This window comes from Psittacula echo, assembly GCF_963264785.1.
Source record: "Psittacula echo genome assembly, chromosome: 16".
NCBI classification, from domain to species: domain Eukaryota; kingdom Metazoa; phylum Chordata; class Aves; order Psittaciformes; family Psittacidae; genus Psittacula; species Psittacula echo.
The window spans coordinates 485,859-625,780 of record NC_137752.1 but is presented as its reverse complement, the minus strand read 5'-3'; the positions used below and the strand labels follow the sequence as shown (position 1 = coordinate 625,780).

The 139,922-nt window shown below is 50.9% G+C and overlaps 4 protein-coding genes across 9 annotated transcripts in view; 3 read left to right on the top strand and 1 right to left on the bottom strand.

Moving 5' to 3' along the window:
• BRD3 (bromodomain containing 3) overlaps positions 1-14,342 on the top strand; it is a 23,662-nt gene extending 9,320 nt beyond the window's left edge. Inside the window, exons 2-12 of one of the 3 annotated variants that reach the window (XM_080630529.1) lie at positions 175-491; positions 1,753-1,890; positions 2,845-2,992; positions 5,039-5,253; positions 6,853-7,221; positions 9,357-9,485; positions 9,888-10,079; positions 10,841-11,076; positions 11,588-11,880; positions 13,651-13,779; positions 14,135-14,342. In XM_080630529.1, the coding sequence (XP_080486655.1) occupies positions 291-491; positions 1,753-1,890; positions 2,845-2,992; positions 5,039-5,253; positions 6,853-7,221; positions 9,357-9,485; positions 9,888-10,079; positions 10,841-11,076; positions 11,588-11,880; positions 13,651-13,779; positions 14,135-14,250 (2,166 nt within the window). In that variant the 5' untranslated portion in view covers positions 175-290 and the 3' untranslated portion in view covers positions 14,251-14,342. The other 2 variants (XM_080630528.1, XM_080630530.1) reach the window with 2 other exon arrangements.
• An 8,306-nt stretch (positions 14,343-22,648) lies between these two features.
• BRD3OS (BRD3 opposite strand) lies at positions 22,649-22,918 on the bottom strand (the record flags this gene model as incomplete). Its single annotated transcript, XM_080630722.1, has 1 exon — positions 22,649-22,918. One exon carries the CDS (start codon positions 22,916-22,918, stop codon positions 22,649-22,651), a length of 270 nt encoding a protein of 89 aa, XP_080486848.1.
• Positions 22,919-28,167: 5,249 nt separating this feature from the next.
• VAV2 (vav guanine nucleotide exchange factor 2) lies at positions 28,168-132,179 on the top strand (the record flags this gene model as incomplete). Of its 4 annotated transcripts, XM_080630620.1 has the most annotated exons (28): positions 28,168-28,371; positions 54,275-54,391; positions 91,132-91,190; positions 101,539-101,607; positions 109,767-109,869; positions 110,356-110,370; positions 110,724-110,822; positions 112,165-112,233; positions 112,862-112,962; positions 115,798-115,897; positions 117,140-117,235; positions 117,742-117,810; positions 120,321-120,407; positions 121,784-121,869; positions 122,120-122,252; positions 122,964-122,978; positions 123,391-123,500; positions 124,035-124,136; positions 124,240-124,328; positions 126,189-126,337; positions 126,538-126,612; positions 127,155-127,207; positions 127,930-128,046; positions 128,150-128,237; positions 128,328-128,451; positions 129,206-129,292; positions 131,347-131,501; positions 132,118-132,179. In XM_080630620.1, the coding sequence occupies 28 exons, from the start codon at positions 28,168-28,170 to the stop codon at positions 132,163-132,165; spliced, it is 2,619 nt and encodes an 872-aa protein (XP_080486746.1). In that variant the 3' UTR covers positions 132,166-132,179. The 4 variants fall into 4 exon arrangements, with proteins under 4 accessions (XP_080486746.1, XP_080486748.1, XP_080486745.1 ...); XM_080630622.1 differs by lacking the exons at positions 110,356-110,370; positions 122,964-122,978; positions 129,206-129,292 and adding exons at positions 124,823-124,839; positions 125,059-125,080 and having other exon boundaries at positions 126,210-126,337; XM_080630619.1 differs by lacking the exons at positions 110,356-110,370; positions 122,964-122,978.
• Positions 132,180-139,246: 7,067 nt separating this feature from the next.
• Positions 139,247-139,922, top strand: part of SARDH (sarcosine dehydrogenase) — a gene marked incomplete at both ends in the record, with an annotated part of 19,392 nt that continues 18,716 nt past the window's right edge. The window contains one exon of the mRNA XM_080630474.1: positions 139,247-139,559. Coding sequence (XP_080486600.1) covers positions 139,247-139,559 — 313 coding nt within the window. The remainder of the gene's footprint in view (positions 139,560-139,922) is intronic.

Sequence of the window (139,922 nt, the reverse complement as noted above, 5' to 3'; positions counted from 1 at the left end):
CGGTGCCTTGGGTCTTGAATTGTGCCCATCATCAGTATGGTGTGTTACAGGGAACAAAGCAGATGGAGTAAAGAGCCTGAGTTCAAATGCTGTCAACAGCAGAAGTGTCTTAACATGCCTATTTCAAGTGAGTATCTGTACTTACACGTTGTCCTCTTCTCTCATTTGATCTAGGTTGTATGGTTGGACCCTGGAAATGGGATGTCAGTCCCATTCAGGGAGCATAAAGGAAGAAGGAAGGTTTCCCAGTTGCTGCAGCTGTGACAGCGCGTGAGAGCCAGCGCAGGAAGATGTCTGCGGTCACAGCAGTGGTTCCGGCTCCGCAGGGCCCTGTCAACCCGCCGCCTCCGGAGGTCACTAATCCCAACAAGCCTGGCAGGAAGACCAACCAACTGCAATATATGCAAAACGTGGTGGTGAAGACCTTGTGGAAGCATCAGTTTGCTTGGCCTTTCTACCAACCTGTTGATGCAATTAAACTGAATTTGCCGGTATGTATCTATCATCTCCTGCTTGGCATCCTGCTCTTGGACAGCTTTCTGCTGAGCAGAGCAGTCTTCTGGTTAGGTTGGATTTGGGCATCCCTCAAATGCTGTAAGATTCACTGAATTAGAAGCTCTTTCAGAGCTGGAGAGGTGCAGGTCTCTGAAGGAGAAAACTGCTTCACTTAAACACGGGCATCAGCACCCCTGTGCACCCTCCTGTCAGCTCAGCCCAGCAGTCCACTGCACACTCACTCTGGCTGCTTTGAGTGAAAGGGTTTTGTGGGATCTGGGGAGCATGTTCTGGGATGTAAGGTCAGGAGAGCTCCAGTTACAAGTTATAATCCAAATGTATGGACTGGACCAGGAGTCTTTTGACCTGTGTGATGCTGTTGCCGAGTGCTATTTAAAATGCTAATCAAAAGAGTAAAACACTTCACACTTGTAGAGCACTGCTCTAAGTCTGTGCTCATTTGTGTCTTCTCTTTGTGGAGTTAGTTTCTCGGTGAGGCATTTTGAGGTGGTTTTAAGGAAGGTTACCAGGAAACAGAGGGGAGTCAGTTGAAGAACAGTTTTCCGTGCGTGACCTGAGTGTGCACCAGCCCAGCAGCCAGCAGGATCACCTCTCTTGCCCTGGCATGCTTTGCCTGGAAATACCAGTGCCTCAAATCACAGTTGAGGGCTGGGCTCAGCAGCTGATGGCTGTACATGTGCTGCCTCTTCTAGCATGAGAAGATGACAGAGCACAGCCTGGATCACGTCAGGCCAATCACAGCATCTGTGTGTGCTTGAGACCAGCCCAGAGAGAAACTGGGTTAACACGTGGAAGCCTTTTAAGTGCTAAAATGCCCTTAAAAGAGAGACTGAAACTTCGCACAGTCTGAAGTGACACCATCCACCTCCTAAGCACAGGCAGCCTCCAGGCAGAGCTGCTCAGGATGTGTATTTTCCTCATGCGTTACTCCTAGTGCCTCCTCAGTCCAGCTGTCCTTACTAAAGGCAGATAACCAGGTAGCCATTTGTGTGTGTGCTTGAGCATATACTAGGGGAGACTGGTGCTTCGTAGTCAAGTTCATAATAATGATAGCTTAAAAAGCTACAAATTAGGAAACAAATGAAAGCAGAGGTGATACTTACAGCTTGCACAAAACCTTGGGGACGTGTTTTTGGGGAGGAAGGATAAGGAAAATTCTGGGGCTGTAGAGGGAGGTGTGAGCAACACTCCATGTATCAGGAGATATAAATAGCATTCTTCCTGCTTCTCCAACAGGATTATCACAAGATCATAAAAAACCCTATGGACATGGGGACGATCAAGAAGCGCCTGGAACACAACTACTACTGGAGTGCCAGTGAATGTATGCAGGATTTCAACACCATGTTTACAAACTGTTACATTTACAACAAGGTAAAGAGCCCAGACAAGCCTTTAACTGGGGCACTGCCTAGAAAAGACCCACCTACGACTGTTAGAGTGTGGGTTTTGAACAGGGCCGGCTCCGCTGTGCATTTGCAAGGGTTTGAAATGCCACTAATTGCAAGCACATTACTTGAATGCACAAAGCTGTCTTTGTGCTGTGGCTTTCTTCCACCAGACCAGTTAAAAGGGCAAACGTGCCTTTTAATTCTAGGTACGTTTCTGTTCTGGGGTTATGTAGCAAGTGTTTACTGATTTTATTTTCAGTTAAGAGCTCTTTAAGATGAGCTAGGGTTTATGCAGTGCTTTGCAGATGCTCTGCAATGTCAGTGCTGTGTGTTACACTGGCTGTCTACCAGTAAGTAGTATCTTAGCAGCAGAGAGCAGTTCAGGAAGTGTAACTCTCCTCTCTGCCTGTGTCTTGTCTGTACTTGCGCACCTTCAGATGGGTTGTTATTTGGGGTTTGGCTTGCTTGCTGTTTTGTTAGGTTGTTAGAAGCCACTGCTCTTTGTATTTTCTGCAGTGGTTTGTCATCACTGACCTATGCTGAGCACAAGCTGAAATAAACAAATTCATTAGCTTGAGCCACAGAGTGAGTGTTCACACTCCTGTCCTGGCCTTGCTGGCAGCAGGGGGGACAGCTCATCTGTTCCAGTTTGCAGCTCCACGCTGTGGCACAGGATGCCTGTTACCTGGCTCCTGCAAGTCCTGATAACTCTGTGGATGCAGCATTCTTAGAGGCTGTAATTACTGCATGCTAGGCCAGAATAGAAGAGCAGGAGGGCAGCATGCAAGGAGGGAGAGGAGCTGGTCTCTTTACTGTCATAGCTGGGATAACATCATTTATCTGGAGGGCAGTTCCTTGGGAATTTCAAAGCCTGATCTTGAACCTCAATGCTTCTCGTAAGTGGATGATACAGCATGGGCTTGTGTTCTTTCTGCAGCCCACAGATGACATCGTCCTCATGGCCCAAGCCCTGGAGAAGATCTTCTTGCAGAAAGTTGCTCAAATGCCTCAGGAGGAGGTTGAGTTGTTACCCCCAGTCCCTAAAGGCAAAGGTCGCAAGCCATCAGCGGGCACACAGGGTGCAGGTACTGACCCAGTGCAGTGACATTGACCCTTACAAGCCTGTTGCTGAGGCCTGAGCCACCTTCCAGCTGCCTGGTTTGCAGATGGGGAAGGGGCATGGAAGGAGCACGTGGTCTGATGGTTAAAGCAGTGGTTTACCCAGTCTTCCAGGGCTTGATGTCTTAACGCTACTCTGCATTTGTCATACAAACACCTTCCCGTCCGTCACCTACCCATCTACACAGAGCTTGTATGCAAAGAATAAACCAAGGCAAGAAGAGGCAAGGTAGCTAAACATGCTGGTCTGCCATAAGCGACAGACTGTGATGTAGAATGCCTGTATAGACCTGGATTTATACAGCTCACCCCAGGTCCTGGCAGAAGCCTGACACAGCAGAAACTCGTACTCCAATCTTGCTCATCCCTGAACCTCGTGTAATGCATTTCTTTTGAGCACATGGTTGCAACATCATAGAATCAAGTTTGATCAGCAGAAGGGAGGGATTTATTAATCCACTGCAAAAGACTGTAGACCATTGCATATCAGTAGGAACTAAGTTTAGTTCAGCTTACCTGGAATTGATTTTAAATGGATTTGGGACTAAACTGTCTGTAAGCACAATAAAACCATTCATACAGGAGTTTGAGTGGGCTGAATTAAACTGTTGTTAACTTCTTTTCTGTAAACAAGGTCTGATTGTTGCTCTGGGAAAGTCAAATGTTCCTCTTTACTTTCCCACATCTCAGGTGCCAAATGGAGCTATAACTTCATCCAAGCTCAAAGAAATTTGTCTTTTCAGCATCCTTTGTTAAAAGCTGCTATAAAACCATAGAGGAATATTGCTACTTTGGTTATTAGTTACTACATTTGTTCCCCTTAACTTTACACTAGTAGGCAGCTTTTCAACAGTGCAAGTCTGTCCTGGGTTCAGCAGTAGCAGTCGTTTTTCACCATCTTAGTAGCTGGTGCAGTGCTGTGTTTTTGACTTTCAGCCTGAGAACAGCGCTGATAACGCCAATGTTTTCAGTTCTTGCTAAGTGATGTTTATTCTGACCAAGGACTTTCTGAGTCTCATGCGCTGCCAGGGAGGAGGGGAAGTTGAGAGGAAGCAGAGACAGGACACCTGACCCGAACTAGCCAAAGGGGTATTCCATACCACAGCACGTCATGCCCACTATATAAACTAGGGGCAGTTACCCGAAAGGCCCAGATTGCTGCTCGGGTTGGGCTGGGTATCGGTCTGTGCGTGGTGAGCAGTTGTATTCTCTCCCCTTGTTATTTCCCTTATCATTATTATTGGTGGTAGCAGTAGTGGTTTGTGTTACACCTTAGTCACTGTTCTTATCTCAACCCCTGAGAGTTACGTTCTTTTGATTCTCCTCCACATCCCTCCGGGAGCGGGGGCGGGGAGCAAAAAGGGGGGGGAGCGAGCGAACGGCTGCGTGGTTCTGAGTTACCAGCTGGACTTAAACCACGACAAAGTCTAAGGTAAGAGACTTGCCTCGCTATTGGGAGGCTTAAGCTCTACTCTCAGCTCTGTTTCTTTTGTTGTATAACTTGTGACAAATCTGAAGTGCTTTGGCCTCTTGGGTATTTAGGTGGTAATAGGGGAGTGGCTGTTGCCATTTGTCATGCACAGTAAAAGCAGTCCCAGATTGAGGCCTGTGTGGGACAGCAGCTGTCCAGAGCAGCCATCTCCCTGTGGAATGGAGCTCTCCTTGAGCTCCTGCTGTTCTGCTGAGAGCCATGAGAGGGATGAAGATTGTCCCAGGGCAACACACACCCTATGTGTAAAGCTTGAAGTATTTTGCTTGCATGTGGCTGGCCTAAAGCTGATGGTACGAGGACCTGGGTCAGTGATTTCTTATGTTCTTGTTGACCCCTGGGTAACAGCATCAAGCAAATTGCACAATGTCCTTTGTGCTCTCCTGGTGACCCTGGCCTAGGAGCTTTTTGCCAAGCCTGTGACTGAACAGTCCAGTGGGACCAGGTTCACTTTGTCCCGATGCCTTGCCGGCACTTGTGCCTGTCAGCGCGTTGCAGTGTGTTTTCCCTTTGTCGTTGAAAGGAGCTCCGCAAGCTGTGGCCATGTCCTCTGTGTCCCCGCCGGCCCCGTTCCAGAACGTTCCTCCAGCTGCATCTCAGATGCCAGTCATTGCTGCCACCCCCGTGCCAACCATCACCGCTAACGTCCCGCCTGTCACTGCCCCTCCTGCCGCTGCCCCCCCTCCGCCTGCTGCTCCGATAATGCCCGTGGTGCCCCCGACGCCACCAGTGGTCAAGGTAAATGCAGAACTCGGCCCCTTTCCCTTCCAAAGGCAATGGCTGCTGAAGCAGGGCTTTATCTCCATCCCCTCGCTGCTGGTGCGTGTGATCCTCCACACTTGACTCCTTGCCTCCCCAGCCATCATTGTCCCTTTGGGGTGTGCTTGGACAAGTGCTGGCTCTCGAGTTTGAGAGGGCTGAGAGAGGTTTGGCCAGTTCTACCTCACCCAGCTGGGGTTATGTCAAGCTGTAGTTGCTCCAGCTCGGTTACAATCTCTCATCTGACCATAGCCTTGGCCAGTGCTGATGCTCCATGAACCACAGGCTCTTGGGGGCTCCCCTATTTGGCACCATATAGCCCAAAGCATCTCTTCTCAGTGTAACGGAGGCCCTGATTTTACCAGGACTATTCCTTTAAGGTTTGCAGCTCCAGCACTAGGACTGTTCCTCTCTGCCATAAACCAGTTCAAGATGAGCCTGTCACTCCAGTTGGAGGAGGCTGATGTTGCCTGCAGGTTTTGGGGGCATTAGTTCTGTCTTCCTTACTGAGTGATCTTCTGGGAGTTGTCATTGGTGGTTTGCTATTTACTGTGTTAATTTATGGGTAAAAGAGAATGTTGCTTTAAATAATTGGAATTTTCCTTGAAAGCTGTGTATTCCTTTAAAAAGATGAAAGCATAGCTCAGAGAAAGCTGGGGTTTTCTAAACTGGGGGATTAACTGCACCACTCCTGGAGTTCTCTAATGTGGGGTTGCATGGACCAGGAGAGCCACAGAATTGTTTTGCTCATTTAATCTTTTGGTTTAGGAATTACTAGAGAAATTTAAGTCAGATCTTGCAGCTAAGCTGTACTTCCTGAAGCCTGTCTCATGCTTCAGTTTCTGTCCAAGTAACTTGCTTCTGAGAATTGGTTTAATTTTAAAACTCAAGAATGAAGGAGTTCACCAGATACACAAAACTAATCCTGCTGGGGTTTACTTCAGATTTCCCTCCGGAACTTTTTCTCCCTTTCTCTCTCCAGAGAAATAAATCCTTCTTAGGAGCACAAGGGGGAGCTGACTGCACAGTCACAGCTTGAATTCCTGTGAATTTGCTTAAGGCAAAATCATTAAATTCTTCTCTTGCGCATAACAAGCAGTGTACTTTAGCACAGCCACTACATGCAAGGGAGTGAGGGCTCACAGGTCTTTAGTGGTTAATATGCTTTGGTTCAGAACTTAGAGCCTGATCCTGCCACTGGGGACTTAGACATGTGCTTAAGTTTCTAACACTTACTGAGTCCCGATACGTCAGCTGAGCTGCAGTAATTGACTGGGTGCATGCCCTTCCCTTGCCAAACAGGAGCTAAGAGTCCTGGGTTTGAATCTCAGCAATACATAGAGCTAACACGTTTTGCATCGTGTTTGGGGTTGGACTGGAGACGTGCAAATGGCTGGTTACTGTGGCTCAGGTGGTGTGTGTCATAGTCACTGACGTGTGTTGAAGCCCCCGGTCCCATCTGTCCCAGTGCAGTCATGGTACCCTGTCAGAGGGCAGGCAGGTCTCGGATGAGGGTGAGCTGGTGCAGCCGCAGAGCTGAGCCCTGTTCATGCCATGTGTCCGTGTCTGTTTCAGAAGAAGGGTGTGAAGCGGAAAGCAGACACGACCACCCCCACCACCTCGGCCATCACTGCCAGCCGGAGCGAGTCGCCCACAGCCCTTGCGGACCCCAAGCAGGCCAAGATCATCGCGCGCCGGGAGAGTGGCGGCCGGCCCATCAAGCCACCAAAGAAGGACCTTGAGGATGGGGAGGTGCCCCAGCACGCTGGGAAGAAGGGCAAACTCTCTGAGCACCTCAAGTACTGTGACAGCATCCTCAAGGAGATGCTCTCAAAGAAGCATGCAGCCTACGCATGGCCCTTTTACAAGCCTGTTGATGCGGAGGCCTTGGAATTACATGACTATCATGATATTATCAAACACCCCATGGATCTCAGTACTGTTAAAGTACGTCTACATTTACCACCTCTTTTGCAGGGTGTCACAGCCCTCTGGTTGCAGAGGACTGGCTGCTTCTGGGGGAGGGGGAAGGGACATCTTTCTTTCTGCCCTGCAGACTGTACGATGGCATCTCCTCTTTGTGGATAGCCCAGCTGCTTAGACATGTGTCCTTGGGATTGTGTTGCACCCTGAGAAGAAGAGGTGCTGTGTTTCATAGGATTCAATTGATAGTATCCCGTTTCCAGAAACTGCTGCTGCAAACTTGTTGGCATGTGTGGTCCAGATAGGCTTACACTGAGCAATTCCAACCACAATGTGATGATCACCTGGTACTTGGGGAGGGGAAAAGATAACGTGATGCTTGTGTGGTTTGCACTTGGCTCTTCAAGAGCCTGGCTTAGCATGTCCCAATACTCAGGGTGTTTTTCCCAGTAGACTGGGAGGTTTTCTGAATCCCTTCTAAATACCCATGGAGCAAAGCCATGTTTTTTGTAGTTCCCATCTTCTGCTTGTGGGCCATTGAAATTGGTGTTGGTGGAGGTGAGACTCTTCCACATGCAGGAGGCAAAGGTATTGCTGCTGGCTTTGGCTAGCATGCCAGGAGTGTTCTGCTGCCAGCAGAGCCAATGCCCAGGTGACAAAAGGGCAGCTGTGCTTGTGATTCCTTTCATGTTCCTTGGCAAATCCTACATAGAACCTGGAGTGTGTCATGTGCTGATGTACCGTTGCCCTTCAGCCATGATGCTGTGCGCATTCTTACTACAACTGTGATAATTTTAAGAGTATTTTAGTTGCATTAATTAGTGGTGAGAGAATAGTTGCTATGGTCTTTGCATTGAGGATTAGGCCAGGAGTTACCAGTGTCTGAGTTCTGATTCTTGTTCTCATGCTGTGGCCCTGGGCAAGTTTCCCCACAGTTCTTTGTTGTAGTTTTCCCAGTCATAAAATGGAGATGATACTTAACCTACCTCACAGGGCTGTTGTGAGGACAGATATCTGGAGGGCACTAAGTACTACTTATTGATGGGGTTTGTACAGAAATGACAACTTCTGAGCTGGCAAAAGCATTGTAAGCAAGCTCTGGAGGAGCTGAGGCCATTACCCTCCTGAGCTCCTGGTGCAGAATGTGCAGAATCCTTGACTTGCAATGTAGCTTTGTTAAAAGCCTGCAGCAGTTTCCTGACAGGAGAAGAGGGCAAGACAAAGGGTGAGTTTTGCTGCAGGCAAGAAGAGGGAGCCTCAAACACAGTGCTAAAAGCAGGAGAAAGGGCTAGGCTGAACATGGTAGTCTGCGAAGCTGGAGCACTGGTCCCTGGCTCTAATGTTCTGCTGATAGAGGAAGGTTCCAGTGTTTTCTTGGGTAAGTTTTTCTATTTTCTCTTGCTCTTGAGCGTGGATGAGGAAGGGAGAAGCTCCCCTCAGTTTTGGTACTGTAGTGTGCTCAGCATCCTGCTCATTTTGGCTGCTCAGTATTGAAGGCCTGTTAATCCTTGCACATTGCTTTAATTGATGCTGTCAAGGTCTCGCTTTACTTTGTGTTGGTGTTACTGCTCTTCACCAGCTCGGAGGTCCATCCACATGGCTTGGATGACAGGCTGATGGATAATTTCAGCTGGTCAGGAGGCCTCCTTCCTGCTCAGAGCAGGGGCACTTACTCTGATCTGCTCCCTTCCAGGGCTCGCCACCTTCTCAGCTGTTTCCTTTCTGTAGCAGTAACTGGTGCTAAGGTTCTACACCTGGTAGTAATAGAGGCATAAAATCACTGAAGGAATGCTCTCTAAACCCCAGTCATTCAGTCCCAAACTGCAAGAGGAATGGGTGTGAGAGCTGAAAAATACGAGAAAGGAAGAAGGTGCAAATATCTATCTGCTGATGTTTATCCTCGCTGCACTGGGTAGTGACATTAATAATGGGCTCCTAAAGGGTGAAGTCTGTATCCATTCTTTATCAGCTGGACTTTAAAATCAAGAGTAACTCTTGCAGTTCAACTGTAAATGCCAACTACTGTTCTCTTACACAAAAGTGATTTCTGAGGGTGTTCTGAGCTGTCTCCAAGGTGCACATGTCTTCCATGCGGTTGTTACAAATGCCTTTTGCTTATGGCTTTTTCTCCCCTTTCCTTTTGGCTTGTTTGTTTGCAGAAAAAGATGGACAGTCGGGAATACCAGGATGCACAAGGGTTTGCAGCAGACATTCGGTTAATGTTCTCTAATTGTTACAAGTACAACCCTCCAGACCACGAGGTGGTAGCGATGGCCAGGAAGCTCCAGGTAAAGGTGTTGGTAAATGCGTCCTCCAGAGTACGTTTAGTTCAGCTGCAAGGTATGGATTCAGAGATCAAAGTGTGGATCTGCCCTTAGCACCATAAAGAGTTGGTGATTCCTCCAGCCCTTGGAAAGGGCCACGTTCTCTGCTGCAGAACTGTTGTGCTCTTTGCATGACATTGCCCAGCACCATGTTCTGCTCCTAAATTGTCATAATTGCTGCTGTATAAAGTAATGAGGGAATTCTTCTGGGCATACAGGAGCCATCTGTACATTATTGTTGTACAGCAGCTTGTATCAGGCAGTAAGACCCTGACCCGTGATGGGTGCCTGGTGTGTTTAAAAGGCCAGAGGGGAAGGTCTTCGTGGCTGAGGCTCCTTTGTCACCAGTTTTCCCCCTTTTTGTAGGATGTCTTTGAGATGAGGTTCGCAAAGATGCCCGATGAGCCTGCAGAGGCCCCCCCTCCACCTCCCCCGGCAGCACCAGTGGTGAGCAAAAGCACAGAGAGCAGCCACAGCAGTGAGGAGAGCTCTTCTGACTCGGACAGCTCAGACTCAGAGGAGGAGCGAGCGACACGGCTGGCGGAGCTGCAGGAGCAGGTACTGCGGTGACTGGGCTGGTGCAGCACCAAGGCCATTGCAGCAGAGCAATCTCCCCTTCTGGCAGCCAAAGGGGAAATGCTCAGCAGTGAAGTAAGCGCATGGTTGATGTGGTGCTCCTGTTCTGTGAGGGCTGTTCTCAGCACTGATGCTCTGTGCTTCCTTCTGGGATCCTGGAGTGTGAATGAAGGAGTGCACAATACTTGGGATTTAGGAAAAAACAGAGAAACCCATTTTGTATGAGAGCTCAGGCATAAGGAAATCCAATCACAAGCTTCCTGTGGGTATTGTCTCCTGTAGCCGGGCTGTAGAAATGAGCTGTTTTGGCTGTTGTGGTTGCAAATACTTAAGCTGCAGCCTTTCTTATTATGCAGATACACAGTCCCAGATGCTGCAGTGCTTATGTGTGCTCCCATAATACAACAGAGCATAGTAAAATAGCTTATCCTGTGTCTCAAAGCAAGCTAGTAGGAGAGCCAGGAAGTGAAGCAGGATTCCAGAGGCTGAGTTGTCAGCACTCTAGATGGAACTATTAAGCTTAATTTTCATTTGCTCCTATAAACCAGGAATGACGTGTTCATTTGACTCAGCTTTGTGCACTTGCACGGCATTTCTAAGACTTTCAAGTAGAGCAAAGCCTCCTGTGTTCAATCACTGGACTGCTCCATCACTGACTTTGGGCTATACTTACATGTAGGGATGTGGAGGCATCCGTTACCTTGCTGTGAAGTCTGATTGCCTTTGTCACTGCTTTCCTCCAGCTGAAGGCTGTCCATGAGCAGCTGGCTGCGTTGTCACAGGCACCAGTGAACAAACCAAAGAAAAAGAAAGAGAAGAAGGAGAAAGAGAAAAAAAAGAAAGATAAAGAGAAGGAAAAAGAAAAGCACAAAGTGAAAGCTGAGGAGGAGAAGAAACCCAAGGTGGCTCAGCCACCAAAGCAAGCCCAACAGAAGAAAGCCCCAGCTAAGAAAGCGAACAGCACAACCATGGCTGGCAGGTGAGTGCCTGCCTTCCACAAGTTGTCCTGAGGAGAATGCCAGGATCCTCCAGCTCAGTTCCCCTGCCGAGCTCCTGGGGAAGCTCACTTGTCATTGCAGTTAATTTGCTGTTGAATAGTGTCCCCATTTCCAGACAACCCCAGGGAGTCTTAAAGTTAGAGCTGGCAGTGGAACCATCATACTTGCACTGTCCTGCTCTCAGTCCCCTCTGATTACTCTGGGATAAGGTTTTGCTTTTTGCCTTTTGCACAGCCAATGAGAACGTGCCACTTCATTGCTGCCCCCCTGCTGCTACATGGGCTTGTTGTCCATCACAAGGCTCAAGTATAATAGGGGTAGAACAGCTCCCAGATTTGTTAACTTCTTCAGAAGTTGTGCTGCAGCTCAAGCCATCTGGCTGGCAGCTCCAAGCCAAGAACACTGGGGTGTTTGTCACTAGGAGGGCAGAAAAAAAATCAGTTTATTGCTTCTGTATACCCATGAATGTTTCCATGCTTGCCACCCTCTCAGGCAGCCCAAGAAGGGAGGCAAACAGGCATCTGCAACCTACGATTCAGACGAGGAGGAGGAAGGTCTGCCCATGACCTATGATGAGAAACGACAGCTCAGCCTGGACATCAACCGTCTGCCTGGGGAGAAGCTGGGCAGAGTGGTGCACATCATCCAGTCCCGGGAGCCTTCCCTCAGAGACTCCAATCCCGATGAGATAGAAATAGATTTTGAGACATTGAAGCCCACGACTTTACGGGAGCTGGAGCGATACGTGAAGTCTTGTTTACAGAAAAAACAGAGGAAACCATTTTGTAAGTTACCTCCTGGGGCACTTTCCCTCCACCAGCTCTTGGGCTCAGCTCTGGAGACAGGGCATGTGTGTTGGGATGCTGTTATCCAGCTGTTGGGTATGAGCTGACAGGGGTTTTGAGATCTTTTCTCCTAAGAGAAGTACAGAAACTGTCTATTCCTTCTGTTCTTTCTTCCCATGGAGTCATGCTGTGGAGACCTGGAGGACTGTTGTGTTCCTCTACAAGACCTGTGATGGGTTTATTACTTACTTAGAATCTAGAAGGTACTATACAGGTTTCAGTCTCGTGTTAGGTGTAATGTGCGCACATCTGTGAGGATCAGTTTCTCATCCTGAATAGTTTAGCGTCTAACTAGGAAGGAAACAAAAAGCATGGTTGGGATCCAAAGCACAAGGGAAAAAATGACTTGCACAAAGTTACCTGGGAAACCCTCTGGATTCTGGGTTTAAGTGTGTTGTGTGTTCACCCCAAAACTGTTCTTCCTATGTGGCCTGATCACAATATTACCCTCAGTCTCTATCTCAGTCTGGTGTGGGACAGACCTTTCTCTGTGCCTCATCCACAGAGTGAATTGTGGTGGCCCCCGGGAGTTTAGCCCCAGCTGAATAGCCATAGGATCACTTACCTGAAGTGGTTCTGGCCCTGTCCATCTGCTTCTTGGTTAAGAGGGAGTTGTCCTGTTAAGAGTGTAACACTGTAGCTACTCACAGCTCTTGCAGAGCACCTCCATTTCTTCATCACAGGATTTTCAGGTAGGCCTCAGCAAAGCTCAGGCTTTGACCCTTCTTTTTGCTTTTCAATACACTGCTTTGAGTTTTGTTTTTCTCCTGAGTTGGACTAGCTCAAGAAGAGAGCTTCCAGAGTGGATAGGAACAAGAAGCATTCTTTTGTTTTGGAACCAAAGCATAGAGTGATGCAGATAACTGAGACGTCTGCTCCTCTGCATGCGCTGGGCTGGTGTTCCTGTCCCCAGCAGGCTCCTCTGCTGTCTGTCACCATGGTTGGAGTCTGGGGATGCACCCTCTTAGGACTCTGCTTTCCAGGTTTCTTTTTTTATCATTGCTTTAGAACAGCACACAGAAATGTAGGTATTTCCTTGCTGCATCAGGCAAGTTATCTGGCCCCTGTCTTGTGCTTCTGACACTGCCTAGGGCCTGTGTTCAATTACTCCTTCTTTGGAGGAATATTTCTTCTGCTCAAAAGTTTGAGTATTGCTGGTGCTTGTCGCCATTGCCATCCCAGCTGGTGCAACTGCATTCCTGTTCTCTGCCAGCCTTTGCCTCCATTGGTTTTTAATTTGTCCTTTTTGTTTTATATCTAAAGTAACACAAATCACATGCATGAAGTATCTTAAGTTTTAGTGGGAAAGGCTTAACTTCTGACAACCTTTAATGGGACACTTTATTTTACAGGGCAGAAACCCCATGTAACAATTCTGTAATTACAAATGTGTAACTATTGACCATTTAACTGGCTGGTAAGTAACCTGGAACTACAAGGTTATTACATGGATATTTCTATCTTCTAAAATACTTTTTGGAAGATCCCTCTTAGAAAATGCATGTTACAGGATGATGGTGATTGGATGATCTAGACAACCTCAGAAGTTGTCCTGTATATGGGATGTGTAGCTGTTGTGTGGTCACTTGATCTTTAACAGTGTCACTGCAAAGTGGCTTCGCAGATTTACATGCCCTGTAAAATAGCGATGTCCAATCTTTTTCACCTGCAGCCATGCAATTTCAGAGCTTGTGCATTCTTCCTCCACAGCTGCAGGTGGGAAAAAGCAAGCAGCAAAGTCAAAAGAAGAGTTAGCTCAGGAAAAGAAGAAAGAACTAGAAAAACGGTTACAGGATGTCAGTGGGCAGCTAAACAACAACAAGAAGCCTGCAAAGAAAGGTAAAGGCTTTGGCTTTACTGTGCTACCAGTGCCTGAACACTTGTATACGTAATAGGCTTCCTCACAGAGGCAGAACTGCTGCTGCCTTGCAGCCTGGGCTTCTCTCTGTGAGTTACTCAGCTGGTCAGTGAGTGACTGCTGGGCACTGTTGTTTGGGGGCTGCTTTGGTCCCTATCCAGGGAGTAGCTCCCTGGTGGTAAATGTAAGGCCTCTCAGAGGCAAATTCATCCTTCAGAGGGAGAAGGCTGTAGGCACAGGTCCCCAGGCAAAATGAAGTTGTGAACAAATCCATGGAGGGTGAGGGCTCTATTTCAGCTCTGTGCAGGTAACCTCATCTCTGCCTTCCTCCTGCAGAGAAATCTGGCTCAGCTCCCTTGGGAGGCCCTTCCCGGCTCAGCAGCAGCAGCTCCTCCGAGTCTGGGAGTAGCAGCTCCAGCGGCTCCAGCTCGGACAGCAGCGATTCAGAATGAGTTACGGACACTTGCACCCAGCACCCAAAACAGACATCATGTTCACCGATGCTCTGCAGTGTTCCTTTCCTTAATATACTGCTCTTGCTCCATGGTGGTCAGGTTTTTTTTTTCCCCTCTCTCTTTCTCTGACTTTATTTTTTAATTCAGTGTTATAAAAGGAATCTTCCATATTTTGGGGGCACTCTTAATAGGTCAAAGATCTTTCCGTGTGTGTGTGTGTTTGACCAGTCTTCATGACAAATACATTTTAACTGACGAAGGTTGGTTGAAGTGGAATAACCGTGAATGCTCAGCAGGAGATGACCAGAAAGTTCTGTGAGGCTTGCAGCCCCTCTCTTGCTCCTGCCCTCTCCCTGCAATATTCTCTCTTCAGAAGCTGCTGGGCTCACACAAGGGAAAAACAGAACCTCTTTTCCTAAAGAGATCTCTGTACAATGGTACTGTATTTGGGAGACGTTAGCTTTTCAACTAGGTGGTGTATTTGTTACTAGCACTAGTATTCTTAATCTCAAAGTCTCCAGTGTGATGAGAATGTCAGATTCTATGATCTTTTTACATAAAACAAAAAGAAACAAAAAAGTCATGTACTCTCGGTTGCTAATATGCTTTTGGGGTTTTCTTAATCTTGTCAGAGGCATAGGTATCTCTTCAGGAAGGTATTTAAGCATGAACTTTAAGCACATGAGCAATACAAGTAGTTGCATTCTTTGTTTTTTCCACTTGAGATTTTCCTTTTTCTTGGGGATGTGTTGGGAAGGCGGGAGCCAGGGACGCTCTGGGTTCTTGGAAGTGTTATTTTTCACATGCAATAGATGATTTCCAGGAAATGGGCACTCTCTAGGAAAGGTTTCATTTAATTCAAAACAGCTTTTGGCTGAAAGTCTTCAGCTGGACCTCGGGGTGATGCCTGCAGTGACCACAGAGTCATGTGCTTGTTACCAGACACAGGCTCAAGAATTTTCTCCATGACAAGCACCTCAGTCTGTGCTTAAAATAAAGGAGCACTTGAGCTCCAGCTGAGGCTGAGCTGGCAGGGAACTGGAGAGAGACATTTGTGTGTGCTGGGGCTTGGGGGCTTTGTTCCTCTCCTTGTTTCAGTAGTGAGCTCTGAGGAGGGAACGCTGCGTGTGTTGTGCAGGGCGCAGGTTTCAGGCACTGAAATGCTTACCTCAAGAAAAAGAGAAAAGAGGGGAGGAAGGAAAAAAGAAGAGACATCAGCAACTTTTTGAGTCCGGCCTGATGTTCTGGCCTGCACTGCTGCAATACAGCCAGTTTTCACTGTCCCTAATTTCATGTATATACAAGTCTTATTTATTAAACCATTGGTTGTTTAAGATGAAATAAATAACAGAAGCAAAGCTGTGTCCTGCAAGCAGCAGAAGGGCAAACATCAGATGTGATTGGAACCAGATTTAAAAACAAGCAACCAGCAATAAAGCACATAAACATCTGAGGCTTCATGTAAATACATGGGACTTGAATACTCACAGGTGCTATGGGCCAGCCTGTGTCTGGTGCTGTCATGTTTGTGTGTTTGGGTTTTGATTTGTTCAATCTCTTCTTTCTCTTTTTACCCCCCTTTTTGCTGTTTTGTACAGATTTTGGAGCCATACAGGTAGATGCAGTTTCTTGATGCAGAGTGCTGTTGTTTTCTCAGTAATGTTCCAGAAATCTTTTCCTTGCTCTTGTTCTGTTTTTAATTTCTGTTTGTAGAACAGTGGGTTTTTTCTCTTGTAATCCAGCCTTAGGAAAGCACCAGTCCTATAACTGTAATAACTTGCAATCTGAGGGGCAGGAACTTCTTATAAATTCTGAACTTTTTATTGTAAAGTCAAAGTGTACAGAGTTTAACAATGTTATGCCTTTCCTTCTCCCAGCACCGGCCCCAGCGCTGCCTCTCTGCTATTGGGGTCGCAGCCTGTGGCTTGCTGGAGGCCCTGGGGTGCAGATTGCATCAGCTTGTATTTTTCACATAGGTGAGTGAAAAATAGGTTGGGGAGGCCCCCCAACCCCAGCCCAGGCTTCCCAATGCACCCACAGAGATGCTGTGCTGGGATGTGTGTTGTCTGGGTGATGGCCCTTTGCTGGGAAGCACAGGACCAGACTGTTACTAGCACTGCATGGTTTGCACTTCTAATAGCATCCGTATCAGCTGCCAGTCACTTAAATGCTCATCGGCTGAGGTTTCATTAGCTGGACACTTCACTGTCAGATCAGTGTTCTAGGGTGCTCAGTGTGTGTCTGGCACAGCTGATGTGCCTCTGTCTGTGTCTGATCCATGTCCTGGCAATAACACGTTTGCTGTAGAAAAGAATCCCTGTGTTTTGGCTCTGGGTGAGCGAGATGCTGTGTTGCTGTGAGGTACCGAGCTCCTCCTGTGAGTTTCTGTGCACCTTTGGCTTGTTTTGCTGTCTCCAGGGTGCTTGGCCTGGTAGTAGAAGGCTCTTGAGTCTTTGCAGATGATTTCCCATAGCATTTGGAATTGGATGAAGTAGGGAATTGTGATTCTTACTGAAATGAATGTTTTTTCTTTGCCGTTAACAACCGAGTTATTTAGTTCCTGTATTTTAAATTCTGCTCTCAAAAAATCTTCCCCTCATCAGATCCTTAGTAATGTATTTTCAGGATTTCCTCTGAGGAAATGTACTATCCACCTAATGAAGAGCTTGGGGGGTTTAATGGGTTGAGTTTCATCTGTGTTTCTCCTATTGTCCGAGACTTGCATTAGCAAAACCAACTAGTGTTTTAATTAAGATAATTGCAGCCACTTTGGTACCATGGCAACTTGGTTAAACAAGATCCCAGCTTTCCCTGCTTGAAACCTTTCCTTGAGCGCAGTGCCTGGAGCCGTGCTGCTGCTGTGCTGTGATGGTCACTTCCGTGGGGAGAGCAAAGCCCAGCCAGTGCTGTAGGCGGCACCAGCTGCAATAACCAGCATCACCACCACGCAAAGCCCAGAGACTGGCTCTGCAGAGTGCCACCATCACTGCTCCAAACTGACTGCACCGGAGACACACCTTCCTCTGTCTCATCACAATCCGTGGGAAGGTTGGAGCCAAAGGGTTGGGGACCAAGCACAAAGTGACGGAAAGGGCCCCACAGCGCTGGAGGAGGATCCCATTGTACTTGGCAAACCTGCCCTAGCTTGGGGCTTTGCAAGGAGAAGAAGCAATGAGAGCCACTAAGGAGCATGAAGAACAACCTGCGCATCTCATAAACCTGCTGCAACTTGAGCTTCCAGTTAGTGGGAAACTGCATGTTTTCATGGCAAGTAAGGTGTTCCCTATGGAACGGCAATTCACAGGAGAAATCCATGTTGCCATGACCTTCCTTTCAGGAAAGAAGTTGGTGACTCCCCGTTTCCAAATGTTGTTCTTACCCTCTTTATTTTCGTGTTGTTTGTAGTGCTGGTTCTCTCCTGCCATGTCAGTAGTGGTGCCTCTTGTACCTGCAGAGCAGAGTGTCTCCAGGAAAGAAGAGCTGTTTTCAGTGCATAGTAAGTAGCAGCTGCCCTCAATGAGTTGGAAATTGAAACCATAGAGCATTTATTTAACTGAGTTTGTGTTGCATGACCTGGCAGTGCAGGTGTCATGAGAACTTTAAAACGATCAAACATAAAATGTTTGAAAATAACAGGGTTTTTTTAAAACTTAATAAAGAAAATTGAAATTTTTATGGTAGAATTTTGCTTGAAGGAGCAAAGTTTAACTTTGTTTTCCAGGGGAAGCTCCACTGAAATCAGTCTGATTTCAGGTATATGCATACACACAAGTAGTTTTATTGAAACTGGTTTTTTCTGAGAAACTCCTGTTCTGGCCAGACCTGTTATGAACCAGCATCCCTGCACCTTGGCAGCTTTGTAGACTCCATCTGATTATAAGCTCAGCCTGTTTCTCGCTGTTCATCAGCCGTGGGCTCAGGAGGGTAGTGGGAGCTACTCAAGGGATCTGTTGGGTACAGCAGCTTCCTGTGAACCAAATATCTGTACAAAAGCATTTCCTTTTGTATTGATGTGATTTTAAACTTTCCTACCGACAGGGTTTGTAACTGTGGAGCCGACACTTCAGGACTGTGTAACCTGTGTGTGTGATAGCTGCGCGCATACGCGAGCAAGTCTGCGTGTACGTGTGCACGTCAGTTCCCCTGTGAGGTCTCTTTCCATGTTTTCCATGTGGCAGAAGCAGGCTGCAGCCACCTAACCTAGCTCTTTCTCTGTTTTGGGGACTTTTGGACCACTTTTTAGGTTTTTCCTTGTTTTGAAAGGAATGATGTTTTTTACAGTTGGGGTTGGAACCGGTGGAAGGGATTGGGCATGACACAAACCCCACAACCTTTGTAGTCCTGGGTTTTAAAGAGACCTGCTCTCGCACAGAGCTGTTCCCTGGGGCTGACTGGGCAGGTGCTGTGCTGCTGGGGATGGATTCATCCCATTGCAGCATCCTCTTGCTTGTGAACAACCAGATGCTTTTTTAAGAACTGGTATTTGCAGCTCTTTGTAACTGTCATTTTTAGAACTAACCAGACCACCAGCACAGGATTTGGCACAGGCTTCTGGGAACTCCCCTGATCCTGACAGAATCAACGCAGACAGATCTGTTGGTGTATTTTTTGGGTTTTGTTTTTTTAATATTTAAAAGAATGTTACTTTTCTGTATGATGTGCATGCGAGTTTACCGTAACTCTTTTTCTTAAGCCTTTTTAGTGCCATTTCTAGTATATTCCTGTAAATGTCAGTTACTGAGGAGAAATGAGTCAATGTAAGTAGTTTTAGCTTGTTCATTGCAAATTGTTGGCCTCAAACACGACAGAATTTAAAAGGAAGAGTTAGAAAGTAATCTGTGATGTTACTGGTGACCATGGACCCTGGTCCTGGGCATTCGGTTTCTTTTCATAATAAAAAGAGAAATTGTTTTGTGTGTGCAGTTTGATCCTGCGGTTTCCCCTCTCCTCTCCCTTTCCCTTTCCTTATCTCTTTGTGCTTGCTTCAGCTGCAAACCTGTAGGGCTTTGCTGGAGCAATCAGTGGCATTGCTAGGAGACAGACAGGAGTATAAGAAGAGTCCCAGTGCTGTTAGCCTTGAACTAACGTGGAGTAATTCTCAGGTCCAGCTGTCGGTGCAGTGGCACACAAATGCTCTAAATCCACCTTTGTGCTGGTGAGGGACACACTCCGCTGCTTTAATGCGCCAGGAGAGCCAAGGAAGGACTTTTACTCTTCCTACAGATTATGTGGAATTGCATCTGAGTGATGGAAGTTCAGCTGAGAAGGAGGACATGGAAATTCTAACCCAGGTTTATGTGCCAGTGCTGGCAACAGCACCAGCTGCTCCAGCTGGGGCTGGTCAGTGAGCCCAGGGTGATGGGGATGTGGAGGGCATCGCTGAGACAGGGGCACCCAGAGATGCTGCTCACAGGCACGGCCCAGTCTTGACGTTGCTGCGTGGTGGCCAAGTTCTGTTTTGGTCACTTGGGAGGATTCAGTTTGGGTTTGCTGTTGGGTTTCTTTGCATGCCTAATGGTTTATTTATAAGGTAAGGGTTACAACAGCCAAGTTTACCCAGGGTTAATCTTTCTCAAACCCTGTTCCTGCTCACTGCACTTAAAGGTCACAATCTAAGGTTTTGGCAAACCTGTTTTGCTTTGCTGTTGGTGTAGCTGTGTTGTGTGGTGGTGCATTAGTGATACCCCACAGGCCATGTTTGTTCAACCCATCCTCACAATCACATTTGCCCCAGAGCGAGGATGTTTTCTTTGGTATTTACTAGGGAATTAGTGCTAGGTGCATCAGTGTCTCTTCCTACAGCCTTGGAGGAGGTTGAGGACAGGCAAAACCTATCTCAGGTTCAGCTCACACTGATGGCAATAGAGATCATTGTGCGTGTGATGCTCAGATGTGTCTTTGTCTGGGTCAAGCCCAATGCACTGTTGAGGCTTGACTGGGCTCTTGGGCTTGGGAACCTGGAGCAGACTTCTCTGCATGGGCTGCACTTCACGGGTGGCTGGAGTGGGAGGGGACCCCCAGCCCCACCAGTAACTGAGGCAGCTCCCAGCTGGGTGCTGCTGCTCTGCTGCCTTTCCCTCTGTGGGCTGGGGGGTGCTCGTGGCTGTGACCCTCAATGTGCCCAAGTGCTGAGCACCCAGGAGAGAACTGGCCACTCATGATGCTGCATTCAAATCACTTTAATGCTCTTTACCAAAGAGGCTACAACAGCGTTTAAACAAGTGCAACACAACAGCACTGCTCACAGCAGCCACTCCACAAACCGGCTGGGACTAATGAGGATATGGATGTGGAAATTAAACACAGTCACATTCACAGCGTGAGGGAGAGCAAGTCCTGCTTCCTATACTGTCCCATCCAGCCCCAGTCCTGGAGGAATTTATGCACATACCGAGGATTTTCTTGAGTATTCCAATTAACACTCTTCAAGTAACTGAATCTTGGTTTACCAGCCACGTTAACAAAAAGAGCCTGATTAGACCCAAAGTAATCAACTCTCTTACTGAAATTAAACAGAAAAACAAGTCGTGGGTTTTTTTCTGTGAGAAAAGTAAAGGAAATGACTTTGGGCTGTGCCGTTCCTGAGGTTCCAGGGTGCTCCCGCACTGCTGAAACCCTCTCTCCTGCAGTCGGGTGCCTTCACCCGCAGCTCCCCAGGACTCAGTCCAGCCCATGGGTGTCAATGGCACCAGGCACTGGTTGGACCTGGGTGGCCGCACACCCCAGGCACTGCTCCACAGAACACCCAGCACCAGCGCCCTGCAGCTCTCCCCATCCCGCTGCTTCTGTGAGCCCCAGTGAATGGGTTTTCCCCAGTTGGAAAATTCACCAAAGCACTTCCCAGCGAGAGCTGGTGCTGGCGGGATCATGAGGGCTGTGAGAGCACGCGGAGGTCTGGTTTTATGAGCACACACGTAAGGTACCAACACAGGCATAAACAGTGCTAAGAACCCCAAAAGAGCTGCCTCTGGTTTGCAGTGCATCCACGTGCTGTGGGTCAGGGCCGAGTGCACCAGATCTCCATCATCTCATGTTAGAACAGGTAAGTTCTGCTCAGCAGCCCTGCGTGGGCACTGTAGAGATTCTTCTTCCCCTTATTAAAAATAAATAAATAAAGTGCTCGAACAAAATGCAGAAGAGGTTTTGGGTAAATAGAAAAATGCCTGTGCCTAATCGGAGGCAGGAAATAACCCAGACTGAAGCCGACATCCAATACTGATTTGCCTGGAGTGAAGCCTGGGCCCAGTTGCTGCTGGGCTGGGACACAGGGCTATGGGAGGGCATAAAGGGAGGCTGTGATTAGCCCAGCGTTACCCTTCAGTGCTGAACCCCGGTGTAATCAGCACCCGGGAATGGGCAGTGCTCTGGTCTCAATGAGATGTAGGCGCTGGGGTGGGTTTCTCAGTGTGATCTTGCATTGAGCAAGCTGGGGATTGGGCTCTAACGGAGGCAGCCTGGAAGCAGCCTCTCCCTTCGTGCAGTTTACTTTTCCCTCCCACAATCCTCCAGCTGACACGATTTCAAATGACCAAATCTACTCCAACCCCAGTCAGAACTGAACCCTTCTGAGCTGCTGCATGCACCAAGGCTCGGTGCAGCTTCTGTGGCTGCGCCTGGGGGTTTCCGTGGGGGGGATTTACAGTCACTTTCTTCCTGCTGCCTCCAGGGCCTGTCCCTCCCTTTCAGGTGCCCACCCCGTGGCTGGTGCCAAAGCAGGGGTTGGGGGAGCTGCGGGAAGGGAGCAGTCCCAAAGCCCTTTCTGATCCCCAGCTGTGGTTCCTGGGAGGGCCCTGTGGATGAAATTCCAGTGCAGCTTTTCCTGACAGGGTTCTGGAGGCTCGGATGAAACTCTCAACACATCTTTTCCCTCCTCCCATCAATAAATCACCTTGTTCCTGGACGTATGAGACCACTTCCAGGCTGTAACTACAGGGAGGCAGCGCACACTGAAGAAGTGATGGCCATGCAGCTGTGGGGATCAACCTTCCTATAATCCTGGCCTCGATGGAAGTGGATCCGTGCCTGCCTCTCCCGCCAGCCCCTGCAGAGCTCTAGCAATCCATATGGACTAGCGATGGAAGTGCTGGCTGGGGACAGCTCCCAGATGACTGCGGGTGCTCCTCACTGTACCCAAGACACTTACACACAGCACAGGGTCCAACAAGAACCGTGCCAAGATGCCAGGCAGCAGACACGGGCTCGTGAGCTGCGGTTGAGGCCGGGGTTGTTACACACACCTCATGACGCGCAGAAGGATGCTACAACAGCCACAACAAACACAAACCTCAGACAGTCCCTGGCCTGGGCCCTGTGTCTGCCCTGCGTGGGTCTGCCCTGCGAGTGCTGCAGCCCCATCTCCCCAGCCTGAGGCCAGCCTGGCCACTCTCCAGAGCGATCACATAATAGCACAAAACTTGGACTGCCCCGTGTCCCTGGGCACATCCAGCTTGTTCTTGTCCCGCACCAGGATGGCTTCGTTGCCGTACTGCGAGTACCACATGCTCCGGCTCCGGCTCAGGTACGTGTTGGGGGGCGCTGACTCCAGCTTCTGCTGCTGCTGCTGCCAGATGAGCATGGAGGTGTCCCGATACCGCAGCCGGGCATAGCCCTCGGACAAGGCTTTCTCTGGCAGCGGCACCCTCCCGTTCATCACCGTGTCAGTCATCTGCTCGGGGACGGCTCCAGAGGGGACAGCTCCTGCCCGGCAGCTCTGGAATACAGCCCGCTGGGTTGGTCCAGATCGACTGCTGCTGCTTTGGGCTCAAGGGGGAACATCCCCAGGACCCAGGAGCTGCTGGTAGGTGCTGGCACCGCTCAGGAGATAGAGCAGGGATACACAAGGGGCAGCCTGGCCTTGCTTAAAGAACGGGCCAGAACTTCAGAAAGCTGCTGCGCTGGTGATGCTGCTCCATGGTTCACTTGGCGAAGGGACCACACGCACATGAGCTGCTTGTTGTTAGTCTATGAAGCACCTTGATGGGCTCAGCAGCGGCTCTGCAGTGGTGGGCACGGTGATGGGCACAGTGATGGGCTCGCTCCGCAGCAGGCAGGCCAGGCCCAGCAGCTCTGGATCAGGTTTGCTCCACTGAAGAACGGATCCCGAAGCCGCAGGACAGACCTAAAATGTCAAAGCCGAGAGGTCACCAGCGCCCAGGCCTGTGTGAGCCCCCGGACCGATGGGCGGGGGCTTTGCAGGGATGCGGGAGGCGACGCTGCCACCGCTCCGGTACCGACCCGGGCTCCCCTGAGGAGCCTCCTGAGGGCACCGCTCCAGGGCTGCAACCGGGGGGTGCGCGCTGGGGTCACCCCGAGGCCTGGCAGCGGGTCCCTGCCCCGCCACAGCCCCCTCCCCGCCACCACCGCCCCGGGCGCTTCCACCGGCCCCGCGCACCCGCCCCGGGGGCTCCCGCACCCCCCCGCACCCCGGCCCATGCTCACCGTGACCGCGCGGCCCGGCCCGGCCCCGCCGCCGCTCGGCGCAGCAGCCGCGGAGGCGCGTCCCGAGCGCATCACGGCGGGAGGAGCCTGCGCCGGGGCGGGGGGGCGAGGGACGGGGCGGACAGCGGCGGGGACGGGGCAGCGGGACCCGAGCGGCGGGAGGGGTGCGGGAATGGAGCACTCCGAGCGGGGTGCGGTTACCACGGGTGCCTCCGCTGCCCCATCGCTGCCCCATCGCTGCCCCATCGGTGCCCGGTCTCCTGGCGGTCGCTGGAGCAGCAGCCGCTTGTGCTGCAGGATGCGCGGTTTCTTTGGACTCCTTCACTTTATGTGACCACCCCTGCGCGGGGTGATGGGGGTAGGAACACCCTGATGTGAGCTGATACCTGCACACGACCATCCTGCATGGAGAGGAGCTGGATGGAGCAGCATCTCCAGTACCCGAAACACCATCGCTCTGGTTCGTGTCCTGGGCTCAACTGCCATAGAATCATAGAATGGTTTGGGCTGGAAAGGACCTTAAGATCATCGAGTTCCAACCCGCTGCCACGGGCTGGGACACCTTCCACTAGAGCAGGTTGTTCAAGGCCATGGTATAAAGTATTCACAGCTTCCTTGGACAGCCTGTCCCTTCCAGGCACAGTGAGAAACAGGTTTGGAGAGAGCTGTGGGGCTTATTCTTTTTCAGATGGTGCTAAATTTAAGCCCTCAATCTTCTTATCTCCTGTTAGTGCAGCACCATGTAATCTCCTGTGAAGGGGCTGATGCACCCATAGTGTCAGAGCTGCTCGAGGTGCTGGTGCTGTCCCACTTGGCCTTCATGGACACAACCACAATGCAAGGATCCTCTTCCATCGGATAGAAGGCAAACTGTGATTCCCTGTCCCAGGAGACCCAGACCAAACACAAAGAAGAGAGAAGAAAGAAAAAGAAGGTAAACCTGAACTCGCTATTGAAGCATTGACTCTCTGAAGTGCCCCAGCGCAGCTGCCGCATTGCATCCCAGCAGCACCAGATGCTGGCTGCACCTTGTGAGAGCTGCAGAACAAAAAGCAAAATCATTTGGTGGATCCCGACTTTGTTTGCTGGCTCTGGTGAGGCTTTGGCTGGGATGTGACCGGTTCTGTTACCATCAGACTCTGGGCATAACAGGAGCAGCCAGCACGTGGGGATTTTGTCAAGATAAGGCAAGGAGAAGGGCTGAGAATGGCAAACCTCTGACGGCCAACGGCTACCTCTGAGCATCCATCGAGCCCTTTGCTGCGAGTCCCTGTGACATCTGCAGCGGGACCCTTCCCACATAAACCCTGGAAGCAGCAGCAGTGGATCGAGGAGGTGAAACGCCAGCGCTGCCCGGCCAATGGTTAGTTCCTCTCCTCCCTCCTCCAAGGAAACCAAGTGTCTGTCTGCTTTACTTGGGCCTGGCTCCGCTATAAGATGTGGCAGTGTATGGGGCTGGGCTGGGTGAAGGTCCCCTCATCTGCTCCTTAGGGCTGTGAAATGCTTTGAGTGGGTTTGGTTTTGATGGGGAAGATGCTGAGGTGGAGGCTGGTGGAGGAAGGTGCTGAGGGAGGCGTCCCAGCAGCAGAATGATGGTGTTGGTGTTTGTATTGAGCACACGGGGCCATGGCAACCCCGTGGGAGCCTTTTTCCACTGGAGCTGCACTCTCAGGCACTGCTTTTATCCAGGTTAAACAAAGTGGCAGCAGATGCTGCACCGGTACCAGCACATAGCCCAGTTCATGCCTCATGCACTGTGCCGTTCCAGGGTGATTTCCCTGCTCTCCCTGAGCCTGGGGCAGGGGAGACACCGTGAGCTCTCCTGATAGGAGCACAGGGATCTTAGGGGAGGATCCTTGCAGTGACTACTGCAGGGCTCGAGCTGTCTGGGCAGGCAGGGGGAGGGTTCACAGCAGTGGGTGAACCAGAGAGAGAACCATCGTGTGTACAGGGTGCCTGTGTGCAGCTGATGGTGAAAGCACCCCGCAGTGCTGAGCTGCTGCTGTGGCGAGCTGCGACTTGCACAGGTCTCCTAAAATAGCCTGTGAAAGGAGATCAGGGCCCAAGGGTGATGGAGATGCACGAAGCTGCTGCTGGTGATAGGGGCTGGGGCAGGACCTGCTCTGGGTCTCGGCTGGGCTGAGCAGGGGCTGCGGCATGCTTGGTCTAACCCAGAAGGTGGCAATGGCAACCCACAGACCCCAGCACCGGGAGGGTGCACAGGGGGTTCTGAGCTCTGGCCCTTGTATATGAGGGGTGTTTTCACATGGCTGCTCCCTGGAGTGATGCCAACACAACAGAAAATACCTTTTACTGTGAAAGCTGCCCATGTCCCAGGGGTGCTGTGGTTGGTTTGTGAGGTACAGTCACCTTGCACATGTTTGTGCATGGAAGTTTTCCTTCTTTCCCTTCCTCCGCTTCTTTCCTTCCTTTCCTTCCTAGTTTCGCCTATTCCACACTGGACTGCGAAGAAGAAGCTCTACACTGAGTCTCCAGCAGAGGGTACTGCAGCCTCCGCCTGTGGGGCAGCAGCCTCAGCTCCGGCTGTCCGTCATTCCCTGTCTTTCCCTGCCTGTCCGTCATTCCCTGCGTGTCATTCCCAGCAGCGCCAAGGGGCAGCAGAGGGGGGCCCCAGCTCTAGGGCGTTTGTGCGATCTGTGGCTCGCAGGTCCGCGCCGCGCGTGCAGGGCACAGGCTCCTCTCTTGTCTTACTGCTGCTTTTCGGTTGTTTGCCCCTTTCCTGCCGTCACCCCCCTTCTTCACCAGCTTTGTGGTTGCTGCAGGGGAGGTGAGATCCTGACTTGCTTCAACACCTCCCACAGCAGTCGCCTTCGTTAGCTGCACCGACTGCTCCTTCCAGGTGCCAAGGGCTGCTCATAGGGCAGCAGAAAGGCCAGGCTGCAGCCTGCAACTCAGTTACACACGTTCAATCACCTCGTCTTGTCCCTGCGTATGGACCTGAACCCTGAGGGCAGATTAGTGAAGGGTCAGTCGGTTTCCCCGGCAGCCCCATGATTCCTGCCCCATGGGTGCTGCTGGAGACCCAGTGGGGACCTGAGATAAAAGATTTGTGAAGAGCTCAAAGACTGAGAAGCTTATTCTGAGAAATCAAATCACATCCATGGGATACCAGGAACTGGGCCCTGAAGTCCCCCCAGAGTGCACCCGGGGCAGGGGGATTCTGGTTGTGAGACTGGGGTGTATGGATCTGCTCCTCCTTGGATCGCCCCAACCCTCGGCATCACATGCACCCGACCGAGGCAGGTTGAGCACATTAGGCTAAAAGGGTCTTATTCAGACTAACCAGCCTGCCGAGCTGTGCTTGGAATGTTGAACAATTGTTTCTTGTTCTTTGGAGGGATCCTCCTTCCTACACTGAAACTGAAGGCTCATGCCAGCAGAGTCGCTCTTTCTTCTTCATCTCCACTTGGCTCCATTTGGAAGAGATTAGCGTGGTGTTTGCTTGACATCCAGGTTAAGAGCTTCCCTTCGTCCCAGCCTTGGCTTCCGGTTTTGCTGATCTGGGAAGCCGGGCTGGAAATTAATCGGCAAACTCTGGGGAGAGGATCTCGGAAGCGAACCCAGAGCAGATTTGCCAAGGGGATGTTCTGAACGGCACTGATTTGGATGGAAATCACCAGTGAAAATCTGAGATTTTTCAGGAGTTTGCTGCCAAGGAGTTAATGGCCGAGAGTTGAGGTTTTTAATAAATACCCCGGTCATTAATCAGGGGAGTTGTCTTTATGCTTAAAACTAGAGGAATCCGACCGCGTGTCTGGGTTAAACCTCTCCCTGCAGTGTTTGCAGCCCAAACACGGGGTGAACGCTGGGACCGCGCGCTCGGACAAAGCCCGTCCGGTGCGTGCGGGCAGCGGGGTCCCGGAGGAAACGGGGGAACCCCGGCAGCGGCACCTCGGCTTCCTTGAGCGGGGAGCGGCGGCGTCAGGGAGCGAGGGGACACGGAAAGGGGGGAAATAGGGGGAAAATTCCCACTGTGAGAAGAGCGAAGGCGGCGAGGGCTCCCTCCCCGCCTCCGCCCGGGGCTGGGCTCCCGCAGACAAAGGGGCGGCGGGGCCGAGCGGCTCCTCCCGCCTGCCCGGGGCGGGGGCAAGTTTCCGCGGGGCCGGGGGACGCGTAGCGCGGGGCAGCGCCGCCGTGTCCGTGTGCCCCGTGTCCGGAGACTCCGCTTTGTTCCAGGGGGCATGCGGCGCGCGTAGAGCCGGGGGGCGGAGGGGCCGCGGCGGGGGCAGGGGCTGCCCTCGGCCGGAAAACTCCGCGCCGCCCCTCTTCCTCCTCCTCCTTCTCTTCCTCCTCCTCCTCCGCAGAGCCCCGGCGCGGAGCGATGCTTCCTCGGGCGGCGGGCGGCGATGGAGCGGGGCGGTAGCGCGGTCCCGGGGAGCTGAGCAGCCGCCCGCTGCCCCTGAGCGGCGGCCGGAGGAGGAGGAGGAAGGCCGGAGCGCGAGCACGGCGGCGGCCATGGAGGAGTGGCGGCAGTGCGGCCGCTGGCTCATCGACTGCAAAGTTTTGCCCCCCAACCACCGGGTGGTCTGGCCATCGGCCGTGGTCTTTGACCTGGCGCAGGCGCTGCGGGACGGGGTCCTGCTCTGCCAGCTGCTGCACAACCTCTCCCCCGGCTCCATCGACCTCAAGGACATCAACTTCAGGCCCCAGATGTCCCAGGTAGGAGGGTGCGGGGACCCCAGAACGCGCCCTGCCCCGGGCGAGGTGTTGCTCTTTGCAGAACTTAGTGAGACCGGGAATGGGAGCGGGTTTGGGGGTGCGCGGAACACCGGCTGCTCCGGGCCCCACTGCACCCCGGGTTGCCCCTGGTCGTGCCGGGAGCAGGGGGCGCAGCGTGGTGAGAACCGGGACAGAGGGAAACATCCCCGTTCTGTGCGCAGTCATCGCGGAACAAAAGCAAATAGTAGGGCGAAGGGGAGGAATTGAGGGGGATGGCTCTGGGGCTGGTTAACGAGGCAGCAGTTGCGCTTTGGGGTGCTGGAGGAGCGCGCGGTGTTGCCTCGAGGACAGGGCTTTGGCCGGGGAGATTAAAAGCAAAATAAGCAAATAAAAAATCTACACCACGTCCGCGAAAGAAAATAAAGCCAAGAAACCCCCCCCGAACCTCGCTAACGGGGGTGCTCTGCAGCCCTGTCCCCAGCCCGGCCACGCGGTGCCGATCTTGGTCCCGTCCTGTCCCCCCGGGCCGGGGCTCCGGTGCCACATCTGCCGGGGGGTAACCGGTAACCCCGGCCCCGGTTCAGCGGCTCGGGCCCCGCTCCGTGCACCACACACGGCTTCCAGCCCTTGGAAGCTTCGGGGCTCCCTCCCCGAAGGTGTTCCCAGGTCCTGTTGTTTCGGTGGGAGCAGGCCTGAACAAACGGGAGAAAACAGAAATGAAGCCCATTTCGGGTCGTTCGGCGTTTTAAGTGCTCGGCTCTTGTTTTTGCAAGCCGAGCGGCGCGGCATTTGCATGGGAATCGGGAAGTGAAATCAATCAGAAACAACTGCAGTGGGGTGCTGTGTTCCCCCTGCCCGCGGCCCCTGATGTGATGAGTGGATGTCAGCTGTTGGCTTTTGGTTTTGAACAGCCACAGGCGTTATTGGTAAAAGTGAAGGGAAATTTCCTGGTAGCAAGGGCATGTGAGACTCCCTTTAACTTTATTAAAGCATTGGGAGATGAATAATGTATAACGTGAACACGAGCTCTGGAGCTGCGCTGTGTCAGCCCCTGCTTCCCTGGCAAGTGCCTTTCCCTTCTCCTGGAGTTGTGTTCCAGGGTGATGGTGTTGTGCAGGTTGGGCCTCCTTGTGCAGCCAGATGTGACCCTGGGCACTGGGAGCTGCTGCAGGCCAGGGCACCCAGTCCTGGGGACCGAGACGTGGGGCTGTGCTTTGGGATTCTGAACCTGGGGATGTGGCTGCTCGTGAGCCAAAGACCCCGATCCCACACGGCACCAGGGTGTGAAGCCTCAGCCCCGTGGTGAACCCAGCCTGTGAGAGCTGCTGGTGCAGAGTCAATAACAGCACAGCCCCAGAGGCTCTTCCCCGGGTGGAACAATGCCCTGAGATTTCCTCTTGGCTTTCCAGGCTGTAAACTGATGAAACCGTCTTCCGTACTGAGCGATGCTTCCAAATATAAACTGTCGTGCTGGAGCTGGAGGTGTGCGGGGACTGGGGCGCTCCTAGAATGTGCTGGGAATGGCACTGTGCTGCTTTTTTTAGTTGTAAGGAAATACTGTGATCCTACAAACCTAATTTTGGTTCAGTATTTCCCTGTGGGGAATGCAGAAGGGTTGAAACATGGTGCCTGTCATCTAGGGAAGATCCCAGTGGTGGTTTGGAGCAGAGGCTCCTGCTGCCCTTGCCCAGGCAGGTGATGGCTTGTTGAAGCTGTTTGCAGCCCAGCTGCCCTTAATGAAATCACTTTGTACTCACCCCACCTGGGTGCTCCCGGCTTTAGGAGTGTTCCAGGGTCAATGGTCAGGACCTGGTGGTCAGAGCAGACCAGCACAACCCGGATGAAGCTGAGCCACGGGGATGTGCAGAGCCATTGTCTGATGTGTTATGGATGCTTGTCCTCAGCCGGGATGGGACCCAAGTCAATCTAGATTTGAGTCGTTCTACTTGCTCTTATGTGTTTGGTGTTTCTCTGGCTATTCCTGGATTTGGGAATCTGGCTTCTCCCCTGGGGTAGCTAAAGACAGGAGGCATCTTGCTGCTATTCGCCTTGGTGCCTCCTCAGCGCTGGCAGCCTGGGAGCTGTGGGGAAGAGCCTGTGAATGGTTTGATCTCTCCAGGCCAAACTCCAGCAGAAGAGTGTAGGAACCCATCTTCATCACACAGCTGTGATGTGTTCAGAAGGGATGTGCAAGACAGAATGCGCCTGGAAACTTCTGAGGTTGTGTTTGATGATAAAGGCACATTCTGCCTGGCTGGGCTGCTCACAGCTCTGCCTTACTGCAGAGATTACTGGGGTTTTAGTAATCAGTCAAAATGCCAGGGGGCAAGACACTTGTGCTGGACTTGCAACACCCAGTAATATTCTGTCATCCACCTTTCTCAGTGAATTAAATGGGGTTGTGCAGGTGTGTAATGAGAAACAGATTTTTGCCTGAGGTGAGCATCATTTCAAAGGCCAGGGGTGAAATCACATCTCTGCAAAGAAATGCTGTAAGATCCAGACACTGAGGTATGTGCGTTTGTGTGGTTTTAATCCCCTTCCGTGCCGCTTTGTTCTTGCAGCCGGGGAAGGTGTGAGGAAGCTGAGCGGAAGGGAGCTGCGTGGGGAGCTGGAGCATTGGGTCCTGCTCCTGCCATGGGGGGGGGGGGTGCTGCAGGGACGTGTGCTCTCTGCTGTGGAGAGTTGAACCCGTGTCCTGTCCTCTTAAAGCCTTCCTGTGCCCGTTCAGCAGGGAGCCCAGGCTGGTGAAAGGGCCAGGCTGGCCACACAGCAGTGGTTTATTTATTTGTGCTTAAACAAATAAGTAAAGGAGTAAAATCACCTCCGTGTGTTCCAGTTTCAAGTTTGCTTTGTTTTCCTGCTCAGTTTCAAAACGCTGCATCTGTTGTTTGGTGGAGCCTGGGAGGGTGAGGATGGGGTGACCCAAAGCTACTGAACCTCCACAGAGACTAACAAAATAACCAGGAAAAAAGCCCTAAAGCTTGGTTCTCTTCTGGCCTCATGTGCCCTGTGATGAGCCTGGAGTAAAACTCCATTTCTGCTGATTGCTTTGGCTGTAGGGGCTGTTTCTGGAGGGGTGGGATGAGTGCATTTGCTCTCAGTACTGACTGATCCTTGTGTCTGTTCCTGTGGTCAGAGCTCGGGAGTGCAGTTCAAGCTGTGTCCCCTGTGCAGAATTTCTCCCCATCTCTGTGCGGAGCCGCCTCCAGAATCCTGCTTCCCTCCCTGTTCCCCAGTATCGAGCTCTAACTCCCAGCGCTGCAGTGCGGCCACTCTGGCATCTCAAGCTCCATTTATAAGATGGAGATCTCCCAGCTTTGGATTTTCATCGATAATGAGGTTTCAGTTGTAATTTTGTTAACTCTCTGTCAAATACAAATCAAGTGACTCCTCACTGGTGTTTCAGCGTGATGAGGCATAAAAAGTAAGTGCAGTAGAGCCCTGTGGGTGTGGGTGAGGTTGATGCTTGGTGTGTGAGTTTTGCTCTGGGGATTGTTGTTATTTTTCAACTTCTTTTGCATTTGCCTTGGGTAAAATTGATCCCTCCTGACACTGACGTGTGTAGGGAAGTGCAGCCCTCAGATAGGGGCTCCCTGCTCAAGCAGACACCTTGTGGGTGCCGGACACCTTTGCAGGTGGGGCTCACCTCTGAAGATGGGAGCCTCTATGCCTCATTTTCCCCTTGCTCCTGTCCTGGCTGCCTGGGCACGCTGTTGTGGTGTTATCTGCCACAACACTGACATTCCTCCTTACATAGAAGCTCTTTCCTGTGAGGGTGCTGAGGCGCTGGCCCAGGGTGCCCAGAGAAGCTGTGGCTGCCCCATCCCTCGCAGTGCTCAAGGCCAGGTTGGACACAGGGGCTTGGAGCAAGCTGCTCCAGTGGAAGGGGTCCCTGCCTGTGGCAGGGGTTGGAGCTGGGTGAGCTTTAAGGTCCCTTCCACCCAAACCAGTCTGGGTTTCTGTGATTCTATAATGGGACAAGTGGAAATTGTTGTCTATAGCAAAGCAGCTGCACCTTTCTAGGGCTTGATCACAGGATTTGTTTTAATATGAAGACTGCTGTTGATACCACATCACATTCACCCTTCTTTTAAGGTTAGCCTGGACACTGCTAAATATCTTCTTTTTCTCCTGCTTCAGAATCTTCTGGATACTTGAAATGAAGCAGCTGTGTATGTAATGTGTGTATCTGTGTGTGCAGACTCTGAGTTAGCAGTAATGGGCAGCTCATTAAGGATTCTTATTTTGAAGCATATTGACATCTCCCCAGAGAGGTCTGCAGCGCATGGAGGTTTTCCTGGGGCTCTCGAGACTGCTGGGACACAGCAGATGTAATTGGTGTGATGACTTGGCTGCCCACTGCTCTGTTCTGCTCTTATTAGGTAGCCACGCAGACAACTGACTGCCCAGGATTGATGGGTGTCCCACCTGCACCAGGCTGAGCTGTGTGGGGAGCCTGGAGAAGTGTCTGGAGGGCGGCAATAATTTAATACCAAAGTCCTGTTTATCAATGATGAAGGTGCTTATCATGGCAGTGTTCAAGGCCCGGTTGGACAGGGCTTGGAGCAAGCTGCTCTAGTGGAAGGTGTCCCTGCCCGTGGCAGGGGGCTATAACTGGGTGAGGTTTAAGGTCTCTTCCAACCCAAACCAGTCTGGAATTCCAGGATTCATTGCTGTCACAACAGGGTGGATTGTGGCAACTGCTGCCCTCAGCTGTGTGGGAGATGAAGGCACATTGGCCTATTTGGTATCAGTAATTGTTCAGAAGGCTTTGGGATTTTTGACATGCCACTTAAAGGCTTTATAGCTACAATGCTTGTAATTGCTTCCATATGCCATGATATCAGCTAAATATGATTGTGTCTTCTCAGGGTAGTGGGTTGTTTGAGCAGGGTCTGTGTAGCTACTCTCTGATTTACCCTGCTCAGGTTCCCTGGCTTTTTATTTACTCTCTGCCTCTTGAAATCGGGTTCTGTTCCAAAACAGGCTATAAAAAATGGCCTCATTACATATCCCTGTTTACTGCGTCTCAGTGACTTCCCGTTTGGATGTGCTGAGCTTTACAAAGGGAAAAAAGGTGCTCTGTCTTGTGAGCCCCTTGCAAATAGGAGCTGGTTGCAGGCTTTCTTCCTAGCCCCCTTCCTGCCTCTTGCATGTCAAAGAGCACCCGAAAACCTGGTGTGAGCTGGAGGCAGTACCCTCTTTTTAGCTGTTTGGTGAAGCTGCAAGTTATAACTGAACCTGCAGCTCCTATGTATCCTGTTGGGCAGGAGAAGGCGGAAGGTGTCAGATGGAACCTGCTGGCTCTGCCAAGAAGCATGAAAAGCAGTGGAAACTTTTTCTCTTCCTCCCTGGAATGATTGATGAGCGCTAAATACCAGCATTAAAAACCTGCCAGGAACACTCCTGGATGAATAGGTGCCTTTAAAACACAAAGGTAAAAGAACAGGCAATTTGGTTGCTTTTCAAGTTGGGACCAGTCTTGGAAGCTGCCTTCTATCTCAGCAGCATGCTGATGAGCTGTAAGCAACGCTCAGCTTGTCTCTCCTTCCTGGTGGCCATCCCTGTGCTGGGTGAGGGATTGGGACTGCAGAAATTGAGGCTGGATGAAGCAGGATGTGAGCTGGGGCTGTGGTTACATCGGGGGGGGGGTGGGGTGAAAATCCCCACCTCCCTGCTGCCCATCACCCTGAGTCATGGCTCCTGGGTTTGGGAGCCCCTGGCCGGGTCCATGGGCTTTTTGCTCTCTCCAGCTCATGTGGAGCCAGAAGGGACCTGGGTTTGGCACCAACCCCAATGTTGCTCCACACTGACCTGAGGGCAAATTTTTTGATCGGCTTCTTTGTCCCCTCTTAAAGAGACAAACCTCTTCCTGCAGCTTTGTGCCTTCTCATTTTGACTCCCCCTAAGGCCATGTGGAGTGGTCCCTACTCGCACGTGTCCCAGCAGGCCAGGCTGGGCTGGGAGCACCAGGGTTCCATTGATTCAGGTGGGGTTCAGTGAGCTTGGCAGCACCTCTGGACATGAAGATTCTCTGGTTTTCAAAGCACGGATCCCCTTCCACAGCAGCTTTTTGTTCTTCTGCCCCTTTCTCCCCTCCCTCACACTGCCCTTGGCATCAGCTGGATCCCTTGGACTCTGAGATCCTAAAAGGGTCCTGTGGCTGCTCTCCCAGCAGCCAGCACCGCTTTTTGAATCTCCCATCCCACCCAAAGTCTTGCTGGTGCCCCATCAGGGCGACCTGCTCTTGTGGTAATGCAGTGTCCATCTGCCTCCCCAGCTGCCCCTGCAGCATCCCGGGATCTGGGGGCTCACAGCGCTGCTTCCATGAGCACTGGCCCCAGGCAAAGCTTGGTCCTGTCCCTGCACTGAGTCACCCCCAGCTCTGCTGTCAGTGTTAGACCTGGTGCTCTGATCTGGGGGTATCAGCCGCAGGGCTCTGATCTTGCCAAGTCCCGGGCTGGCTCATCCTGGGGTGACTCCTGTGTCACCGCTCAGCAGCTTCCTGGGTTCCAGGGCCACCCCCATGATGTGTCCTGCTTGTTCAAAGCTGTGCCCTCTGATGCCCCTTTCAGAGGGGAAGAACCTTCTTCAGGGCAGCTGTTAATTACAATCTGCATTTGACAGCCTCAGACTGGGTGTCAGTGATACAGCTTCTCCCAGTGTTGTATCTCTCCTTCATGAAGGAGCCTGGAAAAAGCTCTGTTTCTAATAAAACAGAATCTATCCCCACCCCTTCTGTTTGTTTTGGTTGCAGCTCAGGGCTGGGCTCCATCCATGGTACAACTCAAAGAGCCACCCCTCGCCCTCCGTGCTCGTGCTGGTGGTGAGGCAGGGCTGGTGTCTCTTGCCTGGTGCTTTCTGGTGCAGGGGGCTGTGTATGGCAGAACTGTGCTGCTCAAGCTCCTCTCCCCGGGTCTCCTACACCTCGAGTTCATCAGTGACCTTGTGCCTGCTGAGCCTGTTCCCAGGACACGGGTGTTCTGTAGTGCTGCTGCTCCTGAGGAGATTTGACCTGGATCCTGCTCTGGAGTAGCTCAGCCTTGCTGAGTCCAGACCATGTTAATGCTAAGGCTTAGCTAAGATGCCCTGACCTGAAAGGTTTCCACGGGGACACATCTATCACATGTAATTGGATCACCTGAGTCCTCTCCTGGTGTCAGAGGGTGTTCTTGCTCTAGTAACAGCCAGAAGGACTCCACTGTAGAAGGAGATTGGAAAACATGCGGGTGCAGATGGGTCAGGCTTTGAGCTGTGTGGAGGCTCAAAGGCCTCTTGCTCTGTAAAACCCCCTCAGCAGAAGTCACTGGAGAGCAGCAGTTTGTTGGCCATCAAACTCTCAGCCTGCCTGACAGCTCCTGCAGAACGTGCTTTGGAACAGCTCCCCTTTCGAAGCCCTTTTCTTCAGAAGTCCTCGAAGCAGTTGTTGTCACCCGGTTGTTGTAACCCGGGGTGTGGGGGGGCTGCAGCCCTTCCCGTCCTGCACACAGGACAGAGGATGCTGCTGCCCATTGTCTCGCTTCCGCCCTCACCGGTGCTGGGGGAGCTCGAGGCGATGTGAAATCTGTTCTTGTTTCGTAACCCGAGGGCCTGCCCCGTCTGGACAGCAGGGATGGAGCCGGAAGGTCCTCCTTTGCCTCCTTGGAAAGACACCAGCCTGAGTCATATCCTGACTTGCTCTGCTCGTTTGGCTCCTCGCTGGTGTGATCCAGTGATCTCCCTGTCGCAGACTCTGCAGCGTTGCCCGTGGTAGAGACCCAGATCTAAATCAGCTTTTATTTGCCACGATGCTGCTTGACATCTGAGGCTTGGATTTGCCAGGCTTGGTGGACCTGGGGAACATTCCCATCTTGTGGGGTGTCCTGTGCACCCTGGTCAGGAGCAGCCTCAGCTTCATGCTCTGTCCCAGGCCATGCTGATGGGGTGAGCCTGGTTTGGTGCAGGGAGATGCTGCCCTTGGATGTGATGAGAGCAGGGTTGAACGGGGGAGGGATTTGCCCTCTGGGGCATGCATCCCTTACTTGCAGTGAGCTCCGGGCCATGCCCAGCTCCATCTGGGGCAGCTGCTGGCTCCTGCCTGCACTGGAGCCACAGCTCTGCCCACAGGGGTTGGGCTTGACAAATGGGGAGGTTGGAAGGTGCTCATAAAGGAAACCTGCTCTTTCTCTTCAAGCATACACTTTAAAACTGATGGAGGGAGGAGTAAATTGGCTCTTCTGTAGCATTCGTATCTTTTGTTGTGTTTTATAGTGGTTTAGAGCTAAATGGAACAGCTGGTATTTGAAAAGGGCTGAGGGGGGAACAGAGGAGATTTGTGGATCAAGAAGGGGAGGAGCGGGAGGAGTGATTTGTGTTTACTGCTGCGAACACAGAGCTGTCTGTGAGAGCCGCTGAACTCAGGGGCATGACCAAAGTGTTGGGCTGCATGGAAAACACGCGTCCGCCTGCCCCGGGAACATCCTGGGAGCGCAGCGTCCTGTGCTCTGCAATGGAGCCGGTGCAGCACGATTGCAGTGGATGGGATGAGCTCCACCGTTCCCGTGGGAAAGCCCTGTGGCAGCACCTGGCACAGGACCCATCAGTGTGTCCTTGCTGAGAATACGTTCCCTGGGCTGCTCTGAGGGAGATGTCTGTGTAAACTGATTTTGCTTTCTAGGAGAGGCTGTGTGGCTCCTTTGGGTTTATCAGGCATTTGGAATGTTCACAGCTGAGCTGGGAGCATCCAGGTTCCTGCAGGGATACAGGTTTTCCGTAAAGCAGAGCCCTGCCACTGAGAGATTGGGCTCATGTCTGTGGGAGGTACAGATGTATGTGTGCAATGGGAGGTATATACAAGTAAAATGATATGTTTTGAAGAGGTGGAGGGAGTTAAAGACTGGAAATCCCAGGCTGAATGGCCTCTCCCCAGGCCAGGAAACGTGTGCAGCGCCGGGCAGGCGTGTGAGTGCATCGAGAGCCTTTGTGTTTATGGGAAACACTTTCTGACGTGAGGGATCTTCCAGGGAAGTCCCTGGTGAGCCCCAGAGCAGAGGACGCAGCCTGTTGGCGCTGGGCTCCCTTGCATGTGTGGGTTTTCCTGTGGGAAGCTGCAGGAGGAGCAGTGCGGGTGTTGCACTGGGGTTTGCTGATGTTCCCAAAGAGGTGTCCCTGCGCCTCCTGCCCCTGCATCCATGTCCCTGGTCACCCAGCACCTCGCAGTGTGGGTCATCTTCTGCTTGTGGAACCAGCTGAGATGCAGGAGAACGCGTTATTTGAGTGCAGAGAGTTTTATGTGAAACCAAATTTTTTTATGGGCCTTCTAAAATACCTTAAAAATAAATAGATCTGGGGTCTGGCCAGGTGGGATCCTGCCCTCTGCACATTCATGTCACAGTGGTGAGGGCTGGCTGTTGGGTTTGGTCTCCAAGTGCTGGAAGTTCTCTAACATGGCAGTTTATTCTCTAGCTTTAACCTGTTCTCATGCATCAGTTCAATTTTGCTTTCTGCAGTGGCAGGGGTGGGATGTTTGTGCTGGTGAAGTAAGGAGTGGGGCTGAGATACAGCCAACTTGGTCAAATATCCTGAGCTATTGATAGCAAAACCTGTTCCTTGCACCGTGACCGGGAGGTGAGGAGCAGTGATGCGGACCCAATGCAGCACCCATGGCCATGCAGAGGTTTTGCTCATCCCTTGCCCAAAGGTGTTACAGCCTTTGGTGTGTTGAGGTTGCAAGTCCCCAGGCTTTACCCATGTGGAGGGATGCCTCCACACTTGTTTTTCTTAGGAGTGACAAAGGTTAGGGGTAAACTTCCCTTGTATTGATGGCTCAATTATCTCAGGAGGGATAATGAAACAGCTTTAATGAAACTACAGTATCTGCTTGCGAGTGGGGTTTTAGCCAGGTTGTCACAAAAAGCTCTTTCTAATTAGAGAGAGATTTAATTCCAGGTTTTTGTCACACCCCCCTTCCCTCTTAATTATATTTGCCAACGTGTTGAACAGCTTTCCCGTCAGAAAAGAGCAATTTATGCAAAGGTCATAAATAGATTCTGGCATTAATTACTCCAGGAGCCACACTGGGCTGCACTAGAGAAATCCACTCCATGGGGAATGCTAAGCCTCTCGCAGTTGGATTTATCTTGTGTGTGTTTGCACACACACCCCAGCAGAGACAGAACCCCCTCAAAAACAGGGGAAAAAAGGTTATTGCATCCACATTTGTGCCTGAGGTTTTGAAAGGAGCTGATTTCCCTGAGCTTCTGGAGCAAGCCTGTAAATTGCATCCCACCTTTGGACTCTCCATCTTTGTCCTACAGTGTTTGGGGGTACTTTTATCTGTTACCAGTGTGTCAGTTCCCCATGTCCCATCCCAGACTGCTGTTGGTGCCGCGTTGGAGGAGCAGCTTCTCTGGCTGCAGGAGGGCAGAGCTGGTGCTCCCATGGTGCTGAGCACCTCCCGCACCAGCTTAATGGGGTTTGTAACCTCTGGGTTTTGGAGTGGCTCGAACATCTGTTCTGAGCGATAATAAAGCAGTGCTGAGGAATTAACATACAGCTGCTGGGGTGGAGACTGGCTCTATGGAAGAATAAATGAGTTAACTGATGGAGGATGGAGCCTCATTGCATTTTCATAGTTCCTGGTGATTTTGGCAGTGTGGGCAAAATCTGTTCCTTTGCAGCAGGGAAGGATGGTGCTGGGATATGAGACTCTGATGGACATTTAAGACTCAGGCATCCTTTGTTTTATTGTTTCAGCCTTCACCCAAAGCCAAGAGTCCCTCTGCCCACTTTGGGTTCTCTTTGAATGTTTCTCTGGCATGGTTCAGCCTTCCAGATGAGTCCTATTGCCTGGGTGGAGCTGGGCTTGCTGTGGGGCTGATTATTTATTATCTGCTGGAAATAGCTCTGCTTTCCTGGATGGGGGATGCTCCAAGTGCAGGATCCAGAGCCAAGCCAGCTCCTCATAGTGGGCTCTTATTGGGTGGCTTGACCATGGTTTTTCAGGCTACCACTTCTTGCAGGCCATGATTTGGCTTTTATCTCAGGCTGAAGTAGAGAGGGCAAGAGCCACCAGCGAGGGGTCCCTGTGAGCCCAATGGCAATGTGGTACCCAAACTCTCTGTGATGCCTCAGCCAGTCTGCCATCTCAGCCAGATGCCTACAGCACGTCTGGGTTGTTCATGAAAGTGTTTGTGTTGTAACCCAGCTCTTGCTGTGTTCATCAGGGAGTGCAGCTCTGTGCTGGGGTGCATCCGCCCACACTGGTTCCCTTCCATCCCTCGTCGGTCCTGGGATCAGCATCCCGCTGTGTCCCAGGTGGGCTCCTCGCATGCAGCTTGGAGCCACCAGCAGGGATCAGCAGTGCGGGGAAGTGTTTCTGTGGCACTTCTCTGGTGTTTTTCTGGAAGACCCAGCTCCTGGCTTCCTGTGATGTGAGAATCTGATTTTTCCTTGAGGGAAGTCAGAGGAGCAGGCGTGGAAGCTGTTGCTTTTGTTACTGTGGGGAGATGCATAAACCCATGATTGAAGCGCTCTCTGGTGCCTCATAGACTTGAAAGCGAATTTAAAATACCGAAGTTTCAAAATTTATAAAGCAGGAGGATTCCTGAGGAGCGGGTGGTAATATCCTGAGCCTGCCTCCTTGTGCAGTGATGCAAAAGTAAAACTAAACCCAACCCACATCCAGCGCTGGGCTCCACCAGCAAAAGCTGACTCGGTCAATTATTTTGATATCAAGTATTATCTTTTAATGCAGGGAGGAAAATGGTGTTAAGCAGTGTTAAGCGTCTGTTTCAACTGGATGTAAATAAAAGGAGTGAGAGGAAAACTTCAGGAGGTGTAAAGCAGCCTTGTAATTCCATGGGGCAGGGAGGAGCTGGCTGAGGAGGAGGCCGTGCTCACGGGTTAAGCCTCCTGAGCCAGAGCAGAGGGAAGGACTTACCTCTCCCCTGTAGCCACCAGGTTTTGCCTGTTCTGATCCTGGGGAGTCGAATCCAAGTCCTTTTTCACTGAACACTGCTCCTGTGCACATGTGGAAGGAGGAACTGCTCAAATCCGTTTTCCAAGTGTTTTTTTTTTCCTATGATTTGGAGTTTTTTGGGAGACTACTCCCTAATAACAGTGCCATGGTGTGGAGATCCTGTGTGATAAAGACAAGGCATGAGGTAGTTTTATCACTCCATAGGAACCCGTTATTCCCCCCAGCAGGACTGTCAGGAGCTGTGTGGAGCAGGAGCAGCTCCTCCTGACAGAGCTCAGGAGGAAACCGGAGACAAAAAGGGGTATTTAACTTGTCTCTGTGCTCAGGGTAACTTAATAACTGCTTGGTTTTGTCTTTGTCACGTTAGCAGCCAGGCTTTGTCATGTGTTTGAGTGCTGGAGAATAACTGTGGAGCTTCTCCTCCCTCCACCCACTTGGTGCTTTATTCAAATGGAACAAACGCTGTTTGGCACATTCGGCCATCCCACCCGCAGCCCCTGCAGAGAGCCAAATGCCTTCTGGCTCCTGTCTTTGGGGTTTAACGTTTTCAGTATCCACGAGGCTGAAGATCCATCTCCATTTCCCATTGGCCCTCCTGGGCTCTTGGACATCCTCACTCTGGGACATGGCAGGGTGATGAGGACTGATGGAGCTGATGTGTTGCTGGGTCCATGTCCTTGCTGCGGCTCCAAGCTCCTGCCGGCTGTTTTGGCATCATCATTTCTGCTGTTCTTCGGGAGAAAACTTTGCAGAACTTTTCTATGGGTGGCTTAAAAAAGGATAATGAGAATCTTGCAGGCGGGACTGAGGTGGTGCCAGCACAGCCCTGGGGTTAAGGCAACCATTAAACAAAGAGACAGCTCTGTTACTGCTGTGGGTCTGTGTGTGCTGTGGGCTGCTTCCAAACCTGGTTCTGTTGGAATCTCCTTTCGCAGTGGACAGGAGTGTGTGTGTGTGTGTACATCCCTGGGTGCCCAGGGCCAGGCACCCCAAGGGGTCAGCTCCGTGTGGGGTCTGGGTCTGCCCTCCTGAGCTGGCAGCACATGGGTTGTTTTACACAGTGATTTGGGGTCTGAGCATGTGACTGTCTGGGGGGAGCTGCACGGGCTGATGTGGGGTGGTCTGCACGTGGGTTTGAGTCAAGTTACAAACCCCAAGGTGGACGGGCTTTGTAACTCATCCGACAGGAAGGGAGGCTGCGCGCTGCCTTGGCTTTCTCATCCCGCTGGGATACGAGCCCTTTGCCAGATGTCCTTCAGACGAATGTTGGTCCCTCCTCGAGTCGTGGCCAGGGAGCGGTCGCTGTGGTGGAGCATGGTCCAGAAAATGTCTCAGTCTGTTTCTCGAATGCAACCAGAAGCGATGGGTCATGATGACTTTACATGCAATGTTATTTATGCTCCTTTCCCAAGAGGCACTCCGCAGCTGGAAGCCTTTCCTCTGTGGAGCCTGAGGAAGCACTGTTGTGAGTAAGAGCTTTTTGCATTGAAAGCTACACCTTAAAGGGAGATGTTTTATTTCCCTTGGTGTTTATGGCCCTGTAAAATACTGTGTAGCCTTTTCTTTTCCTTCTTTGTACAGTCTTGATTGCATTATGCAGAGGAGCAGTTTATTCCTAACAGCTCAGCCTGATATGTGCCACAGCCGCTTTTACAGGAGCCAGACCTGTCTTTATATTTGCTGTATGGCATTTAAAAAGTAGTTCCCGATGACTGGAAAAAGGGAAATATAACCCCCATTTTCAAGAAGGGGAAAATGGATGACCTGGGGAATTACAGACCAGTCAGTCTCACCTCTGTGCCTGGCAAACTCTTGGAGCAGATTCTCCTGGGAGGCATGCTAAGGCACATGAAAAACAAGGAGGTGGTTGGTGACAGCCAGCATGGCTTCACTAAGGGGAAATCCTGCCTGACCAATTTGGTGGCCTTCTATGATGGGGCTACGGAACTGATGGGCAGGGGCAGAGCAGTTGACGTCATCTACCTGGACTTGTGCAAAGCATTCGACACTGTCCCACACGACATCCTTGTCTCTAAATTGGAGAGACATCAATTTGATGTGTGGACCACTCGGTGGATAAAGAACTGGCTGGATGGCCACACACAAAGAGTTGTGGTCAATGGCTCGATATCTGGCTGGAGACCGGTAACGAGTGGTGTCCCTCAGGGATCGGTGTTGGGACCAGTCTTGTTCAACATCTTTGTCAGTGACATGGACAGTGGGGTTGAGTGCACCTTCAGCAAGTTTGCCGATGACACCAAGCTGTGTGGTTCGGTTGATACGCCGGAGGGAAGGGATGCCATCCAGAGGGACCTCGACACGCTTGTGAGGTGGGCTGATGCCAACCTTGTGAAGTTTAACCATGCCAAGTGCAAGGTCCTACACCTGGATCGGAGCAGTCCCAGGCACGGCTACAGGTTGGGCAGAGAAGAGATTCAGAGCAGCCCTGCAGAGAAGGACTTGGGGGTGTTGGTCGATGAGAAAATGAACATGAGCCGGGTGCAGTGTGCGCTCGCAGCCCAGAAAGCAACCGTATCCTCGGCTGCATCAAAAGGAGCGTGACCAGCAGGTCGAAGGAGGTGATCCTGCCCCTCTACTCTGCTCTCGTGAGACCTCACTTGGAGCATTGTGTGCAGTTCTGGTGTCCTCAACATCAAAAGGACATGGAACTGTTGGAACAAGTCCAGAGGAGGCCACAAGGATGCTCAGGGGAGTGGAGCACCTCCTGTATGAAGACAGGCTGAGAAAGTTGGAGCTGTTCAGCCTGGAGAAGAGAAGCTGCGTGGAGACCTCAGAGCAGCTTCCAGTATCTGAAGGGGGGCTACAAGGATGCTGGGGAGGGACTATTCATCAGCGACTGTAGTGACAGGACAAGGGGTAAGGGGTTCAAACTGAAACAGGGGAAGTTTAGATTGGATATAAGGAAGAAATTCTTTACTGAGAGGGTGGTGAGGCACTGGAATGGGTTGCCCAGGGAGGCTGTGAGTGCTCCATCCTTGGCGGTGTTCAAGGCCAGGTTGGATGAGGCCTTGGGTGACATGGTTTAGTGTGGGGTGTCTGGGTTGGAACTGGATGATCTCAAGGTCCTTTCCAACCCTAACTATTCTATGATTCTATGATTCTATCACGCTGGCTTCTAAACAAGTGCTTTTAATAACTCCTACTTTGGGCTGCACAGCACTGAGTGTATATCGATCTGAGAAAAACCTCTGCGCTCGTTCTTGCGCCTTAATTCTGTGCTTAGATATTCTCCGTCCATCTTACCCCGAGTCTGCGTTGTTGAAGGCAGTTGCTGAGAGAAGGATTAATTCAAAGCAGAAGAAAGATCAGTAAGTAAAAATTAACTTCAATTGGTTGGCACTTAGGACAGGGTTGTTGCCAAAAACAGGGAATTGAAGAGCCTGTGTTTAGCTGCGTGTTGACACTGTCTTAACCATGTCAATAAAGTAACTTTAGTGTGTGGGTCAGTGAGCGTTTTTAGGGCTGCTGCCTGTTTGCATGTATTGATCGTCTGCGTTAGGAGCTCCGAGTGTTGTCCTTTCATGTCCAGATCGTTTTCAGCCCACTAAAGTGGAGCGGGCGGCTTTGGGAGGAGGGGAGCAGCTGAGCCCAGGAAGAACTTGAATGCTGCTTCCCGGCCCCTCCAAACCCCTCCTGCTGAAACACAGCATTAGTGGTCCAGCCCAGCCCTAAGGTCCCTGGGGCCTTATCTCCATGCTCAACTTGTACCAAATTAATTAGATAAGCACAGCAAAAGCAGCACAACCTTCCCTAAAGCTCCCTGCTCTGCAAAGGCAATTACACAGAGTTTATTTTAGATACTCCAATTAGAAGAGTAAGCTTTGCTCATACACACGGGTTGGTGGAAGTGTTCCTGTCTGGCTTGTAAATACATAGCCATGTTCTTTTGCAAGGGAGATACAAGTCCAAGGAAAATACCTGTGTTTGACCAGAGCCGTGTTATTGCAGGGACAGAGAGAGGCAAAGTCACCTCCTGGAGATGATGGGCTTTTCTTGTCTACTGTGAGAAATTCCTGTTTGATTTTCTCTCTTAAGTGTAAACAGGGATAAACTGTGGAATCACAGTTGGAGAAAATCACAGATGGAGAAAAATGCTTAATTGACATCATAAAGATAAAATATAGGCTTTAGTATTAAAAAACCCCAACTAACAGAACAACATCACAGTAATGCCAATGGCCTCCACATCCTTCCCCTGATCGAAGTTCATTCTGACTTTTATCTCTCGCATGCATTAAATGAGATGGGTAACCTTCAGGTTTCCTGTCTTTGCCTCCCAAGCTTTGTGATACTTACAGTTACTGTTCAGTTAATTAATTTCCTTGCAGTGTGGAAAGGGAGAGGAACCGATACCCTGAATGCAAATCACAGGAGGCAGCGCGAGTGCTTTAGGTAGTAAGAAAAATATGTGCTCATGTCTGTGTTCGTGTCTGTGTTCCTGATACACAGAAATGGACTCAGAGCTGGTATGAGAACACCAAGTGGGATTTTGGGACCGACTCTGAAGCCTGTTGAGGACTCATGAGGGGCTTCTGATGCCTGGGAAGTTCTGAGCACACAGTTGTGAGTCCATCACTTGTAACTCTTGTTTGAGCAGTTTCCTGTGCGCTGCACACGTGTTATGCTCCCTCATGGTAGGCTTTCACCTTACAGACAGTGCTACTCCTACTCCTGCTTTTGCCCCTGTGTTCCAGCTTCGTTTTCTGCAGAAGGAGCTAGAAATCTTTATGAGCCTCAATTGAATGATGAGAGAAAACAAAAGCCCTCCCTGTTCTCCAGCTCACAGTGTCTGTTCACAGCCTTGGTTCTTCCCAACACTGAAATGCAACAAAACATTCATTATTTAAAACCGAGGAGGGGAAGAAGCCTCGAGCGACTCAGGGTCTGTTCTCTGTCCCCCGCACAAGGAGCCTCCATACGCTGGCTGATAGGTCCTGTGATCCATGAGTTTTCCTCTGCATAAAGGGGTTTGTGGTGCAGGTTTGTCTTTCCTATCTCTTTCCACCTGCCTGCTCTCTCCATGGTGGGAGCTTGTGCCTGGAGGAGCAATGCAGGGATGGCCCAGAAGCATCCCATGACCCTGCTGCAATTGGAGGTGAAAACGGCTCTGAGCTGCCCCAAGACCGCCCCATCCCTGCAGTGAGGAGCTGGTGTCTGCACAGAGCCCCAGCGTGCTGGCATGAGGCTGAGGAGCATCCAGAGACCTGTTAAAAGCACATTGTGGGCTTAATGTTGCAAAATGCAGCTTGATCTTGTATGCAGGTCTGCATTGGTTATCTGCGATGTGAAAAGTAGTGTTCTGGTTTTAATTAGCTCTTCAGGAAGAAGCTGGGGGGAATCTTTCAGCATCATTACCTGGTGCCATTAAGCACAGTTTTTGGAGTGTTTGTTCTCTGCTCCTCATAATGCCACCCCAGCCCCTGCAGTGACATTTTGGAACCGTTTTTCACTGAACCCGTTGTCAGGCACTGGTCTGATTTTCAACAAAGCTTTGTGAGTAGATGGCACCTTGGGCAGCAGCCCGGGAGGGTGTGATGGTGTCAGTGGGTGTCAGCCAGCGTGAGCAGACCATCTCCATCTTCTGATGCCAGCACCAGCTGCAGTTTTGGGTCCTTCAGCACTGATCTGGAAGCTGAACTATCATCCCCAGATGTGTCTGGGGCACACGACTGTGCGAATCTCAGAACAAGAGGCTTGTGCAATTATTCTAAGCCATTATCTCCCCCATGGCCAGTTTAAAAGGTAACAGCCACAGCAAATGCAGAGTTACAAGGTTTTCCATAGCTGGGTTTTTGCTTTGCAGTGATACTTTCCCTTGGTGCTGCTGTGTGCAGTGGGATGAATATGTCAGGAGGTTCCTTGGTTCAGCAATTCTGCTTCCTGGCAGGTGACCTGGCACTTCCTGAAGTGAGGAAAATAGCACATTTTCCAACAATAGCTGTAATTTCTGAGGCTTTCTGAAAGTGAAGTGAGTCTAATTGGAAGCGGGTCACCCAAAATCATGACTATGTAGAAAAATTGCTGGATGAATAATGCAGTAGCATCCATAGAAGCTTTTGCCAGAGAAGTCTTTGGGATGCTGGGAGATGACATGCAATTGATGTGATAGCAGAGCTGTTGGAGTAAGATTTCTTGGGATGTTTTAAAACAGAAAAGCGCATGGTGCCTGCAGTGAGACTGGTGCATGCCCTGGAATGAGGATGTGCCTTGAACGGCAGCTGCCTGCAGCACAATCATCTCGGGGATGGTCTGGAAACATCAGTGGGTGTTTAAAGCTGGGCTCATATGGGACTCCTATAAAACTGATATAAAGGGTCTGAACTTACATGTTTGGCTGTTGTTCAGTCATCTGTTTGGGCAGCTTTGCACAAGCGATATTGGATTCAGCTATTGCAGGCGCCTCCCGCAGATCCCACCCCGTGGTTCCCTCCAAAGTCTCAGAGCTTCTCTTCAGTGTTCATAGAGGGCAGCCTGGTTTTAAAGAGGCAGAAATAAGCTCTGTGAGTTTCTGGAACTAGCCCGGGCTTGCTGGCCTGGAGCTCCCTCGGCTCTGGCCCAATACTTGATGTGACAAGGCTTGATTCCTGACTTGCTGCTTTTCCCCCATCCTGCAGATGCACCGTGGCTGTTCTCATCACTGTCCTGTCAGATGTTCATCATGGTCCCATTGCCTGCGCCAGCCTGAGGAGCAGGAAAACAATGAGTGCTTGGAAAGCCCCTGTGAGCGGGTCATTGCAGTGTAACACTAGATGTGGTTACACAATTACTCATTTTCTTTAACAGCAGCTGAATTCTGTGTTACAATTTGATTGTCATGGTTCACATCAAGTCCTGTCTTAATGCTTTGGCTCACCCAAAATGTTTTGCGTGTTCTTTGCTGAGAGCTCAGTGTGCGGGAAGGTGTCTCATTTCTTGATCAGCTGTAATCATAATTCCTTTTTTACATATCCCATCTTTCACCTGTGGCTGTGTTTCATGAGTGAAGTGTGAGCCGTGGTGAGCAAACAGGAGTTTAGGACTTCACATCCACAGTAAAAGCCAAGACTTGGCTTTTTTCTTTCCTTTTTCTCCCTCCTCCCCTTTCTTACCCGAGCTCTCCTGCCAGAGCTGCTGCTCTTCCAGGGAGAGGAGGAAAAGTCTGGATTTAATGAATGTGGAAGGGGACTGTCCATTAAGGGCACCAAACGTGGGCAGATTGAGCAGTTCCCATGCTTTATGTAGCCTCAGACCTTGTTGCTTACCAAAGCCAAGCCTGGATTTGGTCCATGTACTGCAGAGGCAGCCCAGATCAGATGCAGGAGTCAGAGGCTCGAACCCTGACTCTGTGGGAAACTCGCAAAGAAACCCCTCTGCTGTGGTTGCCTGTGGTGCTGATGACTCTCAGAAGGTCCAGCTCGATTACTCCTCCAAAGCTCCGTGGTGGTAACTGGTGGATTTCCCCATAGCTTAGGCTGCAAACAGCTTCTGCTCCTGCCCCGCTATCCCTGGCAGCCACATGGTGCTGGAGCAGGCCAGGACCTGCAGAGACAACTGCTGCTTTGTGTTTGCTTCCGTCAGTCTTGATGCTTATGGTGTCTGGAGGGGCAGGCGATTTTGTTATTCCTGGGAATAGCTCTGCAGGTATCTTTGTCTGAGACATCCTAAGCGATAAATCTCTGAAGCCGGGTCAGCAGCCTGGTGCGATGCAGGGAACGTGACGAAGGTTTCCTAAAGCCTCAGTGGTGAGGATTTCGGTTACACAAACCTCAGACCTGCGGCGCTGAACCTGTTGGACCTGCTGGATTCTGGGCTGCCCAGACCTTTGGTGTGGGAGCAGAGAATTTCAGACCCCATCTGAGAATCTCTGATAAAGCGCTCCAAGGCAATCAGAGCACTTCCCTTGATGCCTCACAGAGCCCTGCAGACATGGGAGGGCTCCATAAAGGAGGGAAGTGCTGCCCTGGGCTGCAGCTCCGCATTTGCTTTGGGAAACTGCAGCTTCCTTCCACATTTAAAGCCCCCATGCGCCATGGGGTGACCCTTGGATGGGCAGGCAGATGGACCTTAACAAGCCTTAATGGTCCTCCCATGCTGTGCTGCCCAGGAGGGCTCGGCAGGGGTTTTAATCTTTGGGAATGTCATCACTGCTGTTGGGAGTTTGCCTCAGAGGACGTGAGCGTCTGGGCTCTGCTGTCATTTCTTTTCTCTCCTTCTTTTGCCAAAGGAGTGCATGGAATGGAGGAAACGAGCCTGCCTGTCCTCGGGGGAAGCTGGGGGGTCAGCAGAGCTTTCCTAAGATAAAACAGGACATGTTCCTGCAGTGCTGGGCTCGGGCTGTGCATTACTACAGCAGCCCTGGGAATGCTGCTGCTGTCCCAGCACAGGGTCCTCCTGTGAGCAGAGAAAGCACAGGGAGCAGTTGTGTCCTGTGCAGCTTCAGGATGTGCTCCCGTGTGTCAATGAACTGCTTCTGCGTCTGTGACTGACTGGATTTAATCATTTGAGCCTGTGCCCTGTCTCTTGCTCTTCCCACGTCCTCCTCGTGTCTGACACCTCGGAGGTGTTCGCCTCTGGTCCTCTCCTTGTTTCAACGCTTCCTGTCTTGTGTGAAGTCCAGGAGCTCTGGTTAATGTTTGTGCCCACTCTGACTTGAGCTGCTCTGGGGCTGAGCCCTCTTACTTCAGAGTAACCTGTTAAATTCAAACTCCCTCGGGTTTGAATTGTGTTTATAATTCTATGTATATTCCGCCTTGCAGTTCATAAGCTTAATATTGTTATCTGAGAGACCTCTTTGCTTTGAGAGAGTGAAGAGCAGTGTATGTAAGGTACCTGGGAGTTCTGCGTCTGCTTGAGCCCTGTGAGAGTGATGATGGGGATCAAGGATGCTGCCTGACTCAGTGTTGTGCCTCTGTTGAGCAGGGTAGAAGCTCCTGGTGAGCTTGTGTGGGAGCTTTGCAGCTCCTCTGAGCTCTGCTGATGCTTCTCGCAGGGATGTACCTTTGCTTGCTGCAGGTTTGCTTTGCCTCAGTCCTTCCAGTGAGGAGCTATGGGCACTTGCTAAAATAAATGGTTGCTCTCCTTCAGGTACTCTTCAAGGGCTAATCCTTGCTTGTGGGTGGGTATGAGGAGATGGAAAAGCTGTGGGGAGGTCAGTGCTCATCAGCATTTCAGGCTCATTAATCCATCTCACCAAGTGGAATTCACCCAGCCTGTGAGCTCTCTGCGGTGGGAATGTCTTTGAAATGGGGGGCAATAATAGCACTAAATTGTTTGAGAAATAATTTCACTCTCTGCTTCTCAATAGATAAATCTGCTGTCCAAACCCCTGGGATTTAATCTGTCCATCTAAAGTAATTGATGAGCTGCGACTTGAATCCAAATGTGAAGGGGAAGGCAGAGTTTCTGTGGAGATGTGTATCATTTCTGTGGCTGCTCCTCTGCACAGGGACAATGGGGGGGAAACATGAGGAGGAACAAAGGCACAGCAAGATGTGGTGCTGCTGGTGGAGGGGGTAAAAGCTCCGCTTGTGCTTTTGACTCTTATTACTGCTCCCAAAACTCTCCTGGTAACGCCCTGGTGTGGAGGTGAGCGAGATTGGGCAGAGCCATTGGAGAGATTGGATAAAGGCCATGATCTGCACGGTTTTAAATGCAGTTATGTTGGCTGCAACCCTGTGGTTCCTGCTGCGTATTTGGATGCTCTTGGACTTTCTGTCTGCTCTTGACTTTGGGGCAAACAAAGGGAGTTTCGATGCCCCTTTGCAGTGTCAGAGTAGCTCAGGGAAGCTTGACATGACTTGGGGAAACACCCTTTGGCTTTCTGAGAGGTTTGCACCATTTCCCGTTGACCATTGCAGATGATGTGTTTTCTCAATGAGACCCTCCCTTCCCTGCTGCAGAAGCTGTGATAAGCAGATGTTCACAGCTCCTGGCTGGAACTTTGCGCCTGGTGCTTTCGGGCCCGACCGGCAGCGAGATAAGAGGAAATCTGACTTCACGGTCAGGAAGCGCTAAAGAAAGTCCCGTTCGTCATTGGCAGTGGGCTATCAGGGTGGGCACGCTGCGGCATTCCTCACGTGCTGCAGGACCCGTTCCAAGCCCATGGCTTTGGCCACAGTTCAGCACGTGGCTCAGTGCCTCCCAGGGCTATTGTGTGCTGTCCCTCTCAGCTCAGGCCAACGCTGCCTCCCCAGAAAGCCCTTTCTGAAAAGCTGCGAGCTGCTGGCTGATCCAGAATCCTCTGCCTGGCCCATTCTCAGGCTGCCCAGAGAAGCTGTGGCTCCCCCATCCCTGGCAGTGTTCAAGGCCAGGTTGGACACAGGGGCTTGGAGCAAGCTGCTCTAGTGGAAGGTGTCCCTGCCTGTGGCAGGGGTTGGAACTGGATGAGCTTTAAGGTCCTTTCAGCCCAAACCAGTCTGGGGTTCTGTGTTTTGATGATTTCTTTCTTTTTCCCACATTTTCTCACATTATTAAATGTCTCTTGGAGACTCCCAAACCTCGCACCTCTCTCCCTTGTGCCATCCCAATTGCAGGGATCAGGGACTGCTCCGATGCTCACATGAGCATCCTCCAGATCCCACCTCGGGCAGTTTGGTTGCTGAGCAAATGCTGCTGCATTTACCAGCTTTTTGGCCACCTCTTTGCCATCTCCCTTGAGTGAACAGCTCTGCCGGGAGCAGGAAGGTGTGCGCCCTTTGCAGGGCAGGGCTCCGCCTGCCCAGCTGGTTCATTCACCTGATGGCGTTACACGGTGTTTACAAATAAGCAAAGCTGGTCTGAAACTCATTGACTGCAGGTGCTGGGGCCCTTCTGCCAGCGGCAGAAGTCGGGCTGTGGCCGCTGCCTCTGTAGCGTTGGCTTCTCCTAAGGCTCAGAGGCTCAGGGCAGAGCTGACCACAGGCTCCTCTCATCTATCAGCATGCTTCAAGGTGTTCGGTTTTAGTGGATGAGTTTCTTGCTGCCTGTGGTACCCATCCCTGCCCCCATTGCCTCTTTGCTCTGGCTTTAGGATTCCCCTTTCCAATGCACCTTGGATGCACTTTGCAGTGCCCGAGGAGCTCTCCCTATGCCAAGGACTTGTGCCATTGCTGCTTTCAGAGCCTGCCTGGTGGTACAGTGGGGGATGCTGATGTCTGTGGAAGATGCTGTGGTTTCTGGGGTCTGTATTCAGAATTGAGCATCCCGGTTGGTGGTGGTGTCTGTCCCTAGGAGTGATGGCTGGTTGATACTGGGGTTGTTTTGGGTGCAGAGGAGGGCGATGGTGGAACTCAGAGTGTGCAGTGCTTGGGCTCCCACTGGCCCTTGCACCAAAGGAGATTGTAGGACTCCAGTCTCGCTTGGAGCGTATAAATGACACTATTGATTTTGGGCCTGGCAGGTGGTGAATGAGGCCCATGGAGAACATTGATTTCTCTTTCTCCCTTTCTCCTGTGGAGTGTTTGCTTGTCCAGAGGTGTGATTGACTGGTAAATGAAATGGCCTTGGTACAGCTTATTTTCAGTTGTAGCTAATTTTAACACGGGCCCATTGAGTATCACATTTAAGCCAACAATTCATGACCTTCCATCCCCAGCAAACCAACCTCGAAACACCTGTGAGCAAAAGCATGTGCAGGTATTTGCAGATTGGAAAGAAAGAAATAGCCCAGGAACAAATTGTGCCAGAGACACACACATGTGGACCGTACCCACCCTGACTTCTTGTGCGTGAGAAGTGGAGCTAAAACCCAACCTGTGGCTCTCATCATGTGGTGGCTTTTCTTGTGAGCAATGTGGTGGCCTGGCTCTGCTGCCAGCTCCTTGCTGATGGAACAGGACCATGGTGCTGCTGCCTTGGTTTATTGTGGTTTACATTAGGCCTTTTCAGCAACTCTGTAAATAGATCAGTGGCTTCTGCATTGGTGCTTGTCCCCTGCCTGCGCTTGGCCATGGTGGAGCTGGGGCTCCCGTTGCAAACAAGGTGTTTGCTTGCTTGGATGTGGGATCTCTGCCATCATTCAGGACAGAGGCAGGGTGAGCTCTGAGCTGTGCAGCATTTGATCCACAAATGCACAGTGCGGAGGGTTCAAGCTTGCACACCAGTGGGTGCCTTTCTCTTGGTTGAATGTGACCGCTGTGAACGTCCATCCTTCTGAGCCTGTCAGCCCTCATGGGATGAGTGGGAGGTGGACAGGGAATGCTGCAGAGACTGGGCAGCGCTGCGAAGGGTGCAGCATCTTGCTGTGTGTAATTGTAGCTGTAACCTGTGTCATTAACTTTCGAAACTAGAGGCTTAAAAGGGTTTAAAATAAACATGTGCTAGAAATGGGAATCAATGAGGCTGCAGCGCCACAGCAAACGCCTCTGCTGCAAGCCCAGGATGTGAATTCTTGCAGAGACCAAAAGATAAAGCTATGAAATAACCCATATTGATGCAAGGCTGTAAAGCGATTCCAAAATAACCACTCGGTCTCGACAGATGATGTTTCCTGCAGTGCTTATGTGAGGTGGAGGAAGGCCCTAGAAAACCAGAACTGGTTTCAGTTTCTGTTTCTGGCACTTGCTTGTCTAAGGAGAAGGCTCTTGTTGTGATGGGAACATCCTGTGCAAGCCCTCCTGTGCTGTCACTCCATGGCACTGTGTAGAGGGGGCTGGCATGGGTGAGAAGAGTGAAAGATTCTTTCTTTGTGTAGGTGGATGAGCCTGTTGTTAATGAGGTGGTTTTGCTAATCCATCGCCACAAACTACACATATAATCCCAAACACAACGATAAGGATGAGCTGCATCGCTGTCATGTCTGTGGAGATATGGTGGCCCCAAAGACTCTGCTTTGATTCTCTTAATTAAAAGAAAATTAAGCTATTTTACATTATTAAGTTAATAATAATTAAGTCTGGTTGAGTTATTTGACGTTTGCAAGCTGTGTTTTTTGCGTGGTGCTGGTTTGATGACAACTTGGGGAGCAGACAACTATGTGGTCCGTAAAACCGCATGGATCAAACCCACCCAATGGCACCTTGAGTCTTGTGCCTGTTCATCACGAGAGGATGAATTCACCCCTTGCTTGGGTTGATTTACTCACAACTATAACATATTTATTATGTATTTGGGAGGAATTTGCTGAAAAAAAGGAGTCATTTAAAAGCACAGCAGTAAATTGAAGGGGTTTTGTGGAATAGCACGAGGATGTGGAAAGAAGTGCATTAAATTGGCTTGCTCAGCAGTCAGTCCATCCTGATGAAGGTGATGCAGCTGCAGAAATTAAGCAGGTTTTTATTCTCCTCTCAGCCCCTGTGCAGGCGTCACTGCTGGAGCGAGACCGTCTGCAGTGCCCAGACTTCAAAACCCTTGCAAACAAATGACCAATTATTGCATTAGTCAAAGACAGGATTTTCTTGACAGAGAAACATGATGTTGCTCTGCCCATTGACCCAGCAGAACAACTGAGGGTGGTCCCTGAGGGGGAGATTTCTGCCTTTTCAAATGGGTGAAGACTGGAGATGAGCAAAGCATTGTGGAAACAGTCCTGGGGATTGCCCTGGTCTTGGGAATGAGATCTGAGCTGGGGCAGGAGATGTAATGTGTCCCTTCTGTAGGGAAGCAAATGGGATCATGCTGGAAATGGTTAGAAGTTCAACAATGGGTTTCTGTACAACATCAAGCTGACTTTGAAAGGGAAACTCCTGGCTTGAGTTTTCCAGCCCTTCTGCAGTGTTACCTTCTGTGAGGCTTGTTTTCCAAGAGGAGGTTTGTTTGGTGCCCAGCTGAGGACACAGAAGTGCTCTCAGGCACCGCGAGCCTGGCATCTCCAGTGACAACAAATGAGCGAGTGCGGGGCTCTTCAGTGTGGGTTTCTAAGTCCCTGATAACTTGTCTCATGTGTGAATTTAGCACAGTAAATCTCAGTTAAGACGTGTGCCTGCCTTGCTCACCTCTCCCCCTCTCTTCTTTTGTTTCCTGCAGTTTCTCTGTTTGAAGAACATCCGAACCTTCCTCAAAGTGTGTCATGACAAATTTGGGTTAAGAAACAGTGATCTGTTTGATCCCTTCGACCTCTTTGACGTACGGGATTTTGGAAAGGTAAGGGTGACTCCTGGGGGTAATGGTTCTGGCACCGGGGGTTCTCTGGGCTTATGCTGCAGGCTTTGGGTGAATATATGAATGTTTTGTGGGTTTCTGAGCAGCTTCTGTGCCCTTAACCCATTCACTGGGCACCTGTTTCCCTGTGCTTGGGATATTTGCTTATGTAGAGGATGGTGCTGCTGGTTTAGCAAAGGGAGATGAAGCCCTCCAGCTTTCTGCTGTAGATTGCAAAGCAATCTAAAAACCTCTGAAGTATATGAAGAAATGTCTTTTTTTGAGGGAATCAGAATATCTGTTTGTCTGTGTGTTCATAAGAGCTGTTGGAGGAGGTGGTAGCCCTGGGGGCTGCTGCTGCTCCGGGGTTGGAACACCAGGTCCTCTCCCCAGCTCCGGCTGCCTCGCTGGGTGACTGGGGCAGAACAACACCACCTCCTTGCCTGCGAGCTCCCCACGGGGACGCTGCTGTCAAACCAGTGTTAAGCATCATCCCAGCCTGGGGTTGGACCACGTCTGTGCCGTGTGTAACCTGGATGTGAGAGGAGAGAGCAGGGTTTGTGTTTGCTGTAAGGGCTGGTTAGGACCAAGAGCTGAGCCAGACCCAGCTGAGAGGAAGGAAAATCTGTCCTGATTTTGACAAGTGGCTGCTTGTCCATACCCCGGCTTTTGACACCAACAGCATTGGAGCTGTGCTGTTCCTCTGATGGGTACTGCACTCAGGGAAGCTATTACACAGGGCAGTCGCTATATTCTTCAACGGAAAAAGTGTTAAAAGATTTATTAAAGCTCTCTATTGTTTTACCTTATTCCAGCTACCAGGCATAAACTGCTGGAAGGCATCTTCTCTTCTGATTATCCAGAGAGTAGAATTGCACTGCTGATGGGGATATATTGTTTGATATTTATTGCCTAATTTATTTCTGGACCATTATCTGGAATGTGCGATTGCAGGGGCTTGTTTTATGAGTTTTTGTGATTTATGAAATACAAGGCGGCTTTTGTTGTTCAGGGAATATGAATGCACAGAAGGAACCTTTTGGGCTGGGGAAAGAACTGCTGCTAATTAAAATGCTGCTTTATTGTCACATTGTTTCTTGCTTTGTGCTGTTTCAAATTGCCTAAGATGCCTGTTAATAGAGTTAAACACTGCTGGAACGTGTCAGCTGAACACAGTTTGGTTTCCTTTTGGTCTGGGTATGGAACAGCTATTCTCTCCTTATGGTTACTTTCTGGGGGAGCGTTCAGGTTTGTGGCTTGGGGAGGGGAGAAGATTTGCCATTCCCTCTTTCCTTGTGGCAGTTTAGGTTTTTAGGAGACTTTGGAAAGAAACTTGTCATAAACTTCCAAGAAATCCAGATGTACTTTATTGCCTGGATCTTGCTTATTTTCATGTGCATTGTCATCCTCAACCAACCTTCTAAGCTGTGGGAGGCGCAGATTCTGTACACAAAATCCTTGCTGATCTTTTCCCAGTGCAGCTTTTTATCAGTTCACTGGAGGTATCAGCTGTTCAAGGCTGCACCACCCTAAATCCCTCTGGAAGCCTGTCAAAACATCCCCATTGTCTTTGCCACCTTTCATTCCCACATTGTCCTCAGATCTGTGTTCAACAGTGGCAAAGCAAATAAACAGGGAAAAATCTGCTGTCGACCAAAGCGCCTTTCATTTTTGAGTCACAGTGGGAGCAAAAGGAGTCTCTAATCCACATTCCCACCGGACAAGCACTGACTTCACACACAAAAACTTCTTCCTGGAGCCATTCATCCCTTGGATCAACAGGGCTTTTTGGTTACAAGGCGCTTAGGCTGTGTAGGGTACTTTTTTAAACACAGCATAGTAACAGTTGACCATTTAATTACATAGAAACCTTGGTGGGGTTGTATTGGGTGTTTCCTTTCTGGATGCCACTGAAACGGTTACTTTTCTTCTCCAAACCAGAAAGCCAGTGAGGCAGCGACCGCTGTAGTAGCGTTTGGGTTTGCTGCAGTGTAATTACCCAGCAGAAAGGCAGGGGCTTATGATTCTGCGGCGCCAACCTGTATGTACAGGGCTTGTGCTCTGGAGTCTGCAGGGTCCTTCAGGGTTTCTTAGTGTAAGAAAAATGTTGGTGCTTTAAAAGAGGAAGAAAAATCAGATCTGAGTCTCGCCATGGCCGGCTGCTGTTCTGAGAGGTTTTTCCACAGCTCCCTTTGGCTTCTGAGCCAGCACTTCAGCAAGGAGGAGCTGCTGTGGGACCTATGGAGCCTCCTCTGGAAGAGCAAGTGTGGCCGGGGGCTGCTCAAGTCCAGGAACATGAGGATTTTGTCCCTGGTTTTGCCAATTCCTTGAGTTTTAAGCTTGGGAAGTGACTTCTTACTTTCTGTCACCAGGATCACAGCTGGTGAAGGGGGATCACAAGCCATCTGGGCTTCTCCAGCCAAAATCCCTGTGGAGCTGAAAAGCTCCATCTCTGCCTTTGTGGGATGCCGGGTAATTGGCAAGTGCAGGCTTCTCCCAGATAGATGCGTCATGTTTCTTGTAAATCCTGGTGCCGTGTTTCCCAGTCCTGTGATGGAGCCGAGAGGCCACTTCAGATTGCTCACAGCCACTTTTCTCCCCAATGTCCCGTTGTTCAGCAGTCCCACTGTGACCAGAGACATGCTGTGTTTCATGACAGAGGCTTCCAAAAGTGACCTGAGATGCTGACCACCCCTATCTCTGGTTGTGCCCCTTTGGCACCTCGAAAGACTGTATTGTTATATTGATTAGTGCAAGTTGGCTCTTAATTGTGATTTTTTTTCTATCTTCTCCTTTTAAAGTGGCTCAAAAGGCACTGCCTGTAATCACTGCTGGCATCTGCGCGAGTGTTCCTCTGTGGCGGTGTCTCACTGCAGGATGCTGAAGCAACGCAGTGTCCATGCTGCACAGAAGAGAACCCCTGTTGACATCACCTTATCCCTCATTAGGCTCTGGTCTGGCAGAGGGAGCACTGGGGTGCTGGGCTCAGGTTTGCTGGCTCACCCTGTCTCAAAAGAAGTTGGTGCTCGTGCCCCGTGCGCTGTTTTACTTCATGCACATTTAATAGCCACTGTGGTGTAAAATGTAACTCCTGTTGGACTTGCTAATTTCTTGGCACCAACCATAATGAGATAAAATGTACATAAATATGGATGAAACTCTTTATCACTGTTAGTCAGCGTGGTGGTAGCAGGGTTCATTAGAGGCATTACTCATTTTCAATAACTTTCAGTAATGTACTTTTTTGAGAAATATAGTTCAAATATTCATGAAGCGATGGAGCCCTGCATCAGCTCCACTGCTCCCTGCGTGCGTGTCAGCTCCTGCTCCTCCCTGTGCTCCTGACATGGGTTTCATTGTCCTGAACTTCTTTTGAAGTTCCTGTGCTATTTGGAAAAGCTTTTTTGTGAGGTTGGGGCCTTTCCTACCCTGACCCATGATACCAAGTGATGCTGTGGTTGCAGCAAGAGCTGCTGTGGTGGTGGGAAAGGATGGGGATGTGCTGGTACCATTGGAGCTGGAGTGGTGAGTCCGCTCTGTAAAGCATTTGTGTCTTCAGAATGGTCTTTGGTGTAACAGCATCCCTGTCCACCTGGGGGTGGGAGGGTGTTGGGGGAGCATGAAGGGACTCAGCTGCATCATCCCCTGACCCCCTCCCACCACACACACAGCACCCACTTGCCAGGGAGCCAGAAGATTGGTTTCTGCTCAGTTTGAGGCAGGAGGGTGGGGAGCGTTGTCAGAATTATTCAAGGGATTAATAACTGAGAGGTGGTGGTTTGTGTTTCTGTTTCTCTGCTGAGAATTCCCCTTCCTCCCTCATCTCTGACCTCATGTACAAGTCAACATCCTTGCAGCAGTGTTTTAAAGGGTGCTTTATTAACAGAGTTTGGGCATATGAAGGGAGAAACGGGGAGATTTACATGGAATAGTGCAGGTAGCTGAAAATTGCAAGGCTTTCAGATCAGCTGCCTTTTGGTGCTGCACCAAAGCAAGCCCAGTGCCTGCCCTCCCGTGGTGCCCTGCTGGTGCTGGGGCCAGCCCTCCTCCTCCTATTCCTGACTTTTTGGGGTTTTTCCTGATGTCTTGTAGCCAAGAACAAGCTAAAAGCAGAGGTTCTCCTGAGCGCATGAAGTGATGGGTCTGGAGGGGAGAGCTGTGCTGGGCAGTGCTACACAGCTCTGCGGTGCTGGGATGGGGCTGTGGCTCTGCCTTTGCCTCCTGCTTTTGTTCACAGATCCCAGGGGACCAGGCAGTCGGACGGACCCCCCTGGTTGTGTCCCTCTGTGCCAGTGATGCTGCTATGTGGTGGTTGGATGCGTGTCAAGGGGATGCTATCGCAGAGGAAGGTGTTTCTAACTGCTAGTAGCTGCACCACGCATGTGCTGAGGGAGGGGAGGAGAATTCTCCATAAGGGTGTGTTTTGTTTTATTCTTCCTTTTAACTCCCTAGAGAGCAGTGCAGTAACTGCAGAGAGGATCCTGGGTGTGTGACTGTGGAGAGACCAGGGACATGCTCACCGCCTGCCCTGGGAAGCTGTGGCTGCCCCATCCCTGGCAGTGTTCAAGGCCAGGTTGGACACAGGGGCTTGGAGCAAGCTGCTCCAGTGGAAGGTGTCCCTGCCTGTGGCAAGGGTTGGAGCTGGATGAGCTTTAAGGTCCCATCAACCTGAATCAGTCTGATTCTGTGGTTGCTTTCCAAGAAGCTGAAGGTGCATGTTCAACTTTGCTGCTGCCCACAGGATTTTGCTCTGAGCCCTGGGTGCTGTGGTCCCTGCCTGAGGGAGCAGCCCATAGGTGCCTGTGCAGGGACATCACCCTGCCAGTTGATGATTAACTCCCCAGTTGCCCGCAGGAGCTGTGGGTGGTGTTTGGTCCTTCCGTGCTGGCTGCTGTTTGCTTGGCTGGCATTAGGCCAGCCAGTGTTTGTCCACCTATGTTTTAAATGGATTTGCTGGAATTTTACTGGAGACTTGGATGCTGGGATGGACGCTTCAAATGGCAAAAGCAGATGGGAACAACATGGGTTGGGTTTATCCCTCTGCCTTGCCTTCTTGAGGGATTATTTGGGTTTGGGGGCTGCTTGTCTCACACTCCATGTGTTCTGAGCTCTGCACTGCCTGTGACACACCAGTGGTGCAGGTTCACCTTGGGTGATGCTGTCGGGCATGGGGTGATGCAGGGACCCTGCTCCCATCCTCCTGCTCCTGGCACCATAAGCTCATCAACTGGGGTTTGTGCAGTGTTGGCCACTGCAGCATGCCCAGCAGATGCTTTCAGTCGGGATGCTAAAAGGATCTACAGGAAACCCTGACTCTGAACTTCCTCAAAACACAAGGCACACGCGTTAGAGCTCTGTGGCAAGTGAGGCGAGGACCAGACAGAGTTTTCTGCTGCGTGGGACTGTTACCAGGGTGCTGTTTGCCATGAGGATGTGGTAGGTGCTACCACACCTCTAGTAATGTGTGGTTTAGGCTCCATGTCCTGCAAATTTCTCCCTGCTGCGATATGAATATTGCCCTGAAAGGATCTGGTGGGCTGTGAGTCTCCCCAGCTGCGTGTCACGGTTAATGTCAACAGGGGCACGCTAATGTTTTTTGTGGTCTTCAAGGGGCTGGTAACAACACCACAGCCTTAAACCATGCATAGGCAACAAGCTGCTGCTGATTGCAGCTGGGCTTTCAGTGCATCCTAAAGCAAAACCCTCTGAGGAGCAGCCGGGTTCTTGAGCGTTGGTGGGTGGCTGGGAGCTGTGGCCCTGGTGTCAGCTCCTGCCGCAGTGAAGGGGTCCCATTGGGCTCCCACCACACTGTGGGAGCAGAGGCTTCTTCTGCTTGTGCTGGGGCTGGTGAGGACCTGCATGGCTGAAAGCAGACACCCACGGGTGACCGAGGTCTCCGCTTACCAGGGCTGGGTTCTCTGCCGGGAAGTGCCCACTGGCACCAGACCCACTCCTGTGGTTCCCCTCGGGGCTTTGCCAGGGGCTCCTCCAGGGAGTCCTGCCCTGGGCTCGGTGCCTCTCTGAGGGCTCTGCGTCCCGGGCTGGTGAGGACCTGCATGAGTGATGCTGTGCTGGGAGCTGTGCTGGTGCAGAGCAGGGAGGGAGGTGCTGCGGGGTCCTTGGCACATGCACGTGGGACTGTGAGGCTGGGACTTGGTGTCCAGCAGAGCTGATGGGAAGGCCGTGTCTCAGCAAGTGGCTCTTGGGCTGGAGCAGGAGCCAGGCACCGGCGCTGGTGGCTCTCTGGTATTCACTGCAGCACCAGTTTTAGCTGTGCTGTGGCAAATTCTCCCTGCTTTTTCCCTTCCTCTCTTCCTACTTCTCTCTGGTCTGTTTACAGCTGAGCAGCTTCTCGGTGGAGCTGTTCCTTCTGGGAAGCCTGGCATTTTGTTTCCTCCTTGGCTGCTTTCCCCAGTATTTTTCCAAGGGGCCACATTAAAGGGTTTTGTGTTTCAGATCAAACAAGTATGGGCAGGATCTTTCATAACTTCCATCGTCTGGATAGGAGAATTCTGCAGTTGAGCCTTAAACAGCAATGGTAGTGTTGTAATGGGTGAGGAATCCGAGGTATTGATCAGGACGGGATAAATGGTGCCCTTAATGTGTGTGAAATTGATCTTTCTGTACCTTCCTGATTTGTCTGAGCTCTTTTTCCAGTAATTTTAGACAAGATCTGGGAGAAAAGGATTCTTTTTTCCTTTGGAAAGCTAAACCACTTGCTGGTCTGTGTCTTCAGAAAGGGGAGGGGGCAGAAGCCAGCCAGGCTGCTCGGGGTGACCCAGCAGGTTTTGGCTATGTTTGGAAAAAGCGTGGTTTCCTTTGCTGTGGTGTTGAGCATTTGAGGCTTGGTGATGCACCGAGCATCCTCATGACTGGAAGGTGTCGCAGGCAGAGTCAGTCTTTGCATGTTGTGGTGCCCAGTTAGTGCATCTGCCATCATGTGAGCTTAACCATTCAAGGTGCATGTGCTTTGGAAAGGGAAGGAAGAACCTCCCAGGTAGGATTGCTTAAGGGAGTCTTGGAATTAAAGGGATCTCTTATTTTGTGACGAACTCTTCTATTTCTTTGTTAAAACCTTCAGATTTCTCAGCCCCTTGGAACTGCAGCATCTGCTGATGAGACCATCCCAAGGCCAAACGCTTTGGTTACAAGTGATAATTAACATTTCTTGAAACAGATTAGCACAGGGGTGTAACCACGGGTTAGCAGAAGAGGCAAAAGTGAAACTGTTGGTCTGAAGGTGCTGGCACAGTTGAGCTCCGCCTGCCCCAGTGCTCAGGGTCATGCTTGAAGGGCTTCCAGACCCAGCATTTCTATTCCTTTCTTCCAGCTCTTGCTCCTTTCCTGGTCCCAGTCGTGGCCGGGGTGGGAGATGGGGTGGCTGGGGCTGTGCAGCGGTGGAACAGCAGCACTTGCCCTCCGTGCTTTGCTGCTGCAGGTCACAAGCCTCAGGGGTGATGCTGCGGCTGGTTTGTTTGGTTCATTTGCACTCTCAGCCTTAATGGTGTGTGTGTAAGTGAGACATTCTCCTCCTCGACATCGCTCTCTTCCCACTAATTGCATATTAAAGCATAATCATGGTAGCAAGAAAGCAGCCTTAATGCATCCTGGGTAAAGCTAATGATGTGGACATGCTGAACTCTGCGGCATTTGTCAGGGTTTCCTATTCCCAGCCTCTTGTTTGTGATGTTAGGAACTTTTGAGCCAATGTGCTTGCTGTCGTTCCTAGCCATGAGTCAGGCTTGTGTGGGAGAGGAGGGTGGGCTGCGGTGGAGGCTTCTCCCTGGCTAACAGATAGTGGGGATTTCACAGCCTGTGACTTTAGCTTTGGTGGTCAATACTTGAGGGCAAATGGAAAGATTCTTCCCCATGCACAGACCTTCTGTGTTGGTGCTACGAGTGTGCACCGAGATAAATCAGAGCTGGGGATCCCAGGAGGATTTTGGGGATGATAGCGAGGGTGTTTCTGTGGGACCCTGCTCTCCTCTGGGCACGTGCAAATGACAAAGCAACTGGAGGTTGTGCTGTGATTTACAAGAAGTGCCTGGAGAGCTGGGTGAGCAGCAAGTCTGGAGCATCACTCTCTGCTTCCCAGCGATGTGCCTGAGCCCCATGGGGTGCAACAGCTTCCTGGTGGGAAACAGAAACTTGGATTTCAGAGCCAGAGGACTGGGAAGATTATTAAAAAAATGGGATGTCTTCAGTGCTGCAATAGTGCTTCAGTCCCTGTGTGCAGCCATTCATCCAAAGGACCTCTGTGCTCCGGGATCAGAGCTGAGATCACAGCTCATTGCAGATGTGGATTGCAGTGGCTGAGTCCCACTTCCAGCAGATATGAATAACCATTGTACAGCTTCAGTCTGTCTTGAACCCGCACACCCATCCTGCTCCCAGCCTGCCCTTGAAGGAGCTACTTTTGCACATCAATTTTACTTTAGAATGATAGAATCATAGAATAGTTAGGGTTGGAAATGACCTTAAGATCATCCAGTTCCAACCCCCCTGCCATGGGCAGGGACACCCCACACTAAACCATGTCACCCAAGGCCTCATCCAGCCTGGCCTTGAACACCGCCAAGGATGGAGCACTCACAGCCTCCCTGGGCAACCCATTCCAGTGCCTCACCACCCTCTCAGTAAAGAATTTCTTCCTTATATCCAATCTAAACTTCCCCTGTTTCAGTTTGAACCCCTTACCCCTTGTCCTGTCACTACAGTCCCTGATGAATAGTCCCTCCCCAGCATCCTTGTAGGCCCCCTTCAGATACTGGAAGGCTGCTATGAGGTCTCCACGCAGCTTCTCTTCTCCAGGCTGAACAGCTCCAACTTTCTCAGCCTGTCTTCATAGGGGAGGTGCTCCAGTCCCTTGATCATCCTTGTGGCCTCCTCTGGACTTGTTCCAACAGTTCCATGTCCTTTTGATGTTGAGGACACCAGAACTGCACACAATGCTCCAAGTGAGGTCTCACGAGAGCAGAGTAGAGGGGCAGGATCACCTCCTTCGACCTGCTGGTCACGCTCCTTTTGATGCAGTCCAGGATACAGTTGGCTTTCTGGGCTGCGAGCGCACACTGCAGCCAGCTCCTGTTCATTTTCTCATCGACCAACACCCCCAAGTCCTTCTCTGCAGGGCTGCTTTAGCAATGAAAGTTCTGGCTCCTGGAAGTAACAAGCGAAGCTGCCTGCGAGGGCTCTGCATGTGGGCACACCAGTGTGGGGGACAGCTCATAGAGCCCACCAGGTCCCAGAGGGGCTGCTCCAGAGAGGTGTTAGAGATGGATCCACCAGCATGTGGGTGGGTTTGGTTTTGCTTTTCCGCTGAGATGTTTCATCCCTTTGTAGTAGGTGCTGGACAGGAAGCTAATTTTGAGCATCTTCATCTAATGCAGCAGTTTGGGGTGTTCTGATTTCTGCAGACTTAGATGACAGCTCCTCTGTGGGAATCTGGCTTTGGGGCCTGAGTGCTCAATGGGATTAGACTTTTATGATGTCTTAGATCATGCACAGGGATTTATCAGTCACTGGCTGACTCTGGAGCAGACCTTAAATTGAATGTATTGCCCTGGAAGCAGAAAACCCCTGTTGACCTTGCTGGTATTTTTGAGGTAAGGAAGGAAGTTGGGTCAGGGTCATTGGTCTGTATTTAATCTAAATATGAAATTGAATTTCACGTGTGCATAGAAAAATCTACAGTTGGGAAGTGGATAAACTTTGGGGTTGTCCCCAGCATGCAGGGAGCCATGTGAAGGACTCTTGCCTTGAGGCCTCACTTGACTCCTGTGTTTGCGCAGCCTGTTCCCTGCGTCAGCCAAGTCCCCGTGTGCTGCCGCCTGCCCTCACCTCGCCTGGTCTCATAATATTGTTCTAATTACTGGAGTGTGAAGAATTGACTTTTAAAATGCCTCCTGGCAAATTCCATTAGTGCATTGATGAAATCTCCCCTCGCTGCTGGCTGGCCATTAGCATCCAGCTTGTCCTTGGATCAGAACTTCACCACCCTTCCTGGGCACACTGGGACACACTGGTTCTGTTGGTTGGAGATGGAAGGGGGAGCACAATGAAGGCTGTGAGGGTTGACCCTGGTTGTCTGGGTCCCGCTGCTCTGTTTTCACAGGGCTGCTTTTCCTGATGAGGTTCCAGAGTGGATTTTCAGGGGGACACTGGAACAGCCGGGGCTGGCTGCAGTGCAGGGCTTGGGGAGCAGGAGCTCTGCTGGTCCTCAGGGGGATGGGGGGGATGAGGCTTTTGGGGAGGCTGAGCTCTGAGCCCCCTGGGAGCAGGGATGTTTGTGGTGCTCTTTGCCTGTGTGTGGTCACTCCTTTGTGTCCCCCAATGTCTGTCCCTTGAGGAGCCAGTTGCCAGCTCTGCCCAGACCTTCTGCTCCTTGGCTGTGTGCAGGGACTTGCAGCAAGCTCTTGTGCCTGTGCAGTCATCTATTGGTGTTGCAGAGAATCCGGGGGTATGGCTTACGTGCTCTCAAAGTGGGTTTGTTTCGTTTAAAAACAACAGTACTGCAGGAGTGTTTCCAGAGGCTTTTCTTCAAGTGAGCAGGGGGCACTTCAGTGATGCTCTGGGGTTTTCTGCATTTGTGAGGGGCTAAAACCTTGAAAAATAAACCTGACATCTCAGTTAACAGGCAACTGCAGGGCTCCTGGGGCTGAGGCTTTAAGAAAAATGCCAGGGAGGAAGTTTTCTTTATAACATTCGGGACTGGGCAGCTTTTGACCATCTCCTGATCCCAGAGCAGTTGCAGTAGGTCCTCGCAGCAGGGGGGATTCCAAACACAAGGGAAGGTTCAGAAAACCTGTCCTGGACCAAGCTGAGACTCCCAAGGGACACAGCTGGGATGGGCGGTCTGTGGCCAGGGATGCTCAGCTTTGGACTTCTTGTTTTCGCAGGGGCAGGGACCTTCAAAGTGCCAGGAAGGGGCAGTGCTGGGAGCCCTGGCAGCGGACGAAAGGAGCTGCATCACAGGGCTGGTGGGTGCTGTTGCTGGGCAAAGTGTCCATGCCAGTCCAGGGAGCTCTTGGGTTCTGTGAGGTCGCACCATGAACTGCAGCAGGCGCTTCTGTTTGCACCGTGTGTTACAGGAGTGAGTAACAGCAGAAAACGTTGAACTTCAGGCACTCTGCTCTTCCCAGATGCTTCTCCAGCTCTGTCTTGCCTCAGAAAGGCGTGTAAAGAGGCAGCAATCAATGAGAATCAGTCGCAGCAAGTTCCTGTCTGTGTAAGCGGTCTGAAGGACAAGCGAATCCGTAGAGTTTTGTGGTTTGGCTTCATCCTATTTCTAGCTCCATTAACTCCATTTTTACTCTATTCTCTTCTGAAACATAAATGAGTAAATGCCATAACTAGAGCACACTTAAGGAAAAATGAAGCATGACTATAAATATGAGTGAACCAACTAAAAGAAAGGTCAGATAAGAGACATTACCCAGTACAGTTTGTTAAGGGTATCAGGGTGTAACTTGGCGTACTGGTTTACCCACGTGTTCAGCAAAGAGGACCCATGAGTGGATAAGAGGTGCAAGATATGGAGAGGGGCACTTTCCTGTCCTGAGTGTTCATGTTCTGGGCAGTACAGGACGTGAAATGGAAGAGGGATTTGATACCAGTGATTACCTGTGGTGTGCTTGCAATGCCGGAAAGAAAATGTTCCCTGTGTTGGGACTAAGGAAGGAGCTGCCCGGCGGCTCTCTGTGGGGCAGCCCTCGTGCTGCTCCTGTTAGGACAAGGCAGGGCTGTTTGCTTTGCTGCTCCTTGGCATGCGCTGAGCAAACCTGCACCGCAGCGTGCACAGAACTGCTCCGTGCAGGTTGAAGCCTGACCCACAAACCCGAGCTCAGGGGCTGGGGGCAGGAACCTGCCGCCCATCGCCCGGTGCTGGCGGGTCCTCCTTGGGGCACGTGTGTGGAGAAGGAAAATACCCAGTTCCTTAAGCAGCTCGTGGGCAGATCCTGCTGCGCGGGGCTGGGGAGGGCCTTCCCGCGGGGATGTTGGATGTGATGGTGTTTTTCCAGGCTTTGCTGCGGATGCGTTGCCACCAGCCCTGGCGTGTTTCTGCCTGTCTTTGCCTCTGCTCCCACCCGTTTCCCAGCCTAAAGCTCTCCAGGTATTCATGCAAGTACAGAAACACATCCAAATTCTGTCAGGGAGAAATGCAGTACAGAGAAATCCTCTGTAGGGCAGGAAACAAGTGGATGGGGATTTACCTTGGAGATTAACTGGGCTGTTCTTCTCATTTTGCTTGTCCTGCTATTATGAAGTGCAGTTCCCTGAACCTGAGCTGTTGCTCTGCAGTTCTGCACTGTCTGAGGGAGGTGCAGAAACAAACCTGTTCAAGTTCTCCTCTGTGTTTTTGAGGGACGGTGATAATTCCCCCAGTGCTGAGGCTTATTTTGCTTCCCTAATGCTGGTGTTTGAACAGTTTCCTTTCTTCCTTCCCTCGCTCAGGGTGCGGTTTCAGAGAGCTCTCTTCTCCAGGAGATTTAACCACGTGAAGCCAACAGGGGCTGAACTTCAAAGTGAAGCATGTGAATAAATATTATCCTGACTGGAGGCTACTATTTATTCTTTTTCTTCTGAAACAAAACAAACTCATACATGCCTTCTCCAGACCTGGAACTGATTGTTCTCTTTTTTAACCTCTGTGGCAATGGCAGCACTGTATTTGCACTGTTTTGCTCAGATGATGGCTTTCTCTGCCTCTCAAGAGTATGAGTATGTTTGAATATTGGGGGAAAATACTGTAGCCCAGGCCCAAGTGCTCTGCTCGTGCTTGCCTGGCATCCCTGGATCACCAAGGGACCAGTCCCCCCTGTAGTGGGAACCCAGACCTGCACCTTGGAGGATCGGGGAGGTGTTTGCTTCAGTGTCTGGGAGCTGAACACGAGTTGTGCCAGGACTGACTATTTTGCTGTGGGATTTGCTCCCTGTAAGTGCTTACAATCAGCAAATCCTTGTGCCCCAGGTGCCCAAAAGAAGGCATCAGTTTGAGTCCAGAGAGCCCATTTTTGTAGGGCTTGACTTGCAGAAGGTTTTGAGTGCTTTTCCACTGCAGACCCATGCAGGTGAGCACCAGGTGCTGCTGTGGTGTTCCTGTCCCATTTGTGTCCTGCTGTCTGGTTCGCCTCTGCTCCGCAGCTCCACACGGGGAAAGCCTTCGTGCATAGGGAATAATACAATGAAATGATGCCATCAGATGTTTTATGTATGAGGAGGCACAGGCTGTCAATAATCCTCTATGTTTTTTAATGCAAACTCTCTCTGCATTCCTGCTGGTGGCTGATGACACCAATTAATTTTATTGTTTGGAAATAATCCTCTGTGGTGTGTGATTTGCATGGCCTGTGCCTTATGCTTTCTAATGATTTCCCTATTAATTTCACTGCTGCCAATAAGCCGGAGATGCCTTTCAAGTGGAAAGGGAAACATGACCTAGTACCATGGATAAAATATTAGTAAGAGCAAATTAGGTCCCGTTAGCAGTGTTGGGACCCCGGCCGCTAAAGACACACGAGCTGCTGAAGCATAGCAGTGAGCAGAGTGCTGCATGTGGTGTGTGTGGATGCACAAGAGTGTGGAGCTGGAACTTTATGAACGGCTTTAAAACTGACATAGAATTGGCATTTTTGTTCCCTCCTGCTCCAGCTGATTGTTCCCTGGTCAAAACAGAGTTGACCCCAATAAATGAGATTCCTGTGCCTCCCTGTGTGCTGGAAATGCTGCAGCCGGGCTGGCCTCACTGTAGCAGTGCTCGTGCTTTGCTTCCATCCCTACTTCTTGGTCTGAAGATGGACCTGGTGATTGCTCCTCTGCAATGCTGCTGTGCTACCCTGATGTCCGCCTTTGTCACTCTGTGTGAGGAGGTCGCTCTGTGCCCTGGGCCGGGGGTGATGCGCAGGTGGGTGCTGCCATTTACTGTCATGATTTTCAGCATCACTAGCCTTGTGGGTGTCCTCAAGCCTTGCTGTCCATACAGCCTGCACCCACGCAGCAGGAGCCCCACAGGCAAGGTGTATGTGCAAGATTTCCAGTGTAAGCTCGTTAATGACTTGGGTACTTGTCATTGCAAGTCCATCACAACTCCTGAGAGCTAGCAAAGGTGCTTTGTGGGGCTGGGAGAGAAGCTGTGGTGTATGGGAGTCACCACCCAGGCAGGGTGAAGAGTAGAGCTTTTTAGTAGTGGCATTGTAGAAATGTTCAGATAAATCCTAGTCAGCTGCTGCTGCACACCCACAAACCCACGAGGAACCTCATAGAGAGCAGCTTCACCCCCAGTGAGCTTCACCGGCTGCTTCTCAACCTGTCCCTACATCAGGGGAATAAAATAAGGTTAAAGTTATGATGAGGTCACTTGAAATTGTCCTTCTTCAGCCTTTGAAAGGATTCAGCTCTTGTGGTGTGGCTGTCGGCACGCTCACGGCTGGCGCTGACTCTTCATCCGCTTCCTTCTGAGAGGGAAAACTGTTCCTGTAATGCAGGAAAATATCCCCACATCAATAGTGTGGAAGTGAAGCAAGAAGGGAGGGGAAAAGAAAACAAATCAATGCAGGTTGTGACCAAAATATTTATGTGAAGATTTATATAAACATGCAAATATTTATTGCTTTAATGTTTTAGTTGCTGTGCTGTGAAGTTTTGTGGTTCCTGCATAGAGATCTGGGGCTGGAGAGTTGGTAATTGAGGATATGGACTTCTGGGGCTGAAAGTTCAGTCAGAGATGGGTGTCTGCAGGGAGGGAAGTGCCCAAAAACCCACTCAAAACACCTCAGTGTGCCCAGTGTCCACCTCTGCAGTTGCATCTCCACTGCCAGAGCGAGCTGTGATATCTTTCCCTCCATTGCGGTGCTGTGAAGAGAGCGTGCCAACTCTGATTCATAGTTTTCCAGCCTGATGCTGCTGGGAGAACAAGGGGGACATTGAGAGCAGTGGCTGCAGAGGAAGCCGAGCCCTGTCCCTGCTCCCGCCCAGGCAGCCCCTCCAGGGAAAACTGCTTCAGACACGGGATTGGGGTAAATACTATTCTAGCTCCAGGGTGACATTCTTCCCCGTGATGCTTTCTTTTCTTTTCTTTTCTTTTCTTTTCTTTTCTTTTCTTTTCTTTTCTTTTCTTTTCTTTTCTTTTCTTTTCTTTTCTTTTCTTTTCTTTTCTTTTCCTTTCTTTTCTTTTCCTTTCTTTTCTCTTTTCTTCTCTTTTCTTCTCTTTTCTTCTCTTTTCTTCTCTTTTCTTCTCTTTTCTTCTCTTTTCTTCTCTTTTCTTCTCTTTTCTTCTCTTTTCTTCTCTTTTCTCTCCCTTATGGACTCTAATCTTCCAATGTTATAAGATGTGAGAGGTAATAGAGCTATTGGGATTTTTAAATATGTATGAACTCAGGAAAGCCAGAGAAATGTGGAGCAGAAAACAGATGTGAGGTGGTCTAACAGCCGTGGCATTTAACATGTGTGGGGTATTTTTCCTGGTGTCTTAAGTCATTATTCATAGGGAAGACATGATGTTTCTGTTCTTCTCACATATAGATTACTATTATTTTTAAGGAGGCGGCTGTATCTGGGCCGCAGCTGTGATTCTACCACAGAAAGCTGATCGTGCAGTTCTACCTCTGGCTTGCTGGGGTTTGCTGCTGGCAAAGAAAGATGTTTCCTGCTTCTTGTTGGGGTCAATCTGGATGGTGACTCAGTCGAATGGGCTCTGTGGAACACAGGGATGTTTGTGACAGACCTGCACAGATATAGTTTCTGCATGTATGTATTTGCTGTGATGGTCAGGTTTGGCTTCTGGGAGTCGAATGCGTCTGTCCCATCCTTCATCACCTTTGCCTGGTGGGGCTTTTGCCAAGAAGCAGGGCAGATGCTCCTGATTGATTCTATTTGCACTTTGATTTGCTGGTGAATGACTCTGGGTTATTCCCAAATTCTGCCATAAACAGCAGATGTGTGGGCTATCTGTGCCAGGGACCTGCCCCCTGCATGGACTGCCTCATGCACTCTCAAAAGAGCAAAGCATCTTGCTCACTGTCGTAACAGTGCTGCCAGCCAGTGGGTCACATCAGGGCAGAATGGCACCTGCAGCTTGGGGCTGCTCATCTTATTAATTTATTGAGCTATTTATTTATCTATTTCCCCAAACAAGCTGTTAACTGAAAACACTCCTAAATTTGGCTGAAGTGCAGCCAATCGTTTTGTCTGAAAAGTGCATTTTGGAGAAGATGGATTTCCTTGTTTTTACAATCTGCTTTTCCTTCATTTAAAATCATATCTAACCTGTGGTTAGGGGTTTTCTGAGAGCTGGAACTGCGCAGAGTGGAGCAGTGAGAGCAAACCTGGCCAGGGTCACCCTCTCCTTCCCTGATCTGCCTGTCCCATGGAGCATCCCGGCTGCTCCATCAGGGCTAAACCCCATTCCCTGCAAGATGCCTGCCAGCACAGCACATCTGACATGAATTTGTCACCACGGCGCATTGAATTTATTTTTGCTGGGGAAGGGAAGCTAGTGAGGGCAGGAGCTTGGGAAAAGAGGAAAATGGGCAGGGATGTGATAGGGTTTGCTGTGAGGGAAGGCAGGATTTGCTGTCAGGGAAGGCTCCCTTTACCCAGAATGTAATGATTTGATGATGTTCCACCAGCAATGTTGCTGCTGCTCATTTGCACAGCGACTGTGCCTGTTGTGAGAGCTGGGCTGGCTCTCAAGCTTATATTGGATTTACTTGGGTTCTTTGCACTGTGGCCCATAGCAGACATGGTGGTGAAGGGCTTTTGCGCCCCTGGCTGGGCAGGGATCGATACAGCTCAGTATGGGGTTTCTCTGTGGTTTGTGCTTTTCCAGGAAGACCTGGGGAGAAAAGATGCCATTTAAAGAAAATTACTGCATTGCCTATCAACTGCAAACAAAAGTCTTTTGTCCTGTCAATCATTTGGAGGCTTTATCTTGTCAGTCGCAAGGAGACTGTCTCCTTTTCACTTGACTTTGCGTAGACCTGGTTTCTCCTTCATTCAGACAAGCGAGTGTCGGCACAGCAGTTTTTTAATAAAAACATGATAGAAATAAATGTTAATATTTTATCAGTATTTAAACCAGACAGAAAATCGTAATGCAAGTTATTGTGTGTCCTCCTGCCCCACAGCTGAGCCTCGATGATGTATCAGGCTATCACATGGTGCCGCAGAGGGAAGTGTCCTCCCCTCCGTACACACACGGATGTGTTACACGAACCCCTCGTGCCTGTGCTGGGATGTTACCTATGTACTATAGAGCATCACTGTTGTTCAGGGGTATCGTTCTGCTCGAGCTGGAGGCCTGGCTAAGCTCCAGCAGTTTGGGTCAGCAGTGCTGGAGCCATCAATCCCTCGATGCTCCTCCAGAGCGATGCAGGGTGCCCTGGGTCGCAGTGAGGCTCCTCTCCACTCGTGCCAGGAGCAGCCCTGCAGAGCAATGGGGAATGCTGCTCTAAAGGGCTGCATGGGGCTGGTGTTCCAGGTGCCGCATGGCTGGGTGCATGTCGGGACCGTGGCCTTGCCTCCCCCGTGGGCTCGCTGGGCAAAGGCCTTTTCCTGCCAGCAGCTCTCTCAGGGCATGGTGTGGTGTCAGAAACTGCTGCCATCGTTCTAGGCAGCTGCACATTTCCCTTTGCAGACAGCTAAATATATAAAGCTGTTGGATATATAAAGCAGTCATATGGAGTTTCCATCTCTCTCTTGGCCTCTCTTTGAGCAGGACACCTAAATATTGCTTTTACTCAGTGCCAAGGCTTTTATGGTGAGGTTTCGTGACTTAGGTGCCTTTGGTTGATAGTTCTTTGCCAAGCCAAGGTGAAATACTTGGCAAACAGGGGCCTTTCTTTGTAGCTGGGAAGCACGAATGAACCCTGTTGAGCTTTTAGCTGCAAACTTTGTTCTGCAGCCCAGTTTGGTTTCTGCTGCCCTGACCCCGAACGCTGTGTTTCCCAAGCAGGAGGGTGAGCACAGGGAGCTCCATCCCCGTTGCCTGTGGTAGGAGATGATGAACTTGTGTGTTGCAAGGGCTGCCTCCAGGCTGTGCGGTGTCTCTGGACAGGGAGCGGTGCTGGTGATAACCCACCACCGTCACTGTGCATCTGTTTCAAGAAGCCTGTCCCATTCCCAGAGGTTCTCCTAATTCTCTACACATCAGTATTTTATAAATTCCAGGCACCCATCCCCAGGGGTGAGCTGGGCCTGGGAGAGCCAAGGTCTGAGGACCCGGGGTAGCTCAGGGTGCCCTGGCTCCCCTATTGCCCCAGTCAGCATCCCCCTCCCTGCCATGGACACATGGACACGGCGTGTCTGCTGCAGAGAGGGGCAGATGAGACCCGGCCTTGCCTTTTTTTTCGCTGAGTGCAGATCCGTCTTAGCTAGGCTTTTCTTAATGGAAGACAAATATGAGTCACTCCAGTTCTTTCTACATTGGTCTTTTTTGTTTCTTTTCCTTCTGAACTGTAACAAAAGCTTTAGTGCACTGGGACCAGTAATTAGCTTCGCTCTTATTTTCTGAGTAACTCACCTCTGAAGCACATGTGTGCCAGGAGGCTCCTGGGCACATACAGGAGAACGGCCTCAGGGCTGAATTAGCATTTCTGCTACATAAATTCAGATTTCTTTTATACATCAAGTGATTTCAATGATCGGAGGACCACTCTTTATCAGGCGTTGCTTGGGTGCTCGGCAGGGCCCAGGGAGATGCGCTAGCTGCTGACATCCCTCACCTTTCATCCTTGAGCATCCTAAAGCTTGAAATATGAACAGTGGATCCCTGCCAAGGAAGCAACCAGAGGGCAGGGGCTGCTCCTGCTCAGCTCAACTGATGCTCGAGGACCAGGAGAGATGCCCTGAGAAGCATGTGAACTCCCTCAGGTTTGATGAACAAAGCGTCTTGCCTCTCACCGTGGAGTTGAGCCTTCAGAATCAGAAGAGCAGATGGCATGGAAAGCATCTTGCTCCACGACAGCCAAGTCTGCAGCAGAGCTCACAGAACACAGGAGCTCACGCATGATGGGTGCACGCTCATCCTAGGTGATTTTCAGGTTTTTCAAAGACCTCCTCTCTTGCTCAGTACAAAACCTGGACCTGGGTTGCACCCATCTCCTGCCTCTTCCCAAAGCGAAGGTGATGGTGAAGGGGATCTTCAAACTCCGACTTGCACAACTGCAGCTGGAGGAGACAGTTATCCCCCAAGAAATGACGGTTTGCAATTTGCTCATTGACCCCATGGTGTGCTAATGAGTTGCGTTATGGGTTTGTGTGGCTCTTTGCAGTTCTTCTGTCCATATAAAAGCCCTTCCTTGCACAGGGCTCTCAGTTGTCCCCTCCTGCCTTACTGAGATCTCTTGGAGGTTCACTACCTGTGCAGGGGCACAGCTCACCCTCCTCCAGCACTGATTATCTTTTATTATTATTATTATTATTATTATTATTATTATTATCAGCATCATTATCATCATCATCATTATTTATTTTTATTGTTATTATGGAGGAGCAGTCACTAATGAGAAGAGGACTCAGCATCCTCCCTGGCTTTGGAGGAGGGAGCTAAAGCAAACAAAAGGCACAAAATCAGCTCCTTGCTCAGCTCCTTGGTCTCCTCCACCTCGTCACTTGGATTTGGGTAATCATTTTAATCTGCAGTTGGGCTTCTTGGCAGCATGAGGATTTTTCAGTGACTGTCATTTTCCATGTTACTTTCAGGCTGGTTGTTTCAGAACTCATTACCCTTGGCATTTATTTACAGAGGCTGGAAGCAGCTTGCACCAGGGGCACACAATGGAAATTGATTTACAGAGATGGTGCGTGATCTAGAAAATGTCAATTTTTTCCTCTGGAGTCTATAAATTAGTTTTGATTCCAATGAGGTTTTATACTGTACTTATAAATCAGTTCCCAAGGAGCTGTGTGAGTGTGGGAAATTAAAGTAGTCGAGCAGCAGCCCTGGATTGTGGTGCTGCTGATGCCGCTTTATTGTGGTGCTGCTCTTCTGCCTATGGATGCAGGGCTGGGCGAGCGCTGATGCCAGGGATTTGTGTGGGATGCACTTGGGGAAGGGGCTTTCGGCTGGGGAGAAGAACCAGCTGCTAAAATGCAATTGTATCCTTAGTACAGGGATTAAAAAATGAACAATGAACAGGTCGAAGCTTTTAGGAAGGTAAGGGTCTGCAATGGCTTGAGATTTAAGGAAACAAGCCCCATGCTGGGTTTTTTGGAGACAAGTGGTGCTTTAGCACTTCAAAGGTAGAGTAGAACTCTATGAGGATTTGCCTCAGGCTGTGAAACCACCGATGCTTTAGGAAATTTGTGGTTGTTTGGACTTGCAGCCTCAGCCCTGGGAGCGTTAGTGTGGTGTGGGCAGCTGATGCTGTGAGTGCTGCTGGGCACTCTCTGGGGCCACTGATGTGCAGAAGTGCTAGAGGGAGGATTGGAAGTGAGGAAGTGCACCTTTCAGCTGGGGTTTCAGATGGTCTGATTTGATGCCATGGAGATGGATGCAGAAACCTCTATGGGCAAACCTTGTCATAGCTCCTCTCCACGCGCTTGCTGGATGCTGTTGATTGCAAATGGAGAAGCAGCTGCCAGTGTGTGCAGAAACACTAGAAACTAGAAGGGAAACTCCCCCTTCATCTCCTGCGCTGTGCTGGTAGCCAGGTTGTACCATTCTGGCGATCCTTTAGCTGCTTGGCTGCCCTGCCCAGAGGTTGGGTGGGAGCTTAAGGAAGCGTAGACAGATGTGTGTGTGTTGCGTGGACACGCAGGAGCTGTGCCAGGCTGCTGCTGGGATAAACAGAGTCATTTTTCCCCATGGCCCATCTAAAGGAGCGATGGCTTGAGGTTGTGGCTGAAGCTCTGTGAAGTGGCTGTTGCCCCTTGCCCTGTGCCGCGGGGGGCGGTGGCAGGACCCTGTGTCCCCTCGAAGGAAGGGCACATTTCCAGCCCGCCTCAGCTCCGGCCGGGTCTGGCGCGGCCTCGCACCGCCGGAGCAGCAGGAATTCGCTTTATCTCCTTGGCAGCGGATGAAAAGCCCCGGCCACAGGATGTGTTTGTGCACATTTTGCTGGGGAAGCAAGGGGAGGAGGGAGCCCCGCTATGCTCTGCGGCCTCAAGTGTATTTTCCATACTATTTTTTCACTCCCAAAGAGTTAGACGGGGTTTGATTCCTCCCTTTCTTCCGTGATGCCCTTGAAGACTTATTCTGCTGTCTCCAGCAATAACACCTCCAGGATCCCGGCCGCGGTGCAAGGCTCAAGTGGTTGACCCAATGGTGGAGGTTGCATTGCCAAAAGCAAGTGTTCTTCAACCTCTGCTACACGCTACCCCACGGACCCAATAGTGCGGTGAATTAACTCGCTCTTGTTTTCCCAGTAGAAATCTGGATGAGGGTGCAGGAGAAAATCCCTTTGCCAGGCTGCGTCTTGTCCTTGAGCTTTTCTTCCCTCTTTGCCTGGCCCGTGCTGCCTGCTTCAGTGCGGCACGGCCGTGGTTACACTCTCGGCAGAGCCCGCGGTGCCTCGCACCGTCCCATGAGCGCTCGGTAGAGTAAATATTGCTTCAACACAGGCCTCTGTGTATAAGCCCCCTCCCCTTTGTACAGAGCTGCGCTGTGCCATGGCTCTGTGCTTTTATACCTGCTGTTTGCTGTAAATACAGCTCCGTTTTTCTTGGCCCCTCGGAGCATGGCTCAGCTCCCTCCCTGCCTTGGGGCTCCCGGCACCATCCACCCGTTCCTCCTCTTGGCCAAATTGATCAATGTCTTTGACCGTGAGTGTTTCCATCTGAAGAATGGCACTGACAGTTCACAGGGGTTTTGTGGGCATTCGTTAATGGCTGTGAAGTGTTTGGAGGTGAGAAGTACCAGGAGCAGCAGTACTGGCTGTGTGGGACTGGGCAGGGCTCGTGTGGGACCTGCTGCTGTGCAGAATGCTCCCAGAATGTGATTTCCTTCTCCCACAGAGCAGAGCAGCTCGCTCTGGGCTGTCGCAGGCTGATTTCTGCTTTTGTGAGGGATCCTCACAAAGGTGGGTTTGCTTCTATGGAGGAGCACAGGCGTTCCCCCAGCTCTGTGCTGGGGCTCCTTTGCAGCTGTACACACCTTGCTGTGTGCTGCGGAGCTGCAGAGCCCCACTGCTGCCACAGCAGCCCTGGTGCTGTTTGTACACGTTTCCTACTGCCATGCTCTGCTCCGCCTGTGCTGTTTGCTTCCTGGGCTGCATCTTCCCGCTGCCAAGGCCTGAGCTGGGCCGGGAACCTTGCACTGAGCCTGACTAGTTCTGAGACAGGTAAAATCTCCTCATCTGCCCTTGTTTAGGTCTTATTGTCCGTGTTAAGTGCATATGGTCCATCTCTGCAGCACTGCTTCCGTCCTGCCATCGTTTTGCTTAGGCCAGTATCCAGAAGGAGGCTATTTATTCCTCTGTTTAAATTTATGTACAGTATAAACCATTGTATCTCAAGCTGTTTATGAAGCAGAGAGCTACTTCCTCTTCTCGTTTCTCATTTTTAATCAGTGGTTTCTGCTTACTCACCAAGAGCAAAGCCACAGACGAATCATTTCTTTTCCTTTTGTCCCTTATTATATTCAACAGCCCAGATACAGGTATCAAAACCCACCTGGTTGCACATAAAAGCAGTGATTCCCCTGCAGCCTTTGAAGCCACCAGCTGCACCGTTAGTGGGGCAGAGCACAATGACGGGGCAGCAGCAAGGTGTGTTGGTGTTTGTGGCTCTGGTGAGGCTCCAGTGCTGCCTGGCACCAGGCTGCAGCAGGGCTGCGGGCTCAGCAGCCTCAGGTTTGCTATGGAGGTGAGCTCAGCCCAGCGCTGCGCTGGCAGCAGCAGGACAAGAGGACCTTAATGTGTAAGAGCCCTTTCTGCATCCAGCAGGTGCCAGTAAGGGTCCAGTGTCCTTTGGCAGGGGGTGATGCTCACAGACTGAGGACCTTGTGGAAGCGTTGCTCATTGCACCGTGCCAGAGAGTAGTCCGAGCAGTGGGAGTGAGGCTGTCAGGAGATGACACAGGGGACAGAGGAGGGTGGCAGTGGCTTTTTGAGCCCGGCAGGTAACTCCTGTTGCTGTGCAGCAAAGGTTCCGCTGTCAGTGCTCCACCTTTGTGCCCAAGAGCTTTTTGCACACTGAGCCTGAAAGCACAGCTTGCTCTGACCTTGGCAGGTGCTGGTTCACTGTGCGGAATTAAGGTAATTTTCACTGTACCTAATTGATGTTGGGAAGCATCAATCCCTTGCAGTCCCGGCAGGGATGGGGAGATGCCTGCTGGGCAGTGCTCCTGCCTGGAATTGTGGTGCTTCCGAGCTTATCCTGCAATGCGTAAATGCAGACTGGAGTGGATCCACTGATAATGCCAGGGCAGAGCAAAGCACCCCAAAACCAGGGCTCCAGCCCCCTGTGCTGCACTGCTGGGTGTGCAAAGTCTGGCTTCAGGGAGGTGCTGTCCAATGTATCAGCCTCTGGTCCAGGTTGCTGGTGGTGGAAGCCTGGTATTTCCCACCAGCCCTGCTCCTCACCGTGAGTCACCTCTTTCGGGGCAGGATGACTCTTGCGAGCGATCGCTCCTCTGCCTGCCCGGTGTCCAGCACAGTTCCCTGTGGCACAGCACGCTTTTTCTTATGGCTTTGAGCCTTCACATCAGTGCAAAACTCTCCCTTTGGCATCAGTCATTTGGGGTCCCTGCTTTCATAGAAAGGATGTTGGTGGGAAGGATGCGATTCTGCTGCATCTGCTCACAAAGTTTCCTGTTGAGTGGAGTTTTTCTTCCTTTCCTCCTACCATGAGCATCCAGGGGCTCAACCTCATTCCTTCTCCACAGCTCGGGGGGACCTGGTGCTGCATGAATGTTCCCAGCTGCCCATGAGCAGTGAGACCGGCTCCACCAGTTAGGATGAATGTCTGACTTAGTCTGGTCTTATTTGGGTTTAATTCATAAACTCTTCAGGGATGATGAAATCAGTGTATGATTTTCTGCTGTGGCAGTTGTGAATAAGAACAATTCCCATCTCTTCGCTCCCTGCGAAAGGAAGAGAAAGTGTCTAATAATAGCTGCGTAAGGAAAGCTGTGCACAATAAAGACATTATGAAAAATATTACACTCATCCATATTGATTTTTGCTTTGCTGGCTCGTTCCTTTATTACCCTGCCAGAGCCACGAGCAATGTCATCACAGGCACCGCTAATGAGCAACCATCAGATGCTGTCAGTCTGGCTTGAAAATTCCCTTCCACAGTCATCTGAAAAATAACTTTGCGATGTCTGTCCAGAGCTGTGATGGTTTCTGGGGATTCTGGTCCAGCACTGCGGGACATGGCCTGAGGAGGAGCTGGTCTGGATTAGTGGATGAGATATGGCACAGGGACTGGAGGGACGAGGCTGTTCCGGGGCAGCCTGCACTGTCCTCCACACTCAGCAAAATCTGTGCCTTTGGCAGGAGCGTGGCTGAGCCCCATTAAAGGGGATTAAACAGAATCCTTCCCCAGGTTGTGCAGGTCGTCTTTATCCAGTGACCTTTCCCAAAGCAATTGCTTCCCCCCCATCCCCAGGTAAGGAAATGTTTGCAAGTGCTTCATTTATTTTAAATTGACCCCAGTTCCCAGCAGCAAGGGCTGGTGTTGGCCCCAGGGTCTCTGGGGCGAAGAGATTTGGGCTGTCATGGAGAGTGATGTGCACAGGGTTTGAATACCATTAATCAGAGTTTTGAGTTTTGCAGCCCCTTTTCTGTGCCAGGGCAGCAACTCCCTTCGTTAGCAAAGAGATGAACGGGACCTCCAGACAGCACAGTGCGTCCCCAAAACCTCCTTGCTCCTTGCTGGAGGGCACGTTCTCAGCTGGGACTGGATTTCCATCACCATCATGTATTATTCATTCAAAGTAATACATATTCCAACTCTGCAATTGTGCAGGGCAAGGCACAGTCATTTTAAGGGTATCTCCAACTTATAAATCTTATGGCTCAAAGCATTAACAGATTGCGTGTGCTTGTGTTTTGGGGTACACAAGTAACTGTTCCTCTTAGCAGAGAACACGGGATGCCCCCAAAATTGAATGTTCTGCAAATAACACAGCATTTCACCGCAGCGAAGCTGCTCCGGTGATCAGTGCCTGTCTCTAGTTATAACAGGAGAGAGAAGTGATTTGTGCACATTGCACCAGTTCTGCTCTAAATATATCTGCTGAAGAATTGAGAGCCAAACAAGTGAGAGCTTACAGTTAGAGGATATCTTGTTAGACTTGAGGTCAAGCCACTTGCTTTAAGTGCTGGCTATGCCCAAGTTACAGTCATTAACTAACTGCAGATTTCCTCATTTGTTAGTGGGATTATTTCTGACTGGGGGAGCAGAGGAAGAGGAAAGAAATCAATCTGCCAAACCCCACTGGCATTTAATAAAAAATGAAATTCAAGTATTTATGAGGAAAGCCAGTGGGTTGGGGACCTTTTAAAGAGGACGAGTGTCAGTTTGTTATTATAATAATTGATATTAAATTGTTTGTTTAAAAGCCATGTTTTTGCCACCATGAAATCTTTGTATTCCCAGTAATGTTGCACTTACTCCTAGGTCTAAATCACAGCCTGGAAAGCCCTGTTCTTTCACTGAGTAAATAAGATTTAGCTCCTACGCGCTATCTACCTGTTTCTATGGAAACCAGATTTTAGTGCCAAGCGAGCGGCTTGGATTTGAGCTGCTTGGATCTGGTACTGGCTGCACATGGGCCTGAGTGAGAGCAGCAGCAAAACCCACCCCAGTGTTGGGGGGCTCTGGCAGGCCAGCCCCGGTGCCTGGAGAAGCCCAGTTAAGGTGGTACAGCTTGTCGGTGTGATGCTGAACTTGTCAGATCTCCTACAGGTTGATGATAATGTTGTTTTTTGGCTGAAATGAGCATCTCCCGGAGGGGAAGAGGAGATGTTTTGGGCACCTGCACAGGGGTGCACAGAGCTGGTGCTCTGGTCAAAAACATGCGTGGGATGTGGAGGGGGCGAGCTGGGGGAGGCTGCTCCAGGGGATCACTGGGATCCCAGGTGATGTGGACAGGCAAGAGTTGCTCACCTCAGGGTTCCTGTTCAAGTGCAGCTTTAGGAGTGCAGAGTGAGCCCAAAGACTTCCCTTTTGTATTGCAGAAATTATTAAAGCGTAATTATGTTCTTAGACTTGGATAATGAAGCATCTTTCTCTGTGGGCCTTAGGGCCAAATAGCTGCATTTTTAATGTTATTTTTAACAGTGCAGTTTTTTACATGTCACAACTCCTGTTCTCTTCGTATTCAAAGTGGAAAGAGCTCAAGTGTTATGTGATTGTCGCTGTTAAAATCTCCATCCTGTTTCTGCCACCTTTGGGATTAGATAATGCAGCATGTCTGAGGGTCTGCCCTGGGGACAGGGCTGTGGGTAGAAACCATCAGGTGGTTAAACCCGGAATGTCTCTGGCTGTAGCAAAGATCATGTCACATCATTGTTTAATGTTTTAGTTGAAACTTAGGGTGGAGGTTGATGTTGTCTTACTTGGTACCTGGACAGCCCTTAGTGCTGGTGCTGGTTGTGGCCTTCTGAAGCCCATTAGATTATTTCTATAATCCTTTCCATTTCATTCTCACTGCTTTCCAGGCATTTGTCCTCTCTCTTTGCTGTGTGGGGATTTGTGTGATGGTTGGAGCAGGTCCTCTGCTTGTGCCGTGTTTTAGAAATTGGGAGTTATCTGTCGTGGAAAGGGGCTGTGGCAGCGGAGCATGAGCTCGGTGGGTACACAAACACCAGATCAATTTACAGCACCCTGGTCTGTGCTTGCACACCAAGATCTTGATGATAATGAGGGTGAATAATGTGCCGCAGTGATGGATCTGGAGCAGACCCAAGGTTTAGCGGGAAGGACTGAGGCCTGGGAAGAGTCGTTACTGGCAGCGCTTCAGTGCTGAAAAGCATCAGCCACGGCGTGGGAGCCTCACCCTAGTGCTCACAGGAAGGATGCTGCTTCCTTGCTGGTTGGTGGGATAGGGCAATTCCTGCCCTCAGCTGGGAGGGGAGCCGATCAGAAGATGTGAAAGATCTCTCTCCAGGGCGGTGTAGGTGGAAGCTTCTTCTGAGCTGCCGCGTTCCTGTTTGGGGATTTCTGTGATAAAAGGCATCATGCCCTTCACCCCATGTGCCAGCCAGCTCCGTTAGAGGCACACATGGAGCAGAGGTGCCAGTGTGCTGGCCGTGAATCCCCACTTTTCATCCCCTTCCCCTCCGGCTTTTTTCATTTGCATCATCCATGTGCCTAGCCCTTGTCTCTGTGAATGAGCCACCCTGGAGTCCAGAGACCCTCCAAGTGAAAGAGCTCTCAGCCTGTGACCAGTCCAGACCTTGGTGCTAGCTGTGTGGGTTAATAACCTGGGCAGAAACCAAAGCCTGGATCGGGAGGTTTTCTCTTATTTCTGTCTCAGGCCCTTCTGTAATCTTAGTGGGGAAAAAAATCTTCCCTCTCTATCCACCCATTCCTTATTGGAACTGCTAAAGAGTCATCTTCAGTGACTCTCTAATGAAAGGACGTCTGCTAAACTGAGCCCCAGAGAGCTGAGCTGCTTTACAGGGAGATGTTTGGACTTGCTTCTGTGCCAGCTTTTTAGTAGAGTTTAATATAGTTCTGGTCCCTTCTTCTGCATAGTTTTTCCCCATTAGGGCGTACCGTTTCCACTCTGATGTCTTTCCGTCATGCTTCTTTACATTGGGTTTGGGCTTGAGGAGAATGGCACGCAGAGCAGCAGAGAGCTCAGTGTTTATGTCCCATATGCAAATTCAGGTGACAAGCAGGCAGAGCCCCCACAGCTGCGTGCTCACAGCTTGCGCTTCCCATTGACCTATTTGTAATGTTGCTTATTTTCACCTTGTGCTGGGGTGAGGTGTCCGTCCCAGCCCACTCGCACTGCTGGTGCTGTGCAGAAGCTCACGCTGTGGTTCTCGAACAGGTGAGTTCTGGCACGCACTGACACTTCCCTTGCTTTTCCTCATTGCTGACTGCTCGTGCCACGGAAATCCCATTGACAGCCAGAGAGGGACAGTTTGCTTCAACATTTCTTTTGTGTACTTTCAGAGCAGGGAACACGCATAAATAGACACCTATTGTCTAACGGTCTCTTCCCTTCACTTGCTCAAACACGGGATTCTGCTCCTGTAAAGCCACACGTGCGGATGTTGAATTGTTAAATCAGTCAAGCATAATTATCCAAGTACCCGGCACGATGTGTTTCAGAACTGCAAAATGGGGAATCCAACACAGTGCATGTGGATAAGCGCTGTTGTGGAGATTGTTCTCCTAAGGGGAATGCCATTTTGACAAGAATGTATTTTCCCTGTTTCCTCTCGCAGCCTGTCTTGTTCTGTCTTGATGCTTTGGTGGAAGCCTCATCCAAGTACAGTTCATTTTGATGTGGAATTATTCAAACCTGTCAGATCCATCCCTATGGACCGGTTTGCTCCACGGGCTGATGAAGTGATACCAGTGCAGCTCAGTGCAGAGGACCTGATGTGAAATTAAAGGTTTTCTTTTGTGAGGGTTAGTCTGAGCTGGTTATCTTTTGGTGGTGCTATCAAATGCTCTTTTCTGCAGTCCAGGCACATCATCTACATCTGGGCAAAACATGTCATGGAGAAGAAATGTGTTGAACAAAGAACGTCCTTTAAAGCAGATGGGGAAAAGTAATTAAAACTCAATTTTCAGGGGCATTTTGGGGTGTTTTTGTCCAAAAATGGAAAATGTTTTGTTTGAATGTTTGTGGATTCAAATGAAAAACTGCCTTTTTAATTTTTTCATTGGATAAACCCAACATTCCTGTTGGGATCCATCACAGCACAAAGCTGTCTTTTCTTTTCGCTGTCCCACTCCTGAGTTTTCTGCAGGCTGGATTTTCATGGTGCCGGGCTTCTGGCTGTGTCTGAGCCCTGCGTGAGGTACCTGAGCAGGGTCTCACTCTGACCTGGGTGGTTTCTGAGTTTCGTGCTGCGTACGATGCCCTGTGCAGTGCAACCTCAGCTGCTTTGCTTGTTAGCTGTGGTGAAGTCAATAAGACTTCAACCTCCAGGTTAAATGTGCTCTCGGTGCCCCTACTGCCATAAGGAAATGTCAAGAGAGCTGGCTAAGAACAAATATTAGTTTCCTGTTCCATTCCTTACTACAAGTAAATACTTGTCAGGCATTTCCAGGAACTTCACTGGGCAGAAAACAGCCCATTTTATTGCAGTCTATCTATTCTGGTCAGGAGCTCCAGGGAGGAGTTTCCTGTGAAGCTCTGCTCCTCGCCTGTTTGTACCTAACAACAGCAGTTATTTCTGTAATGGTTGCTCTGAGCTCATCTTCAGATTTGCATGAGTGGCCTTTGGGATGCAGTTCTAGGTGTTAGCTTTTATTTATGATGCTGTCCAGAGCTCTGCAGCCCTGCTTTTCAGGGACCAGTCATGCCTGTTTCTTTTCTGCTGTTTTTTCCCCCATTTTAGCCCGTTGGTAAATGCCCGACGTGGTGCTGGGGCCTCGCCATTCTCTCATTTTCAAGGGCTCACATCCATCTTGGCGCAGAATGGATGACCTCTGTCAGCGACGTACGTTCACAACCTGAGCCCTTAGCACGGGCTGTGGGCTGTGCTGAAGGGAGCCTCTATGAACATAGAGATTGAGCCCTTTATTTTTCCCTCCGCCTGCAACCCACGGTGACCACAGTGCCACCCGGCTGCTCTTTGTCCCTGATGTCTGACTAAAGGGCTGGAAGAAAGAGCTCAGAGTGGCTGGAGCTGTGTTTCCCTTTCTGTGGATGAATGTGTGCTCATGGGTGTGTAGTTTTGGCATCTCTTTCCTGTGCTGGGGATGGAGCTCGCTCTTTCCAGCCGGTGTGATTTTAGCATTGCATGTTGAAATTCCTCGAAGCTCCTGGTTTCCGTGTGTTCCACACTTGCTCAATCTGTTCCTATTAATTTTTAAACACATTTTAGCAGCAGATAAACAGCTGGTGACACTTTTGGAGTCACACGGTATCATTGAGGAGCTGATGTAACTCCCATCACCGCACACTGAATGGGGTTGTGCCAGGGCATCGGGACCGTGTTCCTCTGGGTTGTGAATGCTCTGCACAGTGCTTCCCACCCTGCTCCAGTGGAGCCAGGGCTCACCTTTGCTTTTCCTGCTGTTTTAAACCATCCTGATATGTGCTGCAGGTCCTGAGAGTGAAGCTGAGCTCATGGTGGAGCATCCAGCTGGGAAATCTGCCTGAGCATCTTCAACAAAGCTATTTACATTCCTTAAATCATTGACTGAAAACCTCATGCCTGACTCTTATCTTTTTTTTCTTGGAGGCAGCCAAGACCTGGCCTACGATATTTTTTTGTGTTGTATTTTTTTACAGCTGTATGGATTTGTTAGGTCTGGAGGGACTCTGAGGTCATCTTGTCTCACCCTCTGTACAGTAGTGACCATGGAAATCCATCCAGATTCCCTTCTGCCCTGTAATCTGTGAGCTGTGACCTTGCACACCCAGCGAAGGGAGCCGGTGTTTGGGTATCTTTCACTGCAGTTCCTTCATGCACCAGTCTGCAGTGTGCTGTGAGTGATGCGTTTCAGTCACCCACACAGCAGTAAATGTGCTGTCTGCAGACGCAGAGCAGAGACTAAATTTAACATAGTCAAATCAAAGCACTTTGTGGGTATATTTATCCACCGTTACTGTGTGTGAGGAAGGGAGGTTTCTGGCTGTCGGAGTCTCTGGAAGCTGCTTTGTGGATTGCTTCTCCGTCAGTGCCAGGCTCCTTTCTGCCTTCCTGCAGGTGTAAACAGATTAATTGGCATAATGGAATTAAGCCTTGGAAAAAACGTGGCTGTGAGCATCAGAGGTCGTGATCTGATGGCACAGCCGGTGCCATCCCCTCGGGAGTACAGGAACTGCTCTGGGAGGGGGCTCTGGATGCCAAGTCTTGTTTGAAAGTCTCTGCTGAGGCTTCAAGTTAATCACGGGTTTGGGGAAGTTGGTGCTTGCTATTTTGAGAGCCATCCTTTGGGTAACAAAGTGGCAGGAACTGAGGGTGTTTCTGCAGTTGAAATATTAGCAGTGGAAAACCCTTTTTTGTTTCTGAAATGTAACGTGGCTGTTTCTGTGTCCGCAGCGAGACCCGGAGGTGACTGAGATGTGCGAGCGGCTCGTGCCAATCACAGGGGTCAGACAGCAGAGGGCTTGGACACATCCCTCCAATTTAGGTGTGCAAGACAGGGAGATCGAGGGTAGAAATAGGCAGGCACCTGTGTGTGTGAGGGATTTCTCCCTGTCACTGGCTGTGGAGCATCCAAAGCTTCAACCAGAGCAACCTGCACTTGCAAAATGTCCCTAAGCCTCTTTGTGGTCTCCATATGTTTTTCTCTGATGGCCCAGCTCCGTTTCAGAGCAGAGTGGAAATCGGGACTTAAAGGTATGGCAAAATCTGGAATATTTTTGCTTACATCCAGGGCCTTGATCAAAAAGGATTAAACTTAATACGGACTTAAGCCAGTTTCTGGGAAGCAGGTCTGGAGAGCCGTGTTGTGCAGCTGACGAGCTGTTTGTTCCATCTGTTCTGACAAATCCAGTCAATACCAGGGGAAGAGGGATCCTCTCCTGCAGCATCCTGCACTTTTGCAGTCCCCTTGGCTGGAATCCCCGCGGTTTCCAGAGGCAGAGGTGATGCTGTGCTCGCCTGGCTTGCAGCTTTCTGATTGCAAGCCCAATCCAAAGAAAAGCTCAGGTGTGGGGACTCCTCACGGGGGCACCACGTGCTGTTGGTGTGCTGAGGGCAGAACCTCGTGCCTGCCCCATCTGCAGCCACAAATCACATGTGCTGCACGTTCTGGAGGCCTGGGGGTGTCTTTTGCTCTTCATGGGTTTAGGGGCAAACCAGGACACTGCTCCCTGTAGTTTCAGGCTCTGAAAACACCTTTGCCCTTCACCCCCCTGAAGTGTGTGTGCAGAGATGGCAGCTCGAGGCCTCTGCCCAGTGTTATTCCTGCTGTGCAGAGCTCCTGATTAGCAGCAGGTATTAGTTTGTTTTTGGATAGTTTGTTTTTTCAAGCAAGGAGTGAGTTTGTTTGAGAGTTTTGTAGATGCAGGCAGGTGCCATCAGCAATAAACAGTGCTGGAGGAAATAGAAGAGCAGTAACCTTAATAATTTGGTTTTTGTTTTGCTTGAGTTTATTTTCCAATGTGTAATTCCTAAAGGAAAGTGTTCCCGGTAAGGGAGAAGAAAAGTGCTGGATTTCTGGAGGTGCTGGTGTGGGGTATATTTCTGTTTGGTTTATCCCATCTCTTCCCTCAGCCAGGATTCTTGCAGTGAGCAGTCAAAGTGAGGAGGACCAGGCCCAGACTTTATTCTCCCCCTCTTTTCTTTCTTTTTCCTATGTGGAGCAGAACTTGGTGCCTTTTTAAATCAGGGTCTCCACAAGACCTCTGCAGCTCAGCCCCTGAAATCAGAGGCAAGGCCTTTGTGCTCCATGTCTGGTTCTGTTGGTTCCCAGCCCTGATCACATCTCATGCCTGTGGTGGTCTGGCAATGACCAGCTGGTGGCTGGATTTAGCTCGTGTTTGAACATACGAGGCAAGCTGGAAGGTCGGGAATGCAAAGGGCATCCCTCACCTTTCACAGTGAAACCACTTGAAATTTCCCACTAATCCTTTGCAGGTCGACTGTAGAGCAAATCAGGCTGCGCATCACCTGCACTGCTGCCTTTATAGCTCTGTTTGTGGCATCTTACTGTCAGCAGGATGTTATTTATAGCTTTCAGGGTAATGTTTTCAAGCTGAATGCAGTTTTTCGTGGAGGAAATTGCATTGAGAAATGGGTGAAGAAGTAATAACAGCAATAATTGCATTAAGCCCCTGTTGTTTAAGCCCACAGCCCTCCTCCTCTCGGTAGACAAATGCCCAGATAAAGGTAGTTTTCCCAAGCAGCACAGCCCGTTCCAGTGGCTCTGCCAACCGTCTCGCCTGCCAGTGCTGAGTAGGTGCTTCCCCAGGACATTGCTCCACCGAGATCAGGCTGGGAGAGCCCCTGGTGCTCCCCACTAACTGACCTGGTGCTCACCCATGAGGTGGTTTCAGTCCTTGAAGCCTTTGCGAGAGTGTTTAAGGGTCTGGCACATCTGGAAGCTCTTACTCCCGGTGAGCTCCAGGATGCAGCAGCCTCAGTTCTCCTGGATTCCCAGGTAGTTTTGCGAGGGGAAGCCCAAAGACCTGAGCTGATGGAATAACCCGCACAAACCTGAAGAGAATGCCCCACAGCAAGAAATCTTTTTTCTTTGGTTATATCATCTGCTTTGGGAATCAAAGACTCCGCTTTTCCAGGCAGCCCTAGGAGAAAGGGGAGGAATAAATAACCAGTGAGCTGTAACTCCACTTGGTGACCTGCCTGTGTTCATGGTATTAATGTGTCCTTGTACTGCAGCAGGAACGAAAAGCCTCAGATGAGATCAGGGACCTCGGGTGCCAGTGGCCGCGGGCGAGTGCGAAACGACAGAGGGAGCCAGGAGTGGCAGGAAATGTTACTGGGTTTCTGTGCAAATAAGAAGCTGCTTTGTGGGGAAAATGAGACACAGTTTAGCAAACACGCAAGGATTGACTTACTTTTAAGAATGTTGTTTAATCCTGTTGAAATTGAGAAGATTACTTCTCCTTGAATGCATGCTTAAGAACTTCCCTGGCTGGGGCTGGAGTGCAGGAGCTGTAAGAGGACCTGGGGTTGCACTTGGCTTTTCTTGCTCTTGGCTACAGCCTTAGCGGGAGGAGTTGTTGGAAAAGCACTCCCTGATGCTGGGACAGTTGCCTCCCAGCTGTGCTTTTGGAGATGCCAAGCTCAGGGAGGCTGTTTGTATCCGAGCCTCAAAATGGGTCACTTTGCTCTCGTACCTGAGCACTGCTCTGGGAGCTAGAGCACAGGGCAGCAAGCCGGGAAGCGCATCAGTGCGTGCTGCCTCATCGCTGGAACCAGGTCCCAGGCTTTGATGTGCTGGGATGTTCAGCGCTTGGGGCTTTTCATGCAAGAACAAAGCAGCAGCAGTTGGCATGGGGAGCAGTGTGCTCTTTTCTCAGATTTCCCTGGAAGTCAAAACCTGCGGTATAACCGTCTGATCCATAAACTGATGTTTTTTCCTCAGAAGTCTAATAATAGACAGCAGAAGAGACTCATTCAGTCAGCCTAGGACTTCCCCGGGACTACTTTAAGTCCCATGGGAGCAGGAGCAGGGGTGCCAGCGGCTCTCCAGCCTCTGTGCCCTGTTTGGGCTCAGCCTGTGCAGGTACCGCTCACGGGCAGCAATGCTCTGCAATGCTCCATGCCATGGCTCTGCCTTGACAAGCCCTGGAGCCTTTATTGGGTGCTTATGAACTGAGTCCCAGCTCCTCTCCTTAACTGGGAAGAATTTTAGAGGTGGGAGACTGCAGCACAGAGATTTAATAACATGCCTGGAGTGGTGTTTAAAGTTGCTGACAATCTGGGAAGTGAGACCTGATTTCTTTGACTCCTGGCTCTGTTTTAACTTGCTTTTTCCTGCTGCTGTTCATGTCATTTCTAAAGGCAAAGCCAACCTTGTTTAAAAATGCAGACTGAAACAACAGTGTGCCCCTCAGCACCAGGAGGGATGTGGTTTGCAGGTAGGGCTTCCTCAGCCCCTTTGGGTTTCTCCAGAGCAGGTTTGCTCATTGAAACATGATGTTACCAGAAGCCACATCTTTGCTTGATGCTCTTCAAAGCCAGGGCACATGAGACAGTCTCACATGAGAGATGGGGTGTGAAAAAGACTCAAGAGAGCCAGATTTGCTTAACACCTGCCATGGAGGTGGCAATGTCACTGGGAGCTTTGTGCCAGGAGAGCTGCTTTTTTGTTAGATTGCAGTAAAATGAGGAACTTCACTGCTTTTACATTCATGGCTCTGAATTTCTGCTTGGGAAGGGTTCCTGTTCCTCCTCTAGTTGCACAGTAATTATGGTCTGTGATCAGTGGCTCCAGGGCATCCCTGTAAAACCAGGCGTGCTGGGGTGATGGTATAGTAGCTCTCCAGATGGGCTCTTGAGAATGAGAAATTGGCCAAAATATGCTCATGACAGCAGTAGCAAAAGTAGTGCTTTGCCTAATTAAAGAAATCCTTCATCCCCATCCTCTGCTAAGCAGGAAATGTCAGAGGCAGCATCTCAAAGATGTGGAAGAGTGCTTTGGTGAAGCCCTCTTGCAAGAAGCATTGCACAGGGGTAATAGAGCATCCCAGGTGCAAGGAAAATTCCCTCTTGCACTGAAGCTCCTTTCTGTGCTGAACTCCCCTTAGTGACATCTTATACCAGGGGGAAACTTGGCCAAGTTTTGACACTCAGTCTCGTGTGCTTCAGCATCTCTGTTCTCCGTGTGAAAGTCAACCCCAAATACCAAACTGTGGCAGTTCCTTTGTTGCTGCCCCAGCTTTGGGACCATGCGTGGGGCAACAGTAGCTCGAGGTCACGGTAAAGGAGCAGGAGAATTACAGTGAGGAAGGTCGCAAGAGGTGGAGAAGACGGGGTTTGGTACAGGAGCTGGTGCAGCAGGAGCTGCTCAGTCCCAAGGAGCTGTGTGTGTGTCCATCCCCCAAATGAGCCTGTGCTTGTGTGGCTCTGGCAGTGGGAAGGATTTGCATGAGGATCCCTGGTGCAGCTCTGATGCTCTGGGGTAATGATGTGGGATGGAGAAAAGCTTCAAGTACCAGCGGCAGCTCCAGGGATGAAGTCGGGCACTGGGGGCTCCTGTTCCCCTGGGTGCTGCATGCGAAGGTGCTTTAGCATCCCCCCCGCACAGGTCCCTAAAGAAGGCAGCGCTGAGGGTGCCTCTGGGCTGGGCTGGGTGCAGGGCAGCCCCAGGCAGCAGCACCCCCCATGGTGCTCGGGTGCCTGGAGGAGGGCTGGGCCCTGGGCAGCCCAGACTGCTCAGGAAGCCCTTTATCCATGTCCTGGATCCAGACATCTCTATTTGTGCCAGTGGGTGGGAAACCAGTCCAAAAATAATAGGTTTGTTTTTTCAATGTAGCTTTGCAATGATGAATTTGGATCAAACTGGTCTGTGAGGTGCTGAACCCATTCCTTGTGGTTGAGAACTGAAAAATTATCATTGAAAATTCTGTGTAGCAATTAAAGCTTCCACCAGGAATTGGAGCTTTCAGGGAGAGGTGATGTCTCGCTGTTCCTGCTTGAGATGCTGATGGAAATACTTTGTTGTTGAATCACTTCTGGCTGCTCTGTGCCAGGGAAGGGCGATGGTCCGTGCTCACCTCTGACAAACTGATGATGTATCTGTACTGAAATGCAAGAAGTCAAAACCCTTCCGTCTTGGCACGTGGCCTCAATAAGATCATTTTGTGTGAGAGAGACAAAAGGAGCTATAAACCTTTTGTAATAAAACACAGAAGTAAGAGGGGTTTTCAGTGGTTCTCAGTGTCGCATAAAAAACCTGCTGGAGCAGGTCTGGATGTGTTATGTGAGGGGTGGGATGAGGTTTCCTGGGATAATGCTGTTGAATGGGTAGTTTTATAACCAAGGGTTAAATGTTTTTCAAGCTCATTAATAGAACCAAAAGCAGTATTTGCACTCAGTGTCCCCCAAGCCCTGGTGTCATTGCCCTGTGACACTGATGGGGCACTGGAGCTCACCCATTTCAGTGGGTGTTCAGGCTGTGGTACCTCAAGTTCCCACCAAACCTTCCTCTGTCATCAGTAAACACATCAGCATCTTTTTCTCTCTCCAGGTGATCTCTGCAGTATCCAGACTCTCCTTCCACAGTATTGCTCAAACCAAAGGAATTAGGTAAGATCCTTTTCAAATTGGTGCTTTAAATGATGTTTTTATCTCTCCCTATCCATATTTCTAGTATTTAATCACATCAGACTCTTTAGAAGCTGCATATATTAGGGTTAAACAGACATCAAGAATGCCTTTGAGGTGTAACTGGGTACATGCAAAAGCACCTTGCAGGCTGCTCAGGAATAGCTTACAAAGAAAGTAAGTGCCATGAGTTGTGTGTGATGTGCCTACTGGGGGAGCAGGGGGTGGGTTTAGTGGGATCCCAGGAGAACCAGCAGCACCCTTTGCCCTGCCCATGGAGCTGTGGTGTCACCCCACTGTCCCCATCTCATTCAGGTGGCCTTTCTGTCACTGGCCACTGAGAGATGTCTTCCTGGCCTTGACAAAGGCACATCAGTGCTGTGCGGGCAGAGGGGCGTAAGGAGTGACCCGACCCTGGTGCCCCAGGTGGGCTGCCCGGCTGTGAGGCTGCTCCTCCTCTGGTAGTGGAAGGAGCAATGGGAAAGAAATTGAAACCAGCAGACAGCCCTGTTAAGCACAGCTGTTATCGTGGTCTTTGTTCAATTCCCTGCAAGATTGGTTTGCAATTGGTTTTCTTGTTACTGTGTGTTTTCATTATTAATCTGGCACCATCTCATTAAGACCACAGACACAACTGGGAGGAGTTCTCAGCCTCAAGTACCTCTCCTTTTTTTGGGGGGTTGTTTATTTTCCTCAGCTGCAGAACAAACACATTTGCTTTGCCCTGCAGAACATGTCTGGCTGTTGTGGCAGGGTGTATTGGGGCACTGGTCTCTGGCTGTGTCCCAGGGTCAGCGCAGCCACAGCCACACTGTGGGGATGCTGTGGATGGGCCCCCCTCACATCTCGCCCTGCTGCCCATGCCCACCACCCCATGCCTCCATTTCCACTGTCTGAACTTATTTTCACTGCCTTAACTGCACTGATATTGCTGGAGGGAAGCAGCTTTTCACGTGTAAAACAATCTCGGAGCTTTCCCATCTGTTAAACACAAATCTGACAGATCCCACCACGACCTGGGGGGAGATCCGGGGATTAAGGTTTGAGCAATAAAGACATGCTGTAAGTTAAGGACTATTTAGTATTAAGGGTAGCCCTGAGCAATGCAGTGATTATTATTTTAAGAGAAAGGAACATCCAAGGCACTGGGAGGCGGGGAGTGAGGGGGAACCCACACACAGGCTGCAACACCTTTGCCAGGGCTGGGTTTAAGCCTCGGGGCATCACTGAGAGAGGCTCTGCTGTGTCAGCCTTGGCAAAGCCCTTCCAGACAGGGGTGTCCTGGTGTTCTGCAGAGGATGAAGGAGCAGGCTGTGCCCTAGGAAGGCTTTGGCTGAATCCCTGTTGCTTCTGCTGAGGTCTCCTGCTGTCAGGGCTGGCAATAGCTGGGATGCAGGGCAGGGAGGCTTTGCTGTTCTTGTGGTTATGTAGCTTTTGCTTCTTCATTTTACAATCAGCATTTACAGTTCTCACTAAAATCCTTTATCTTGGAAGCCTTTGGCACCATAATTACACAAGAATAGCACAGAGCTTAGTGGGTCTTTGCTTCTAACCCTGTTTTCCTGCTCATTAACCCAGCTCCTCCCTACTGCCAGCACTGCAAGAACAGGAAATGATGTTGCTCCTTTAGCTGGAAAATCCCCTCCTGGGGTGTCCGCTCCCATCACCGCTGCCCCTGAGTACACAGAGCCCTCGCTTTGTCCATCCCTGCCTGTTCTTCCCTTTTGATTAGGTGATTTCTTGCCACACCACCAGAAAAGCCTCAATGACAGAAACTGATCTCAGATGAGTTAATTTAATCTGTGGGAAACAGCAGCAGCTCTGGCTCCCCAAAGGGGCTGCTCACATTGGCTACCACTGCCTCTCAGCTCACTGGGGTCCCCACTGATGCTGGGGGTCCCTGACCTTTCCTCCCACTATGAGGATGCTGCCATTGAAATAAATGGAAATGTCTCTTTGGCTTAGGCATGGTGCTCAGGACCATGGTAAATAGAGTGCAGTTGGGATGGTGCATGAACGTGGCTCTGCTCCATCCCCTATTTTGAGGTCTAAGAATCAAGATCACACAAATTAAGAAAGAAATACATCCCTGAGCCCATTACTTGCCCTTAAATAAATTTCATGGCAGGTAGGGTAGAAAAACAGGAATCAATCTTGTATGGTATTCAGTGATGAAAAAGAATGTCTTTTCTCTCTTAATGATTCCTGGATACTTGAACCTTGTCAGAGAAGCCCTGTTTCACAGAGCAAATCAGATAGCTGTGTTGAGATGACAGAGTGTTTCTTCCAAGAAACAAGGTACAAGCAGCAAAACACGGCAGAAAACGATCTCTGATGTGATGCTGTGCTCACAGCACGCTGCTGAGGCTGGGCTTGATCCGGTGCAGCTGTTGCAGCCCCTGTGTCTGTCCTCCCCTGCTCTGTTCTAGCCATGATGCAGGTTTCAGCAGTTGCAGCCATCAGTGTCCTGCTGCAGCATGGCTCATCGCTGGCTTCCCCTGAGCGGGGGATGGTCCCTTATGGTAGCAAAACATATTTCCCTCTTGCACAAGGCTGTGTGAAGAGCACAGATGGCGTTTCCTGCTAACCGAAGCAGCGTATAGTTGCCAGGACCACCACCACCACACTGGGTTATTTTTGGGTAGTGCCCCATGTAACAAACCCTTGATATTGCGAGGCTTATTGGTGCCTCCTAGAAAAAGACACGTTTTTGTCTCTTCAAGGCATTTGGAAGAAAGATGGTTCTGTGCATACAGACGCGCAGAAGAGAGGGTGATGCACAAAAGGAAGATGTGTGGAAGGGAGAGCAGGATCTTTGTTCTGCCCCAGGTGCCATACGTGGCCCTGGGCAAATCTGTTAGTTTTGTGCGTGTGTCTCAGAAATGGGGAGGGGAGAAAAGCCTTTGTTCACCTGGCTTGGGGGACTGGAGACCTGCTGCTCTTTGGGCACAGGCAGCCTTGGCAGCACTGCGTTGATCTCGTTTGGGAGCACGAGTCTTGCAGGAATGTGTTAATTCTCTTTTCCTGGAGTTTTCATTGTTGTCTCACAGGGCTGTTGTATGTGGGACACAGAAAAGATCCTCATTGTGTAGCATTGCCCATGGCTTCAGGAGAGGGGAATATGTTTAATTGCTGTTGTTTCTCATCCTTTCCTGCTGTGTCTGGAGGACCGTCAGCGCTCCCAGGGAGAAGTTACCACCGTGTTCCTTGCTCTTTGTGGCTGTTGCTGAATGAGAGCCTTTATTCTACAGCCAGGACATGGGGAGCTCCCACCACAGACCCGTCTCATGTCCCGCTAAGTCCTTACCCTGCTCCTCACGGGGCACTAAATGCTTCACGTTGGTGGGAGGATTTTGTAGCAGGCAGGAGCAGCGGGGTTTCACTGGGGTATTGTGCAAAGGCTTTCCCGTGCTCTGGAGCACGAGTTCTCACTCTTTCCAGGCTCCCTCCAGTGAACTGGGCTCTCTGGAGGACAAGGGGGCTTCTTGCTGCAGGGCCCAGTAAACCAGGATTTATTTTTCCTTAAAGCTTTTTTTTCCCTTTCCACTTCCCTGCTGCAGCCCTGCCTGTTCCTGCTGCCCATGGCACGTCTCGGTATTCGCTGGGCTCCGGCCGTTGTCCACCTTGTGCTTGTGAGCTCTGTGCGCACAACGTGAGCTGTGAGTGGGGGACGCGTGTGTTTTCATCTCCCCAAGGGATCTGTTTTTCCTGGAAGCCAAGTTTTGCAAGAGAAGCAGGAGGTTAAGGAATATTGGCTCCTGCTGCTTGCATGCATTTTTAATGTGTGCACAGTGAAACCATCTGAAAACGGGAAGGAGTTGGAGTGTTCAAAGGCCTTTCGTTGAGGCCCTTAATCTAAGTAAATCCTTTATATATGAAGTGAACCTCTCAGTGACTTCAGAAGGCCCCACAGTTAATAAAAGAGATGTAAAAACATTTGCAAATGGGGAGCTGGGGTGAGCCATGTTTGTCACAGGGAGGTTTTTGTCTGCAGGAGCGGTGGCCATGCTTTGGTCGGGTGGTGGAGGGAAGGAGAAGGTGCTGGTTGTGTTTTCTGTATCCTGGGAACCAAGGCAGGACCCCCTTGGGGTCTGTGGCTGGCTGAGCTTGTTGGCAGAACAAGAGACATTGTTTTCCCCTCAGGGCAAATGTAGTGAGCATAGCACACTGCCCTGGGCAGGGGTTTACCTGGCATTTAAACAGACACAGAAATACAAGCCAAGATGCTGGTTCTTGGGTGCTGTGGGAGTTATGGGACCTCTTCTCCTGTGAGATTGGTTTTACGAGCATTCTTCTACTCATTGCCAGTGTGCTCTCTGTAATTGTACCCTGCCCATTGGTTTTTTACTGCCACGGTGTATTCATCGTACGTGCTTTAAGCATTGCTCTAAAAGGGATTCAGAAGACTGTGGGAGGAATCTGTGCCTGGAAGCACCTATGGTTGCTGTGCAGAGCTCTCCTGTGCTCAGGGAGTTGGGGACTGGGACCAGTCCTGGGACTGACCAGCACAGATCCATGGAGGTCCAGCCACAGACCTCGTGAGCTAGGGGCTGAGTGGAGATGGTTTCTAGTGGCATGGACAAACCTTCTTCAGGAGTGACCGTAGGGCTTCCTCGCTTGTTGTGAGCAGGATCCTTGGCTAAAAGCAGTTCCTTTTCAGCTAAAAAAGTTTTTAACACGTTTATTTTGGCAAGAATGTATCCTCACAGGCTTGCTCCTCAGAGAGCCTGAAAAATATCATTGACATGTTTTCCTGCGCGGCTGCTTTGTAGGCTTGGGAGATGCTGAGGTCACCCCGTAAGCATCTGCTCATAAAAGCAAAGGCAGTTTCTCTCGCTCCCTCCTCACCAGCAGCTTTGCATAATGAAGATACAATTCCAATGTCCTTGGCTTTGCTTAACAGTCACACGTGGGGCTCGCTGGATTTTGGGGTGTGCCTGCCCATCCACTTCCTCTGCCGAGCAGGGGCAGTGCATGGGCTGACATCAGAGGTGCTGGAAAGGTCTCTCTGAAATGCAGTCCTTGTCCTAGGTGTGGGTAAAGGGCTTGAAGCTCGGCTGGTCCCAAACTGGGGTCTCCAGCACGGGGGGACATTGAACACATGGGCTATGCCTGGCAAGAGGCACACTCGGATGCTCTGGGACAAACCATGTCCCTTTGCACCCCTCCGGAGAGCAGGAAGTGCACGTCTTTTATTCCTTATGGACCACAGAAGGTGCTGCTCAGCAGAGGTGTTCAGATCTGGTTTACGTTGCACCGCTGGACCCTGCTTGGCCGGGACACACTGGTGCTGGTTTCATTCGGAGAGCAGTGTGGGTGCTGCTCTGGAAGCCACAGGGATGGATGTTTAGGTAGTTACTTGTTTTTATTGGCATGTTTCTTTGGACTGCAGGGGCTCGGGTACAGCAGAGAAACTGCTCCTCAACCTGCTAAAAGATTTCCTTGTGCTGCTCTGCCACAAGTTAAAAATGGGGGTTTCAAGGCTTTTGGTTTAGCAGCATTTTCCAAGGTGAGGCAGTTGCAGAGCCTTGTGAGGATGTTGCTGAAGTTCATGGCGTACATCCCTGGTCTGTCCATCCCCGCTGTGAGTTATCCCTGTGCTCCCCAGTGAGCGGTGCCGCCTGCCCAAAGTCTTCTTTAACATGGGTCAAGCCGTTTCCTAGTGATTGGTTGTGCTGTTACCCCAGAGGGTTTGGGGTTCGAATTTTTCCCCCTTTCTTCTTGAGAAAGTTGTTTCTGGATTCCCCTTTTGGTTTTATCCATCTGTTATCATCAACTTGGAGCTAAAGTGTGGAGAAAATCATTCCGCTTTCTTGAGCAAAGCACAGGGATATGCGGATTTTTTAAAGATGCGATAATGTGGTGAAACATAAATTTATATGAGCTGTTATTTTCTTGTCTCGTAGTCTCCAGAAATGCTGTGTTCAGATTTGAGCTAAAGATAAAGCAGGGCACGCTGCTAGCCCTTGGGCACTGCAGTGCGCTGTGCTGAACGCTGCGAGTACTCCCCTGCAGAATTACCATCTCTGTTATCTGATGATGCAGCTTGCTGCTTCCCCACTGAATTTCCATCAGAATTATTCTTGTGAGAATTTTTGCAAGTTCCAGACCACAAATAAAAGCAAATCATAATTTTTCAGAGGACATATCTAAAATCTGGCACAGCATGAGGCGCTTCTTTCCAGAGATGAGTAATGTAACACAATAGTATGATTTTAATTAAATTCAACAGCCTTTGGTGTGCTCCAATGTGTCTTGTTCTGCAGGGAAAGAATTGATTCCAATCTGCTTTATAAAAATGGCTCTTGGGCATTAATCTCCTGGTTTTCATCCATCTTGCAGCACGTGACCAAAATTGTTCCCTGACTCTGTTCCCATTTCACAGATGGGAATCAAAACTCGGAGGTCGAGAGTGGGACTGGAGAAGCAGCTCCAGGTCACCTCTTTGCTTGTCCCTGGTCAGCTGTATCAGTAGCAGTCCCCTCCTGCTACATCAGTAAATTAAAGGCTGCTTTAATCTGCCTGATCCCACCAAAGCTGCTGCTGAACGAACGCGCTTTCAGCCGAGTGTAAGCATCTGGCAGAACCCCCATGGTTTTCTTTGGACAGCTCCTGAGCTCATGAGGGCACAACAGTGTTCCCCAGTAATTATGGCCTGTAGATGCCATGCTATGGAAACATTTATCTGCCAGATCCTGAGCCAGGAAGACTCGGCTCAGCCCCATCCGTCCCAGCAGAGCTGCGGAAGCTCCTTTGCACCAGCCTGAGGCTCTGGTCCTTTCCATTGCTGAAGGAATCCCTTGCAGAAGGGGCAGCAGATGGGAGCAGCTCACGTTTCCTGGGTCTCACTGTCTCTGCCTGCTTTTTAAAGCACTCAAATGTGATCGCTGGGCTTAGGACAATAGCAGGAGATGATTCTGCTGGTGTTAGAGGCCGGAGTCCTGCTCCCAGTAGGGGTTGAACCAAATCCTTCACTCTTCTGTGGTGTTTGCACAAGCCATGAAAACCTGGTCACAGGTCTGCCTGACAGAGCATCTCTACCGTCAGCAGCCCCTGGTAGGAACAGCTCCATGGGATGGGGGGCAGCAAGTGGGACATTCCCACCCTGCCTGCTTCTCGCCAGTCTTTCTGTTCCCAAGGCTGGTGTAGAAATCGAATGAAGACAGGGAAAAGAGAAAATAAATGATGCCAGATCCTCCCTGCTCGGTCACATATTGGATTTGAGGCTACGATGCTGCTGTACACAGTTATCAGACTAAAGCTGACCCACCCCTGACCCTGTGTATTCTCTGTGATGGTACCGCAGAGGTGAAGAGCTGGCTTCAGTTGCTAGGACAAGGCACCCAGATGCTGAAATATGTTCATAAATAAGTAAGTCTTCCTGCTGTTGCTGTTGGAAGCGCAGCCTACCTGGCTCTTGCCATTAAATAATTCAGAGGAGAGTGCATCCAGGCTGTGCATCACACAGTGCCTACACCCACATGGAGAGTCATGGGGGTGGCTGATGAGGATACAGCGTGGGATGGATCATGGGCAACTCAAGTGACCACCAAGAGCAAGGCAGGGGTTCTGCATTAGGTGCCAGTGGAATAGTGATTGATCATCCCTGTGTGCTGTACCGTGGCTGTGGACTGCTCTTGCCTTTCCTTGTCAGTGTGTTACATTGCAGGGCGCTGTTTGCTGCGTGTGTGCAAGTCTCCAACACACAGGGTAGCCTAAATGTTTTGTAAGATCAAGCGGGTGCTTTGCATCGTGTGTCGAGAGCGATCATCTGCTCTAAGTCGTGTCCTCAAGAGGAGAAGCTCACTCTAAACTCCAGAACAAATTACTTGGTCTTTTCTTCTCTTCTAGGCGCTAACACAAACGCATCAGATCAACCCCACTTTCGTTCTCCTCTTTGATCTCTGGGAGCGATGCTGCTGGATGCTGTGGGGTTTGTCTGTGAAGAAGTCTGCTCTGGGAGGTTTATTATCTCTGAGAGCCTGTTCCGGGGGTGTGTGAAGTTTCTGGGGCTTTCGCTCTTCCTCCTGAGTGGGATCAGGCTCCTGCGGAGCCGCTGGTGCTGCAGGCAGCCGGAGGAGGCACGAGCACAGCCAACCCCAGGCTTCCTCCAAACACCCATCCTTCAGCTCCAGGTTTTAGATGGTCCATTTGGTAACCCTCTCCTTGCGTGAATTCCCTTCTAATTGCATTCTGTGCATCCTTATTTAGCCATTAGCTACTATTGCAGAGATACAGCTTATTAATTCCTCCCCTGCCCTGACTTTCACTCCGGTGCTTTACTGATGGTCAAGGTGAAGCCGGGGGCCGATGGAGCTGCTGTCCCCATGAAACTCTCATTAGAAAGTATTTTTCTCTCTTTGCTGTCTCCTTGTCTGACTTGAGAAGGCTTATCACAGGAACTGATTACACCTCAAGCCAAGATTTATGGTTGGAAATATGTGCTTGTAGTTTTAATATTCTTTGTGGCTCTTTTACTTTCTTTCTGGCACGGTGAGCAAAGACAAGGAAATAGAGATTAAGAGCAAAAGATGCGTGTAAAAGAAAGGAGGTCGTGCCTGGCGCTGAGTTGTATCTCTTATTCTTTTAACAAGTGCTGTTCAAGCAGAGGTCACTCCGATTCCTCCTGTCTCACTGGAGAAATGTCGCTCCTCCTCGCCAGCTGGGGCTGAGCTCCGAGACAGGTTCCCATGATGGGGTCTGGCACTGCAGGAAGAGCTGGTGGCATTTTTGTCTGTGCCTCACATGGCTCTTGTGTTTATCGCTGATCTCCAGGGGACAGTAGGGGAGGGGAAACACAGGTTTGATAACGATCCTGGGTGCCTCCAGCCTCTCACTGCACCTTTGTGCTTTGCAGCTTCTCTCCAGAATGGGCATCCCCCCAACCACAAATGCATGGGCAGCTTTGTGCCAGATTTGAGGTGTTGGGACAATTGTCCAATGGCACTGGCCTTGCCATGAGACTGTGAGAGCCAGCACAGCCCCATCTGCTCTTCCCACCCATTGCTGTCCTCCCTCTGTGTTGGTGCTTTGCATGTGGGCATGGTTCAAGGCTCCATGGGTCCCATGTGTCTGCATCTCGCGCAGGGCATGGCAGCCAGGATAGCTGCTGGAGCATGGAATCGCCTTGCCCTGGGGCTGGGGTCACTTTTCCCTCCTGGGCTCACCACCTGGTTGTGGTTTTAACTGAACTCACTGCAGGTTTGGGCATCATTTCAAACACTTGGTCTAAAGCTGTGCCTTAAAGGAAGGGTGAAGTAAATCCAAGGGGGGCAGGCAGATTCATACTGGAGACAGGATCCAAAAATAGCACATTGGGGGTAACCAGGCTGTGTGTTGAATCCTTCAGGAGAGGCAACGTGTTGTGAAACAGGGAGGGTGGAGGGAAGTTGCTCTTGGGGCAGTTAAAAGTTCACGTGTCCAGGTTCGCTCCCTGTAGCATCAGCATCCCAGGGGCACCTCTGCCTCCGCCGCGGTGCCTCAGGGCCGGGCTGCAGCCACATTCCCTGGCTCCAGCTGGAGTGGGGCTTGCCCGGCACAGCCTCAAGGTGCATCCAGCCCTGCAGAGCCACAGCCCGCATGGCCCCGCGCCAGCAATAGTTTGGGTTTAATTAAAGCAGTATTTTTCATCTCCTTCATACGTTATTTGGTTATTACTTCGGAACAGGCCAAGGAATTCTTGTATTCCCCTCACTCCCTCTCTTTCTCTTTTAATGTGCTTTCTCCCCCCCTCCTTTTGCCCTTTTGGTCTCTTTTCCCTCATCCCCCAGGTTTTAACTTTTTCCGGCTATCGTTAAGTTGTTAGGACAAGGAAGCCCAGGGTTTGTTAAGGATATTCATCCTGGTGGGATTGGCTGCTGGCAGGGGTGGGAGACACTGGTGGGATGCAGCTCAGAATGCCCTGGCTGGGCAGGTAGGAGCTCGCAGGTAGAGAGGCTCCATCACAGGGGACAGGAAGGTGCTTCTCTTGCTCAGCGAGTCCAGCACAGACTTGGATGAGATTTGTACCGAGTCCTTTGTGCTGCACCAGCACAGTGCAAGCAGCAGCTCAGACCCGGCTCTGTGAGGTGCTGTTAAATGGTGCAGCACTCAGGCAGTGCCCTGCAGTGAACCAGTCTCTCCTGGCTTTTTGTCGTGCTATGCCAGCACTGCCCATGGAGAGCAGCGGGGATGGGATTGTCCTGGCTAATGCCTCCATAGGAAAAAATGTATTTGCAATGAATATTTTGTTCCAAGACGCCCTCTGCCCAGCGGGGTCCTTGGGCTGTGGCTGTGGTGACCTGCTGCATGGGGACACACCAGTAACGCTGTCGTTTCTGTCCTTCCCCAGACCCTTCCCATCGGAGGAGACCACGGAAAACGATGACGATGTGTATCGGAGCTTGGAGGAGCTGGCAGAGTAAGTGGCCTCACCTTGTCATGGGGGGACATGGAAAGGGAAAAGTTTCATTGTGGATCCAGCAAAGTGGGATGAAAGGTGACAGCAGGGCTGGGAGAGCTGTGTCGGCTGCTTTGATCATCATACCAGGTGATCCTTGTGCTCTCCCAGTAGTCTGTCTATTCCCACGTAGAGCCCTGGGAGGCATCACTTGTAATAGGGTTGAGCATATGGGGGGCTTATTAGGGGACTTAGGAGGCTGAGCCCATGGGGAGCTCCTCTGCCTGCTAAACCCATTGTTAGCTGCAAGACCCCAGGCTGGGATCCATCCTCTGGGCTGGCTGAAGCCAAGCTGCTCACTGGGTCCAAGAGGGTACCCACTGCTAACTGAGTGCTGGACCCCCCCCATGGCATTCTGGGGCTGTGCGGGTGCTGGCACACGGGTCTGCATCCCCTGCAAGTGATTTCTGACCACACCAGCTGAAATCACAGGGGATGCAGACCAGTGATTGTCCCACCTGTCCCTGGTGCTTGGTGGGCTGTGAGGCGATGCTGCAGTGGTTTCTGTGTCTGTGTTTGTCTGGGTCTCTGGTGTTTTGCTGCCCATGGTGATGAATATAACAGGCTTTTAAAAGCAACCTTGAACTACAACAATACATGGTGAAACGCGGGCACTATCGGCATTCAGTGGCAGCGTTCCTGCCAGCCAGGGTTTTACTTATGAAGTGCAGCCTGTTTCATCTGGAGGGAAAGTCTGCATGGGTGGATATGTGGCTTTATACAGTTAAATATTATTGTTCCACAACATAAATAATAAGGCTCCTTAATCCAATGAGTTCCTTATGGCTTCAGTTATTACAAAAGTAAATCATAAATTACTAGCCGAGGGAAGGGAGTACCCTGGAAGCCCCCACTCCCCGCCTGCTCTGGCAGCTACACTTTAATAACATGTGAACTTATAAAGGGATCCTTTCAAGAACAACATTTTTCTCTCCCTCTTGTAGAGTTCTCAAAATCCCTTTAATATTGGGGTTTAAATTCCTGATTCTCACACACAGATGTGCTTTTAATTGGAGAAGGCGCTATGTGTGAACTCGCACCCAGCGCTGGTGGCTCCTGCAGGGGGTCCAGGTGAAGCTTCTCAAACTGTTCCTTGGACCTTTGCTCGTGGCTGTGAGTTGGTTCCTCTGTAAGAGGATCTGGGATGCCCAAGTCCTGCACTCAGACGGCTTCAGGGTTTATTCCTTACTGATCACTCTGCTTTGTCCCACATTGTCTCCAATTTCTAACTTTCTCTTTCCCCCCATTCTTTGCAAAATCCTCTTCTTTACATCTTCAGTAAGAACCTCTGGGGGAAGGCGCCTGTAAATCATGGGGGTGTTGCAATAATTCCTTCATCCAAGTCTGTGCTCCTGGTGCATCCAGGTTGTGCATGGAAACGCAAGCCATGGAACAGGGACGTGGTTCACCCCTAACTGTAGAAACCCTGAGAGCCCCTCAGTACCAGTGCTGCCATCCCGCTGCCTGCAGACCCATCAGCAAGAGTCCCCCTTTCTCCTTTGACAAGGAGCATCTCTCCATGCTTGATAAGGAAAGTTTCACTGGAAGCTTGCTGGTCACAATGATGCGTGCTGGGCACTGCTGCTGGGCGCTGGCAAACGTGGGACCACATCAGAAAAGCTCTTTCTTTGCTGCTGCCAGTCTCCAAACAACTGAACAAAGGCATCATTCATGAGCTGGGCATGATTCAGTCCATCCAGCATCTTTGCATTTAATATTGCTGATAATCCAGCAGCCTTGGGAAGATCCAAGTGCATCCGAAATGCTTCATTGGAGGCAAGGAAGTGATTTTCGCAACAAGCAGTGAAGCTGCCCAGTGCATGAAAGGAACCGTGCCTGAGCTGGACGCAGCAGTCCTCCTTTTTGGAGGAGAGACCCCTCCACCTTTGGGTGTTTTTTCCACGCTAACATGGTGCATGAGTGCACCTGAGTCATTGGTTTTTTCCTCTGGATCATTTTGGCAGGATGAATGGTTCTGTCCATAAAACCACTGTAAGAAGTGCTGCTGCAAGTGCCCAGCCTTCTGTCCCTTATGGGCCGAGGAGGGATGATCCCGGTGGACTCAGCACCACCGGGAAAGATGAGTGTCCCAAAGGGAGCTCTCTCTGGGCGTTGTGCTGCTGGGATAAGCTCAGGTTAAATATTGAGCTGGTTCTAACAAGACATTTTGGGGGCTGGTAAAAGTGGGTGTTTTGGAGAGCATCAAAACTCTTCATTTCAACCCCAAACGGAGCGGTTTGGTGTTCACCTTTGGGTATCACAGGGGTTACACTGGGCTGCGTGCAGCTCCCCGGTGCTGGGTCAGCCACCAGCAGGTCAAGGCACAGAACTGCCTGGAAACAGCTATTTGTTTAAAAAACCCAACAAAACCTCAGCGCAGAAGCCAAGAGAGCGGCTGGTGCTGGGGAGGGGAGGACAGAGGGTGTCAGGGGAGCTTGGGAGTTCTCTGTTTCCCCATCCCCAGCCCGCTGGCCCCTGGTTTGCTGCGCGGGCAGATGGCAGAGCCGGGGCAGATGGCAAGGGCGGCCTCTGCGAGTGGAGCCTCCTCCGTGCCGGGGGGAGCGGGAAAGGGCCGTGTCCCCTCTGCTGCCTGCTCTGTCTCAGCGAGCCTTGACCCCAGCACAGCAGCTGACCCCTGCAATCAGTGACCCTGGTGCTTGTGCTGAGGATGCTCCTGCGGGTCTGCAGTGATGGGAGCTGCTGCTTCCCACGTGGCTGCTGAGCATCCTCCCCACGAACCGCTTTCCATCTCTGGTGGCTGTTTCAGCTGCCCCAAACCACTCTGGTGCTTCTGAAGTTACACCTCACATTTAAGTTATATTTGCTCTGCTGCCACTTGATCTCTCTCCAGTTATTTTCTCTCATTAAACTGATGAGAGCCTTTAATTCTGGTCCTCTTCAGAGCACCAGAATGTTTTCTGTCACGAACCTGCTGCAGTTCATGGCAGTGTCCCTCTGTGCTGGCACAAAGCCCAGCAGGTTCGATGGGTTACATGCACCATGTGGGGTGGGGTTTGGGTTGTTTGGTAGCTGTTTGTGGAATTTGGGCAGGCAGAATTGCTATGAATAGTTTGACACGAAGCATTTAATTTGCATGATTTCTACCTTTTTTTTCTATCCCTTTCGAAGGGAATTGGTTTGCGGGGAGAAGTTGTGGTGTTGTAAAAAGGGCAAAGACAGTGTTTTGAACAGGAGCTCCTCACCAAACCCTTCACTGGAGCCAGGAGCTTCATCCCACAGGTCGGTGTTCCCAGGTCTTGTTCTGAGCTGCATGTCACTGGAGATTTGTCCCCAATGGAAGCACTGGGGATAGTGAGGTGTTCCCAAACCTTTCACCACGGAGAAGGGGAGTTGCAGGAGATCTGCCTGGCCTCAATTTCTCAAGCGGTGCAGCTCGGTGGGGCACAGACTCTGCCACCAACCTGTCTTCTGCCATGAGCTTCCTGCTGAAGGTTCTCCTTTCATTGCTGTCACCAGCGTTGCCTCCCTGCATCTTCCAAGACAGTGATGTGCTCAGCAGAATTTCTCTAGCGTGTTAAAGAAGTACTGAGTAGAGGAGCCAAGGTAAGATAAGTTAGCTGCCACTTTTCTCCTGATTTTTGTAGTGTTGGAAAAGCCACCCTTGCCAGCCAGTTAAACGAATGGCTCTGTGGGACACAGCACTTGAGCCTTTGCACTTGTAAATGTGTCTTTTCTTCTTTGTCACCGGTAAAGGTTTTTATATGTGCTGCTACTGCCATTGCTGGGAGCATGCTAGCTGCTATAACTGGGTGAGGCTCATTCTTAGGATTATAATGTTCCAGTTTGAATGGGGAACATAAGACCTGAGTAGAATAGGTGGCAAAAGGCTTCTTCTGCTATTTCCAGACACGTGTCTCCACCCAAGTACAATCTGGCTAATTAAAACCCTGCAAGATCTCGAGTCCAAGGGCTTGCACATCTTGCACTCCTTTGCCCTGAAACGCAAGCCTGCCAGATGTGCTGCAGATACAGGGCTCTGCTTGTCCTTGTCTGACAGGGACCCTGAATGAGGGGTTTGGTCGGATGAACTCTCTATTTATAGCTGTAAGTGCAGAGTAAGAATGAGAAAGTGGAGGATTAGTGGGGTGAACTGGAGCCTGGCAGCTGCCCTGGGGAACCTGCACATTCCTTTCCAGCCTGGACCTGGCAGGGCTCTGAGGTCTTCTTGCTCTAAACCTCAGCCACAGGGCTGGAAATCTGGAGTTGTGTTTGGGTTGTCTTATTTTAGCTCCTCTCTCTCCTCCTCCTCTGACTTCTGCTCTTGGTGGTCCTGGTGGTTCAGAGCAAGAGCAGTGATGTGCTGGGTTTGCCCTGAGGCCTTGCTTGGGCTCATCCTTGAATTCTTGAGCCTGGTACAAACTCATCAAATTCCCAGAACAGCTTTAGTGGATTAAGAGGTTCTTCAGTGGCCTTCAGGACCCCCAGAGCTTCCCTGCTTACCCTCCTCATCTGCGCTGGTTCCCAGCAGTGGGAACAGTGGGACCGGTGCCTTCACCCAGGGCAGTGAGGTTCTTCCTCAGACTAACTCAATTTTGGCTTCCTATCTGGGGAAATGGCACTGGGAGGTACTGGGATCATGGAGGGACCCTGCCCTTCCCCAGCTCCCTCCTTTTGTATCCCTGTTTGTCTCTCACTCCAAGACAGCAGCTTGGCACCAGTTCCACTGCTAAGGGAGCTGCTCCTTGGCATGGCTGCTGCCTGCTTGGGCATGTACTGAGCAGGCATGGCCAGGGAGGAGGAGCTCAGCCAAAAGCATTGGTTTTGCCTGAAATTGCCTTAGGTATGAAAAGCTTTCCTGGCAAGGCAAGATGCTGCCAGCCCAAAGCTGGTTACATCCATCCCAATAGCAGTAATTGCAAATGCTGGCATGAATTGTGAAGGGTGGATAAAATCCCTTCCTAAACCCAGAACTGTCAATGTATCTCCTAATCCAGGCAGTAGATCGTAGGCTCTGATACCCGTGGGTAACTCGCAGGCTCTGCTGCTTTTATTGGAAGAGTAAATTGCTTTTCTTTGTGAAGAACAAGGTGAAGATATGGCTTTCCTTGCTCAAGTTGTTCAGTCTAGGCGTGACATGCTTGGGATGCTGAATTTATTGCCTCCCACAGCAGGGGTCTGTGCTGGACATGGAAAATACCTGCCTTGCTCTCCTTTCCCTTACGGCATTTAACACCAGTGTGTTCTTAGATTGCCACTGGCTAAAATCATCCCAATGCCTGTTCTCTTTTAATGGTGGGGAGGGGGTGTGTGTATTTTCAACCCTGGCAGACAAAGTGCAGAGACTGATGCAGATCAACATGAGCAAAGCAGCAGCATCAGCTGCTGTGCACACACCAGGAGAGGCTCATCTGCACGTTTTACTGCTCTCCATAAAAACAGCACCTCTGGTGTTCTTCAGAGGTGTACTGGGAATGGGTTTAATAAATAAGGGTCTTCTGGGCAAAGGTGGTGTTGTTCTAGTACCACCATGGCTATCGGGTTTGAGCATCTCTGGTGCCTCTCCCCTAAGCTCTGAAGTGGAGGTGTCTTTCTAGATGGCCCCAGGACAAGGGGGTTGTTCCTAATTTTTGCCTAATGCCAGAAATTGGAGATGGAAAGTGCTCGTACTGGTGTGGATGGGAGGGAGCGAGTGAAACAGCAGGGCTGAGCCCCTTCGATAGAGCAATGAAAGTGGTGAAGTGCTGTCAGGATGTGGCTCTGGGGGTGGGTGCAGTGTCTATGTCATGTGGCTCTTGGCAGCTCTGCGGGCAAATCTGCTGTGTTGTCTCTTGGTGGGCATTCCTGGCCCTTTCCTGGTGCCCCAGAGGAGCTCTGGGTAGGGCCAGGCTAGGGGAGGTCCATAGGACCCCGTCCTTCTCAAGGCAGCCTGAGATTTAGCAAAACCCCATCAGCATCTCACGCTGCCTGCTGGGCTCCTCACAGTGATGTCCTGGTGTGTGCCCAGCCACACACCAGAGCTGGTGGCTCCTTGGTGATGGAGGAGAGGAGGCCCCTGTGCAGCACCAGGCTGGGGTCTGAGGATTGGACGTGGCACCTGGTTGTGCTTGTGTGGGGAGAGGGCGCTCAGGATGCGGGGCTCCGGGGTCCTCTCAAGATGCTCTGTTCTCCTTTGCACATGGCCCATACCAGTCATTGAGCGGCATCCGGGCTCAGCTCCAGCAGCAGCAGCCCGCAGCTCTCCTGCAGTCGTGTCACACCAGCCAGTCTTCTGCTCGCGACATTAACCCGACCATACGCTCCCTAATGGCCCTCGAGCCAGAGGAGTGATGTATGGAGAGACAGGCAGCAATCCGAGAGGTGCGGGTGGGAACATTCATCAGGATCTGGGAGTTACTCGGTCTGGATAAGGAGTGAGAGAATATAAATATTGGTACAGATAATACTGGTGGCGGCAGCACTTGGGAAGGGGAAGATGGATCACGAGCTATTAGTAGGCATTATTACAGCAGCTGCAATGCATCATTCAGGGAGAGTGGGATGGATACATCATGCCAGTGTATTTATTTAAAATCCCCAAATTTTTATTAAATAAATCTGTTTATAAAAATAGAAAGAACTGTATTTAGAAAAGAAATAAAGGCCAGTTTCGCAAGCAGATGTACTCTGTTGCTCTGTGCTATGTAGTATAGAGATGTCGAGTGTTACAGTTTGAGTGCAGTTCTACACCTAAATATATTTGTCTGTAATTAATACCCATGTTGAATGAGACAGCTCATAAAACACCGAGCTCTGTTTGATATTCCAGCGTTTCATGCTGTGCTGATCCCATGGGGCTGACTTCAGTGGGAGCCGTTAGCAATCAACACCTGTGGATCTGAGAGCTAAAATTGCGTCTCTTAATTGGTATTTACTATGGGTTGAATTTTCAGAAGTGTTCTAAGACTTGGGAGTCCCTGGCAGGGCTGCAAAAGCTCAGATGTCAGCTCAGTACCTCACAGCATCAGCTTTAAACAGAAACTGAGCTCTAGTGATGCCTTTCAAGCAGGTGCTTGCAGGGGCATCTCCAAAGTGATGTGGCTGATTTTGAGAGCGTGACTTTTGCTGCTTAATTTATCCTTGTTGTAAACATTATCACTGGGCTCTGCTCAGAACTGGGGCTGAGCATCACCAGGCTGAGCATCAGCCGAGCTCACCTTATGGTGACCAGGAGAGTGCTCCCCTCCTCTGGGTAACATTAGAGGTAAAATTGCCCAGTTTGCCCATCAGTGCAGGGATTGTGCTTTATGGGACTTGGTGTATCCCCATAGAGAAGGTGGATCTGGAGCTTTTAAATCTGGACTGGAGGGAAGTGGGGCTCTGGCTGGTCCGGGTGTCACTGTGGGTCCTGCACAGCCTTGTCACACTCCCCCTCAGCGAGGCAGGGCTGGGATACTTCTATCTGTGCATGGGGTCATCAGGTGATTATTTAGTGATTACTGGGTTATTATTCAAAGCTTTGCTGCTTTGAGTGGACATGGGCTCCTTCACCAGTTTGCAGCCCCCACTAGGGGAAGGGAGTAATGTTTTTTGTATGAAAGAGGTCTTTTTTGTTAGAAAAAAGCATGATCAGACCAAGAGTGAGCCAGTGCTTTAACATGCCAACATCCAACCCACTACAGTGTGTTCTCTAAGTGTAATGTAGGTAAAGCCACCGGCACAGGAGCTGCTCTCTGTCCTGAAGAGGAGGCAGGAGATGAGCAGAAGGCTGTGGGCAGCTCCAGAGGCAGGTGGAGCTGGCCTTGGTGGCTGCAGCAGCTCCATGGTCCCGCTGGGTGCTCTATGGGATGAGCACAACCTCTGTAGGAGCAGAGCTGGCAGATGATGCTGGTGCAGCATCGCCACACACTCAGCACAGGGCTCAGAGCAGTGTCCTGGCTGCCATCCCTGCCCGTCCCTTTCTTCTTTCCCAGCCTCCGGTGAACGGGAAGAGATGTGCAGTGGGTGCTGATCTGGGAAAACGGAGTCTCCTGATGCAAAGATGGTGGGCTGAGCACATCAGCGCTGTGGGCTTTTTTGTATTGTCATGGTTGTCCTCCTTGTGCCAGGGCAGTCACTGGTTGGCCTGAAGCAGAGGCAGTGACCATGACAGTACGGACAAATCGCTCCCCTTCTCATTCCAGTGAACATGACCTGGGGGAGGATATTTACGACTGCGTCCCCTGCGAGGATGAAGGCGATGATATCTATGAAGATATCATCAGAGTGGAAGTTCAGCAGCCCATGGTAACAATTTATGTGCATTTTTAAAGCTGCACCTTGATGGGAGGGGATGTGGGAGGGTTCAATTAAATAAATAACCATCCACCCATGACAAGTGATGCTGCAGGGGAGTGAATGCTTTGAATCCTGAAAGTGAGCTCCCTTGCAAGCAGTAAAAGTGAGCTGAGGTGGGATGGGACCAGTCCAGAAGGGATTCTCTGAGGGGCACCAGGGCCGGCCGGTGTTCCACGGCCTGGCAGTGCAGAGTTCAGGTCAATGACTGGCAATTTACCACTGTCCCCTGCTCAGTGTTGTCCGTTTTCCTGCACAATGCTGCCCAGCACACTGCTGCCACACTGCCTCTGACACCCTTCCTTCCCTTCCCTGAGCAAAAAAGTCAATTTTAAATAGAAGCACCCTCATGTCTGGCTAAGTGTTGGGATTATAAAGATTTGTTGCGGTTACGTGTGTGTCATGCTAATTCAGTTCTTGTATTTCTGCATGCTTCAGATCAGATACATGCAGGTAAGATGCACTGATTGAAATACTGGTTTCCATCCAGCACATAGGTCTGAACTAGGGGTTGTAAGGGGTGTACAGAGGGTCCCCGTTCCTGCGCAAGAGCATTGAAACCCCACTGCTGAATCATGTTGAATGTGTTGAAACGTATTGAATAGTACAGACAGAATCCTTCCTAATTTTGCTGGATAAAATCAGTTTTCTTTAATGTAAAGCAGTAACAGAGCTCTCCTGACTTCCCAGGCTTGAGCTGATTCTGAGTTTGCTCTCACTGAAGGCTGAACTGGAGCTCTGTGCTGCATGAGCAGGTGGCTGGACCACTCTTGAGATTATTATGTGTTGGTTTTCCTTTTTTCTAGAAAATGGGAATGACAGAAGATGACAAAAGAAATTGCTGTTTGCTAGAAATCCAAGAAACTGAGGCCAAATACTACAAAACACTTGAAGATATAGAAAAGGTAGGAACTGAGGCATCTCCTCTGTGCCATCACCTTCCTGTCATCGCTGGGTCTTACATTAATCTTGTTGTACTGGTTGTCACAGTGAGAGCTGGCAGATGCTGGGGCAGGATCGATGCGTTCACGTGTAAAACTGGAGAGGAGGGAGATCCAGAAAACCCATCCTGACAGGCACAAATGCACAGCGCGTAACTGCAGGAGCCAACCAGCACATTTTTGTCTGCTCACTGCCTATTGGAAAGAGGCTGAACCCATCCCACTGTGTCCCCTGCCCAGCTGGAGGCTCAGCCGCTGTGCGCACCCATAGGAGCCGAGTCTGCAGATCTGATCGCTGTGATTGCTGTGGGATCATTTCTTCATTCAGGTTGCTTTTCAGAAGCGCTGATGTCTCATTGGAACTAATTGCATTAAAAGTAGCATTTTGCTGCTTAAATTCACAGGGTTTTATTGGTTCTCAGAAATTATCATTGTGTCTTTCAAATCAAAATAAGAACGAGCACCTCAGCACGGCAGTGGAGTGGTGGGCATGGCTGGAGCCTGGCCTGGTTTTTGCTCCGAGGAAAGCAGCAGGAATGAAGAACAATAGTGAAAATCCAGCTGCCATTTCCAATCACCCCAAAATGCTTTTGGTTCCTCCCCTTTTGCAATTATTTGCCTCTGTCTGCTGCAAGTTCCCGTGAAAAGTCAGAATGTGAGGGAAGCTGGCACAATGGAATAACGTTTCCCATTTTCCATGAGAATGTCCCAATGTACATTTACACAAATAACCCTTGTTCCTTGGAAACAGGCACAGCCGTCCTGGTTCACTCCAAAGGAAGAGTTAAATTACAGCTTTCACATCCATTAGAGAAGCTTGCAAAGGCCTAGTGGGTTCTGATGGTGGGTTATGGGGAGAGTGTCCTGTCTCTGGTTCATCGCATGAGGGATGGTTTTGTAGTTACAAGTCATGGGGAGTCTGTTGAGATAATCAAAGAGCTGGACTATTCCTGACTGCAGTGAGGGAAGGATCTGTGTGTGTGCGATCCCTCCCGGGTCAGTGGGACGGGGGCTGTGCCCACCCATGGGTGGGGTCCTGCACCTCCCCATGCCTGGAAGTGCCACGGGGAGCTCAGGGGGCTCCTGGCCCTGCTGGGGTCCCTGGCACAGCCTGGATTGAACAAACACGTGGTTGTTCATCTGCCTTTGCAAGTGCTTAAATTGGTTAAAACCCTGCTTCTCCCTGCCAGGTAACTGCAGCTGGTAAAAGCAGGACCGCCCCCCCCCCCCCCCCCCGCCTTTGCACAACCCCCCCTTGTCCTCACCTCTCCAGTATTTCAATCCCTTTTCCATTTACCTCTTGCAGAACTATATGAACCCCCTGCGGCTGGTACTGACTCCCCAAGACATGGAAGCTATTTTTATCAATTTGGAGGTAACGGCACAGGCATTGTGGCTTAAATCTGTGCTCCTTTCACGGCAGCTCAGACCTCTTCCTGTTTAAGATGAGGTGTACAGATTTTGCATGAGATTTGTGCATTCACCTGTAGAGGTTCAATCCTCCATGTGCTGCAGAGCTTGAGCGGGTTTAGGAGATATTCTTTAACACTCAATTTTAGAGTTGGGGATTATATGAACTTGAGGTAAGGAAACAATTTTATACAGAGAATGTTCCAGGGCTGGGGCTGTGTACTTCAGCTGTTTTTAGTGGTGGTTTGGGCACACTGGGATGAAGGGATTTATTTCCATGCTGGGGTCTTGATCAGAGCCTGCCCATCTCCTCTGCTGCCTCCAGGCCTGCAAAAGGGACTTTAATACACATGGAACTCCAGGGGCATTTATCACTGAATAAGCTCCTGGTGGAATTACACCCTTGTACTCCCGGCCATCTAGGGCTGCATCTCACTAGAACAACTTATTTTAAAAACAGCTAAAAAAAGGGAAAAAGAAAACAAAGCAGAGAAAATGCCTGTCGGATTAGGCAGTGAATGTATGCTTCTTCAGGCTGTGTGTGCCCACTTGCTTTGGATGTGTTTAAAGTATTGATTGTTTCTTCGTTTTAGGACTTAATTAAAGTGCACTTCAGTTTCCTGAGAGCCATCGATGTCTCTATGATGTCTGGAGGAAGCAGCCTGGCAAAAGTGTTTCTGGAATTCAAAGAGAGGTAAAGGAGCCCTGGTCTCCAGGCAGCTCCAGTTTTAACAGAGCTGGGATAATAATTGCAGGGCGCATCTCCAAGCTTTGGGCAGAAATGCAGCTCACAGCAGACGAGGTTTGTGTCCTCCACAGCTGAATGCTCTCAAGTGGCTGGAACATTGCTCGGTGCTGACACTTCAGCAGCCAAATCCAGCCACAAACATGTCAGGTTAGAACATCTCTCTGACCACCCTGGATGATGCATGAGGCTCCTATGGGCACTTGTTCCTGCACGCCTGTGTCCATGCCTGAACATTGCTGGGCTCAAAGCATCCCGCATGAGACTGGCTGGTTGCAGGCTCAGCATAGAATGTGTTTATAGAGATGTAATGAGGGGAACATCACAGATATGGTGAGCTGGAATGGAGTAAACCTCACTTGTCTCCATGGGTTTAGCATAGTCTCCTCCTGCAAGCAGCAGTGGGGCTTTGAGGGGCTGTGGTGTGGTGGGATGAGTCCTCGCTCTGGTGAGATCAGAGTGATGGCTCATGCCCAAACACCATGGGTTTGGCACCGCTCTTGTCGTGCACCTATAGCATGATGTGTAAATGTAGAAGTTGCTTTCACAAACATAATAGATTATGTGTTTTGGCAGCTGAAGGCAGGAGTACCCCAGAATGCAAAGATAAGGTTAAAAAAAGCCTTTAATATCCTTAATACTAATCAAAGGCCTGAATCATCATGGATTTGTGCCAGGGTGTTATTTCACTGTGATTAAACCAGTGTCTAGACACAGAAATGCCATTCAGAAGTCAATAACTGCAGAAATACCATCTGCATTAATAACACACCGTAAGGTCAGATATTCCATAATTCGCAGAGACAGCCCCTTGTTAAAAAGGAAATGTTCTCTGAGTTAAATTAAAAGAAAAAAAAATCTGAAGAAGAATGCAAATGATTTAAAAATTTGAGGTCAAAGCCACCAAAACCGGGCTCTTGGGGATGAAGAGTTTAGAGCAACCTGATCTAAATAGGTAGGGTCTTCTCCTATGTCAGGAAAGTCCATGTTTCCACATTACAGCAAGGAAATGGGGGTGCAGGAGGAGGAGGTGAGCTCACCTGGAGAGACAGCATTGTCCCACCAAGAAGGGAACGTGGACCTCCAGAGTGCCTACTTGGTTCCTGTATACAGGACATTCCCCCATCAGTTGTATCTGTGACAAATAGCTCTCGCTTCCCTACGAACCCTCAGAGACACCCCGGCACAATGATGTATTGCTCCTTTGCTTTGCAGGTTGGGCTTCGGTGGGTTTTTTGCAGGAAATAGTTTGTAAATCTCTTTCTCTGAAAGCCAGAGGTTTGAATTTATGCTCCTGAAGCCTCTTTGAAATTCTCCGAGTGCTGGCAAGGTAGATACGATTGTGCATGTTCAGAAGTTGTCAGGGGGAAAAGGCAGAAGAATAATCTGTATTGGCTGCTGCTTCGCCGGGAACTGCGGCTCCCATAAATCTCCCCATTCAGTTCCCTGCCAGGGTCTGAGAGTCCCATGTTTATGGAGCGACACCAGGTTAGGTGCTCCCAGATTGTCTCCATCAAGAGACAAGGCCCCAGTATAATGGATGAGTTGCAGCATATAATGGAATACGTGTCTTATCAGCAGCAATGCAGTTAACGGCAAGGAAGGGGGGAAAACCCAAACCTGTCATGCAGGATTAATGAGTGAAGTGGAGGAAATGGGGGAATCCACAGTAAAACTGCTCTGTTTTTGTCAGTCTTTAGATTTATAGCTCTGGGTGTCTATACAGAGCCTCACCGTGTTTCCAAAGGCTGTGACAATCTTCTTCTCCCAAATTACCCAGTCACTTGATCTCTAGGTCCCTGTGGCCCATCCTGCAAGGGATGTGCCCTTGGGTTTGAAGGAGATCTGAAGCCTCTCATTCTCTGAAGAGGTACCAGTTATCATCACCCTTGTCCTTTCGGGGCATGTCTCATGGATCAGGAATTTCTTGCCACCTTCTTCCCTACTTAGTGAAATACCCAGAAACCCTTGGGGAGAGGGACACTCATCAGCCACAGTGGTGGCAATCGCTTTCTGGGCCATGAGCAGCTGTGACTCAGGAAATGAAGGCTCTTGGGGAGATGAATATATGGGCTTGAGCGAGATCATTCGGAAGTGCTCTCGGGAAATGGATTTGTGTCATTGGTCAGTGTTGAAGCACGTCCCGGCTCTGCCTTCACAAGTCCTGGTGCTAATACGGCACAGCCGGAACACCAGAGCGGGGGATTGTGGCAATGGTGGAGTCGTGAGAACAAGCTGACTGGCAGCCAAGGTTGGGCTGCAGGGTTCATCACCCACCCCCTCCTGCTCTAGACCTTCACTGGGGTGGGAGAGGAGAGCATTGATGGTGATGCAGCTTGGGCATGGGTTGGCCCCAGCTCTTTGCTGTTTCTTTGCATATTACAGCTGTCATACCTGGGGTGCGGGTACCGCTTTGTAACTGCTCTAGGGAAGGTCTTTCATTGTGGAGCTGGGGTTCCATTGGTTATCATGGTGCTCTGAGAAGAAGTGGTTAAATACATCCCACTGAGGAGTGGAGGAATGAGGTATCAAACCTCCAAAAACGGGCTCCTCTGGCCACTCGTGTGAGCTGAATCACCCCCACGGGCTGCAGCCCTGGAAACTTCAAATGATTTAAATGTTAAAAAGCCATGCAGTAAAAGAGTGTTAATACTTTGCTAAGCAGTTATATGGGAATAGCTGTTTGCCTTGTCCTTTCGCTGTATATAAGCATATATATCTTTTATAACAGGTTATAACTGCCAGCAAGTGTTTCCGATTAACTCGGTGATTTCCCCTCTCCAGGCTGCTGATTTATGGCAGGTACTGCAGCCACATGGAGTACGCCCAGAACACGCTCAACCACCTCCTGGCCAACAGGGAAGATGTCAGGCAGAAGGTGGAGGTGAGTGGGCAGTGGGTGAGGGCTGCCCACCCTGGGTGTGGGGTTTGGAAGGACTTGCTGGAGAGCAGTGTATGGGGAATGATTTAGCCAGAGAGGAGAGGGATGTGGGATGAGCCTGTGCTGCCCAGAGAGGGAGCTAAGCTGGGGGTTGTCTTGTCCTGATCCCCTGCTTGCCCCTCATCTCCCCACCAGACATGGCCCCTGTCCTTATCCCCGAATTTATCCAGGTTAAACCAATCCAGGTGACTGCTGGAGAGGGCCTGGCTGTGGACAAATTCCTCTTTTGAGTCATGCAGGGAGACCCAAAGTTACTGAGTGTCCCCAGCCAGAAGCTGTGTGGCTTCCCAAGGTCACACACGGTGTCAGGCACAGTCCCCATGTCCCCAGCCCAGGGTGCTCCCTGTCCTCCTACCCAGTGTAAAGGCTTAGTGTAAATAGGATCTGATCCAGATATTCAGTAAATCAAAGGAGCCCCAGAAGGGATGCTTTGTTTGAGCTGCTGTTTTTACCCAGCTTTAATTCCTGCTTTGGTCTTGATGCTAATCTGGGTTTGCTGGGCTGTCTGTACATGTTATGTCGCTTTCTGCAAACACTCTTTGATTTTGCCATGCAGAAGCAGCAGCCCAGCTCAGGGCTAAAACTGGGTTTAATAATTTTTTAAAGCCTGTTCTCTGGATCTCACATCAAGCCAGTGGTTGTAGCACCCACTTGCTCCTGTGCTTCTTCCCCTCTCTCATCTTCTGGGGGGCACACAGGGGTTCTCAGCCATTGCAGCCAAGTCACATATCTAAATGGGTCTGGGTGAAGGGACCAGTCACAAAACTTCCTGCGATCACATTTGCTCATCTCAATGACTTGATGCTTATCAGCGAAGCCACAGCGACCGACTGTGCTTGCTGCCAGTGCCTTGTAAAGGAAACACATTAGTTCAGCCCATCCAAGAGAAGAGTTCAGCTAATGTGCCTCCTCTGACATTTCCTGAGGTCTGAGAGCGTCTGTGGGCTCCCCTAATGAGCAGTACCTCATTAAGCTGGAGTAGCCCAGTTCAATGAGAACATCTGCATTTTAGAGTCCAGCCCCTGTGTTCTTTTCCCTGATAACCCCTCTGGGTGCACACAGGGACCACAAGCCATTGGCTGGATTACAGAAGCAAAACATACCAGCCACAGGACATGGGAGGCTTTTCATGGGGACCTGTTTCCCCCAGCTGTCTCACTGCTGATGCATTGATTTCTTTCATAGGAATGCACACTAAAGGTCCAGGATGGGAAATTTAAATTGCAAGACCTGCTGGTGGTTCCAATGCAAAGAGTTTTGAAATACCATCTGCTGTTAAAAGTAAGTGTTTCGGTGTCAGTGCTGCTCTCCAGCTGCCATCCTCTGCTGTAGCATCATTCAGCTTTTACAGGGAAGAGTGAATCGTTGCCAAATGCAGAGTGGGTTGTTGGGTTTTTTCCCCTTCAAATGAAATAATTACTAGAGCTACTTAACATGACATAATGTTTGTGCCGTCTCTTAAAGTATGGTGACCTAGGCTAATTCTGCACTTGTTAGCTACGAGAGGCAGTTAATGAATATAAAATAAGCTTGCATATAATCTGATTATGTGTGAAATTCCTCCCGTCAGCTCCGTGTAACAGCTCTCCCAAGCACCAGCCGCTTGGCATGTTCCCTGTGCTCTGCCACAGCTGCTTGCCTGTCATCCCACTGCCACCCCTGGCATCTCACTGCCACCCCAGCATTCCTGCCACCGCCCAGGGCCTCATGGGCACTGGCAGCGTGTGGCAGCTTCCAGCACTCCAAAACTCTTCATATGTACTTTTATATTCACTTTATTTTTGCAGGAGCTGCTCAGCCATTCATCAGACCGGCCGGAGAAGCAGCAGCTGAAGGAGGCTCTGGAGGCAATGCAGGTATGGGAGGGTGAGAGCAGAGAGTGGGGGTCTTGAGGTACAACAGAGCATGGGACCTCCCTGCCTCTGTACAACTAAGCCTGAGATGGAAAACCCAGCCAGCAGCCTGGGGGAAGGCAGCATCTCCTCCTCCTGGACATGATTGCCATTTGATGCGATTCTTTGCAGCAGATCTGTAGTCAGCTCTGTTATCTTCCTCCTTCAGCAGCTGGGGACGCTGGTATTTGTTGACAAGTTAAGACTTTTCACTAATTGCTATTGTGTGTAAAGGGGCTGTGCCAGATTCTTGTTTTTGCTGGGAGGGATCTGGAGGATGTCCAGATGTATCAGCAAGTCAGAGGGATTGCAGCGATGGAGCCTGTGCCTGTGTGGAGCACGGGCCGTGTGCTGTCAGCCAGCGCTGCTGGAGAATCCTTTCATCCAGGTTTATTCTTGTTTTTTTATTAAGGGAAGTTGCTCTTTCCACGGATGGAAACTGCGCCAAATTCTGCTTTGTTTGAGGGTTTGTTTTCTTGAGCTTTTTAGCCAAAACCCCCAAGGCTGCAGGGAAACTACCAGCAGCAACAAGGAAAATCATCCAAATGTTTTCTGACTCGGGCGGTCAGAAAACCGCGGGGCCATCGTCAGCACAGCCTGAGGCTGATCCTTCGCTCCGGGTTCTCTCTCTGGAGCGCATCGCAGGGTCCATCCCCGGGTCGCTCCGCGCTCTCAGGTCACTGTTTTCTCAGGTTGTGTAAGGACACCGTGTCTCCTCACACTTATATAAGCTGGGTGACCTTTCCAGCCATTCCCCCCCGCGCCCGGGAGCCCACAGACCATATGTAGGTCACTTTACAGTTCAGGTTGTTGGAAGGATGCAGCTGCACCACATATCGCCGTGGCCTCGGACACGCAGCCTGGTGACAGTTGTTAAACCCCGCTGCTGGCTCATGGCACAGCACTCACCGATGTGCTCCTGATCAGTAATCTCGGATCCACACCGGCTGCGCTGCAGACAGTGGGTTCTGCAGGAGGCTGCCTGGAGCCAGTGGTGAGGTTTCTCTTTCCTCACCCCATGGCAGAGCTGGTGCCGTTTGTGCTGCTCTGGGCTCGGCGGGGCGTAGGGAGCTGTGCAGTTTGCTTTGAATCGATCAGCAAACCGAGGCTTAGCTTACAAGTAATGTTCTTCATCAGGAACCCAGAACTTCTGTCTGCCGTGCTGGCAGGCGCAGGTGCTGCTGCCTCTGAGCAAGAGCTGAGCAGGGGGTGGTTGGAATTACATTTCCCAAAGGGATTCATCTGGCTTTTGCTTTGCCTCAGTGGTTGTTTGCACAAGGCAGGGGCAGGATTTGCACCAAAAACCTGCATGTGGGGATGTCTGGTGCAGGTACCAGCCCTCTACGTGAGTACACAGAACCGAGCCCATGTGGTGATCAGGGCAGTGTGGGTTCCTGGCTTGATCCCATAGTCCAGGCTTGCATGTTGCTGTTTGAAGTCATGGTTGATCCTGGGGTTGTTCCCCCTTGGTGTAGGAGATGGCCTAGTCAGCAGGAGGGAGTGGAGCTCAGTGCTCCAGCATGATGGAGGATGCTGCTTCATAAGCCTTTGGTTTTGACATGCTTCATAACCATCCCTGCCGCTGGCATGGGCTGTGATGTTATAGGTATTGTCATGTAGATTTGAGATTATCACCTGTGATCAACCCTTCTTGTGTTGGGAAGCTGAGGAAGGTCTGACCTGGAGGGGATGCCTTAAGAAACCCTGTGCTCAGATTTAATCCAAGTTGACAAGAGCTGTTGTTGAGGACAAGGGGGCAGGGAGCAGATAAGAAGCAAACAGCCACAGAAAATATGCTCTGAAGGGGGTAAGGGGGTAAGAAGTTGTTTTTGTGGGAGAGATGAGGTTCCTGCTCTTTGAGGGGTTAAAATTTGGGTAAGCAGGGATTTTTTCAGGGCAGAACAAGTCCCATGAACTACCTCCTATTTTACAACACCGCCTTTGTGTGGTGAGAGGTGTTGGAGTCCCGGAGGTGCTGGAGCTGGGGATGCTCCTTCAGGGTATCGCTGTGCGAGCCGGGGCAGAGCCAGGTCAAGTGCTGTTCACAGCTGACGTGCGGCCGGGTGTCCAGAGCAGTTGTTTCATGGAGGCGGATGTTTTGGCAGCAGAGACACTCCCAGCTTTTGTATCCAGGGAGATGACGGGAATTACGGTGATGGGAGCTGGGAGGGAAGAGTGCTGCGGGGCAGAGGCTCCAATGCAGGGATGCTCGCGGTCCCTCACCGGCTACAAGCCGTGGGTCGCGTTTGCTGCGGTGGGTTTGGGCATTGCCCTCTTCTGGGAAAGGATCAAAACTGCAGCTCCTGCCCTAGCAGCGCGGGCACAACCAGCCCATGCCCCGCGTGTCCTGTCTGCGGCTGGAATCCTGCTCCCGCTCCTGCCGCCTGGCTTTGGGAGCTGGATCCTGTGTGTTCCACTTTGGTGAGGTGCTCTCCATCTGGAGGATTAAAACCAATATCCATGTTGCTTTTAAGGACTTGGCCATGTACATAAATGAAGTAAAGAGAGACAAAGAGACGCTAAAGAAAATAAGTGAATTTCAGAGCTCTATAGAAAATCTGGTAAGTTGGAAAACCCTCTTCCACCCAACTGTAATTTGATTACTATTAGCATGCTTTTGCTATGCACTTACTGCTGAATCTGATGAGCTACCCAAGTACCAGATATTTTAAGAGAATCTCGTCCTCCAAACTCCAGAGGTGTCAAGCATTTGGTCCCATTACTGTCCAGCATCTGACCCTATGCAACGCATTGCTCACTTCAGCTCTGAGCAAGCCCATTAATGTAACATCCAGTGCAGAGCTCCAAGCTTACGAGCTTGTTCCCACACCGGGGAGGTGGGACCTGCTCAGCCATGGGTGCAGCAGCTCCACTGTTGCACTTGGTGCTGGGATCATGCAAAGTGGGCGCTGACACATGAGGTGCTTCACACACACACCCCCGCCCCGGGCTCCACAGAAGGGTGCTGGGTTCAGGGGCTTTGAGCCTTGACTTCATTTGGAAATGGGAAACTTTTAACTGGTGGTTATTTAACAGATAGAAACAAAATCCTTAATTTCAAGAGGAACCTGCAAAAATTCTCCAGTGGGATACAGGCTGCTGCGGCTCACAGGCTTTGACTGGAGCAGTCATGATAACCCTGATCTGTGTGAACAATCAGAGATCATGCTTCATAAACCAGGAATGTACTGGAGACATGAAGCAGCCTCTTCTGCTCCTTGCAGCAGCCCATTAGCAGGTTTGACATCAGGAGATGGGGTGTCAGCAAAACCCCCCCACATTCTGCTCCCCATTTCCATTTGCTGCACCAGGCAGGACGTTGTAGAGCAGTTGGTGTTATGTACACAGAGCCCACACGGCGGGGCAATGTGATAACTGGAGTACACCCACGGCTGTGTGAAGGAGCTGTTTTCCTGGGCACTGTGATGCTTCATGGTGTTTATTTTTTCCTGTAAGAACTGTGCAAAGGGACTGAGTCCTGTGGCCCCGTGGCCAGGCTGCACCAAGCAGTGAGAAAGGGCTTTTGAGCCAATAGACGAACTGACCAAACCCTTGGATTGGGTTCCAGCCTCACCAGAATCTCCAGACTCTGTTTAGGTTGGGAATCAAAACTACAAGAGGTTCTGTAGAAACCCCTGGGAAATAGCTTATTTTGGGGGGGTTGCTTTCTGGATCCCAAACCTTGCAAAAGAGTTTTGACTGCTGAGCCTCACCCTGGGATGCTGGTGCTGGAGCTCCAGGGACCTCCCGTGGTCCTGTTCCCATGCACAGGCTCCCCTTGGTGAAGGCAGTGCTGTTCCCAGGAGCTTCAGCAGCAGGAGGCAGGGCTGGTGGGGATGCCTCAGCACCCTGTGCCCTCGGGCTGGTTTGGGTTTCCACCATTCCAAGGCATCGTCTCAGCCAGCTGTGGGTCTCAGCCCTGCTTTGCTTTCTGCAGCAAGTGAAGCTGGAGGAGTTCGGGAGGCCGAAGATCGATGGCGAGCTGAAGGTCCGCTCCATAGTCAACCACACCAAGCAGGACAGGTGAGTGACAACAGCGCCCAGTTTTCCCAACCTCGATGTGCTTTCGTCTGGCCATTCCCCCTGTGCTCATGTATTCAGTGATTGCCTAGAGCTGCACTGACAGAAACCACCATCAGTGTGAAATTGCAGCAGGGCTGAGCACTGAGCTGCACTGGCTGGGGAGCTCTGCAGAGCTTTCCAAACACCTCTTCTTGAATGAGAATTTCAGGGAGGTGTTTGAGTTGCCGCTTTATTTGCTTGCTTTGGGCAGGTATTTATTTTTATTTGATAAAGTGGTGATCGTCTGCAAAAGGAAAGGATACAACTATGAGCTGAAAGAAATTATTGAGCTGCTCTTCCACAAGATGACTGATGACCCTATGAATAACAAGGACATTAAGAAGGTAGGTGGACCAGGAATTAGCTCTGCTGGAGAGCATTTTGGAGCTCTTTCAGCCATCCTTGGGTAGTACATTCCCATTTGCCTTTTAAAATGGAAACTGAGCTTGCAAAAATGCTGGAAAATAAATGCTCAGCTTTCAGGGCAGCCTTACAGAGCACTGGGAAATGTTTATTAATGTGGGGCCGGGCTTGATCCTTGACCTCCATCTTTGCGAAACAGCCCTGAAGAGGCTGGGATGGTTGAGTCCCACAGGAGGCTGCTCCCTGCTTCCTGGCCTTCCAGCAGCGATGGTCCAGCAGGGAGCAACCCTCAGACGGGATGGAGAGGAGGCAGGGCAGGGAGGGAAGGTCCGTCCCGTCCGGATGCTCTCTCTCCCATGAGTCGTGGGGTGAAGGGGCCTGGAAAGGCAGCGTGAGCATTGCCAACCAGTTTGCCAAAATCAGCACTGGGAGCGTGGTTGCCACTGGACGAGTGTCATTTTGCCAGTGGTTTGAGGCTTAGTCTGCAGCCATGAAGGAAAACCTCCCAGCTGTTGGTTTAGCAGTGCCCCATTAGCTTAATCCACTTACGTGTGATGGGAAGAGGTATGGTACAGATGGGATAAGTAACATTTGGATAAGAACAGCCAATTTTGCCACGTGGATGCTGAAGAAATGCTGCTAGCTTTGTTTTAATGACTTGTATTTCCACTTTGCTTTCCTATGCTTTCTAGTCTCATGGAAAAATGGTAAGCAAAGCACACAACCTTCTCATGTGTTTCCTAAGCAGTGTTGTAAGTAGACAGGCAGAGCATATGTGCAGTGGGCAGGTCAGATCTGCCTCCTGGGCTGTCAGTTGCTGTCAGGGAGAGAGATGATGGCTGGGGAGGATCCACTGGAGCAGAAAAATCTGGGTTTGCTCATCTGCCACCATAAAATCCAATTTGGCCCTAGTGCACAGTGCCAAAGCATCGTTAGTTGTGATGTGTTAGGGAAACACAGAGCATTTCTTCTCCCTTCCCCACTGTTACCTGTGCAAAGGTTCAGCAGCCCATCAGAAGCAGGGACAGGCACTGGGAACAGTTATTTAATGCATGAATAGAAGCATGGTGCATTTTGCTGCTCAGGTGTGGGAGCACAGCGGCCTGTTTTCTCTTGCAGTGGTCATACGGCTTCTACCTAATCCACCTCCAGGGGAAGCAGGGCTTCCAGTTCTTCTGCAAGACAGAGGAAATGAAGAGGAAGTGGATGGAGCAGTTTGAAATGGCAATGTGAGCATGAGTGGCTGCTCTAGCTAAGCATGGGAGAACAGTGTCTTGGACAAGCAGGTCACTGGAGATGCAGCTCCAACAGCAAAGCTGGTGATGGGGAAGCTCATGTGAGCTCCCTGAATGGTTCCCTGTACAAAGACAGCTCAGGTCCAGCATGAAATCATCTACCCTGAGGGTCTGCACCAACCCATGTGGGGGCATCTCTGAAATGAGCCCTTGCCATAGTGTCAGGCCATGTGAGAAGCTGGGGTTGGAGGAAGGCAGGAGGAGGAGCAGGGGGAGGCTGCTGCTGGGGGGACCATTCCTGAGCAGGGCAGGGGCTGGGTCATGGCAAATCCATGACTGCTGTCCCAGGGAAGGCTGATGGGCACAATCTTCTCCCTGCACAGTTGAGCCCAGGTTTCCTTTCACACTTGATTTCATCTCTCCCCTGTGGTTTCCAAACTTGGACTGAAACATAACAGCTGCTGTGGCAGGTCTTGGGTGCAGCATCGCTTGGGCGAGAGGTCAATAACCCCTGGTCCTTTCGCTTAGGTCCAACATAAAGCCAGAGAAAGCCAATGCAAACCACCATAACTTCCAGATGTACACATTTGAGAAGACCACCAACTGCAAAGCCTGCAGGATGTTCCTGAGGTGAGCAGCATCCTGCAGCTTATCTGCATCTGCATTAAAACACTGACAGAAAATCCCAAAGCCGAGGCTGAATTAGGACTTTCTGACTTCTTGTGTTGCACAGAGGAACCTTCTACCAGGGCTATCTTTGCCCCAGGTGTGGAGCGGGTGCTCATAAGGAGTGCTTGGAGATAATTCCTCCCTGTAAAATCGGTGAGTTATTTCCCATCACAAGCAACTTGTGTCATGGAGGTGGGTGCTGCACGTGAAGATTCACTCTGTAAAGCACTGTTTGTTAGTGCATGACAGAATCTCAGTGAGCTGCCACCCCTGGATCCAAAAACCCCATAATATGGCAAAAGTCTGTGTGGTTGGTCTAAATTGGGCAAATTTGTGGCTTTCCCTCTGCTCTCCTGGTCAGAGCTGTGGCTCTGTGGGTGCAGGGGGTGTCACGGGGTGGCTCTGGGGGAGTTTTGGGTGGAGAGAGGAAGAAACAAAATCACAGAACTTTGTGCAATGCCCTTGTCCAGCTCCAGCCCCTCCCTCAGTCTTGCCCACCCCATGCAGGGCGATGGCTCTGCTTTGTGCTTCCTCCATCATGTTCAGGCACTGACACTGGTTTGTTGACACCCACAATATCAAGCGAAACAGATAATGGGGTTTGTTGCCTATTATATTCACCACTTATTTCCCCATTTCTCTTGCAGGTTCTTCAGCAGACCAGGTACGTTGCTGATTGCCCTTGTCCCACTTCCCCTCTGTGTTGGGTACAGCCTGAATGCCTGCCCTGTCACAGCGCAGGCAGCTTTTGGGAACAGCCAGGGAGAGGTACCAAGGAAGGTTTCGGGAGAGGGTTTCCCATCCCAGGGGCTTTGGGTGGGTGCTTATGGAGAGAGCTGAGGCGGCTGTGTCCTCATGGAGACTTTTTCCTCTCTCTTTGCAGGATTCACTGAGTGCTGGACCTGGTAAGGGCTTTACTGTACTGCAGGAGGGCAGGTAGAGACAGGGTGTGGATCATGGCTGCGGGTGTCTCTAACATCAGGCATGTGGGAGGGGGAAGCTTCTTCCAAAACCAGAAAGGAGCTTGAGCTGCTGCAGGAGGGACCTGCGGAAAGACGCGGCTCCTGCCGGGGCTCAACCCCCAGTGTTCCTGGGTGCATTTGTGCCACTGCCCTGCTCTGCTGTGTGAGCAAAGCCTCTGTTCATCCCACAGTGACCAAGAAGAGCTGGTGCAATGCCCTTTGTCAGATCTTCCTCCAAAGCAGACTGGACCCGTCCTGGCAGGGGACTTGTTGATGGTGGGGAGCATCTTCCCACCGGTGTGCCCGGTGTGCTGCAGGGATGCACAGCTCCAGGCACTGCCCTCAATGGGGCCGTTAGTCCTGATGGTTACTGCAATATTTTTTGATTTTCCTTTGCCTGAAGCTATCCTGGCCAGTGCTGGGCCTGCCCTGCCCATGTCCTGGCTTGGAGGAGAGGGAACAGTCTGTTTCTGTGCTTTCTCTGAGGAGACGAAAGCCAAGCCTGGCAGAGAGAAACCTGAATCAAATCGGGGGCTAAAACAAAAGCAAGCAGAGGGAGGAGGGTAGGGAGAGGCCATGGCAGGGAAGCGTTTTGCAGATAAACAGAGTGCAGCTGGGAAGCTCACTCCATGTGCGGTTGCTCCCGGGACGACTGGACTTTGGCTGCGAGCTGCAGGGGCAGCTGCGTCCCAGGTCCAGCCACTCAGTGGGAGCCGAGTGCTGGCTGGTCCCATTTGCAGTCACTGAACCCGCGGGTTTGGTGCCAGCCAGCATTGCCCAACGAGAGCTGCTCGTCCACGGCCAGTTCTGTCTTGGGCCTCGTTCTGTCCTTCATGGGTTTACTTTTGCTGGGGGAGCTCAGTCTGAACTCAGTGTAACTGCAGGAGCAAAGATCTCTCGAGCTGAGCATTGTTCCTCTCTGCTTTCACACTTTCTGCCCTAAATCCTGCCCCCTGGTGCTGGCAGATTTGTGGTTCACAGGATAAGGGACAGCACCCTTCAGGAGCGGTGGTTTTGATTTGTTTCTCGTTAACAAGGCCTAGGTGATGAGACTGTTTTGCTTCTCTCCCAGGTCCTAAAATAGTGGCAGTTCAGAATTACCACGGGACCCCCGCCCCCCCCGGGAAACCTGTGCTGACGTTTCAGATTGGAGACGTGATCGAGCTGCTGAGGGGGGACCCTGACTCGCCCTGGTGGGAGGTGAGAGCCATTCCCCTTGCAAATTCCCAGGAAGTTTAGAACCAGTGACTTGCGCGTTGTCCCAGAGCACAGGGATGTGCCGGGGGTTCAGAGCCAGGGCCGCTGCGAGGCACTTCAAAGCCTGTCCCCATCACTGCATGGCAAAGCCATTGCTCCTGCCTGCCTGCACACCCCAGTCTGATGCCTACTTGGCTTTGCAGGGGCGGCTGCTGCAGACGAAGAAGTCAGGTTATTTCCCCAGCTCGTCGGTAAAGCCGTGCCCTGTTGATGCCCGGGTGAGTGCCGAGGGGGAGATGGAGCTGGGAGCACCAAGCACTGTCATGGGAGGTGCTGCTCTGGTGGTGCCTATTGCTCCTCTCAGCCTTCTGCTTGAGACCTTGGTCCTTCCATTGGCCTTTTACCGGGGCCAAATTAGCAACGGATGGATCCATCATCCCGTGGTTGCAAATGCCTGGTCAGGTTGGTCTCAGCTTCATTCCCAAGGTTGGGGTTGGAGTGACCAGATCCAGGCTCCATTCCTCCTCTTTGGGACTGTCTCAGAGAGTACTTGAGATCAGCCACAGTACAGGAAAACTGCACCTTTTTCATCACAGTGTTCTGTATTGCTGTCAGCCGTTCCCCAGTTCAGAAATGCTCATGTAAATGAAACATGCATCGTGTGCTCACCACAGCTCAGCTGCAACACTGCCCTCCGCTGCTGAAGCCAGTAATGCAGAAGCTTGGCAGATGAAAACCCTGCCATGGAGAGGAGCATCTCATACATGAGCCGTGGCCTGGTGAGGCTCTGGCTCATCAGTCATCAGTGTTCTCTTTGCAGCCTCCCAGCAGCCGGCCGCCCTCGCGTGAGATCGACTACACGGTGTACCCATGGTGAGTGGCCCAGCCTGCGCTGGGCAGCGTGCGGACACGACCTCCTCTGGCCATAAACACACATTGACCTCACGTTTTAACAGTCCCTTTGTTGGGAATCCACTCTGACAATGAGTTAGGAATGCAGGCTGGCTGTGCTTCGCATTCCACACGGGGCAGCCCCTGCAGGGGCATTTGGGTGTTGAAACCTGGCGAGGCCTCGTGCCATCAGTGGGGATTTCTTCCCTGATGGAGAGGGGCAGAGGCAGAAGGAGAGATGCTGGCTTCTCTTCCCTCTTTTGGTGTTTTCTGTGCCCAGAAAAACATCTGGGGAGGAAAGAAGCAATTCCTGCCTTGGCGGGAGGGGCTGCACTTGGCTTCCCTGCTGCCCCTTCCCTCCAGCTCCAGCCAGGTTTGCAGATTCAGGAGTCTGAATTATCCCCATTCTCCAGCTCTTGCTAAGGCCTCATTTACCTGGGGGCTGATTCCCAATTAGTGGGATTTTCTAGGTGTAAGGTACATCCAGGGGAAGAGGTTGCACTCTGCATCACTCACCCTCCCTGTTCAATGCCTGAGCAGCTCATATATCTCGAAGCACTTTCTTCTCCTGAAGTTTTGGATGAGACCTGTTTCTCTTTTTGCCTTCTCAACCTTCCTGGCCTTAAAAAACCATGCATCTTTTAATCTCAAACATGCCTCTTTTTTTTAGTTCATTAAATGCATTAGTTAACCTCTGGGCTCAGGTTTGCAGGGAACATGGAGCGGCAGCAGACTGACAACCTGCTCAAGTCCCACGTCAGTGGCACCTACCTGATCCGGGAGCGGCCGGCTGAGGCCGAGCGCTTTGCCATCAGCATTAAGTGAGAAATACTTCATTGAGTTACTCAGTCTTGCTCGTGGAGGGTGAGATGGGGCTGGGGCATGCAGCTATGTTTTCTTGAGTGCCTTTGCTGCCATTCGCAGGTTCAACGAGGAGGTGAAGCACATCAAGGTGGTGGAGAAGGACAACTGGATTCACATCACGGAAGCTAAGAAGTTTGAAAGCTTGCTGGTAGGTTTCTGTAGCCCCTTTAGCATGCGCATGGTCCCTGCAAGTCATTCAGAGGGCTGACAGACAGCATGTGCCTCTCACCCTTCCCAGGAGCTGGTCGAGTACTACCAGAGCCATTCACTGAAGGAGAGCTTCAAGCAGCTGGACACAACACTGAAATACCCCTATAAATCCCGGGAGCGCTCTACCTCCAGGACCTTCACCCGCTCTCCAGGTAAAACCCTCAGCAAGGGGGGGAGCACTGTCTGACAAAGGGATTTGCAGCTTTGCTGTGGGGCTCGAGCCCCCAGTTTGCAGCCAAGTCTCCTGCTCGGCTGGTGGCACTTTGAGGCCGGGTCTCAGGGCAGGTGTTGGGGCCAGGAGGGTCTGGCCAAGCTGGGGCTGCCTGGCTCTGCTGCTCCAAGCCGAGCAGGGACACGATGCTCTGACAGCGGCATGTGGAGCCTCCTACCTGCCCGTGTGAGCTTTTGTGCATGTGTTCCAGTGTGACTTGTGATGGTTTGAATCCCAGTAGGACTCCTTTAATGGAGATGATGGGAGAAATGGTAAGTCTGTGCCTGAAAGAAAAAAGAACAAACAGAAGAACTGGAAAGCAAAATGTGCATCAGTGCAAAATGTTCCGTTTGTCTGAAAGCCTGAGTGCAGGAATAGCTGCTCTGTGGGGAAATGCATTTTAAAAACCTTTCTCCATGGTTATTGTAAAAAGAAAACCAAGGGCAGATGGTTTTTAAAGTTGTTTAAATATCCATTCACATGAATACAACCCCAGGATGACTTCTGAGCCCCAAACTGGCCATGGGGCCGTGGCCGGACCAGCTGCTGCTGCCCCAGCTCCCCGCACAGGTCCTGCATGCTCTGCACCATGTTCCTCCGTTGGCTTTTAAAGCATTGTGCACTATAATACCGTTTTAAATTTCCTTTTTAATGTGTGTTCTGCCTCTTTCTGTTTCTCTTTAACCTCCTTGCAGCCTCCTGCGCTTCCTACAACTTTTCTTTTCTCAGTCCTCAGGGCCTCAACTTTTCTTCTCAGAGCTCCTCCAGTCCCTTCTGGTCAGGTACCGGTGCCTCTCCCTGCCGGAGAGACCCTGCCGCCCTCCCCAGGCTGCAGCAGCCCCAGCTTGAAAGCCATCACCAGAGGGACCTGTGGGTCCCTGCTGTCTCTCCATCACCCACAGGCAGTTCAGGGGTCCCCAGTGCTGCCCTGCAGCACAGCCTGGAAATAAGTTGATTAACCATGACTTAGCTGGAAGCAAAATGCTACTCCCTCTCTCCAGAATCCAGGCAGGGAGAAGATGGAGTTATTGCTGTTTGAGAAAGGGGGCTAAATTAACAAAACAATGAACCTAACACACTGGGATCTCATGATGTACTTCAAGCTCGACCTGCTTATCCCATGTGTTTCACCAAACAAGCATTGGCATCACAACATCTTCCAGACCATTTTCCTTGCTGTACAAGGAAAACATCTCAATGTTCAGCAGCTCTTGAGCTCTGGTGTCTGAGGCTGCTCAGGAGCCCCTTGCTGAGGACATGGGGAGAGGAACCTGTACTGTGAATGTGCTCTGGGGCTCAGGCTCCCTGCAGAGAGCGCAGTGGTGCTCTGGCCTTTGAACCCCATTGATTACACGTGTTGCAGACTGGTGACATCCTCCCTGTTTGGCAGGATCAGAGCAAAATCATGCCAGTTCATTTCTTCCCATTTAAGCTTTTACCTTTCAGTTTTTTCTTAAGCCTGGACAGGGAAAACCATTGGCAAAGCCACATGTGCTTTCTTTGGTGCAGTGCTGGGAAGAGTGTTGAACTTTTCAAAGGTACTGGAACGTAATTCTGGGAATTTGTGATCTTTCCACTGCATAGAAGGTGTTGCAGAACGTCCTTCCTGCATTAGTGGCTTCTGAGCAGGCTCCTGATGAAAGAGTTCAAAGCTGCTGTGGTGCTCGCTCTGTTCTCCGGACTGCCTGGCAGGAATGGACGAGCCCACCAGTGATTGCACATGTGTCTGGACTGTCTCCATCGCCATCCTCATCTCCTTCCATCCCAAGAGCTGAAAACCTGGGCAAAGCTTTTCCTCAGACTTAGTTCAACCTTGGTTTGCAGCATTCAAAATGCAAATTAATTCTCAAATGAATTCCCAAAGGCCCCTGGCACAAAAAGGCGGGGGGGGTGGCACCGAGGCACCACGTCCTCTCAGGGGCGGCTTTTGCAAACTTCAGAGGTGCATTTTTCTCCTCCTCTGCCCATCCCATCTCTCCCAGCATCACCCTCCAGCCCTCCTTCCCCTGCCTGGATGCTGGGGCAGGGATGCTGACCGTTGTCTTTGTGTTTCCCCTCTCGCTGCTGCTTCTTCTTGTGCCTTCCGTCACTATTCCCTGCCCGAAGCGATGGAGATCCATGGTGCTGGAGCCATGCCAGTGCTGGCAGAGGCTGGTTCCCTGGGTCTCTCATGGGGACATGCTCATCACAGTGTGGTCTGTGTTAGGGTTTGCAGGGGGCTTTTGTGCCTTTTGGTTTGAAATAGGATCAAGTTTCCAAGGGCCCTGGCAAGGGCCAGGAGCAGGGAGGATGCCAGGTTAGCAGCTTGTTCCTTTTCATGGCAAAACGTACAGGTTTTGCTCAGCATCTCCTGGAGAATCCAATCCCAGTAACTCAATTTTTTGATGTAATTTAAATAAAAGTTGGTTTGTGAAATCTTTGACAAGGTTGTCCCATCAGCTGCTTGTGGAACAGGATTTTCCCATGATTCATTCTTAATGATTGCATATTGCTATGGAATCTTTTCCCACTTTCTCACAAAAGCACCCCTCACCACAGCAATCCCCACCAAGCCCCTCCTGGACTCTTCTGATCAGCAGAAAGGGGCTTCCCAAGCCCACAGAGCTGTTTAAAGCGCAGCAGGAATCCACTCTAACCCCAACTGCCCCAGTCAGTGTGAGGCTGGGTAATTTGGATGAGGCCGGCCCGACCATCCAGGCTTCTCTAGGTCGTGGCGTTGCAATGGGAGCCATTGCCATGGTGAAAAACCCAGGTTGAACCTCACGGAGCTTTCCCTAGGCTTTGGCTGGTCCCATGCGTGGGGCAGCTCCCAACTCCCTCTGTTTGTCCCCCGCAGTGTTCACCCCCCGGGTCATAGGGACGGCAGTGGCACGGTACAACTTCGCAGCGCGGGACATGCGGGAGCTGTCACTGCGGGAGGGTGACGTGGTGAAGATCTACAGCAGGATCGGCGGGGACCAGGGATGGTGGAAGGGGGAAACCAATGGAAGAGTGAGTGCATCCGAGTCATGTCTTGTACCGTTCCTGCAGCACATGGTCCTCCCCATTCTCAACCTGCCCAGCCAGAGCGTAGGACACCAAGAGGGCAGGGGGACATGTCCCATTCCCTCTGGCTCTTTCCCAGCTCAGGTGACAGTGGGCTGTCATCTCAGGAAAGCCATCACGGTCCTGCCCAGTGACACACGTGGAGGTGGACAGGAGCAGGCAGGCGACATCCGAGTCTGCACTTCCTTGAACCTTCATGCAGGGGACTAAAGCAGGAGTGGCTCTGCTGGTGAAGGGCTCAGCATCCTGGGGAGACAGCAAGAGATGGCTTGACCTGGTGTCCCTCGGGGTTTGCAGCACTGGGGACAGATTCCTCATGCCCTAATCCCTTATGTTGCAGACAAGCCATGTGCCCAGGCAATGTATAGTTGTCACCTCTGTCCCAGATTAGGGTAATGGCTGCACCGTCATCACCACCGTGCATCGGGATGTGGGTGCATCCAGCACTGCACTAACAGCTCACTGGGAACAGCACATGGTGGCAGAGGAATAGTCCCAGCAGCAAGACAGGAGGTCCCTTGAGCTCCCCAGGCCCCTGCTCACCTCTCCGCTTCCCCGGCAGGTTGGCTGGTTTCCCTCCACATACGTGGAAGAGGAGGGCGTGCAGTGACTGCAGGATGTGGGATGGATGTCACCAGCGCCTGGAGTGAGCTTCTGCAGCCCGTGCACACTTGTCCCAGTGCCGTGGCTCCCATGGGACACGGCTGGATGCCTCCCGGGACTGCTCCTGCAGACTTTAGCTGTTCCTCTGTACAGTGTGCACAGCCACCGGCCTCGCTCCTCCTACGTGTATAGAAGATTGGTGGTCTGTCAGATAACATTGGAGTAGCAGCTGCTGAAGAGTACCGGGAAAGCCATGCTCCCCTGCATGGACAGAGCTGAGAGACTCTGTGCAGTGCCCACCAGAAAATGGGGTCCAAACCCTTGTCAGTAAAGGTGTTTAAGTGCCACCATGGTGATGGTGGTGGGAGGGTGAGGTTGAAGGTTTGCACCTGGGCTGGTGCCTGGGTGCACCAAAGTGATAATTTGGGGGTTTCTATGGGGAAGGATCAACTCAGCCCCGAGGAGGCGATGTGGACCCACACATACTCTGCTTGGGGGGCTCCCCAGTCAGGGTTTCAGCAGCACTGTGTTGCTGCTGGGCGAGGGGCAGAGCGGGGACACCCCACCTGGGAGCAGGGAAGGGCTGTTGCTCGTCTCAGAAGGATGCCACCCATGCAACCAGGAGTGCATTCTGACCATCAGATGTAGGCTGGAAACGGATGTCCAGGTCAGACAGGAGGGAAAAGAGCCGCTTTGACACCCCCAGCCTGTTTTCACTACAACTACCGTCAGTTCCACCAGCCTTGCTGCGGGCAGTGGGGACAGCCAGGGGTGCAAACTGTCCCACTGGTGAGCAGGAAGTCTCAGCACATTGCAGGACTGAAGATCTGCTCTGCTACACAGGATTTTGGGGACCACCAGGTACACACACAGGAGTGGACGGGAATGTGCGTCCGTGGGTCTGTCCATCCCTTGCTCCCAGCTTGGTTCTGCTGTAGGCAGGCCCCCCCGAGCCAGGCTGGTTTTTGTTGGAGCTGTGACATGTCGCACCTTGCTGAGCTCAGAGGGACAAACCCACTTTATGAGGGCTAAGGGATCAACTGATTGCTCTTGCAGAGTTGTGAAAGCATCTCTTCTTCTCCAGCTGTGTGCAGTTTTGGGGGCTGTGAGCATTGCCTCTCTCTTCCTTCCACAGGCTGTTACTACTGCTGCTGCTGTCAAGTCCCTCTATCTTGGCATTGCTGCTCTGTCCTGAGCACTGTCCATCCGAGTCCATTCTTTCCAAAGTGCAGCCCCCGGGGTTGGTAGGCAGAGCTGCCGGGTGGAAATCCCAGCCATCCTCTTCTGTCAGGAACTGGTTTTGCTCTCCAGCTCCAGAACTTACTTCCAAAATGCAAATATGAACAAATACATGTGTAGGAGTGTGACAGGGAACAACTTTTTTCTATCCAGTATCTGAGCCCCAGGGATGTCTTCCAGCCTCTCTGAATGGCATTTTGAGCTGGTGGTGCCATGCCCTGGTGCTGTTCCCCTGTCACTAGTGATGGTCCTGCCATGGGGCAGCTCTTGGCATCACACTGGTTCAGGTCTCGGAGATGCAAGCATTGGGTGGGTGAGCGGTCCTGATGCCCTCAGTCCCTGGCATGGTGGGTATCATGGCTGCATCTGAAGCCTTGCCGCAAATGGAGCAGCAAGGGATAATAAATGGAAGAGTCTGGGGCTCTCAAGGCAAAGGGAAAGATAGTAACTTGGAAATTAAGTGTTGCTGCTCAGTGACAAGCCCAGAGCAGCCCCAGTTTGGTGCCCATTCATCCTGGAGCCCCATGGGTGCCCCGGTTCTGGGTGCTGCAGGGCCTGGCTGGGGCAGATGCACACTAGGGTCTTACTCTGCGAGGTGATGGAGATGCAGATGGGACTTGGTGCTTCCCCAGGCTAGTGTTTGGTGTTAACCTCTCCCAGCTCAGCTTGGGGTGCACTCAGGAGGAGCAGCCAGGTGGGAGCTGGCAATGCCCTGCTCCTCCTGTGCAAAGCAAAGGGCCGTGCTCTGTTCTTGTAGCTGTGCTGAAGCCAAGTGTGTATTTAAGTTGGATGGGATGCACACACACACACACACACACAAGACAAATGATGGCTCATGTTATGCCTCAGATCCTAAAGCCTTACACAACCCTCCTGTTCAACGTGGCCGGTTCTGTAAGGGCATCCCCCTGGATGAGCACGTGCCCCATCATGGGGACCTTGGAGCCCCAGAGAGGTCCCCAACCTCAGCCGCTGCCCGTGCTCCCCTCCCAGCGCCTTCCCTGTGGAGAGCTCCCTCCCGTGTTTACTGTTGTAAGAAACTTGTTAAAAAGATTGTTTTGTTTGTAAGTAATTATTCAGCCATTTGCCACAATATATATCTGTGAATAAGAAAGGGAAATGTTTTTTTATGATGGCGAGAAAATTGTATATATTTTAGTTCATCGCAGGTCATTCAAAATTGCAATGGGATACGTTGGAAAATAATATGTAAATTCCTTGGGTCTTTCCTTTGCACTGCACTAAGTGGGGTAGGGTGGAGGGGATTTAAAGATAAAACTGTTTGTTTATGGAATAGTTTATAGCTGGGAATTTGGAAATCATTTGGAATAGCTTGTAATGCTGGAATAGAAACTTTAGCTGCTACTTAGAAACCCTTTTGCATGTGGTTTTTCCAGACGTTTTTAAGTTACTATACATCAAAGTAAATTCCACAACGAAAAAATAAAGTGTAATTTTGCTGATAGGGCTTTTCCCAGTGTTATAAAAATTCAGTCTTAGCCACGGCTGATTCCAAATATTTTATTCAGATTGTTTAAGGGTAAGAGGCAATAAGCAAGCAGCGCTGGGTGCGCAGGGGAGTCTCCGATCCACCAAAGTATGCACACCTCAGTGTTGTTTCCCGCTACATTTATCCTCTAAAGTTACACGCCTATACGTATTCATGATCTATCCCCGCTTCGTATTATAATGAGCTAAAAGGTCCTTTGCACATGCGCAGTGCCTCCCCGTGGTCATCGGTGAGGGTCTCAGGATGAAGTAAGTCTTCCTCTTGTGAGTAGGGGTCTTCAAGATGAAGTAAACGAGTCTTCCTCTTCTTAAACTTTTCACCTTTGGCACAGTTGGATGCCCCAGTAGTCACACAATTAGCTGAAACTAGCCATATCTGTAATTCTTCTGTTAACTAACAAGGATTTAGAACAGGGTGACCTTCCTGCAAAATTTATTGCAGGATGGGCAGTCAAGGAGTATCCCAAGCTAGCAGATGGTTGGGAGGCTCTGTCTTTGAACTAACTGATAAGTAGAAGGATGGTGTGAAATGTTATACTTTAGAAGGCTAGTGTGAAACAATTAACTCATGTTTAGTGGGGCCCCTAAATTCCACAGACTTATACCATAGTTTTCTTTCTACAACTTAAGTTAAGCAAAAAGTACTTTAACTCTATATTTTCCAGGCACTAGCGTTTCTTATATCAAGCCGCCTGTATCAGTTTGACACTTACACAAAACTTAAATTCATTCACTCAATATCAACATTACAAAACCTATAGCCATATAATACACAAACTTTACTTGATCAGCAAATTAAACATTTAAGTTTATTACACCAGCCATGGTTTTTACCGTGCTGGAGCCTCGGGCTCACGGGGGGGTTCTTGTCACTAAAGCCCCCATGGCCGTGCTGGAGCTGAAGGGACGGTGCGGCCGGTCTGTGGGAGATGTGTGCTCCTGGGGATGGATCCTTCCCAATTCCTGCTGCGAACCGTGTTTGTACCCTGAAGCCTGTCGGGTTCCCTTAGTCCCTGACACAGCTGCCTGGTACAGTTGTCCCAGGCTCATGCTGGCAGTGTTGCAGGGGCTCCTCTACCTCCTGAGCTGAACCCACTGTGGGGGGAGAGGAGGATTTTCCACGGCTTTCAGTCACTCCCAAGTCCCATATTCCAGAATCTCCTCGGCCCTGCACAAAACATCATTTCCAGAGCAAGGAAAGAAATTGCACTTATAAAATGGCTGAGGCAGTGCTAGAGGTTTCACCCCAGAGCAGCTCACAAGGTGCTGCTGTGAGCTGTCAGGTCGTCTCATTAACAAGTTCATTTTTCCTGCTCTTGGAGTCCCCAGAGCTTTGTCTTTCTTGGTTCAGCTTTCACAGGGTCAGCTGGAAGGCACTGTAGCAATGAGCTCAGGTGTTTTACTCAGAGAAGCAGGACATGAGCTGGGCAGTAGCCTTTGGATGCTGATTTGGAAAGATGCCGCTCAGCCAGTTAGCCTTGGTTGAGGTGACAACCCCTGCCCAGATAAAAGCCTTCCACACTGTTGCTGTTCAGTCTGAGGGGAGGTCCCCAACATGTACTATGTGTGAAACACCAGGGTTTAGTACCTGGGTGCTCTCCTTGGGTGGCGATCATTGGGCCTTGCATGGGTCGGGATCATCATCAGGCATCCATGGCACTGCAGCTGCAGCACTGGAGCCTGGAACCGACTGATGGCTGCAGGAGCAGGTAAATGCAGTGACCTGCTTCCATGCAGGGTCCTGCTCAGGGGGCATCCCTGCCACCACAGGGGCTGGCTCCTGGCAGCAGGTGACATGTAACCCTCAGGGGGTGGTTGCAGCTTGGGCCCATGGGTGCCTCGACAGCCGGCTTTCCTGGCTCCATGCCTAAACCTCCCCGTGGGGGCTGCACCAATGCCGGGTCTGATGCCTCGTGGATAAATGGGGCATTTATTCATGGAGCACAGCCACAGCCAGGTGCTGTAACCAGACCAGGAGCAGCACTCCCAGGGGTGTTAACGGGAGGATGGCTCTCCAGCCTCGGGCAGCACAGCTGGCTCCAGCCGCCAGCAGCCCCTGCCCCAAGAGGGGATGCTCCAGGCACGGGTGTATTTCTTCACTCTGTTATCCCCAGCAATGGCAGCTGCTGACATAACCTCCCCATCAGCTGGGCCCAGCGGGCTCTGCCCCTGCTCTGAGCAAACTGGTAACACTTTTCCAAGCACAAATTCAGACTGTGGTGCAGGGCTTAGTGCGATGGGACACTGATGGCTCATGCCTGAGGCTGGTCCCATGGTGATGAGCATGCCTGGCTGGTGCATTCCTGCATTACCCATAACGTTTTCTGTGACCTGGAAAACTGCAGCTGGCGCATACAAACCACTGTGCTCCTTCATTTCAGAATTAACCTAAGAATTATAGTGCAAAGATTGAACTGGGTTAGGTTCCCTCCACATCAGACTGACCATCAAGGACAATAACCACCTTGTTACTGCTATGGAGCTGCACCAGTGCCCCAGGGACTGCAGTTGGTGCTGCTTTCTGCAGTGCCTGTCCTGATTTTGGGGCTGCTGAATACCTGCTCAGGCTTGTACTGGTTTAGGTCTGTTTTGACCCAAAGGTCATATTTATAAGTAGTGCATGCTGATGAAATGGTTCTGGCCTATCAAACAGAAACACCCCACTGCAAACAGGAGGTTAGGTTTGTTTGCATCTCTGTGGTTTATTTTGTGTAATTAGTCCATGGAGAAGTCTGGAGGTACTGGGGCTCTTGCTTTAAAACTTAGGCACTGATTTTATCTTTGGGAGGGACAGAAATGCTACTGGAGATAGAGGCTAGTGCTGGAACAAGGAACCCCTCCACTGCTGTTCAGACCCTTCCCAAGCTGGGGGGATTTGGATGCAGGCTGGGTATCCCAGAATAGGGGCACGGGGCTGTGGGGAGCAGTGAGGGCTCTTCCCGGGGTCACAGTGCTGTTGAATGCTGGAATTCCCCAAAGCAGCATCCCTTGGCTGCTGGGGTCTCCCTGGGCCAGGGGCAGTCGATGCTGCTGGGACACGGTGCTCAGCCCCGGCCCCTCCAACCGCTGGCTCCACCCCGACCTCTGCATCCCCAGATACCAGAGTCCTCCAGAGCCGCCTTTGCAGCGTATCCTCCGCAAACAGGCTCTAATTCCAGGGGTGAGTCCTGGGCTGGAGGAACAGTAGACCTCCAGGCTGGGAGATCTAAATGAAACGTTTGTTTTGTTGCCCACTCGAAATTACATGGGTTTGGTGTTCCTCACGTTGAGCTCCTGGGGCTGCCTTAGCAAATGTGTGAATTGAGTTTAGTTCTGCTCTGACAACGTAACTGTTGGGAACGCTGTCAGAGGGTCAGATGGTGCTTTTCTCGCCGTGTTTGCTTTTTGGCATCCAGCTGACAGGTTCCACTGGCCCTGGCTGGGCTGTTTGTTCCCTGCTGGGCACCGAGCCGGGCAGAAAAGTGCTGTTTTCCGCCCTGTTTTGAATTTCTCTCTTCTGCCTGACTTTATCCTTTGTTGGGAAGCAGCAGAGCCACAAGAAGGGGTAAGAGGGACGTAAGCCGCTGCTTCCCGGCCGCCTGGGCTGGCTCTGCTCGCCTCCGGTGCTGGTTAATGTTTCTTGCAGCAGGGGCCGAAGGGGCAGCTGTGCACGGAAGAGGAGGAGGAGAGCAGCGGAGGAAGGCAGAAGCAGGGGCCCCGCGGCAGGGAGAGCCGGTCCGGAGCGCGCCTCGCTGGTGAGTGGGGTGGTGGGAGCGGCCGCGGGGTGTTCGAGCAGCCGCTGCGGAGTCGCGGGAATTCCAAGCTGGAGCTCACAGCTCCACAGGGACAGCGGGAGGTTCGGAGGCCGCGTGGCAGCGAGGAGGGTCTCGGTGGGGTGAGCTCAGGGAGCCCCCGTCCACGGTCTGTGCGAGGGGGCTGGTGCTGGGCTGTGAGACCCCCTCTGCACCCCGGGAGCAAACCCCGAGGCACATCCGCGGGAACTGGGGTGCTTGCAGGCGGGATCCGACCCCGTCCCCCCCCAGCAGCTATTGCACCGCCCTCGTTTGACAGGGACAAGCCTTCATTGTGGTCACACAGCTCCTGAATACAAGGGGGAGAAAAGAAGTAGTTCCTGTAGGCGTGAGCGAGCGCAGGCGTTGCCGTGCCCTGAGCATTTCCAAGCCCCTTTTTAAGTGGGGCCCCTCTGAAGGGTGTTTGGAGCTGCCCACGTGTGCCACCGAGATCCCGTTTCCCTGCTGGAGCGGGGTCCCAGGGCCGAGCCCCGGGGTTCGCTCCGTGGCTGGGAGCTGCTCGGCCCCTGGCACAGCACCAGCGGTGCCACCGAGGTGTCTTCGCAGGCCATGTGGTACCTGAGCTGTGCCTGGCGGGCGGCCGCCCCCCGCCTGCCCGCCCCGTGGAGGAGCCCCCGCTCCCGCGGCAGCGCGACCGGTCTCACAGCCAGGAAGAGCGTTCCGTATGAGAAGACGCTGCAGGAGGACGGCTCCGGGAGCGGGGAGCCCAGCCGGCCCCCGCCGTGCGCCGCAGAGGTGGTGGTGGTCGGAGGCGGCAGCCTGGGCTGTCAGACCACCTACCACTTGGCCAAGCAGGGTGTCACCAGCGTGGTGCTGCTGGAGCGGGACCGCCTGACCTCGGGCACCACTTGGCACACGGCCGGTGAGGTGGGGGGCACTGCGGGGTTCAGCGGGCACGGGGATACTTTGGGATGTGCTGGTGTCCATGTGTCTGTGGCACAGGATGGCCCTGGAGGTGCTGGAGGAGCTTTCACTGTGGTGAATTTCAGGGTTTCTGGGTTTTCCTTTGACACAAATTTTTCTTGAGAAAAATGTCCCCCAGGTTTTCTTCTTTTTTTAGTTTTTTTTGTTTGTTTGTTTGTTTGTTTGTTTTAAGTTTTATATGGCCATAGGGAAAAGGAAAAAGATTCTCGCCAGACTTTTTTAATTCAACAAGCCAATTGGCTTTTGGAGGTTTTGTCCTTTTGGTGGTCATCTGCTCCATAAAACCCTTTCTTTCCCATTA